The following is a 125694-nucleotide window of genomic DNA, read 5'->3' on the forward strand; positions in this document are numbered from 1 at the left end:
AAAAACCAAGATCTATGTTGCCTTAGAGTTATCAAAAGATATTTTGACTTTCGTCCAATGACGTTTAGTTGGAGCTAGTTCATTGCAAATACGATATCAGGTATGATACAATTTGCAAGATATATAAGCGCTCTAATGGCGCTGAGATAAGAAATATCAGGTCTCAGTATCTCTTCTCTTCCCTTCCATAATCTAAATGGATCTTTCTCCATATCAAGAGATCAAACAACCATGAGAGTCTTATATAGATATGATTTGTCCATATTCAATGTCTCCAATATTTTCTGGGTATGTATGGCTTAGTGTACTAGAATACTTGAAAAAAGATGCTCGAGTTGTATACCCAAGCAAAATTTGGTTTTACCCAAATTCTTCATTTCAAATTCCATCTTTAGATAATTGCGTGCTTCATCAATATCTGCTATATTTTAAATGATATTCAGATTATTGACATATACAGAGATGATGCAAAATCTCGTTGTTGACTTGTTTATGAAAACACATGGGCAATCATCATTGTTGGAGTACTTTTTTTAGAAGTAACTCTTTTCAGTCAGTTGTACCATATTTTTCTTGACTGCTTTAAACCATATAGTGATTTTTTAAGCTTTACACAATACATGTTGCGGTTTGCGTTTGGATTCGGAATTTGGATTTCATCGGGAACCTTCATGTATATGTTTGAATCAAGTGACCCAAATAGGTATACAATCACTACATCTATTAACTGCATAGATAGATGATTTTAAACTGCCAATAAAATTAGATATCAAGACGTGATTCTATTCATTACTAGAGAATATGTCTCATTAAAATCAATGCTGGGTCTCTGCGTGAACCTTTGTGTTACAAGCCTTGTTTTATATCTCACCACCTCGTTATTTTCATTCCGTTTACAGCAAAAATCCACTTGTATCCCACAGGGAAGATGTTACAGGAGTAGGTATTACTGATATGAATACATCTCTTTTGAAGAGCGAGTACAATTCTTTCTGGATTGCATCATTCCATTTTGTCCAGTATGAGCACTTGCGGTACGCTGTCATGGTCTTGGGATCTGGAACACTGTGAAGGTTGTTTGCAATCTTTGAGGAAAAGTTAGTGTTGACAATTATAGTCTTTCGGTCAAATGATTCTCTAGAATCAATAAAATAGATGAAAAATTCTCTACCCTTTTTGACCCATCGTGATTTCCCATTATGATAGAGTTTGAGTGTTCCGATGTCCCTGCATCAATATTTGGGTGCACGATTGAGCTAGGATGTGGATGTTTGAAAGTGCATCTAGTCCCTAAGTATGATTTTGCTAATTAATAACAATACATATAGATTAATAATTATGTTAAAATTTATTAGTAGGTTATTTTTATAAGTGATGTATGAAGGATTGAGCATGAATTTATCGAGAAATGCTATGAGATCAAAAAATATGCATCGAGATTATTGAGTTTTAAGTGATGCTCATATGAAAAAGAAGCTAGAAAGGAAGAGACTCGGAGTTTGAGGACGGTCTAAGAATATTGACAACAAACATGAAGACCAAAGTTACTTGTGGAGATTAAGTAAATAAAGGTATGAAATTATCAATTGAGTTTTATGGATTAACCCATGTACTATGTACTTAAGAGTAAATTAGGGTTAGGTTCCATATGAAGACAAATATTGAATTGAGATATTCAATATATTGAGTTGGAAGAGCAAGATCAAGACAAACTTAGTGAACAACTTGTATGCTTGATGTTTGCAGTTTATGCCTCGATGGTGAACCAGATGAAGATAATGTGAAAATAGAGAAGTCTTCCATGCTTGATCATAGGAAGCAATCAAGTGAACTTCATCAAACTTTCGGAAAGATCAAGAGAGGATCGAGATGGGAAGCAAGGATGAACATCAGTATCAAGCTCAAGTGAAGAGTTTATGACAAGCCTAGAAGAAGCATCACGACCCGAATGATGTGTTAGTCAAGTCCAATGAGATGGCTAGCTCAAGGCAAAGGTATAAAATATAAGACATTTTCTTTTGTCGGTCAATGGTGATTAGAGAAGAGAAAAGATCGGATTTATAGTATAAATGGGTTTAGACGATTGTTTGAGTTTTACCATGTGTTGATAAGCTCAATCTTGCATGTACATACTCTCTTTGTTAGGATGCTATTGTTTATCAATGGGTTTTCTAAATAGCTTAAGTCCATATTCCTACTTCGTGTGGCATGTCAGTAAGTTTGCAAATGTGTTTTCCAAGTTGTCATAGTGAATACTTTAACCCTTGGTCGTATGTAACCTTTAGGTTGCAAATATGTTTTGCAAAAGGTTAAGGTTCATACAATTTTCATTGTGGTGGATATTTGGACTATGTTTTAGGTTTGATCCAATATGTTTGAAATTAAGCAATCAGTTGGGATGTGTAGCTCTCGGAATAAGCTTTTCGTAGAGTCCAAAATCACCTAAATCGGACATCAGATTAGAAAGTTATCGTCGTTTCTCTGTGTGTCAGTTGTGCTGGTTAGAGAGTGGCGGTCTGACCACCAAGAACTCCGGTTTGACCGCCAGGGTAGCGATTTGGCCACCAAGATGGTCGGTCTGACCACTGGAGCTTGCAGAGATCTTTCATCTCTCTAGAACGGGTGGCGGTCTGATCGTCAAAGTGGCCGATCTGACCGCTAGGTGTTGTCGGTTTGATCACCAAATGTTGTCGGTTTTGGACATTTGTTTGAGGCTCATGATCTGACCGCCAAGAGGGCCAGTCTAACCGCCAGAGGACTGAAAAGGCTGTAACGTTTTAATTTTAGAGCCGTTAAATAAAAACTACGGTCTGATCGTCAGATGCGTAGAGAGGTCAGACTTTGGGCAACGGCTACATTTCAGGTTGCGACCTATATGTACATCATGTCCAGCGGCTTGGAGAATCTCTCCTGCACCTATTGAGCATCCTTGAGCTAAGTAAAGTCCTCATCACATATTTGTGCATGAGTTGCACGTAGAGAGGGTTGTGAGGCAAGAATTGAGTGTATTTGCATTAGTGATTGAGCTTTAGCATTTGGTGAGAGCTGAGTTCATCTTGGATTGTTATTCTTGTAGGTTGCTGCCTCCTAAATGGTTTAGAGATGGTTGCGCCATTGTGGCCTTCAAAGAGCTTGTGAAGGAGACACGATGGTGATTATGAGAGGCTTTGTGCATATTTTGCCAGAGAGGTAAAGTGTAACTCTAGTGGAATCGAGGTAGTGAGTGATTCATTGGATTAATTCGGCTCAAGATCAAGTTGATTGTGGTAAGCCTTTTCTTGTGGTGAGAATTACATACTTGATAGAGGAGCGGATAAACGCTCGAACCCACCTCAACGTCGATTAGGGGAGATCGGCAAGTCTCCGAGATCAGAGTAAAAAATCTGATGTCTCTTTTGTAGTTTGCCTACTTAAGGTTATTTACTTTGTGTAATTTACATTACTAGAATTATAATTACTTAGATGTCACCTTAGGTTGCAAATATTGACATATACATAGAATTGATCACTTTCATTTTAATTCCGCATCTTTATCGGTTATATCTTGTAGAATTTTTAGAACCGTCTATTCACCCCTCTCTAGTCGGTCTTCTAGATCCTACAATGTTGACTATCCATTGGATGTTTAGTATCCATAGGCTTTGGGTGTCTTTTAATTTGGTGTTGATTTGCATTTACTGTTGTGGAGAAGGAATTCCTCTGTTTTCGCGGTTGCTTGTAAGAAGTTTTATCCTTTGTGATCTTATTTTCTCCCCCTCTTGTTTTAATTTGGGAGTTGAGTGATTTTGTTTGATACCTCAATTCTTTCGGGCACATTTCTAGCAGTTACCCGAATACAGCACACCGTGCACCAAATACAGTCCATTTTCGATACATGGTGTACCGAATACGGATAACCGTGCTGTATTCGGCACACCGTGTGCCGAAAATAACTTTTTTATACATCGTGTACCGAATACACATACTAAATTAATAAATATAACTACATATTATCTATTTCGATAAATATACTCAGATTATATTATCTAATTTTGGATTTTTACCAGCTGATGTACCGTTGAACTAGCCAGAAGTTGGCAGGTGTCCGTCCATCTTGAAGCGTTGCATGACGTTCGAGTTCAAGCTCTATCATCCACAGTAAAGATTGCTGCAACGTCTTCGTGGAAAATGAAAATTCATCATGACTATGGGCCTTCGCGAGCTTCTTTTCCCTCTTGAACAACGCAACCATGGACTGATGGGCTTAACTAAGTTTGCTGTCGAGCCGTTCAGAAGGTGAGGATAACTTCAGATTGTTTCCAGGTAATCAAGAAGTTGAATGCTAAACCGTTGTTAGCTATTTATTCTTGTGTTTGCAGTCGATTTTCCGTCTGTCCGATGCCGTTTGACGATTCGTGCCGCAGACGCCCTCTGTGCGTGCTCGCTATGCGTTGTGGGCTGATTTTTTTTATTTATTTATTTCTATTCTATGTGTGGGCTTTCAATGTTTTGTTTACGGTCCGGTTGTGAGAGATGAGCCGAGTCGCTACTTCTGTTTGTGGATATGAGACTGCGATAACAGGGTTCCGAAAATTCGTCAAAAACCAGTTGAATATCGCAAAAATCAATCAATTCAATCCCCATCGAATTTTGAATTCGACCGATTTTCAAATGTAAATTCAAAAAATTGTCATGCTTGGGTGGTGATTTCACGCGCTATGAATGAGAGAGATGGGGCGGTGATTTCACGCTGTTTGTCAGGGCTTCTGTTTTTGATACTGTTTGTTTGTTAACCCTTCAAATTGACACTTCATTAATTTTGCAAGCAAAATGAAATCTTAATTCTGTTTCCACCTCAATCTCTGGTTAGTATTTTTGTTGTATTTGATTTTTTATATTTTAGATGTTTTTTTTCTGTTTTCAATTTCTTGTTTGTTTGTTGTAGTTCCTGTTCACCCAATGAATAAGAAATTCAAACCCGTTATGATCACTATTCATTAGGCACCAGTTAAGCATCCCATATTTTTTCAACAAGTTCGTTAAATCGGTGGTTCACAAATCGTCAACAAATAGATTTTGAAAAAACTTATTATAATATGTTGGGTTGGGTTGGGAATGATCCACAATTATTAAGACATAAGTTAACCTTCTTCTTTCTAGGTCAAAACATTGTTTAGTATAAGTAGTTTAGGATAAGGGCAGACCTCTTTTGAAGGGAATTGATGAGGTTACGGGCTTCATGCCCGGTGGTAAGACTCTTAGGGAGGAGTTGAAAATTTTGACTATTGGCTGAAATATTTGACTGCAATCCAAAAGAAAAATAGCTGACTATTGTATAGACAATCCCAATCAAGAATTTAGAAAGCAACAAATCTTGCAGTTCTGAAATTAGATCAAGACGAAACCAATTTAAATGATAGAGTTTTGTCACGAAGGAAGGGCGACAAATACAGAAGATCACAATCTGGCGAAAGTAGACATCACTTTAGGACGTCATGTTTGATACATGTATCCTCCTAATATATGTCTTATAACTTGGAACATATATGATTAAATAAAGCCCTAGCCTTCTTCTAAAAATTGCAAATCCAGGATCATGTCGCATGTTAAAATAAAAAAATATTGCATTCCAAATCTCAAAATTCAAAACCCAATCAAAATAGTAATGAAAAATTCTGAAAAAATTATGTGGTGTAGAGTATGCTATTATTTAGCTCGCTAAAAAATTCTAGATAAAAGTGTGACTTGTACAATGAGAAAAATAAATAAATTTCATGGTGCCTTTTGAACTGATGATATGAGTATAGATCTACAAATTTTTCAAAACGGACACATATATTTGCAAAACAAAATTATTTAAAAAAATAAAAAATTCCAGTATTCAGTTGGGCTCTCCATCGCAGCAAACTCGAAAACTAGAGCCCCAGCCTTTCCGGAACCGCAGCTCAAAGATCCCACGGCCCACGATAGGCTCTATGCAAAATTTCAGCACCTCCAATCTTACGCCGCGGGCCGGTCCAACCAATCGCAGCCGTCGGATCACCTCCGCAAACCCTAGCCACTAAACCCCACCTACTTAACCCGCCCTTCCCACTCCCCTCGCCGCCGCCGCCGCCGCCTCTCTCCATCGTCCACTCTCCCACGCAGCTCGTCGAGGTAAGCGACCAAGCACCACGCCGGACGCCATTGCCTCCCTCTCTGTTTGCCGCCCGTCCCGGCCTGAGGTTGAGGAGTTTGGTCGTGTGCAGATGTCGTCCGAAGCGGCGAGGGTGGCGGTGCCGGAGTCGGTGCTCCGGAAGCGGAAGCGCGAGGAGCAGTGGGCGGCCGAGAAGAAGGAGAAGGCCGTGGCCGCGAAGAAGAAGTCCATTGAGAGCCGCAAGCTCATCTTCACCCGCGCCAAGCAGTACGCCGAGGAGTACGAGGCCCAGGTCAGATCGCCGCTCCCGCTAGATCCAATGCCTCTCACTAGTCATTCGTGCTGAGTGGGGGAGGGGCGAGCTAGATTTTTTGCGTGCGGCATGTTATCCTGTTGCCCTATTGAATATGGGTTTGGTCTGGTTGGTCCGTGATCATAGATTGATCTAAGGTGAGAGGGACGCGGTAGCGACTAGGACGTAGGTATAATTGTTTGCTGTTCATGGCTTTGCGGTCAGAAATGTGTTGGCGGAGGTAGCTGTAGTAACAGTAGAACTAGTTGCCTGTATGTAGAATGCAAGCGTAGAACTAAGTTTGATATGGTTTTATTGTGGGATATGTCCAAACCCAAGAACATTTTGAGTATCATTATGTACTGGGTGTCAAGCTCTTTTTAATCAAATTCATGTCCGTTCTTGTCCAATTTGATGTCATCAGCAGATAGCTTTCTTCTAGCATGTATGATCGTTGCCATTAAGATGTTTTTCTGCTTGATGAAATCTTAACTACCCTCGAAACGGTGTTGTGTATTTACTTATGTGGCTGATGGGAGCAGGAGAAGGAGTTGGTGCAGCTTAAGCGTGAGGCCCGGATGAAGGGTGGCTTCTATGTCAGTCCTGAGGCAAAGCTGCTCTTTGTTATCCGTATCCGTGGGTAAGGCACCAACTTTCCATATGGTTATATCTGTATTTCTATATTAGTGATGAACTTGTCTGCCTATATTTGATACTAATTTTGTTGAAACTCTAGTATCAACGCCATGCACCCTAAGACCAGGAAGATCTTGCAGCTTTTGCGTTTAAGGCAGGTTGGTTGGCCAATAAGCTGCTTGTACAATTGCATCTGTTATTTGAAATGATGGGTTGCTGGTGTTCGTAAAGTTAGATGTTTGATTTTGCAGATCTTCAATGGTGTGTTCCTGAAGGTCAACAAGGCTACCATTAACATGCTCCGCAGAGTTGAGCCATATGTTGCATATGGGTATGTTTTCTGTATGAGCTAATCTAATGCATGTCTTGCTGCCTAATTGCATATATTCTTCCAGTGTAAGCACACACTAAAAAATAACATAGTCATAATCATGCTGATGTCCTTGTTGCTCGAGTGAATTTACCATGGCATATTGTCTGTGATACATTGAGCCTTGGACTCCAGACTTCCAAGGTTATTGTTATCACACGGGGTAGTGTATGTTCTGTTGTTTTATCAGAATTGTGACTCCAGGTAGACACTTAGGTCCATTGCATGGTAATGTATAGGAGTTGGTTTGATAAGAGTGGCTGGATAGTGATGCATATGTACTCAATTTGGTTCCCTTAGTAGTTTATTTCTCGTATAAATCTGTTAGCAAGCAATTTTTTTAGCAACCACGGTCTGGGGTAGTTCGAGCAGCTTGATGACCCTTCTGAGTTTTGGATGACTTGGCTAAGCAAGTAAATCATGAGTTCATTGACTTGTTTAGGTACCCGAACTTGAAGAGTGTCAGAGAGTTGATCTACAAGAGGGGCCACGGAAAGCTGAACAAGCAGAGGATTCCTCTGTCCAACAACCAAGTCATCGAGGAGGTTTGTATATTTAAACTTTTTGCATCTGGTTCTTGTGATCCAAAATTGTATTTTACAACTTAACGCAATGATTCTCATCTTCTATTGCTGTTCTATCAGGGCTTGGGCAAGCACAACATTGTCTGCATTGAGGATCTTGTTCATGAGATCATGACTGTTGGCCCACATTTCAAGGAGGCAAACAACTTCCTGTGGCCATTCAAGCTGAAGGCCCCGCTGGGAGGCCTGAAGAAGAAGAGGAACCACTATGTGGAGGGTGGTGACGCTGGTAACCGTGAGAACTACATCAATGAGCTCATCAAAAGGATGAACTAGGTTCACTAGCCTATTGGCAGCGCCTTGTGTCGGAAGGAGACTGTTATGTTTATTTTACATTAGGAAGTTGAATCATGGATTAATATGCATGCAATTTTGATATTTGGAACTAGATGTTTATGGAAGAAATCTGACCTTTTATCTGGCGGTTTGGAATTATATTAAATGACTTATCCTGAGATGTGAATATTGGTCACCTTTGTAAGACTTGTGGCTTGGGTGCCTGGCCAATATAATGGCAACGTATCACGGTATCATGTGAACTCCACACTTTGACTTTGGTGTTAGTGCAATTATGTGCAACTTGTTTTCTTTCTGTGTCGCACTTTTTGTCGATTCTTGTGTAGATTTGGATGAAATATATGTGTTGGTCTGTTGTTGGCAAGTGGATGGGTTTTGGGATTCATATGATTTGCCACGGTAGTAATAGGAGTCTTCTTTACTGTCGGTGTATCAGGAATCAGGGGTTTCTGAATCTCGAGATCAGGCTAGCAATCCGTCATATGGCGTCATTCCGCAGAGTCTCTCCTGCAAGGTGAAAAAGATCGAGTTCCGGGAGAGGGCGTTCGGGGCCACAGTCGGTGGCCCCCGAAGTACCCCAGTTCGAGCCCGTTGGATACAGCGACCGGTGTACTTCGTCAGTGAAGTCCTCCGGAAGGCCAAGACAAGGTACCCTCAGGCTCAGAAGCTGCTCTACGTCGTGCTCATCGCTTCCCGGAAGCTACGCCACTACTTCCAAGCGCACAAAGCCTCGGTGGTTACCACGTACCCACTGGGACTCATCCTCCGGAACCGAGAAGGCACCGGGCGTGTAGTCAAGTGGGTGGTGGAACTGGCGGAGTTTGACCTGCACTTTGTCAGCCGTCAGGCGTTTAAAAGCCAGGCGCTCTCTGACTTCATGGCAGAATGGACGCCCGTCCCTGAGGTCGTTCCAGAAGAAATCTCCACATATCCCGGGCACGATGCGCCCGGGTACTGGATTATGCATTTCGATGGTTCCCTCACGCTGAAAGGCGCGGGGGCCGGAGTGGTTCTCACCTCCCCAACGGGTGAAGAACTCCGGTACGTCGTGCATCTGCAGTTCCGCGCATCCAACAACATGACGGAATATGAGGGCCTCATCGCCGGCCTCCGAGCCGCGGTGGGCCTCATCACATGGCGCAAGAAGTCGATGCGCTCCAGGACCGGCGCCATCCACGCGTCCATCTGCGGTGGCACCTCCCAGGTCGCCTTCTAGGGTTCCGCCGCCATCTCCGGCAGAGTCAGACGGTCGTGGGGGCTGACGTCGATGTAGAACCAGACGCGCCGCTAGTCCTCCCACTTGCTCCGCAGCACCTAGGGAATGTATTGCTCCCCCAGGCCGTCCCGCAGCCGGAAGTTGCAGCAGCCGGCGACATCCGCGGTGGAGAGGCCCCTCTTCTTCCCGGCCGACCGCAGCACAAAGAAGTGCCGAAAGAGCGTCACCGACGGCGGCACCCCCACGAACATCTCGCAGAGGTGGGCGAAGACCGCCAGGATGACGACGGAGTTGGGGCTAAGATGCACCAACTGGAGCCCGAACGTCTCCAGGATCTGAAGAAAGAACGTTGAAAATGGCGGCACCAGCCCAGCCGCCACGAAGGAAGTGAAGAGGACAATGCGCCCCGGACGGTTTGTCGCCGGCGGGAAGCTCGTCGCCGTCACCACCGAGGCCCCCCGCTGGCCCTCGGGGACCATCAGCTTCCGAACCCTGTCCGCCGCCTCCTCGTTCACCAGGCGGGACTCCGGCAGCACGCTGTCGGGAGTCCTGTCGCGGCAGCTTCCTCTTGCTCTTGACATCTCGTCGGGGTGGGGGATGATCTGGACGGTGGGGGAAGGAAGGTGCTCTGATCGTCTAAGGAAAGTCTAGGGCTCAGGAGCGCAAAGAGGGCAAGAACTTGATCGCAAAAAGGCGTAAAGAGGGGGGCGGTTCGCTCCCCTCCTCCTTTTATACCCCAGGGGAATTCAAACGTCGCCTGCCACGGCGCGCTCGGCGGGACGGTTCCCTCGATCAACGCAACCGCCAGGCGAATCTCCCACAGGTCGTGCGGTGTCAGCGGTTGCCAGGCGTATTTTCCTCGATTTGCGCGGTTGCCACGCGTGCCGCCTGCCTCGTCATCACGCGCCGCCCGTCCCATTGTCACACACCTCGGGAGTCGTTTGGACGCGCGTCCATTCGGCTCCCCGTTGGGCCGTACCAGAGGCCCGGACCGGAGGGACCACCGTCTAAAAGCTCGCCACGTGGCGTCAGTATCGACTTCGGCCTCGTTGACGACGAAGGGCCCATCCGCAGTCTCTGAGCCATTGCCTGCCAATGGGCCCGAGGGCTGCTGTCGGTGTATCAGGAACCGGGGGTCCTCGAATCCCGAGGCCAGACCAGCAATCCGCCACATGGCGCCATCCCGCGGAGTCTCTCCCGCAAGGTGAAAAAGATCGAGTCCCGGGAGAGGGCGCTCGGGGCCACAGCCGGTGGCCCCTGAAGTACCCCAGTTCCCTGATGATCCACGAAATCTAAGTACCGGAAAGAAAGTGCTCGGGAAGGTGTACGGTGACCTCTGAGCACCCTAGTCCCCCGACGACCAGGAGAGCTAAGTACCGGGAGAAACATGCCCGAGGCCGCAAGCGGTGGCCCCTGGGCACCCAAGTATCCCGAGGACCCACCGAAGGAAGTTCCGGGAGAGAGTGCTCGGAGCTACGTGCAGCAGCCCCCGAGCACTCGGTTCCCCAAGGATCTGTACAAGTGTGCCCGGGAGAGAGTGCTTGGGGAGGTGAACAGTACCCCCGAGCACTCGGTTCCCCGAGGACAAGAAAGAGCATTCTCGGGAGAGAATGCTCGGGGAGGTGAACAGTACCCCCGAGCACTCGGTACCCCGACGACCTAGGGAGCCCCCTGGCAGTGGCCTCCGAGGGGCCCACCGATGAGGTGTCAGCCAGTCAAAAGCCCAAGGCCGTATTTAAAGAGCGAACGTGGCCTGTCACCTCCAACTGCTCCCGCCGCGCTCAGCGTCAGTTCCTGCCACGTTCTGGCAGAGAGGCGTGGGGTTATTAATTGCACGGGTCACATCTCGTGCCATCCGGCCTGTCTCGGGATAACGTCGTAAGGGCCGAGGCGTTCCGTCTGCCGCGCTGCTGTGGCAGGGGAACAAGACAGGGCGGGCACGCCGGGCCGCTCTACGGCTGCCCGGTGGGCCCTCTCCACGACGCCCGTTGTCAGTGCATTTATGGTGACGGATGACCGGGAGTGCGACGTATTTTCCACCCTCGGTCACTTCGCCCAGAGGAAATGATGCCGTCCTTTCCATTTATGGTGTCTCGGAACTCGTGTCCCCCTCCCATTCAAGGCACGTTGCTGCCGGCGGGTATTTAAAGCAACCGGCGGCACAGAAGAAAGAAAAACGCGAAAGAAAGCAAGTGTGGAAAAGAAGAGGCAAAAAGAGGACACACAAACACAGACAAGAACACAGTACAAGAGAAACAACGGCTGAGAAGCGAACAACACGAGACAGGCCGAAGAACAAAGAGCCCCAGACTCTAAGATAGGCCAACATTCTTGTAACCAGCAACATCCTTGAGGGACTTCCTCAGGGCATTTATAGTATCCATACAGGAGTAGGGTGTTACGCCCCCGTGCGGCCCGAATCTGTCTAAACTTCAGTGTATTTACTCCTTTCTGCATTAGATCACCCCGCACCGCCGGCCATCGCATTCATACCCATTTATTTTTTAGACGAACATATTCAGGATCATCCCCCCGACCGAATCTCTAAAAAGAGGTCCCCTAGAATCCCTGCGACAGAAGTTCACCCTCCAACATTCACCATCTCATTTATTTGCTGCCCGCGTCACGAGTCTTAGTCTGAACTAGTATCATATAACAAATCAATCGTTCCCCTTCAGTGTTGAGCCAATTTTGGATATTGGAGTGTGCTGTAAGACTGTAGGATAGTGCTTCATCAATTTCTGACTGAGTAGCCAGCAGCTACTGGAATAGCGTCATTTGCACTGTCATGAGAATTGAGCTAAGCTCAATTAATTAGGATTCTTATAGTGAAATCTGTCTATCTGGATTTAAGTTCTAGACTTGACAGGGTGTTTATATTTTCTAACGATTTAATCTCGAGATATTTTACAAAGCCAGCAACCTAACGTAAGGCCTTCCGTATCAGTGACGGGTGCCGCGTTGCGCTGGAGCCATCGTGCACTACGGGACACGAAAAGACTAGCCACGACCCATGCATGCATCGTGCGGAAGCCTTGGCCTACGCACGGACGATACGACATGCTGTAGAGAATATGTTTTTTTGGGTTTGTAAGTGATTTTAATGATTAATGATAATATAGTTAATAAGGCTAATATATTTATTAATTATATATTTTAGTATATCTTATAAATATAATATATGAAGAAGTTACCGAAGCTGAACATTTTTTTTTAATTGGACAAGTTTAAAGAAAATTACACTCACCACGGGCCCGCCGCAGCGCGGGCACACCCCTGGCGCCTTGTGCGTGCCCACCACCCGCTCCTCCTCCGCCCCGAACATCACCCGCACCACGCCCACCGCCGGCAACCTTGCTAGTAGAATCGGCTTAGGAAAGTTTGGCATGTTTTACGTTTGTTCAACGAAGCAGCGTACGGATTTCGTCACCCAACTAACTGGCCCAGCGTATGGTTCTGACTCAACCGGCGCTGACGATGCGAATAACTAGTTCTGTTGTAGTGTATGTATGAGGATATTCGTAAGTCCGGCCGGTTGCATATACTAAACTTCAAAACGAGTACAAACTAGTCCCGGAACGTGCGTGCCAAAAGTAATAATTTATATACATGCACACCGCGTGCATGAACTGCAGGTGCATGCTTTCGCTGTTTCCAGGTCTCGATGATGGTTAAACTGGAAGGCGGCGGCGGCGATCGAGGAAGGCGCACTTTCTCCGTCTCAATGGACTTGCACGTTTTCGGTGGCGATTGGAGTAGTTACTTTGAATCGCCGGTTGAGGCATATCTACTTCATTCCTATACTACTGCTAAAGTAAAAACCCATACTGATCAACCTCAAACTGAGCAACAGACAATAGATACACTCATGTTACTTATTTCCCCGTTCCAATTGGCGACAGGGAAAATATAGGCGCATCCACCTTGCACTAGCTAACGAGTGATCTCTTTTGTGCATTTCATTTTTCATCCATTCGATAACTTATCTGAATCAAATGGCGGGAGCATAAAACGAAGAAAGAAACATTTAAATCAGCACAGATTATATTCCAGCTGATTGATCCGAATCGAGCCGAGGACCAAATTAAAGTCACTCGATCTGCGACCTTGAGAAACTTGCAAAAAGTTGCTGTACAAGACGGCAACGTACTAATAAGCAATTCACATGCTTATCCCAGCAGAGAGAGTGCAGCAGCACCAGGTGATCTGTTGACTGCCGGCCGGTCGCCAAATTAACTACTCCATTTACAGGCAACCACAAGCCTAAGCATCGATCAGCTCGTCCTAGCAGCTAGAATTAAGAACAGATTAGCCATAAAGGGCTGATGATGGTTAGCCTTAATCAGCCAAGAGTCAAGAAAAGAACATCAAGCTAACTTGCTACATCCAGTTCCATATCGATCGATCTCGAGCTGCTAGAATTTCAGTGGCCGGCCGGCGGCGTCGAGATTAACCCTGCAGCTGCTACTGGTAGCCTAGCTGTAGAGGGTGACGAGTCGGCGGAAGCACCTGGTGCAGGAGTACTTGCGCTTGCTCTTGAGGCAAAGCGGCAGGCAGAGGATGCGGCGCTCGGTCTCGACGTCGGTGGCCGCCACGGGCCCGCCGCAGCGCGGGCACACCCCTGGCGCCTTGTGCGTGCCCACCACCCGCTCCTCCTCCGCCCCGCACATCATCCGCACCACGCCCATCGCCATATTTATCCAAGCAGCGCCTAGCTAACAACTAGCTCCTTCTCCGTTCGAAGAAACAGAACGAGATCGGGCAGAGCAAGAGGAAGAAGAGGACGGGGGTTGGCAGGCTTGAGTTGGAGGTGTCTTAGGATTCAGGCGGTGGCCGGTTGGATGTATATATAGGGGACAAGGGTGCTGAGTAAGGTAATAAATAGTGGACAGTAGGGTTGTTGTAGATTGAAATCAAGATAGTGAATATTCTGTCTGATTGTAAATTTAGGTTATTTTAGATTTATGCATAAGTATTAAGAAAATAAATCAAATGATCTTATTGTCTTTTATTTATTCTGTATTAAAAAAGATAATTTATTAATTTGTGAGAGTGGTAGCATTTATTGAACAAGAGCAAGAAGGAAACAAAAGAGAAAAAAGTATATAGAAGTTCGAGAATGACTTATATTTAGAGAATAATTGAGGAAGCTAAAATGATCTACATTTGCAATCAGAGGGAGTAGTTAATAGCTGATGATATAGCATGCGCTAAGTTTCAATAGCGGTATTTGAAAAAACGAAACAATTTTTTATGTAATGATGTATAAACTGTGACTTTCTCCTTGTAAAAATCATGCAAAATATATCAATCAATTAAAAACTTAGATTTTAGAAGCCCAACTTGTACCTACAAGGTAATAACACAACAAAAATTTTAACATTTAAAATAAAAAATTTAAAGAAATAATGTGTTAGGAATAAACTATAACCATAACTAAATAGTGGCTAGTTTGGTAAGCGTTATAATGGACGCTAAGTTTTGATCCGCTATTTTTTACCACTAGTTTCGATAGCTTTTATACCCACTGCCGTTAATGTATGACTGCTATCAAAGCTATTTAGGGCATGTTTGTTTGCGCTGCGGATTATGAGAATTTAGATTCTAGATTGTGGATTGTAGAAGTTATTCTGAGGTGGATTGTGAGTTGCCACAATACAGATTTGGATTGCTGTAATCTACTTTCAGAAGCCGACCATTTATTTACATAATCCGATTATGAAGTATAATTTAGAATTAAAATAAATAGGACCTTAGTACTTGGTGCAGAAAAGAGCAAAAGCATGCGTGACCACCTCATTCCTGTCTGCTGCTACAAGTGGTCGCATCTGATTGGGTTCTCACTTGATGCGTCTCGGAGCTGCATGGAGCTGTAGGCCCATGTGCCGTGTGCTGCCTCTGTAGTTTAAGGTGGTTGTCCATTGGAAAAGACTTTCTGTATCCGGCAATCTGCGGTTTGGATATAACCAGCTTTGATTAATCGAGGATGAGACGTGTGGACGAACTTGATTACTATATATATATATATGACAAACAGACTAGGAGTTTGATTTATTTGAATGGTTGGGGCAAGTTTGGCGTGCTTTACGTTTGTGCAATGACCAATGAAGTAGCTTCTTGAGGCTCATTTGAAAAATTCTTTTTCTTAATGGAGCTAGTAAGATGGCTCGTGCATTTGTGCCGCAAGCTTTATTACACCGTACCTTTTTTATATATATCTCGTATATTGCAAATTCAGATTTATATGATCAATCGATAGATTATCTATTGCCTAATTTTTGAATTTTACTAACGTTTTAATCAAACATAATGGTATTGGCAAGTCTCGATCATATAAAGATATCAATCATACTCTTCACCTGCTTGCCGCCGTGAGCGCAAGCTTCCTGGCTCAAGCTCAGCTCCTATTGGTTGTATCATGCCTTGTTAATCCTTAGTTTCGTAGATGTCCCTTATCGCTGTTATAAGCCATGGCTCCACCATCCGCGGCATGTGATTGTTCCTTTCCCGTTGTTTACCTCACAATCGCAAGTTACGCATCTCAAGCCTGGCTTCAGTGTCCTCGGCATCCCTTGTCACCATTGTAGGTCACTGCTTGACCACCTGCAACCTACGAGTTATGGCTTGCCTTGTCACCTACCTAGCACCATGATCTTGTGCTACACGACACCAAATCTATTTTATGATTTTAAATTTTCTAATGAATTCAGTCAAATACAACTCATCTCCCTCCTAATGCCGCAACCATGAAATGTGTGACCAACTTATGTGCCATGCCATGTCGTCCACAACTTTGTCGATGCCCCTTAGTCGTTGTTTGAGATCGTGGTTGCACCATCTACAGGTTGTGCCTTACCCCATCACATGTTTTACATTGTAACCTTGAGTTATGTGCTCCAAACCCAATATAACGACACCCATATCTTCTTGTACCGATCTTATCCTATATCACGTCCTCTTGATCCATAGATTTGTTAATGTCCCTTTGTCACTGCTAGAGGTCATGACTTCTATCATTTGCATTATACATGGTGTGCCTTGCTCCATTGCTTACTTGACACGATGACTTTTGAGTTGTGCAGTGCTTCTAAATTCTTATATAAATCATGTTACCAACTTTATTTATTTTTTAGCGATCCACGACTTTATCGATGTCCCTTAGTCATTGTTGAAGATCGTGGTTGCACTATCTGCAGTCTACGCCTTACCCCGTTACATGCCTGACATCATGACCTTGAGTTGCGTGGTTTGAGCCTAATATAACGACGCCCATACCTTCTCCTACCGATCTAATCCTATGTCCCATCCTATCCATATATGAATTTTTTTATGCCCATTTGTCACTGCTGGAGGTTATGTCTTGTATCATCTGCAGTTTACGTGTTGCACTTTGTCCCGCTGATTGCTTGACATGACGATCTTGATATGCACGGTGCTTCTGAATTCTTGTAAAAATCATGTTGTTAACTTTTTTTATTTTTTCCAATACTATATTTGATATGAACTCTTTTTTTTCTATTTTAATACCAATTTAAATTATTATTAATTGTATTTTATATTAACTCTTTACTTAGATATTTTGCTTCCCAATTTGTATGGATATTTCAAATTTTAGCTCTTGATTAATTGTATTTTACATGAACTATTTGTTTAGGTATTTTGCTTGCCAGTTTGTATTGAAACCAAAATAATAATTTTCTATATTTTTTTTAATTATGAATTTAACTATTTAGTAATTATATTTATATGAATTTTTTGAGTTTAATCTAGACCATTACATTATCATAACAATCAATGGTGTATATTTTTTCTTTTAATGTGGTAATTTCTTGATATTGAGAGCGAATGCGGTAGCTCCTTTTAACTCTATTTTATTAAGATAATAGATTAAGAGGTAAATACACTAGCGATCCCTAGATTTAGATTTGTCTTAACGTATTATTTAGATCTACAAACTCTGAAAATACATTTCTATACTATTAATATAGTCAAATCATATCAAACAGATACATACTGGCTCAAAAGGGGGTTTTCACACTAACGTGGCACGTAGTACCTACATGGCAAAGGCGATTGACGTGGCATATCATGTGGTGCATGCGTGGAAAAGGCAATACAGAAAAAATTAGAGAAAGTAAAGAAAAATCATGAAAATTAGGGGGGAAAATAGAAAATAAAATATTAAAATTCAAGAAAAAAAATCAGATTTTTTTAAAAAATCTGAAAATAGATAAAAATCAGAAAAATTAGGGAAATCAAGAACAAATTAGATTTTAAAAAAATAGAAAAAATCAGGACACATGAATATATCACTAGACCACATGCAACACGTCATATTCTATGCCATATTTTACTTTTAGCAAGGAATTAAAATAGGAAGGACCAACAAGTGAGTCTATTGCTAACATGCATTATAACATCATATGTCACTAGACTGCATACAACACATCATACATGCTAACAGGCAGTATATTGCTAGAATAGCGAGCGGTGTGACCGGGGACAAGCGGCCACGAGGAGCGGGAGTGGGAGCAAGAGGGCCGACGCACGATTGTGTTGGGCTATTTTCAATAAACAGGCAAATTACTGTTGTAGCACTGAATGACATGGTGGGTAATTTTAACAAAATTATCATAATTACCAAAATATCCAATTACGTGGATCAACGGATTAAATTTACACTATCCCTCACCTCTAGGTAGTATGAACCACCGTAAAAAAGTTTTATTTTCTTCACTCATCTTTTCTTTATGCATAACTAGTGGCCACAGTAACAAATTACTTTCTCATTCTTGTTCTGTTTAGAGTAAAATAGACTCACTCGTTACATATGGTTTAGTGAGATATTACGCTATACTGTTTGTTAGCAATAGATTCACTCGTTGATTCTTCCTATTCTAATTTTTTCCTAAAAGTAAAATATATTATAGAATATGACGTGTTGCATGTGGTCTAGTGATATATTCATGCTTCATGATTTTTTCTAATTTTTCTAAAAAAATTCTAATTATTCTAATTATTTTTTATTTTGTTCTATTATTATTTTTTAAACTATTTTTCCTTGAATTTCCTTTTTCTATTTTCCTATTTTTTTTAAAAAAATCTATTTTTCTTGATTTGTCCTATTTTTCTATTTTTTCCCTAATTTTCCTGATTTTTATTTATTTTTTTCTAATTTTTTCTATACCGCCTTTGCAACGCATGCACCACGTGGTATGTCACGTCAGCGTCAAAACCCCTCTGAGGTAGTATGGATTTGATTGACACGGTTTAACAATAGTAATAGTTTATAAATGCATTTTCAAAGTTTGTGGCCTAAACAACCTATCAGAATAAGTTTTAAGATTGCTAGTGCATTTCATCATAGATTAATAAAACTGGCCTTGCAATGTTGTCGGTTTATCTACAATGAATCAACGATTCCTATAGTTCAGCACTTCAGCTCTTCGTCATTGTCACATGGAAGAATTTAGAGCATACAATACCTAAAGTTAGATAAATTTTGCGTCTTTCATACTAGTGTTTTTTTTTTTTTGCAAGAACTTGCACAGATAATAGCTCAAATAAGGCACCCCAACGCACGGCCTCTTTATATGTAGTGCCATTTTTTTTTAAAGTCCGCTTTGCTCCCTTGAAATATTGTGAACGTTCACTTAACCATCTAAACTATCTTTTAGTCTACTTAATCCTAAGAGTTTGTAATACCAGCTCACATCATCCTTTATATAATGGTGTCGGGGTGCTCTTGTTGCTGCTCCCCACGCTGAGCTGCACCTCCTCCCGGCCTCTCACTCGTCTTCGTCTCACTGCTCATACATGCACAGGCTTATACCAAATCAATAAGCAAAAGCAGACCATTACACCGAGTGCATGCATGCAGTCAATTAGCATCTTATATGTAACACACGTGTGTCGTGATTTAGCATGCAAGAGCACGGCAACTGTTTAAGGAGCTGCTCGAAGAAGGGCTGCACGAAAGGGCCGCTGATCCTCGCTCTTTGACCTGTTGCTTGTCCTTCTCTTACACAATGAAAGCTATGGTGTTTCACAACGGTTGAAGAGTGAACGGCTAGCTTTCAATCTATGAACCAGCTGGAGCTGACCGAGGTAGAATGCGGCTTCTAGACTCTGAGGAGAGCTGCTGATGTCTGCGAGAAACCGTCGTCCGGCCGCCGGGCATCATCGATCAGGCAGCAGGTTGGACTCGGATTCGCCCGGTCGAGGGGGACCGGCAGGCAGCAGAGCACGGCCACCGAACAGATCTAACCGTACGGCGGCAGCGGGGAGAGCACGGCCATCGGTCACCAATCGACGGGTGTTACGCTTGGCCTCTTCCATCTGAGGCTACGGACGGTGTGGCAGGGAAGGACGCACGGGGTCCTTGTCGGTTACCGATCGCGTGGTTACAGGGCTCGCAGCGCCTGCTGCCGGTCCCCCGTCCGGCACGTGGGATCAGTATCTTTGACTTCACAACTTTGAAGTTAGGATGATTTCACTACAAATCAAAAAATATTATGTAGTTAATTAAAAAATATTATATAACTAATCGAAAAACGTTAAACTAGTTATGAAACTGGAAACGTTGCATAACTAACTAAAAACGTTAAACTCCAGTAAGATTGAGATTCAATCTTAGACGTCGTTAGTAGATTAGATGACTCTTAAAGTAAAGTTACACCGTGGTTTTACATAGGAGAAGTCAGATGTTCCTGATCTAGCACATGATCGGGTGGATTTAGGGTATAGCTACTTGTGAAAACATTGTTCAGGATTCACTGAGAGCTGAAAATTAAAGCGGGTAACTGAGTCCTGTGCAATCAGTCACCTTTCGCGTGCGTGGAAATTACGCCTTGGAAATATGTTGGACAAGTCGTGGAAGCGTGCAGTTCATAGACTTTTAATTGAAATAGTTTTTCCAATCTTCCAAAATTGGAGAGACAAGACACTCCTGCTTATTATATTAGGAGACGAAGCCGCAGAATCAGAGAAGCTAGCCGTGATGTTGGGGTTTGGCATTACAAGACGAGACCGAGCCAGCATCGTAATCGTGAGCGACTAATTATCCAAAGCACACGCCGTTTACGCCGGACTTCATTTTGTCCGTTGCTTGTTTCGCACGTTGTTAGCCGTCTGGAGAAAGTAACATATAGCGACTAGTCAACTGAAGCCTGGAACTTTTGCAGCCTAGCTAGATGTCAAATGTTGAGCAAACAAGCTGGCTTTTAGTCCCCAGCATGGTAGATTCAGTGGAATATACCATGGAGAAATGGCATGGAGCAGGCCTTCTTTCTCCCGTGATCTTGAACTCTTGGCCATCTCCTGTAGATGACAGGGAGCTGGCGACTAGTGGATACACCAACGCAGAGGATCTGTTAAATTTCATGTCGCTGGGCAGTGGGCACCTTCTGGTCTGAAAATTATACCAGCTTCTCACTCCAGTGCTGCTGGAGAAAAACTGGCAGTGAGGGAGGGGAAGGATTAGGAAGGGAGAGCGACAATTAAGGGATGAGAAGTTAGGCTTTTGGTGGGATGCCTGATAATATGAGATGTGGAGAGTGGATGGATGAAATTCTAAGGTCTAGATAAATTGAAAGCTATCAAGGGCAAATTTCGAGCATCGACAGTAAAGGAGCCTAGGAAAAAAAAAGTTACTAAAGGAATACACAAACCATTCTTATAAATAGTATTCGAAAAAGGTAACAACTAGTGTCAAAATTCATTTGGTGTGTTTGCAAAGATGCTCTCCAATAGCTGTATGCTCTAGATTCTCTTGAATCTTTTATTAAGTTGTTTTTGTGTTTGCAAAGATGCACTCCAATAGCTGTATGCTCTAGATTCTCTTGAATCTTTTATTAAATTGTTTTTTAATAGTAGAAGTTCTAGAGCGAATATGCTTCTTATTTTTTTAGGTGTTGTTTGTTAGACTTTTTGGTAACGCATAATAATTTCATTTTTCAAAATAAAATCTATCAGTCCCCACACGGACGATCATCTATAGGGCAATTTCATTCATAATGAGATAGAAGCTACTTGCTAAGGAAGAAATAACACAGAGAATCCAGATGAAGGTGGATGCACTCCAACAGTAGCACAGGTAGAGAGACTTCTAGCAGGAATTGGATAATTCTGACGGTCGGTAGTCTTACTGTTTTTTATGTTCTTCAGACACCTTGGCTTGTCTCAACTGATGTTTAGAGTTGTCAGGTAGAAGTTTACTATAGTTTATTCTTGATAGATGTTTCTCTGAACAAACTTTGTTATCAGGTATTATGTAGTTGGTTTTTCTAACGTGTACTTCTGTACTATGATGCTTTCTATAAAAACAGGACCGTGCCTTTGGTCTAAAAAGGTAACAACTCTGGGCAAATAATGAAAATCCAACTACAAAGCAGCCCCCGGCAGGGAACAACATATGGGCAGTGATTAGATGTATGTTACAACTTACAGATCAATAACGCGGGCCGCGTAACAAGTCCAAAGATAAAAATTTCTATAGGGCTATTGACCTCCGATTATGCTCCGGAGGTCAGTGCCGCGATTATTGCATCGTGCTCTACCTATAATTTTTTTGCTCTAAATCACCTAATCCCGTGGTTTCTAAACCTTACTGCTTCAGGCATAAACTCCCTTCGTGTCAGAACATCTTCCACAGGCAGGTCAAAATCAAACGGCGGATGCAAAAAATCCTGACCTATAATTCAAGCTTACTCCGGTTTTCCCTGCTTTCTCCCGAATGGTCGGACCGCCGGTGTTTCAAAGCCAGATGAGTGGCCTTTGCTATCATGTATCGGAACAATTCTCAACGGGTGAGCTTCAGTATTGAAGACCCACTCATCAAAGGATACCACTGACGGAGGGGAGAAAAGCAAGTAGAGGTATTTGAGCGTCTCTGCTAGGAAGAAGCTCTGCATCATGTTATCTTTTTCACCAGTGTTCACCTGGAGACCGAAACGTTTCAACAATAGTTGTCAGACAAGTATTCTTGAGAAGAAATTAAACGATATAAGTTATCAGGAAAACCTACATCTTTCAGTCCCACATATCCAGATTCTATGCGGGAGTTCTTCTCAAATGCCTGGAATATGTCCCACCCCCAATCTTGATATGTTTTGTTCCCGGTCAAGCGCCATAGGTACATAAGTGATTCAACAGTCTCCGGTCTCAGGATATTCCAGGATGTGCCCACACTCATATCCTACGGTCAGTGAGAAAATACCATTTAGAATTTATGGTATATGGTACAAGATTATTAGAAAGATGAAATTAAGGGCTGCCATACTACCTGTCCACCATGGAAAAAATAGTTTTCTCCAGCCAACTTCGTGGGAGTTGTTTGGTAGAAATTATAACAGGTCCTAGCAAGCTATAACATGAATTGAACGGAAAAAATGAAGTCAGATCAGCAAACAGGGGAAAAAACCATATTGTTCTTAAGGTAACATGCAAAGACCTTGAATACAAAAATGAGGAATGCCTAGATAATTTACCTCTTTTGCAAGATTCATAATTTGTTCAGATTTTTCAGGACCATAACCAGATGCTCCTAATGCCAGCATACCAGGAGCAAAGCAAGCAAGTTCATCCATCTGTGTAAGTCGCAAGCTGAACTAGTCAGAACCTTAGAGAGAGAATGTGCGACAAGCTTTAGCAAGCAGCCTGCTAACAACAGCCAACTGAATGGTGATACATTACCTTGTCAGACAATGAACCACCATTCTTCTCACAAATGTAGTGGTAATTAGAGGCTGTAGTTTTCCTGGTCAAGCTTATTAGACCTTCCATTGACGTTTCCCACATTTGTCTGAGTTAAGCAACATGAAAGGATATGTTTTCCATGTTAGAATGACAAAATTGCAAAGGGTATTTGACAAGTTGTGAAACTAGGCTGATAATAGGCTCAAACCTGTAATGTTTTACATGCTCAGTTTTATTCCCCTGGATCCAGACCTTGAGCAAGTATTCATAGAAGCTGAACCAAAAATGGCAGTTGGTTTTATTTTTTAAAAATATGGGAAAATTAGCAACTAAGTTCTGCAATAGAAAACTTAGCGATGATCCAATAAGATAGAGAAAAGACTTGCTTAAAGATTTGTAAGCATTTAAATGATGTAGTATCAGACTACCAGTGCTAAATGATAGACCACAACAGTTACAGGACGGAAATAATTTCGTTGAAATACAAAAGTATGAAAAACATTACCTATCTCCCATAGCACCAAATGTGATAGTTGAGTACGAAGCAGTCCCTGAATGAGGATTTATATAAATAGGAAGTAAACCATCACTGGGATATATCTTCTGAAGCTGTGTGATGACATTCTCCGCCTAAAATTATATTTTATCAACTCAAATGAGCCTAAACACTAAGAAAAATTGAGCAGAAGAAAGACACTCAGACAGGATCTAAATGGTAATGATGCTAATACAGGGCATTTTACTACCAAAAATAGCAGCCAATCAGTTGATAATTGACCCATTTAGAAGCCAATAAAGGTGATATTTTCCTTATTATCAGGTAGAGATAAGACAATATACCTACCCTAATCTAATTCTAACATTTCCATGCATCTGGATCAAGATACATTCACAAGTTTGCAGGAAAACACTCATAATGAGGAACGCTACATTCTTCAAGGCCTTCCATAACTATGTAGGTGTTAGCAATCACACAGAGTGAATTATTCCTTCAGTAATGATTAGATATACTTAAATAAATAACAGAAGCAGACATCACCAAAATTAGTTGGAGCGAGCAAAGCATCTAACACAAAAAAAATGCAAAGTATGTTCGGCACAGAAGTAGCCACACTAAATTTACCCATACACAAAACTAGGATGTCTGAAAATGAGTAAACAGTAACAGAACCTTCTGCTGATACTTGGGATCACCGGTCCTTAGTGACAAAGCTATAAATTCAAGTTGCTCTGTACCAGAATCTGCAAGGATACTATTACCCTGCAGAAACAATAAAGCATATACAATTTATTCTTTGTCATATGAAGGGACGAAAATAGTTTCAGATGAGATATGTTTCTAAAAATAGCTAATGTAGCAATTCTCAATGGTGAATGGTTGTCTAAAATTTAGTGGTCAGTAGCATGTGATGAGATGGAAATCAAAGCCTTGGTATAAATTCAAACCACAAAACAAACAATGAAAGTTTGCACAACAAAGCGGCATCGGATGATCTGAATAAAGTTAATACTTAATACAGCTAATTGTGAGCTACTCCATGTTTAAGAAGGATTTTGCAATGCAAAGTGTCTACTTAGAGGAAAATAGAACATCTGTGACTCACATTGGTCCAGCCAGGATTATGGGCTCGTCCATGAGCTAGGTTTATTCTATTATAAGGGATGCCAGATGGTGTATCCCAAGCAGGTAATAGTCGATCCGCAATATTTTTAGCCTTGCCGAGAAATATTTTGTCACCAGACAGATCGTATGCACTTAGGAGACCTCCAACAACCCTGAATATAAACAAAAACAAAATATTAGACAGCCTAACTGTAGTTACATTTACTATTAAAATCGTAATGGTGACACGCCTACATAACATTGGCCTTTGCAGTCAAATATCTGCAAAGAACAAACTAAGTTGAGGAGATAAAATACTATAATAAAGGTAAACCTTATAATGCAACCTTATGGTCGTTTCAAAAACACTTGCATCATAATCCTTGTCAAAGTCTAATGACTCTGCCACCCAGCTGTTATCATGAAATAGATATTTGTCAGATCAGGAGTATAAAAAAAAACAGAACAAGGTAGTCAAATGATTATAAGAAATAGTACCATGTGGAAATTGAAAGATAAAAGCAAATAAGAGTTTCATAACAGAAAGTGCAAAAGACTTAATAGACTCATAAAGGTTGTTTGTCACATGGAACAGATGAAAATGATGGAAACCCCAAGAAATATAAAGTAAATAATTGGTTATATATTCCTCTATAATAGGGGGACATGGTGACACACTCATGTCATGGATATTACACATAAGTGCACCCAATAAGCTGGCTTTCTAAATTCAGGGAATTTAAGATAAAAAGACAGACAGCATTGGTCTAATCTGCATAACTGAATATTCATATAAGCAAGTTAAAATCAAATGTTAATTCGCTTTTCTGGCAAAATGAAAGCAAGAGAGAAAGAATTCTGAAAAAACTCTAGATTATGAAAAGCAAGTGGAACTCACTCTCTGGCTTTCTGAAATTCATCTTTCAGGCCCATTATATACAGTGTATCAAGTGAATCGACAAGGGTTGCTCCAAGACCACCAAAGCTGTTGATACCATCCTTTGATTGTGGCTGAGAATTGGGGTGAGCAAAGCAACAGGAAAAAGGCATCTTAGACCTACAATAAGTTAAAAAAAAAATGCAAAACAAACTACGGGTCAGAATGATTAACACAAACCTGAAGCTCATCCATTCCCCAGGCATACTTCACATAGGAATTCCAAGCATGAAGCATCGCCTCTTTAACCTTTTCTCGCCTTTCATTATTAATAGGATCGATTTCTACAAGATTTTTTGTGGACATTTTGTCACTTATTGGATTTTCATCCAGATGAACTCCAGCCTTTCTTAACTACAGAAGAGACAGTAAGAAAATTGAATAATGAGATTTTCATGGGAAAAAACCTGGGCTAAATAGACCAGTAAACCCACATGACAATTCAAACAAAACTTGGAATTTTAATTACCTGGTCATGCAACCGATTTATTTCGTCATCCAGTTTGGAAATCTCAGACTGAAAATGAAGAAAGAAGAAGATTAATATTGGAAACAAGCATGAAAAATGCAAGTATACATAAAAAATATGAATTGTCTCGGTATGAAGGAAGTAAAGGTATATCAACATATTTTCCTGAATCAAAATTAGAGAGAGAAAAGGTGAGCTCAAAGATCATAAGAAATACAGGCTTCACAATAACAGTGGCTCCTAAAATCTCAAACATATATTTATCAAAACTTTCATAACTCTACAGTTTTCAGTCAGCGTGCTACAAATCGAAGCAACAAAGATGCGTTTCCCGGTAAAAGATTCCAACCAGAAGCCAGTTATCTGAATCTACACCTTTCAATAATACCAAAACATAGCAACCTCGAGCTTTCGGCTGAAATAAAGAGAAACTGTTCACACTCTCCACCTTCACCCTACAACCCGAGAGACATCGAAGCTCATCAAAATTTTCAATACAGCCGTACACTTCCTGCTAACCCCAGAATTGAGAAGACCCAAACTTCTTCGCCAAATTACAGTCGAAGTTGGGAGAGAAATCCAAGCTGAACCAAACTACGTTAAAAAATATAGATCCTAGTTCCACCGCTGCCGCTAATTAACATCTTACAAGATTGAAATAAAAATTCTTAAACAAGCAGCCAAATCCTGAACATAATATCCCAAATGAATCCAATACACCAAAGCCTACTCCCAACCATTCCGATTCCTTCAACTGCCGCGGTAAGTTCCAGCCACAATCACATGTTCTCATTTATCCAGATCCAGCGACAAATCGAAATCGAAATCCAGTTAAAGGCGCGAAAGGAGCTAATCAGATCCCGGCCACTACAATCTTCAACCCAGATCGAGGGGAACTCCCGAGGCGAGGGGGGCGCACCTCGTACTCGCGGACGAGCGACTGGCGGTCCCAGAAGGCGAAGGTGGCGGCGACGAAGACGAAGAAGAGGAGGGCGAGGCGCTTGGGCCGCTTGAGGTAATACGCGGGGTTCACGTACCGCCACGCCCCCAACGACGAGGACGACGACCGGCGAGCCATGGAGGCCGCCTCCGGCGGGTAGATCGCCGGGATCCAAGCTCGTCGCCGCCTCCGGCGAGGTCCACGGCGATTCGCGCGTGCGCTCGAGCGTCCCCGCGTCGAATGTGTTTTGTTCGTCTCTGTTTCGGCCGGGCCGGGGTCATCGGCAGAGGGGCCTACCAGTAAATATACACTTGAACCTTAGTACTTTATTACTCTCGTTTTTTAACAAAGTACATGAATTAATGATCTTTCCTTTTTCTGAGAAATTTAGTGTTTTTTCTTAGAAAATGATTTTCGGGAGAAAATTTAAAACTGAAGGACATGGTGTATCAACAGTGAGTTTGGCTTGGGAAAGAAATGTTGTTCAACATGCTATATTGCTTCGGCACACTGTTTGTTTGGTTCTAGGAATGCAACGGATGAATCCATCTTTACAACCCCTATCTTTTCTCCTTATAAACGCCTGTTTAATAAAAAAACGAGTTTAGTAAAAAAAAAAAGAGGAATGAGATAACTTTGCCAGAATAACGTCATGCTGTACTACCCATGAGTTTGCGGAAATATCAGCCATTCACCTCGTCATTTGTCTTCGTCCTCTATTTTATGCAGCGCTGCAGACCATGTGGAGATATTTTTTATTTATATATACTTTTTTGGAGTTAGTAAAAATGTACGTCTACTTTGAAAATTTAGAGGTCTATATGTTAGTTGATGGTTTGACTGACACGAGTTGAGACTAATTAAATAGTTTTTCAAAAATAGACTGACAGTAACATATTCTATCACTCATTTAATATGTCACTCATTCAACGAATAATACAAGTAGATCTATAAATTTTAAGATATATATATATTTTAAATATATATATAAATAAAAAATTTTGTGGTAAGAAGGGTCAAGTGCAACGAGCTTGTCGGATGGATCATGTTTGCCGTGGCGGTCGGGATTCGATTCCGGTGCCTGGTCAACGCCCAAAACTCAGGCCAAAGCAATAAAGCGTACCGCTCCCCGAGTTGCTAATTCGCGGGCGCAACACGCCAACACGCGTGTTGCGATCGCACCCAAACCGCAGTGCCGCGGTGGTGCGTGGCGACCTAATTCCTGCGCTAACTCCGTCGCCGTACCGAGCTGGTGGCGCGGCACTTCACGTCACGGCCGGCCGCGGTGCGCGAGGCACTGTCGAGCGGTTCGCGAAGCTCTCCCCGAGACCGAGAGCAAGCGCGCAGTTCGCGAAGCGCGGCCACACGCCCACACCCACACGACAGGCGCGCGGCTGACCGGGGACGGTCGATATCGAGGCAGGCGGCATGCAGGCCGCGGCGTTCGTCCACTTGCCTGGGACCGCACGCGGCCTTGGCCTGAAATCTGAAGACGCCCGCGTGCGCCGGCGGCCAGGCGTGAGACGATTCCTGCAGTGCACCCGCGACCGCGAGCAAGGAAGCATCCATGTGAAGAGACCACGTGCGTGCACGCTGCCGTCAGTGCGATGGCCGCCTACCCCACAACAAGAGCGAGCTGCTCTCTGTACACCGAGTCACCGAGGTGATGGCGCGCAGACCGTCGTGCCGTGCTTACTGAGAACCCAAATTATGTCACCTATAATTTGTTGGCATAACTAAAATTTATGAGTTTTAATTAAAAAACAGTTTTTTTAAAGTTATTTATAACTTATGATAAAAGTTATAGATTTTTACAATAATTTTTTAAATTATTAGCGCATCAATTTTTTTTAAAAAGCTATTATCGAGAATTAGTCACTGACAATGATTTAAGATGTATCAGTTGACAATGATTTAAGGTGTATCAGTTGACAAACGCATGATCAACGTCTTGAATGGTTGTGTATCGACTAGAATTTAACACCAAGGGTTATCCAAGTTCAGACCTACTAAAGAATAACAGCTTACGTTATGTATATTTTGTTATGTATATTCTCTGAACTGATTACATATGAGATATTCTCCTCTAATCCTAGACCCATTCTCTTTTGTATATACAAGAAAATAAAAACGTATAAGTGGATCATTTTTTAAGACCCATAACTAACTAGATATTGTCTTCTCAGGTCATCACCATGTGAAACACGTGCTACAACTTGCGTCGGTGATACTGCGGGACCCATCCTATCCCCATAGAAGCCTCTACTTTTATTTTACCTCGATAGCTCCGCATATTCCCTTGCCATGAGTCGAACCTTAGCTGTCAAGCCCTTCAGTCCCAGCCCTTGGTGAGCCCACTTGCGAACTCGTCCACTTGGTTGGTTGTTTTGTATACCCTGTTCCATCCATCGTACGGCGCTAAATCAGTCCGCAAAACCTCACTTCGTATCATTTAATGCTACGGGAAAAAGCACTGACCATCTGCGCCAGCCACGACCTTATTTGCTAAAGGAAGGTGCATCATGAAGAAAAAACACTTGAGTAAAAATCAATAAATACGATTAGACATGTTATGTATTACAAAGAGACTAGTCGCGCAAGTCTCACGCAGGTTGAGCAAGCTTTGATCTGGTCGCATAATAGGTTAGGGTTCAGAAAATATCTCCCATTTGTCGCTATACCTCTTATAGGTCCGTTAGCTAAGACGTACTCTTATTCAATACTTTGACAACTACTTTTAGTCAGCTTATCAATTTTTAGTTTATTTTATTAAAAATTAATTTTTTTTAACTTTTAAAAAACCAATAATAAACTAGTTTGTCCATTTTAACTTATAGTTCTTAATAAGTAGAATAATAAGTTGTAACAAATAAAACCATGTCTTCGGGTTATTGACCCGTGAGGCTGTGACCCTTGGAGTCAAGATGTCGTGCGTATGTGTGTGAAGTGAAGTACGCAGTACGATGGGATGCCACTTCAAAGTCAGTCAGTACGTGCAGTTGCAGCAGCTCCGCTGTCATGACCAATGGACCACCTAATAACGTGCCGACTACGCTGAATTCGGCACCCAAGAACTCTCCCCTGTAGTGGTTCAATGGCTGCACGCGCGTGCGCATGCCATCTGGTCCGCGCATTGCTTGAAAAAAACAGCGGTGCGGTGGCAGATCTTCCTTGCTTTTGATGATTGGTCCTTCAGTCTTGCTATCCTCTTTAACACGTCATGTTCGTCCACCCGATCCACCAGCCCAGCTCCTCGCCGAACAGCACTGCAGCGAGCGCGACACGTCCACCTGCCGTACGTTACAATTCCAAGGAACCCGCAAGGCGGGCGCCAGGACGCCATCGGCGGGTCATGGATCGCTAGCGAGTAGCGACGCCACGGGCCCGCGGCAGCCAAACCGAGCCAGGCGGCCTTCGGTGGTTCAGAGGCTTCATCATCAAACTTGAAAGAGTAGACATCTCTGTCCGGTTTGACTCATGACTGCTGCCAGGACCGTGCACCGGCAACGCCGTCTGCAAGCAACCTGGCAACTCTAGTATAGTGGTCTGGACTGCGTCGCAACATTGGCTGCAACGCCCATGTAGTGCTGCGTCACGCAGTCGATCAACCAAAACACGGCTGCAGAGCAGAACCCTTGGGGTGCATCATGACACGTTTATCCAACACATCGCCGTTGTTGTTAGGCATAAGAGCAGAACTCGTCTTTGCTCTCGATTGGCAAAACAAGAGAACTAGGACGACGCTACGAATGACTACGGCGATGCTAGGAGCAGGTATATTTAGAATTTTTTAATAATTATATTGGAAAATTATAAAATAATATTTAAAATGATAAAATTACTATAATAAAAACCTATCAGCACACGGAGTACCGACTAAAGACCTATCAGCACCTCACGTGTCGATTTCCTATGTGGCAATGGTCTCGAGACCTGTCGACACTCTACATACCGACATGCGGTGGACTTGTTGAATGGGGGTGCCAAGTTAGCTTTCGAAGTACCCCGACGTCGATACGCGAAGTGCCGACAGGTCCCACATCCCTGCTCTATTTATTCCAATACGTCGCCTATTTGTCTTCCCCACGCCACGCACACATAGACCTTGAGCGCGAGCAGCGAGCAACGATGGCGCAGCGAACGAAGGTGGGCACGGGCGCGGCAATGAGCAACGGGACGGCGAGCGGAGACGGGGCGGCCACCACCGGGGCAGGGTGGGCCGGTAGCGCCGCGAGCGGAGGCGTCGGCTGGTGAAGGTATAATTTATTTTGTTTTTCTTTAGAAAAAATAGGTAATAGTAGAAAATTTAGGAAAATATTAGAAAATCAGAAGCAAATTAGTTAGAAAATATTAAAAATATATAGCACAGTTAGGAAACTAGTTAGAGTATAGTAGAAAATTTAGGAAAATTAGGAAATTAATTAGAAAAACAGTAGAAAATGTAGTATATTTAGAAAATAGTTAGAGTATATTAAAAAGTTAGTTAGGGTACAGTAGAAAATATAGTATAGTTAGGCAATGAGTTATAGTATAGTAGAAATTTTAGCAAAATAAGATATGAAATTTAGAATAGAGTAAGAGGTTGCTAGTTGACCCCGATTGATCTCTTTCGACGCGGATAAGAAAAAAGGAGAATCGGAAAGAGGTCTACGAAGACTTTTGAGAAAACGTCAACGTTTGCTGGCTTATTTGGCAAAGAAAAATAGACTGACGAATTAGATGCTCCAGCAGTAGTTCCAGTTCCCCAAGGGAAACAAAAAGGGAAAGTCTTATGGTTCAGAAATTAGCAATAGGTACATAGTATAGTATAGTTAGTTAGGAAATTTAGAAGAGTCAGAAATGTTCGGATATTTCGATAATAAGTTCTTTAATGTTTTCAAATTTATAGATTTAGAATAGTTTGATGTTGTATTGTTATGAATATGTCGATAGTACAATCAACAAAGATATGAATAGATGAACATATTTCTCATTGATCTAGGAATTGTACAATAGAAATGTTATGGATTTTTGCAACATCGTATTTAGAATGGTAGGAAAAAATTAGATTGGTTTGAAATTTGGAGTATGAAAATTTAGAATAGAGCATAATAGAAAATTTAGCTCTAAAGTATATATAATTCAGATTTTTTTCAATAGTTCAAAAAAGAGTATAGTTAGGTACACAGTTTAGAGTAGAATAGTTTGAGGTAGATTTTGAATGTACATTGTTTAGGCAATTGATGCAGTTCAAAAATATTTACAATTGTTACACAATTTAGCTAGATTTTTTTAATAGTAAAATAATTTAGAGTTATAATTTTGCTTTAAATAGATAGATAATTTATGTAGTTAATTTTTTCCAATTTAGGAAATTGAAATAGTTTGAAGTTGAATTGGTGGTATATATATGTAGTAGAAATATTCTGTAGATGTAGTATATTTAGAATTGAAATGGAGTAGTTTTTTGGCAGCATTAGATTTACAATGGTAAGAGTGTGAATATAAAGTGTATAGTAGTGGTGATATTTGATGGTTATGTAGAATACAAATATTGATGTTAAATAATTTTTGTTGTTGTAGATGTTATATGATCATTACAATTTTTTAAACTGACGGAGTATAGTATGATTGTTGAATTAGGGATGTCAATTTTAGTGGGGTTTAGGGTTTTTTATGGCTCTAGATATATCATACATTGTGACAGTTTGGTACATTTAAGTAACTTTCAGTATGCAGACACATGATTGAATAGTTTGGGAGAGATGAGATGGACCGAAGTATTAGGTTGATTATATAAATCTGATGCAAGTTAGTCCGACACAGGTCTTGGGCATCAGGATGAAACTCATGGAATATGCTCTTTCACTGATCCCCAGTTTCAAATCTATGATGAAGTATGCCAAGCATCAAAAGCAACCAAAAATACTGCAGAAATGCAGCAGAAAATATACAAAAGTGCACAAAGCAGCAATTGGCAAGCTATCTCATCAGAAGCCACTTCATTTCAAGGGCATTGGTTTTCTTGATCAGACTAGAAAGTATTGAGGCCTTCTCAGACCTATCAAGAATGAGAAAGAACTTCTGATATTTCTGGCATACACAAATGCAAATAGCTGCATTAGCTACCTGTTCTCGGTTGCAGCTAGACGATCAAGTGCATCATTGATCTCCTTCATCGTCAATCCACCAGAAGTCATACCTTGCTCCGTTGCAGAACCTAAGTAGCAACCGAAACATAACTTAGGCAGAAGTCTGAAAAATAGCAGGCAGGATAGCTGCCCATGAACCACAGCAACCAAGATGGCACGTCGATCAAGCAATCTAGCAATACTCTTTTTGAACCGAACCAGCATTTTTATCACAAACTGCACCCATCCAATCGGAAGGAACCAAACAGAGACCAAGACAGCTTCCACTTACTGACGCAGAGGAACATTATTGACACATGGTGTGCACCAAACCACAATGATCGATGGTAGCTCACCCCAAAAGAGAAATACCGAGCATGCACATATGGACATGTTAAGACAAGATGCCAAGCACACAACTCAAAGGAGCAAACCTGACTCTAATCCTCGGATGCTAGAGCCTATGCTGTTTGCCAGATTCATACGCACAGCTAAGTCGAAACCTAAACACAAATTAAGTTGCAAAGTAGCAACTGAACCAAGTTCACATTGTCATCCCACAAGGGTGAGGTAGCATGGATTAGAGAGAGAGAGAGAGAGAGAGAGAGAGAGAGAGAGAGAGAGAGAGAGAGAGAGAGAGAGAGAGAGAGGACGGAAAGTGCGGTTGCGGTGCCACCGTACCTCAGCGGCGACGAGCGCGAAGTTACCGGCGTTGCGGCCACCCCCGCTACGGCGCCAGTTGGTGAGCCGGACGGCGTCGGGGGACTCCTTGGCGATGCTGAGGGCTTCGACGAGCGCGGCGGTGAGGGCTGCCTCCTTGAGCCCGTAGGAGCCGCGCTCGCGGTCGAGCCCCGGGAGGACGAAACGGAGCGCGCTGAATTAATCGTCCCCGCCGCTGGACCGGTAGGCTCGGTCGAGGAACACGCGGAGGCGGCCGCGCTTCTTCTCCACCACCACCCCCCCCCCCCCCTTTGTCACGCGACATGGCCTGGAACATCGCCATCAGGAGGCCGAACCGCACCGTCGCCGCCATCGCCGGCGGTCGGAAGTCGAAGGTCAAACCGAACGTGCGATTTCCTTAAAAAAAAGGTAAATTTTACAGAACTACATATATTAGAATAAAATTATCATGTGACTGCAAGGACGGGTACATTCGTTAAATTAATAGTTCTGCGATAGAATTTATAGTTTTACTTAAAAAATCGATGATAAATTTGTAGTTTTATGCTATTATTGTTTAAATATGTAATTTTACGATTTACGATAATTTTACTAAAATATCTACAGTTTTATGAGCTCTCAGACGACCGTTTTATAAGCTAGCTGCTGCTATGAGACTGCAAGCGAGGCTTAGTCATCATGGTAACGGGACTAATAACAGTTGATATATAATCTATAGTTTTGTGATAAAATCGGCACTCCGTAGTTTTATAAAAATTATTATTTAAATCTATAATTTTATGATAATTTTGTTAAATATATATAGTTTTATGATAATTTTATTAAAGTATATGTAGTTTTATAAAATTACTTAAAAAAAAAGGAAAAAGTGAACTTGTAAAAACAAAGTAATGTCCGGATCGAGGAATTTAGTATTACAACAATTACAAATTTACAATTGATAAATTGGATTCAGGGGTTAAGGTCCCTTACTTCTTTGGGCCCACTTATTTTAGATATAGTTTTTAATCTGAAATTTATAATTATTTTTTATATCTAAACGGATTTAAATGGAAAAGTTTTTAATTATAAAGTTATAGATATTATCGATAGGTATAATTTCATATAAAGATCGAGTAAACATAACTGAACATTTGTGGTAATATACTTGAGCGAACCGATTTTCGAAATGTTCTATCACAATTAAACTCAATATATCAAATTTCAGCTTGTGGAACAAGCTAATTTAAGGGATGACTATCTGATGATTAAGTTGTGCAACATTCTGGCAATATTGTTATGTAACAGGAATGTAATTTGTGTACGTGTGGTGGTCAGATTGGGAAGTGTGGCCGAAAGGGTATGCAATGTGGGTTTTACATCTGGGTTGGGGTGGAAACGAGGGCAGCAAGCAGTACATTTTGATCTTTTCTCTAGAGAATTTGCAGGCCACCAGTTTTTCGCAGGTTGTCTTGTGAGAGTTTGAAAACACTCGAGCTGTTAGGCAGGATCAAGTAGTGCTTTTAGGTTGGTTAGTTACTACTTATGGCACCAGCCCAAACATCTTACCACAATGATTCAAACTCACAGAATGATTCAAAATGAATTCTCGATTTTCCTTGCTTGATCATGCCTCGGATTTTCATTGCTGGAAGATCAATGTTAATAGGATGATGGTCTTCGTAGTGATTCTGCTGTTAGTAGTGTGCGGGTTCTACTTCTTAGGTTACAATAGAAAACCGCTACTAACTTGACGTGAAGTAAACAATGAAGTAGAACTTGCACAGAATTCAGAAACAGTGCGAGTAATCGGGCTACAAGAACATCTGAACTCGGTTCTTACCTTCAAACATAACCATGGTAATAATCATGTTACGCAAGTATTCAGAGCTCATAGCTGGAAATAGAAAAAAAAGGGGAAAAAGAGAAAAGGGATAAAACACCTTGAAAAAAGACTATACAACCCAATCCCAGCTTAACCACCCTCAACCTGCCATAATCACACCCACCATTTGCAGATTTCTCTCAATTCTAAAATTCCACGAAACAAATCTGAAGTCGAAAGATTTAATAAGCACTTTTTTTCCAGCACCCAGCTTTGCTAAACTGGTATGACATCGACATTTGAGGTATCTTCACATCTCAGGACTAGTCCGTCAAGGTTTGTTGGGAGGACGCACTTGGCCCACTGGCAACCAGTCGAGATAGGCTCCGATGGAGGAACTATCATCAGCACGTTGTCATTCCTTTGGACAACCCCCATCACACTCACAGTGCTGCCTTCCTTAATGTATCTACAGGTAAAAGATAAATTACATGTAATAGTTCGCTAATATCGTTTGGTCTATCTTTGAGGTAAAAGGAAATAGTTTCTAGCTTGTGCATTCCAGGTGCAAACCAACAGGGAGAAAAGGAGTACCCTTCTTTTAGGCGCATTATCCGATCATCGCTTGAAAGGTTTCTTTCCCTTAGCCATCTCAAAAATTCAGGGGACATATCCTTGTTGTCAGGATTGATGTCAATTACAACAGATTCATCAACATACGGGGTCATCCGTGCACCATATCCTGTTTTCACCAATGCTCGAAGCCCAGATTGAAAATCTGAGATGTAGAAATCTACCGCATGTCGCTGCCATAGTTGCAGGGAAATGTCAGAGGTCAAGGTCTGTTAAATATCAACATAACTGCAGTTTTGTTTTCCAATGAAGCTTTTAAACTATGACATTTACTATTTCCTTTTCATGAAAACACTCACCTCCATTGAACGTAAACCCCAGGTAAAACGGCGATGCTTGGTGTTGGCCGCTTTGGAATCCCAGCCCCTGTACTCATACAAGCTAGTAGAAGTGTACACGCATCTTGGGACTCTTTGGAATGAGGACTCAAGGGGTAAATTACCACAAGTAACAACCTGTGAATATTCACATACTCGTTATTACTGAATGCTAAATGATAGGAGAAATAACACTATTTGGAAGTGAAGTATCCTTTCAGGTATTTGGAAATGAATGCTAAATAACATGCAGCATGCAGTGAACATACAGGTGAATTTCTTCTCCTAAAATAGAACGAATTGTTCTCTCTGTGGAACTGAAGTTATTACAAGCTTTTAATTTGCCAGGCCCATTTGACTCGGAATAATAAATAAAAATGCCACAGTCTGCTGATATATTGCTAAATTATGTGCTGGTATAGAGGACAAAGATTACTTATTTGACAGAATAAAAAACATGCAAGGATTGTAAGAGGATTAATGCAGAATGTGTTACATGTGTCCAGCCAAACATGAACAATTTAATCATGTTTCAGGATAGTGTTATTTGCCAAGAGTGCAATAAAACTAACATATAGGATGAATATAAGACACCGCACATGAATCGATTGAAGAAAGCAAATGAGAACAAATCAAACAATATAGTCAGAAATTTACATACCCCTGTAACCTTTACATACTGTCCATCTTTGGCAGTCCTGAGATCAGCATCAGGATAGCGATTAACAAACCCAATTGAGCCTCTCCTTCCCCAGCAAGCATTCCAGATCAAAAGTGCAGCAACAAAACCAAATATCACCACAACAACTATCAGCAAAATTGCATTGTGAACAGCACCAAGAATGAAGCCACCTGCTATGAAACCCATCACAAAGAGCAGAATCACAGCCCAGAGTATTGGCTTCGGAAAGCTTCCCTGAATTGAGTAACCATCTTCAGTGTTGAGATTAGTAACAGCTGGATTGTGAGCAAAGGAAGAGGCTCGCATTTTCATGGATGCAGCAGAATCAAGTGGCCCAGATACTTTTCTCTGAGCACCAGACGAATTTAGTGGCCCTGAGATAGGCCCAGATGTGATGAGCCCAGTTGTTGGAAGCACAGGAGGGAGGGGGCCGGAATTCTGGCGAGCCATTGAGGTCACTCCCCCAGACTGGGGACCAGATGACCTCTTTGTTGGTTCTCCGTGCTTATTAAGCGGTCCAGAGTTTGATTTTGTTCTGGCTGATCCACCAGCGCCAGGAACTGAAGATGAAAGAGAACCAGAGTAGTTGGACCGACCACCGGCATTGGAGACAGGCCCAGAGTTTGAAGCAGCACCTCCAAATGAAGTATTCCTTGAAGGTGTGTTGCCTAGAGGACCAGATTTTCTGGACTTTTCAACATGGAGATCAAACATCTTCCCCAGCTCTCCAGATTTCTTGATGTCACCACCAGTATATGGCATAGCAGTGGAGCAAATGGTTGGGGCCTTTTCCTTAGGTTGCTCAGGTCGGCCAGAAACATACAGGCCATTGCTCAGCTGATGTGATGGAAACCTTGAACCCATACTCTGAACCAGTAGAATCAACTATATCTCAGAGTTGTCCAATCGCAAGTGCAGTGTAATCAAGTGAGGCTATATTTGGGTCTTGACATGCATAGCTGCCCTTCTCGCAGTAAAACGCACACCTCGCATCAGGTCCTGAAAAAAAATCGAACCAATGCATGTCAGATAAACTTACGGCACTATGTGATCAGGAAATAATCATCTTAGAAAAATAGCATGCAGATAAGAGAAAATCAATGATGGTAGGAATCCCGCAAAAAATGAAAACAGATTATTAAATGCCAAGAAGATTTTAGTTGAAAGGTATCTAACACACCATACTGCATCAACTACTATACAGTGGGATCTTTATTATGAATTGACGCAACTTTCTTGCATAGCAAAAGTATGAGCTAATTAAAAATTTACAGTTTGATGCTTCAGACAAAGCAAGAAAAGAATTAGAATCCATACCGATTCTTCAAATCAAAGATGGTGCAGCAAAACAAATTCACGGAACAGATGCAAACATTTCTTACATCTATTGCTACAGATATTCACTAACTTTTTAACAATTCCATTTGTGGCAACAGAATGAAAAGTTTCTGGAAAAAAAAAACTTGTCCCTTAACAAATACGAACTAATCACTTGATTATTCAATTTCCCCCCTCTAAATCAACAGTACCACATTCCGGCACACAAATTATTTTACAATTAAGGGTCATTGAATGTGATATAGAAAAGGAAATGAATAATCTAAGCAGGGCAAAATCATATGTTTGACCAAACCTAACTCTCGCAGTGGTAACTAAAGAAAACATGCACTGAGGGAAATATGTCACATTATTGGCCCTATTACAAGTTTAGGCTGTCAAACTTTGTAGCGCTGAATGCTTTGCCAGAATAAAGTAATGCTCCATATTACTCAGATAAAGCTACAGACAAACCCCGAAATCATGCAGACCTTATGGAGACGTTGTAACACCCCCAAATTTCACATATTAAATAATATAGAACATGTTAAACAATTGTTGCTTCTTGAGCGTAATAGGCCGTTAGCAGGTTAATTACCTATACCCTAATCCTCTTGGTGACATTATTAAGCCACACCTGCCAAGCCAGGTAGCAGCCGCCGGTTCCCTTTCCTCTTATTCTCGGCGAGCGTGTGCAGCCAGGCAATATCACATCGCACCACGCCACGCATCTACCCATGTCCATCCAACCTTCGTGCTGCATGGCGCTGCTGCTCTCATGGCTGGCCAGAGCTGCCGCATGATGGCCTAGGTGTTGCGCTGCATGATGCTGTTTCTCACCCCTACACGAGTGCTGCTCCTGCATACTGCTGTGTTATTCCGGAAGTGCAAGAGAAGAAAGGACACAGCAGATCAGAGAACTGCAAGGCAAAGAAGAGAAGAACAAAGGAGGGAATGACATCGATTTTTAATCCTTGAATTACTCCTCCAATTGAGGTATAACCTAGTTCGGCAGATCCCCATATTAATTCCCGTTTTAGCTAGGGGCATGTTTACCAATCACTTCCTGATTTTCATACCCGGGTGTTGTAAGATTGTTGGCAATCCCTGGTGGTCTGTTCGGGAAGCAGAGTGGGTTGTACATCAATTGGAATTTGAGGCCATTGGAGGCTTTATCTAAGTGCGATATGTACACAAAAGTAATAAATAATTAGCTAATCTTCCTATAAAGCCAAAGAACGTGAATTTTTCATTTGGTAGATTAGGAGCTACAACATCTTTGATTCTGCTGTTGTGCTAACGGCAGCAGGAGGGTGCTGCCGTGGTTTTGGCCGATCAAACCATCAAAACAGACAGATTAGGTTTACCTCTAATTACCAAAGTTGTGGATTGTAGATTAGTTCTGCAGAATATCCTTGCTGTAGTTATTTGCAATATTTATATCCTTTCCATGACAGCTCTGATATCTAAAAAGTAGGGTGTCTGGTTTTGGACATCACTGTTTCTGGAGGTGTCTCCTGTGTCAACTCTTCGTAAGGTCTAAAGTATGGTCAAACATAAGTCGAGACCCTGCACTTTTTCTAAAATTATGGTAATTGTTTTATTTGGAGTTATAGGTTGAGAGTTTTTCTTTCAGGAAGATCGTAATACGATTTGTGGCAGAGGAGGGGGGGGGGGGGGAGTGTGTTAAAGCATAGGGTTGCATATTGTACTATTTATATGCACTTGATATCTATTGAGTTATTGTACCATGGATATATCAGGTTCTAGTACTTCCCATTGTGTATTGGCTTTGTTGTCTAGTGGCTCGTCACGGTGAAAAGCAAGTAACTTAGCGGTGGATGCTTTTTGTTATGGATCTCTCATACCTTGCATGTTTTTATAATTAAAATGTGAGACATTTCAACCATAAACCTCATTCGGAATGTGTGTATTCATGAATTAAGGAATTTTGTGTTTCATGAAGTGCCATTGTGGTCATGACACGAATTGATATCTTGTCTTGCCTCAATGAGTTTTTGGTGTGGTTCCGGTTGCACTTGGAGTGGCTCTCGATATGCTTGTTATTATTCAGTGTGTATGTGGAGTGTGGTTTGGCTTAATGGTGCGGTTTAGCATATTGGTGTGGCTTATGGCATATTGGTGTGTCCAGTGGCAGATGCAGAGGAACCATGTGGGTGGGGGGGGGGGGGCTTAATCCACCTCTCTGCCCTTCTTCTTCCTCTTCCTCCTCTTCTTCTCACTCTCTCATTTCTTCTTCCTCTTCCTCATCCATTACAAAAAAATTGTTGGGAGGCTCACAGGGGGCTTCCATTGGTTGCGAAGGAGTAGGGGGCTAGAGCCCCGCCCCTGGGTGTGTCTATGGCTTAACGGTGCGTTGTCGCTTATTAGTGCATCATGTTGCATCCATGCTATTGCATATGCATACATATGGAGAAAAAGGCCAGGTTGTCGCAATTAGCTGCAACCTCGTACCAGTACTATGGCGTGAAAGGCACCGAAGAAGGCACAATAAGAGAAGGCGTCAACGGCGCCTAGGGAAGAGAGGAAAAAAGGGACGGGTGTGGCAGGAAAAGTGAGAAAGGACAAAGGCTCGACCAAGGATGTTGAAGAGGTGGAAGGAGAGATACGAGAATAGAAGGGACGGGATTCATCAAAGTTAACATCCCAAGATATGCGCATTCGGCGAGCAACATGATCCCAACACCTATAACCCTTATGTTTAGCATTGTAACCAAGAAAGACCCTCAACAAATTGAGTGGTCAGTTTGGTACGTTCACAGAGGGCAAGAAGAACGTAACAAACAGCCAAAAAGACGAAGAGAAGAGTAGTCTGGAAGTCATCCACATAGACGCTAAAAAAGAATCCCACCCTTCAGAGCAGAGAAGGGTTGCATATTGACCAAGTATGTAGCGGTGGAGACCGTCTCAGCCTAAAAATAAGGTGGAACAGAAGATGCAAGCATAAGGGCACGAGCAATCTCAAGGAGATGACGAGACTTGTGCTCAGCAACACCAGGAGACCAGGCAATGCCACAATCTCCTGCTGAGTGTCAGTTGAAAAGGTAGTTGAGGACATAGCCGAGGTAGAAGCACTAGAGGAACATCGAAGATGCTTCTTCCGGTAGCAGTTCGCCTCAACATGGCTCTCCTTGCTGCAATAGGTGCAGCGATGTAGGTGCAGCGAGGGCAACCACCACTTGAAGAGGTCGCAGATGGCGAAGGAGTCGCACAAGGAGCAGAAGACAGTGTAGACGAAGATGTTGGCACAACAGGTGTACGAGCAACCAACACTGAAGGAAGTGGCAGCGGTCCAAAACCACACAGATGAGTCTCCTCCGAGCGCAGCTCCGTAAGAGCCTCCACAAGCGTGACATGAGGATGTCGTGCAAGCAACTAAACCCGACGCTGCTCAAACTCCGGACAAAAGTGAGTCAGGAACTCATAGAGGCATAAAAATCACGCTCAGCACGTAGATCCAAGCAGCACTGACAAAAGTGGCAACCAACAACACAAAGAGACTCCAGCTAACACCGCACATCCGACATCTGAGCATAGGACAAATCAATTGTGGCATCACCTTGCTAAAGAGACCGCTCCTAGCGAATAACTAATAGATATAGAGCGTCTCCATATGGCTCATAGGTTTGACGAAGATGAGTCCACATCTGAAAGGCACTAGAACTCAACAATCTCAGAAGAAAACCTATTTTGCTCCACAAACACTAGCAATCAGAATAGATGTTGCACGAGCATCATCAGCAATCCATGAGCGCAATCAGACAACCGATCACGATACTGCTCCAAAGCTTCCTGATAGGCGGAGACTGCCTTCTCATAAGCAGTTGTGGAGGTGTAAATAGTTGCTTTATCTCCTTTGTCAACGGATGGGTGAACAGACTTCGTCGAAAGCTCAGGGGAAGGCAGACAAGGAACATCGCCACATAGAACGCCCCCAAAGATGAAGCTCACACATATGGACGCGCATATGTTGTGCAAAGTCTCGGTAGTTGGCACCACCAAAGATCACCGAGCACAGAGGAACAGAAACGGTGCTCGATGACATCCTGAAGCGAGAGCGCAAAAGAGAGCGACAGTCGACGGCGAGAGCGCAAAAGAAGCGGCATGCAACAACAAGAGTACGACAAGTGATGGCGAGTGCAAAGGGGAGCGGCGATCGACGACAAGAGCGCAAAGAAAGCAGCGAGATGCTGCAATTTTTTTTTGCTGCTGCTCACACACATGTTTCTTCACAGACCAAGTGACACATGAGGACTAGAAGCACTAGTAAGGCAAGCGACCAGAGGCGGAGGACGGTGCACATTAGGGCAGAGGGCCAACAAGCCGGGCGACATGATGGTGAGCGGCGTCAGGTGGCCGAGCGAGCGGGCCAGGTGGCATGGTGACGAGCGACGTCGAGCAGGAGCGGTTGGCCGACCGGAGCAAGCGGGCGGTGGAGCTTCGGGCAAGCGCCCGAGCGAGGCAGGCGACCGGCGAGCGTCCGAGAGAGGCGGCTAACGAGGGCGCAGGAGGCCAGCGCAACAGAACCCGGGGTGGGTGAGGAAGCGCGGAAAGCCAGCGTCCAATTGAAGCAGGGAAATCTAGATGCGGTGGATCGATTGGAGCCGATCCAAGGCAAGCACGTCCCTTGGCGACGCGGATCAGGCAGACAAGCGGATTGGGAACGACGTCGGAGCGCACCGGAACGGCAAGGGAGCGTCGGGCAGACGAGCGGATCGAGGGCAGAACGGGAAGAATCCGACGAATTTACTATAGATGTGTGAAGTTGCAACACGCAAGGAGAAGAGGAACCCTAACCCTAATTTTGGCTCCGTATACTATGTTACAAATAGCAACTTGTATTCCCTGAAGGCCCTGGGCCATAGTATATATACACATGTATATGTGACAATATGCAAGAAACCCCTTATAGTCTGGGGATATTACACTGAGCAATATATGTATCTAACACATATGAGCTTGGACGATGTGGAGCATTATAACCTGTCCAAAGAGCTCTTGGTGTTCATAGCATACATGCATTTTGCATCATTGCAATGCCATTGGATTGGTGTTAAAAGGTGTGGTATGTTTTGGGGTTGGCTTACTTGATTTATTTAAAAATCTAACAACCAACTCAATGTTGGGGTATGATTGTTTCATAATCATTGCTTGCTAAGATTTTATATCTCACCTCTCTACTTCCATTACAGGTTTAGATGTCCGAGACATGCATATGGGAGGGGGTACATGGAGCACATACACATATTCACATATTCACTAGTTTATTATCATGTAATTGCACCAGCCAAATTAAGAGATTAACAAAGTGTTTATCAATTTAATACTTGCTAGAATTTTAGTTATATTTGAGATATAGTGTTGCGTAGTGGGTATTAGTAGCATCCCGGGGCCGTGGAGGGCTGGGGTGTTACAGACGTCTCCCTTGAAACACTGACCAGTGACCACACCCAAGCAAATATATAAAAATCTCCAAAGTTTTGAGACAGGTGATAGCATCATTAGGAAGAAGTGCATGTCCCACGCAAAGTGAAATATGTTTTCCAATGATTTACCCAACAGCGTACCCTCAAAATGTACTGCAATTTGGCACCGACACTGTCAGATCTTAGGTGAAGCTTAAAGTTTCAGCAAAGAACTCGCACTCATACTTGCCTGACATAATAATTTACTGCCCCGACTATTGATTAGAATGCCATTTAGCATCCAACTCAAATATGAACAAAGTAAAATAGTCAGATGGGTAAGTAAACTGAAAAGAAAAAGGATCTGTCAGCAGGGGTTGAGTTGAAGCTCCCAAAAAAATTGGAAAATTAAGCCGCTACCAGCACTCCACCACGCAGCAAACAAATCCGCAACAAACTGCATTCCATCCCAGAAAGAAAGATTTGAATTTTATGTTCACAGCTATAATATCCTTACCAACAAACGAAGAAATCAAAACAAGTCCGGCTGAAATTGGACTCCACCCCAGTCCAGGGAGCGGACGAGAACAACGAGTAAGCCTACGGGAAAAGGAAGGGGCGCAGCTGCGGCAGCAGGACGCCCGGATCTGTACCGATGCGCGGTCGGCGGTTGAAGGAATGGCAGCCTCTGGACTCGGTTGGTGGGTGGCGAACCGAACACACGATGTGGCTCCAGCGCAGATCCAAGCCCTGGCAACGACGAATCTCTCAAAATCTCACGCGTTCTAGCTCCACCGACACAATGAAACCCCGAGAGCCGCATTGCCACTCCCGCGGATTGGTCTCTATCGCCCCCCTAGATCCCAAGAACCGCTAAAGCAGCCACCTTTCGATGCAAGAACACTCCCAGGGAAACAAGAGCGAACGGGCTGAGGCGAGGGAAAACATCTCTGCGTACCTCGAGAAAATGGCAAGCACGTTGTTGTCCCGCCTAGTTTGCCTTCTTCACTTTTTCTCCTGGTGAGCCCTGTTCGTGCGGTGTCAGAATGAGGAGGTGGAGAAGGGACGAGGGGAGAGCAAGCGCATAGCAGAGGAGAGAGAATAAAGGCGGAGGTGGAGACGGGGGAGAGAGAATAATGCAGAGGAAGGATGAGAGAGAAGGGTGGAGTGGGCACACCTTTCAGCTTCTCTGCTACAACAGTCAGTCTCTTCTTCCACTCCATGATCTTCTCTCTCCTCTCACAACGCTGCCATCATTACTGTAATGGAAGGAAATTCTATAGCACTTTTTATTGAAGCCCTTTGAGACTCTAATATTCCGGGCGCGAAATGACCGTAATGCCCTTGGGACTGTGCTTCGCTCTAAAGAAACCTTTCCCTGCAGGAGCATACGATCTTGTAAAGGCAAAAGACAAAAAAAAAAAAAATGAAATGTCGTGCGTGCGTGGGTGTATACAATTTTCTAGATATCTTCTCGTGATTTCTATCGAGTCAAAAGGCAGGTGTAGTTGATCCTAGACTTGTAGTGGCTGCCTTCTACTCCATATATATTTGATAATGTTAATTTATTAGGTCACACTAACATATATATTCACACTCTATAAATTTTACAAGTTTTAACATATTCAATCAATCTTCACCGTCCACCTAAATTAATCAAATGATCACCATATAAAAATAAATCCGTTCCTTATTTCAAAAATACATTTATTATTTTATTATTTGAATTCCATATATAGATATCTAATATTTATCTTTCATGTATTCCAAAAATACATTCAATTTTCTATTATTTATCTTCCATTCCTAAACATCTAATATATTCCTTCTATACCCAGACGTCTAGATTCTACACATGTGAAACATGTGTGTAGTTGCTAGTTTAGAAAATGATTGTGATGATAAATGTTGTAGTTGTTATTCACACTGTGTGATCTGTTTTGTGCCTATTATTCTAGTTAATGGAGTAGTTATCATCTTTTCTATCTTCTTCTCTCTTCCATTACCTAGTTTTTCTTCTGGAAACAGAATATAGCTTTTTTCAAAACTCTCGATTTTCATCTATGCGAGGTATATATATGAGTTGTTATTTCTTTCTTTTTTTTTGCGATGAGTTGGTTTATTTTTCTTTTTTAATGTTACACATATTTTGTGTTTGCTCTTTGAGTTGAAAGCTATACCTTTTGTATCAATTTCTCTTCCCTCTAAAACAAAAGTAATATCAGCTCCTCTTTCAGGAAGAACTAAAAAATTCAAGATCTTTTTGAGTTGATACTTGGGTTTTGAAGGGAACTTCAAAACTCTGAGGTGGAGTCCGGCGGATGATACTGTAAAACACGTGCTTGGAATAGTCCCGCCAAAACTCGAAGTTATTTTTTTCTAGAACTCCGAAGGGCTTGTTCTTGTCGATTGTCGGATGCAAAAGTCAACCATTTAACTACATTAAACTACCTAGAAAATAGATATTCATTATTAGGCCTTTTTATCTTTCCCGAAAAGAAAATTTGTACGACAAGTCAAGCATATCCAACGCGCAATTGCACTTGATCTTGCCAGCATAAAGCTTCTCGCGAAAAACTATTTCGATCGATCGACCTCAAGAAAAAGAAAATCTGAAAAGTAGCTTAATTGGCCTTATTTGGTACAAAAGGATTATTAAAGAAATTCTTATGCTCGAAGCAGGTGCGAGCTTAATCTGACAAATTCAGAGACAGATCGAGCTACTATGCCTGAAAGTCGAAATAAGTCACGTACTATGCCTCGAAAGCAACCGAATTCAAGTGTCACTAGCTAGAATGGTAATTAATCGATAATCGCTTGCAAGGAACCATCACACTAGCTAGCTCAAACCGTATGAGGTACAAACTTGCTCGATTACACTCGATCTGCTGGCCGGTCTTTGAGTAGATTGCAATGGAAGTATGCGAAGAAACATCACATCACCGTTAAGTGATGCTAGATCAGGTGAAAAATTTGGCACGGTATATCTAATATATATATATATATATAGTTTACGGGATCTACAGTGGATCTTGATAGAAATTTTTTTATCATATTTATCGATATTTTATTTAAATTATATTTAAATTTTATCAAATATATTTAATAAATCATATTTATTGGCGATTTCCACTAATTAACATATGCTAGGTTACCATACATTAGACCGATCAAATTAAGGTGTTATCTCTTTCTCTTTTTCCCAAACCCGCGGGAGGTTTAGAGTTGCAAAGTGTATGGATGATGGATGGTACCGACGAAGACGAACGAAGGACCGATGGAGCTGGGAAGTTGCTCTGCAAGCAAGAAACTAACTGAACCCTATTTCTCCCTCTCTCTTCTTTTACAAGCAGGAAAATTAATCCATATTCGAAGCAAAAAATCAAACTGACACGGTTTTTCTGGAATTGTTACTTTGGTAAATCAACCGAGAGAATGTGAAGAGGCTAGAGGTAGTAGTACCGGTAGCTCCAAACTGCCATTGGACTCTTTGGATGTTAAGTCCATATGAAAGGGGGTGAGGCAGGTTCACAAATTCGATAGAACCTAAAAAATTATTTGGAATCAGTAAACACGGTAACCGTATAGTAATTCGGTGGAATTTAGTAGAAATCGGTTGATTTATCAAATTTTTATTTTTTGAATTTTAAATTTGAGTTTGAGTTTCTAAATACAGTACGGACAAAATTAGCAGGTAACCGTAATAACCGAGCGGTTACCGCATAGTATTTTTGAACTCTGATGTGGGGTCTCAGCAGCAACCTCTCACATGCATGGCCTGGTTGGTGCCACCTAATTTAGCATCATCTCTCATCAACTAACCCAGCCCCACATCGAACACACACAATGTGTGCATGAAGGTGAAGTAGGTGCGTGTGCCTGCTGTATGCAAAAAGAACATATATCTCTTGATATGGATATAGTAATGCAAGGAAAAAAGATTTGTGAAACTCTGGCATATTGCTGAAGACCAGTGGTCAGTTGTGTTCGAAGGACTCGAAGATTTCAGACACCACAAAACATGCACTAACACTTACTAAAAATACCTTTTATTGATAGTCTCTGATTATTACTGTCGGTTCGATGATAGTTATAAATCACACGATTTTTTAAGTGCATGTGATTCGTAGCACTCAAACTCAAAACCTATCAACTCACACGATATATCCATACCATCTCACCACAGAATTACTAGTTATATTATTAGCATATGCAATCCTTTTGACATCTTCTGTCTGAAACTTTAAATAATTATTTGGATATCTAAATAATATCAAATGAAAAGAAATTCAACTACAAAGTTGTAGATCTCGTCGAGGGCTACAGTTTTGATATAAAGTTTATCTTCATATAACTTTGTATAAAAAAATTATGAATTTTTTAAAATAAATTATCATCCACTGTCACTGTCGGCTCGTGACTGGAACCGACAGTGATAGTGAATTTTCACTACCAGTTCTTTTCGAATGACCTTTTAATGTCAGTATATGATACATCGACAGTGATATTCTATAACTACCGATTCGTAAAAAACCATCAGTAATAAATTGACATATAAATCTATTTATGTAGCAACGTAATCCGAATTCTCCAGCATGCATGCTGGACTGAATCATGAAGGCCCTCTTTGTTTAGAGTTTAGCTACTTGCAAGGATTGGTGCGTTTGTTGTCCAAGCTCTCATAATAGCCGTCGCCGTCCTTCGTTGCTATGTACATGGATCAGTCATAAATAAAACCTGAGCTATGTACGTGTAGTTTGTTTACAAGCAAATAAAGCATGAATTACTCGAAACCAGTACGTACGTGATCCTTATGGATCATGATATGTACTAGTACTATAACCAAATAGGAAATCCGAAAAGGAAAATAAAGATCAGTTTCATAATTAGCAGTGGTAGGTTCGTCCTTGATTATTTTTTTTGAAGAAAAAAACAAGAAATATGCACAGCTGGTATGGTAGGACTCAGTAGCCAGTACTCAGTGTGGAGGCACGTCGAGTATACTACTCATGATTCCAACCAATAAAAATATACAAACAGATAAGCAAAGTCTCTTTCTCTCTTTTGAGAACCACACCTAATCTTGTTTAGCTAGCTTTACTACTGTTAGGAAACAATCTACAATGACAGAAGTCATGAGTTGCATACAGTTAAACCTCTCTTTTCATAGGCTAATTATTGGGATAAACAAATTGTTTGGCACACTGTAGTGTTCAAACTAGTACATGTTCAATTATGCAATGAACGGGACATCTTTAATTAGGGTTGCATGTAAATGCTAATTTTTTTTATTACATGTACAAACAAATGATAACTTAACCTATATCCGTTCCAGCAAAAGATCTATAGAAGCTTAGCCTCCCATTCAAGATCAAGATTTTTTTTACTTATGTAGATGTGTTATTTTGATAAGGATAATTTGGTAAAAAATTGGAATGATAACTTAAAATGTTGCTTCTGCAACCACAATAAAAACATACAATATTTATTTTTTGAGTGCTATTTTGCTAGCAGGTCTATTTAGCACATAATTACTATTGCATTGGAAATTCAAAAACCTTGCAGTATGAGCCATATAATGAGAAATTGGCTAAGGACAAGAGAATATATTTACTAAATCAGAGGGAGTATTTATCTAAGCACACTTCTCAAAACTTGTACGGATCTCGCTATTTTCAATTTCCCATATCTCACAATGCTTAGAGCTATCTTTTGATTTCTCTCTGTTAAAAACTAGCTCTCTAATATTTCTCTCCACACCAGTAAAATAAAAATTAACAGCTAGCTCTTATCTCTGTTTTCTCTCTTCACATCTATAATAATAAAACCTAAAGCTATCTATTAACTATTGGAGTTGCGCTCATTGCTGCCGTAGGATTAGCTAGCACAGGTGACAGGTCTCATTGAAGGCACACAGGAGTCAGGACATGCAGGTACGTACGTGCGTGTTGTACGTATTGCTCGGTTCCTGTCTGGCTACCTACTAAAAAGCGCTCTAATTAATTACAGCATGTAAACAAAAAATAATTATCCAACCGTTGGTAAAAAATAATAATACGAACATATATTTCCATTAAATTGCTGCCAGCGCTTGTGTGTGTATATATATATATTATATGTATTTATCTATATATATACACGTCCATGTAATCATCATTTGAACGCATGAGTTCCACATAAATCGTGGTAGAGAACGCCACAATATATTCCTTGATTTGTAGTTTCTACCAGGAAATCTTTTCTTTTCTCCCGTCGAAAGATCATATCACATGTGTGCTGCTGCTGCACGCTATGGAAGAAGAAGAAGACGACAATGGACAGGCAGGCCACCTCCTATACAGTATACGCACGTAAGGTGGTCGTGGTTGGTCCAAGACATTGCACGTGGTCAGTACTGTGCTGTGGCACCATGCATGGATGGATGGGCCTTTGTACCGTGGACGTGTACGTACTTTTGCATGTACACCCAACAGTGTACGTACGTATAGTAGCTGTACCTTGCATGCGTGCATGTCCAATACTGCTACTATACACGCACGTACTGTTCACACGCAACGGCCGGTCTGAACCCGAGGGCGTATTTCACATGAAACGTACGGTCCATGCTCTGGTGGTCATTTTTAATTTTTTTTTGGTCGAGTTAAACACATGCTAATTTGATGTGATTTACTTAAGTTTTGGGTTCCCTGCTTTTAAGATTATGAACTACACGAAGGAGGGATTGGGTCACAAGTTCCATCCAGAAAAAAAGTGTGAATATATAAGAGGCATCGTGCACTTTACTATTTTTTTTGTTGGTTGTACTATCGACAGGTGAGATCAATGGCTTCGTGTATGACTCATGAGAGCATGTACAATGGAATATCCGGAGGAGTGTTTATGAAAAAAATGGATTTTTTCTTAATCGTATTGGCACATGTACTTAAACAGAAAATAATATGCTTACTTAAGTACTACTACTTATATTAGTACTAGTAAGATAGTTAACTATGTTTAAACACATGTAATCTTTGTTTGCATTGTAAATTACAAGTTTTATGTTGGTGCTTAACACTTTTTCCTTAAGCATCTAATCATAATCATCTAGCATTGTTCATACCATAAAACTATCTCTCTGATTTAATTTTAAGCATGAGAATGTTGATTTGAGCTTTTGACGGCAGTTAATTACTTTTTTTTCAAAAGAAGGAATGCTAATAAGTATTGTTTCCGTGTCACCAACGAGAATTTTGAACTTTTTTTGAATATAAGGGAATTTTGAACTTGTTATAGGATATAAATTAAAAAAGTCAATATTGTTCATCAAGAGCATCAGTTGTATTTTAATTTTTGGGGTAGTTGTATATAATAATGGTCTCTTCCCCACAGAACAGAGGTCACAATAAACCAATGGAACACGAGAAGCTGAAGTCAAATCGGAGGGGGGGGGGGGGGGGGGGGGGGTGGGGGAGAACAAACGAGCACCAATGAAACAACTTAGCACTGGTTACAACTTAGCACTGGTTATTCATATTTAAATATTAATGATAGTGTTTGTGGATCCCAAGCTCTGCAGAGGAATCACAGCACGTTTTTCATAATATATCAATATTCAATCAAGCACCGACAAGTAATTACAACATCTACTGAGCCTACGACCAATATACCACTTAAATATTTAATGATAGGTTTTCTAACCCAAAAGCTAAGCAACCAGTATATGCCGCATGGCAGAGTAAGTAGTCTTCTTTTTAGTTTCTTTCAAAATTCAAAAAGAATACTACAACGGTTACTGGCTACTCATCAGTTCGTTTTGTACATGATGTCGGTAATACATCTGTAACAAAAACAAACAAAAAAAGAGCATGTGAGACTGACAAATCAAAAGGTCTCCCCTCAGCTGAAATCGACCAGCAAACGGTTAGGCTATAGAAAGACAGGTCACCATTCACTGATGATAGCCAGGAGATCGTGCCGATTGCGTTGCCATAAACACACAAGCAGAAAAGGTCAAGAAGGTAAAGACCTGCAGATGCAACTAATTTTGTTATGCCATGCCCAAGATCAGACAAGGAGAAACTTGGAGACAGATGTCGTCACTGTAAAGAGCTGCATGCAGGTGCTGCCTCAGATAAGTTCAGTTCACTCTTGCAGTTATATATTTTTATCGAGGCTACAAACTGGCCGCAAGAACGGGGAGGGTCACATGCAGCGATGCCCCAGCGTCAAATATTTTGATGGCTACCTCCGGAAAAGGACAGATGAGGGAACAGCCAACTAACCGTGGCTGGTGATGCTCAAACGGTGCAAGCCTTCAGAAGGCAGCAGGAACATGTTCATACTTCAGTTAAAACTTGAAAATAAGTTTTTTTTTCTTCCTTTTATTGTAGTTCTCTTCTATAGGCTGCTAGCTCTACAAAAGTTAGGATGCTAGTAGAGAATGGTTCTTTTCTTAGAGACATTTGGAAGAAAAAAATAATTTGTATATAAGCTCTTCTGCAAGTTTTGTTGCAGAGAATTTGCAAGATTGACGAAGTTCAGGATGTGAGTAGAGATTTGAGTCATTTCATTTTCTAGAGATATTTGGGAAAATGAAAGGAAAAGTGAACTAAATTAACTAGACTGTCGGAAGGTAGGTAGGGAGAAAAGGAAAGCTCCGCGGGAACAGCTGCCAGGTGCAATGTTCTTATGTTCAATTGGATGGATGGCTCGGCTATCCTACAAAACGATAGACCAGGGACTCCGGCACATGCATGTGATGCGACCCATAGAAAAGGATTGCAGGGACGGAGACAGATAAGACACAAGCTAGTCGCCTCGATCGCCTGGGTTGCATACATTATCAATGCAGCCATGCAGGCATTGGAAAAGGGTCTTCTCACCAAGTATATGTACTGCCAGTACAGGACTACAGGTGCATGTATCTAAACCTTCAAATTTCCTAATGAGTTCTAGCCCATTGGTAGCTTCGCAAGTCACTGGGCTCAAATAAGCTGAGGAAAAAATGTAGCTGTAGTAGAGCTGTGCAAAATGTGAACCTATTGGGGAACGTGAAGTTCTGAACACTGAGGACACAGTACTGACAGTACTATATTAATAGGGGTATTGTGGACTAATGTAGACAATTAGGCATTGGTCCACTAGAGGGGAAAAATAAGCACAAGGGCAAAGATGTGCTACTATCATATTATAGAGTTATAGAGGTAGATGTAAAGAACAGAGGTCTCTTGTTACGTAGGCTCGTATCAGTAAAGGTTTGTTAGCAGTAGATGCTATCAAAAATTGATTTTGGAATGCACGTCTGGCAAGACTTACGTGATCAGTCCTCTTATTGCAGAAGGAAATCTTAATCAGTCTAATCTCATTTCATGCTATCCACTTAAGTTTTTTCTTTTCTCAGATACCTCCTTTCGACAAGCAAAATCGTGTCCGACGTAGTGTTGCAGTGGTTCGTCCCGTAGCAATTAATGCTACAGGACGTCCTTGCAGACAGGTGCGGCGGTCTTGCAAATGGGCGTGATGACGTATGGCTGATGTGACAGGATGCGCAAGACGGCCAGGAAGACCGAGCATACCCACTCTCTGTAATAATGGTCTCGTAGTAGGGATTTTTGGTGGGAATGAGACTGTCATAGTTCTGGCATATACTGTTTCTATATACGTCTCTCCTCCTACTATATAAAGGAGGGAGGACCAGTTTCCTGACCTCAGGGATACCCTGCAGCAACGTGGTCCATGAAACCCTCACCTAGGAGAAAACTTGGAGGTTAAAATTTTGAGAAAATGCTAAACGTACCAGTCTGATCTGAGCCCTCTCCGACGAAGGGAGGTCAAATAGCGAATTAGCATCACGCGGAGGGCCACCCTTCCTCGGGGTAGCAGCCATTAGGAATTTAACCTATAAATCGATGGCCTCGTTAGGGAGATCTGGGTAACAGGAGATACTTCAGATCTCGCACGGCTAAAACAAAAAAAATGCTTAGGATGTCGCTACAATATTACCTGTAGAGCTCTCCCGAGTGGCGTCATCACTCCCGGTGTACTTGTATGCCTGATGTGCTCTCCTTCGCAAAGGGCCCAACCGACGTTTGATGTAGTCACGGACAACATCCGACCCTGACAACCCGGTATTCGCAAGTCGCTTAACCCGTGCTGCGAGAACCATCAACTCTGAAGTTGTTGTGGGAGCACTCCATCAATGCTCAATCTGCTCCGGTTGGCTCAGAATGCGAATGTTATCCAAGGAATCTTCGGTCGTAAGATAGAACAATTCCTCTCTCCAGCTCGACCACGATGACTTAAGGCCCATCTTGAGGTAGGAGCCCACGACTCCGTTGCGGTGGTGAAATTCGTAGCTCCCGGTGGCCAGCCCAGTCTGTAACCTAGCTATGTAAAAGAACCTGAAGAGGTCGAGTTACGACTCAACCCTAATGAAATTCTAGCACATATGAACAAAGCCACTAAACATGATGATGGAATTGGGGTTGAGATGGGGGTGGCAGATATTGTAGAAGGAAATTATGGTGGTAAGAACTCGGAAAAGGAATGAACGTGGCTGACCAAGAAGAAGAAGACGGACATCACAATTTCCCCCTCGCAGGGAGCAGGGACATCCTTCCCAGGGCGGTACCCTGAAGACAGACGACGAGGGAGCTGATGGTTGTTACACATCTACTTCATCCTCACCGCATTACACTTGGACTTGGGAAAGTCTAGCTCTTTGCCCGTGTGCGGCACCATTAGAATACGGCGGAGGGGGCAACAGAAGCACAAACGGCTATGAAAGCATGGGGATCTAGGTGCGAAGGTGTGGAGGCTCGAAGAGATTGTAAAAGGATCGTGAGGGAACCTTTGGCTTTCTAATTTGTAGGACCGGCGCGATATTCCAACTGTCACGGAGTCCACTCATTTCGAAATTTGAAGGGTCACGCATGGGGAACCAAAATTCTTTCGGGTCCGATGGTAGTTGACGTTTCTCTCTCTCTCTCTCTCACGATTATCTTCCATTTACATCTCTCTCTCTCTCTCTCTCTCTCTCTCTCTCTGTGGACGTTTAGCCTCCCCTTATGAAGCGGTTTCTTGAGCCAACCACGTGAGGGGGCGGCGTCGACGATGACTCCTGGGCTGAAACTTATGTTCACCAGGAGCCCAAGTGGTATGACCAAACCATGACCGTAACCACGTAGCAAAACCGCTCAGTCCCCTGCATCCCAAGGGGGGCTTAGGGGATACTATTGATGTAAAGAATAGGAGGTCCCCTATTCTGTGGGCTCACACCAGCAATAGCCTGCTGGCAGTAGATATTATCAAAAGCTAACTCCGGAACGCACGTTTGGCAAGACTTGCACGACCAGTCCCCTGACCGCGGAAGGAAACCTCACGACCAGCCCTTGCTGGTCATGGGGCAGATATTCATCTAACTAGTCTAATCTCATTTAATGCTATCTACTCAAGTATTTTCCTTCCCCACACACCTCCTTTCAGTGAATGAAATCATGGCCAGTGTAGTGGTGCAATGGCCCGTCTTGTAGCAATTAATGTTACATGACGACACTGTAGGCGGGTGCGGAGGTCTCGCAAGTGAGCGTGACGACGTGAGGCTGATGGGGACAGGACGCGCAAGACAATCAGGCAGATCGAACATGCCCACTCTCCATAATAATGACCTCGTAATAGGGGTTTTCGACAAGAATGTGACTGCCATAGTTAAAGATGGCCAACTGAGCCGGCCCGAGGCACGGCACTGTAGGCACGGCCTAGGAACGAGGGCAGATGGGCCAATTCATGCGTGGGCCAACGCCTTGGTATGATGGGCCGGTATGGCACGACCTGGTTTAGACGGCTGGTACGGGCACGACCTGCCTAGCCTCACCCTGCCCAGCCGTCGTGATGCCCGGCACCCAGCCTCCTCGCCCTGCCATCCGGCCTCCCCGCTCCGCCCCATCGTCGTGCCGCCCTGCCCCAGTCCTCCCTGCCCCACTGCTCGGTCACCCCGCTCTCGCCCTTCTCGCCCCGTCGCCCGACCACCTCGCCACTGGCCTCCCCGCCCCACCGCCTGCCACGCCGCCGTGGCGCCCCGCCCTCGGTCTCGCCACCCCACTGTTGTGCCACGCTGCCCCGCCTCGCCGTGCCCGTCGCGCCGACCATGCCACAACAGTGCTCGGCCCGACCCGAACTGGCACGATGGCTGACGGGTTGTGCCGTCAGTCGGAACGTTACTGCCCATTAACTTTACCGGGCTTGTCGGGCCGTGCCTAGATAGACCCATGCCGGGCCAGCCCGACAAGACCCATTTGGCCATCTTTGGTCATAGTTTTGACATGTATTGTTTGGATATACATCTCTCCTCCTACTATATAAAGGAGGGAGGACCAGACTTGTAAAGGATAAAACATTTTCTGTAACTAAGTTGATATCTATCATAAGAAAATACACATGACGTAAGACTATTGTCCTATGAGAGATCTAAACCTAGATAACTCCTTGTGTTCTTGAGTTTATCACATATACTCATAGGAGGCGTTGATCACGTTCCCGTCGATCGGTATACCTAGCATATTATCAAAGATTAATCCTCGATATAGAGTTTTTTTAAGAACTTTATAAGTGACTAATTAGATATTATAATGATAGTAGCATACGACATAGGGTGATGGTCGTCTCAGTTTTTCTTGAGACTTTAGACTCCCTCCACTCTTGGCAAAATGATTGACATAAACCAAACATTGGACCAAACCAAACCACAATGAGCGAAATGAGGGCAACTAAGGAACTAAACTATGGCGATTTCGTACTCAATCACTCCTACTCGGGCCCATCGAACTATTTCGCTTTCAATCACCATGAGCTTCTTTTTTAAAATCTTTTTGCCATTTCACATTCGAAACGATTCAAACGATGGTTCGCTCCATGATTGGATCATCAACTAAAGAGGAAAGCGAGGACGGCGACGCTGTAAGGGAACATGGCACCAGCTCCTACCTAGCTCAGGTCACAGCTAGCAAACCCATGACGTACTGTTTACAAGGTCAAATGCTGCGATTGACGCATTACTAACTGCCTCCAAGTCATGGAATAACAATATATCATCTTTACTTTCTTTTTCTTCTTCCTATTTTTTTGCGTCCAACATCATCATCATAATGTGAGTGGAAAATGCAAATTGACATGGACTGATGAATATACCATCGTAATGGGACGTGCTCATCGTCCTGTTTCGCAAAAAAGGAATAAAAAGCCTTTCATCGTCCTGATCGAGCTCTACATGCACAATCATTTTAAGCTGAAGTCGGCAGCGCAGCTACGAGCAATGGCACTCGGTTTTCAACGCCGACCGGCATTGCACCAACCGCGACGTTTGCATCTGGTGTCACAGCACGAGTCAAGTCACCCTGTTGATAGAAAAAAATGGTACGATTTAGATTTTTTTAACGCTGGATAGCTCAATGTAGAAAAATTGTAGTCATTGGACTATTAGGTGAATTAAGTCAATTATTATCGAAAAAATATGCTCTCTGTGAAATAGTCCGATGACGCACGAAGTGGACGTCAGATTATTTGGTCAACGTAACTTAAGTTTGTGCTGAAAAATTGCTCTCTGCAAGAATTGGTCCAGCGCTAGAAAATTGCTCTCTGCAAGAATTGGTTCGGCGAAGGTTCCGGCGTCAACGCCGGATCATCCGGTGCATTATATTTTAATCTTGCAGAGAGAATTGCTTTATGTAAAAATTAGTTCGGTGCATGTTCCGATGTATACACCGGTATATTCAGTGCGTTCAAATGTGGTTTGTGCAGAAAGTTTTGCTTTCTGTAAGAAATCGTCCAGTGAAAGCATCCGTGAGGGGATTATCTGATGAATGTAAAGACGATTTTGTGTAGAGAGTTTACTCTCTGAAAGAATTAATCTTGTATATTATTTAGGATAGCGTCGGACTATTCGGTGTGTATAAGAAAAATATTCAGAGTTAAGCTGAGTTGAACTTACCGGATGTTCTGGTGCTTTGAAAATTGCCCTCGCCGGACCATCTGGTGTTTAGTCCGAGTCTGACTCGAGTTGAATTCGTAGATTATTCGAATTTTTTTTATGTTTTTGACCGAACAGAACGTGTTTAATTAGGGTTAGAATAGAGTCCTACTTTGATTCCTTAGGACTAATACTACGCCCCCCTTATAAATAGTTGAGGGTGGCAGTCGATTGCAACAACAACTCAGTCAATCGCAACTATTGCATCAACTTTTCGTTTTACTTTATTTTTCCACACTTTAGGGTAGTTTTAGAGTAGTTCTTCGATGCTACTTCGAATCCACGCAATTTGGGTAGTACTTCTTCGTCTATTTGCTCATAAATTGTCTAAGCGGTGATCCCAAAGGTTACTGGTTGAAATCCTTTGCTTGTTTGCTTGTAAACAAGTCACGTGTCGCTGCGAAAAGCAATAGTTATCAAGGACGGATCCGTGTGTTGCGTGGGATTGCCAAATTCCCCACCAAAACAAATTGGTGACTCCATTGGGGAACGGCGATTCTCCATCAACATCTTCACCTAGGGTTTCGGCGACTTCACCCTTTGCAATCTACTGCTGCGCTATGTCTCAAGACGGAACTGAAATCAACCCCGACAACATCATCACACTGACACTTGAGGAGCTTCCCGAGGAGGATCGCCAAGCCATTAAAGCTCAAAAGCGAGAGGTGGAGAAGTTGATGCTTGCGTGCTATCAGAAAACACGTCAAGACGTCATTAAGAAGGGCGATCCGATGTCAATCGTCCATGCCAAGCTTGAGGTAAAGACCAATTTAAGTGATTCCACTCATAAATTACAAGAGCACATTGCACATATAGCTGATCAATCTGTTAGTGCTGCTATGTTTAATAATTTTGAAACATTGGTTAAAATCTAGATCATGTACTATCTAGTCGTGTTAGGGCATTGTTTATTGATTGCAAGATAAAAAAGTTAAAAAATAGCCCCAATTGCATAATGCTAACACCTCAAATTTCAATGACAATAACAAAATTCAACAATCACTATTAGATTCATCAGCATAATTTATGTCACATTTACCCACACAACAAAATATGCCAATACAACAAACCCATAACTGAGCCAATTTGAGTTCTGTCAACTTGGTGACACCTCCATTTAATATACTGAGTACTTAAAAATTGGAGATCTCTTCATTTGTTTTTCCTATTCCAAGCACTTCATCTAGCATAACTAGTTCGGTTCCACATGCAGCTAATAGCCGAGCTAATAAAATTTCAGCAAGCATGCCATTAGTTTCCTAAAAAATCGTGGTATATAGCACACCTCCTATACCCCCACAAGGTACCGCATACCTTATGGTCTATTGCCAGATACTTATTTTAATGTGCCTTCACAAAATACTCCATATATGTAGCCCATAGTTTTGCACCCTCATGATACGCCGCAACCACAACCTTTTATGTTGCAACCATATGCTAATGTGTCATCCAATCGGCCCATGGCTGAAACACTTTTGGGGTCTGAAAGCATCAAAGAGCAAATGACTATATTTTAAGAGAATATTTGGGGTAGCATTTAAAGGTAAATCACATGTTTATCAAAAATTATACCTTGATTATTATGATATAATTTCATATCCTCATGGATTTAAAGTTTCTGATTTTGTTAAATTCAATAGGGATGATAGTAAACCACAATGGAGAACATAGGATAATTTCTTGTGCAATGTAGTGAAGCCGGTGGTAATGATGCTTTAAGATTACGCTTATTTCCTTTATAACTTTATGGCAATGCATTTATTTGGTTTACTTCGCTTGCGCCTAACTCTATTTATATATGTGCGCAATTTGAGATAAAAATTTAAGAATATTTATATACCAGATACATAGAGTTGAGGTTAATTTCCTTGACATCGGTTACATAAAAATATAATGAGTCTATTTCTGAATATATTAGGAGGTTTAGAGATACTAAGAACCGATGCTTTAATGTAACTCTCTCCGATGCCTTAATCTAGTTTTTGCCGGTTTGTATGCACATATCAAAGAGAGGTTAGAAGGGCAAGAATTTTTAGATGTGAACTAAGTTTTGCAGTGGGCTCTAGCTCAAGAAAGTCACGCCAAAGAGCATAGAAAAGTTCAAAATTTTAGTGAAAAAGACAAAGTGGATCGTCCGGGTGTCAATGTAGTTGAATGCGAGGACGATTCATCGAACATGATAGTGTAGACATGTGTGTAGCTGAGTGGGCATGGAAGTCTAAGCCATTTGTATGCTCTGTTTTAAAGCTAACTCCACAAAAGAATCGGCAAAAAGAGATGAAATTTACATTTGATGTCACTAAGTGTGATAGAATATTTGACCTCTTGTTATAAGAAAATCAAATTAGTTTATCTCCTAATCATGTCATTCCACCACTTGAGGAGATTAAGAAGTGTCTATATTGTAAATGGCATAATTCATATTCTCACGTTATTAATTATTACAATATCATTCATAAACAGGTTCAATTGGTCATTAATGAAGGACGATTGAAATTTACAGAAAATTCTAAGATGGAGCTTGATAGTGATCTATTCCCTCTCAACATGATGAACTTTGAGGGAAAGAAAGTCTTGATTCTACCATCTCAAGCCAAATCGACTAAAAGCAAAAATGTGTTCACTAGTGAGGATGATGTGAGACCAAAGATGATCAAATCGAAAAGTCTGAAGGTTGGTCGTTGGAAGGTAAATGAAAGCAAGAGCAAATCTATGAAGAAGATTGAAAAACCAAAATCTACATTTAGTGTACTTTTGGCTATGTATAAAAGTGGTAACACCGGTCAAAAGGGAGGCAATCGGTCAAATACACTTGAACGCTCAAAATCACCTCCAAAACGTGAGTTTGAAGGAAGTAAGAGACAATGGGAGAATAATATTGCAGCCACCAATGCCTATGATGTGGGGGTCTCCTCCAATGGTTTGTCCTCTGTGTCTGCCATAAGGTTGGTGTGGACCTTGGACGCCACCTCCTATGTCGTTTGCATAATTCCATCCGGGGTGGACAGCACTAAAGCAATCGGCATTTGACAGGCTATTTCATCCTAAACAAGGCCGATTTGGTTAAAAAAATCAGTCAAATGATCAGGGGATAAAAAGGAAGTTAGAAAAGTATATCATGTGAAGAATACAAGTGTTCTTAATGAAAATCAGATCTGGAACAGAAGGAAAAATAGCCAGTTGTTGATGAAAACAAAGTGCAAAAATAATCAGCTAATGGCGGTTTGGTAGGCGGCAACAAAGAGGAAGTTGTAGAGGTGATTGGTATTAATCTTGGGACCAAATTGGCATCTCTTACAGCAACACCACAGCTCGTGGCGCCAAGAGTTGAAGAAGCCATTTTGAATGCTAAGTCGATAGATAGTTCGAGCAATCGAAAGATTGAAAGAAAGATGACCTTGCTGCTCGGAACTAAACCATAGCCTTGATGGTATCCTAGAGGTCTCTCACACTTCCAAAAGAGAAGGCTACAAAGATTATGCAAGCAAGAGATGTGAGAAGTGCAAGTCGAAAGGGTGAGAGATCAAGTATTTAATGAAATCAAGTCGATATTGCCTATTAGGTAAGAATGAATAGAAAAGAAGATTATAGTGCCTAGTGTTATGCCTAGTAATGATGAGGATGATCTGGTAGATGACTCTCTAGTAATTATAGATGATACTCCGCTGCATGATAGCATGGACGTTAATATGGTTTTCGTTTTTCTTTTGAAGTTTTGAGCCATTGATGAAAAGGTTGCTCAACTAAATCTTGGTCCAGAGGAAGCTATATTTGAGAGCCTAAAGAATTGAGCCAATATTTGAGACCATTGTATGTTAAGGGACATATTGACGAAAGGCCGATTTCTAGGATGCTAGTAGATGGTGGAGCCACCGTGAATTTAATGCCATATTCGGTTTTCAAGATCAATTTGTCGAGCTACCGTGAATTTCTAGGATGCTTCGATAGATTGGCAACGCGGGAATGTTCGATGTTTATCCAGTCAAGATCTCTTGGGTTATGATTTTCTTTGTGTTAATAGAGATGGTTTTGTACTCGTGTCTGTACAACTAATTTTTCATCTCGGCTTAGTAATGTAATATTATAAATGGATAAACAAAATAATTTAGATTGGTTACAACAGCGTGTGGGACAATATCGGTCCAAAATGAACGATATTTGTGAAACTATTGATGATTTTGATGAAGTAGAAAAGCTAGGATAAGTTTTTTCGTCGGCCGACCCATTAGAAGAGATAGATATAGGAGATGGTATTGTTCCTAGGCCAACATTTGTGAATAAAAACATGCATGATGTCTAAAAATGCGAAATGGTTGCATTGCTTAAGGAATATAACGATTGTTTCGCTTGGGAATATCATGAGATGCCGTGACTTAGCCATGAGCTTGTGGAGCATCGACTTTCTATAAAATCGAGTTTTAGACCTCACAAATAACTGGTTAGAAAGTTTATCCTAACATATATGAGTGGATCAAAGAAGAAATAAGATAGTTGCTCGCTGCAGGGTTTATTCGTCCGTGTAGGTATGCTGAATGGATATCCAATATTGTCCCAGTTGAAAAGAAAAATATTGGTAAGTTAAGAGTATGCATTGATTTTAGAGACTTAAATAATAAAGATGAATATCCTATGTCTATCGCTGATATGTTGATTAATGATGCTTCAAGTCATAAAATCATTATTTTTTTGGATGATAATGCAGATTATAATTAAATTTTCATGGCCGAAGAAGATATGTCTAAAACGGCTTTTCTTTGCCCAGGTTTTGTTGGTTTATTTGAATGGGTTGTCATGACATTTGGTTTAAAGAATGCCAGTGCTACATATCAAAGAGCTATGAATTTGATCTTTCATAATTTACTTGGTGTTATCTTAAAAATATATATTGATGATATTGTTATCAAATCGGATGACATGGATAGTTATTTAGCCGATTTGTATTTAGCTTTTGAAAGGATGTGTCGGTATGGTTTAAAGATGAACTCACTCAAGTGTGCTTTTGGTATATCGATGGATAAGTTCTTAGCTTCCATAATACATGAGAGAGATATAGAGATAAATCCCGATAAGATAGCAGCTATAAGCAAGTTAGGGGCGCCGGAATCGAAGAGGGATATCCAAAAATTGCTAGAAAAAGTCAATTACTTGAGGTGGTTCATATCTAATTTGTCTAGCAAGGTTAGTGCCTTTACTTCTATATTTTGGTTAAAGAAAGAAGCCGATTTTACTTGTGGGCAGAATAGCAAAAAGCCTTTAATGAGATAAAAAAATTTGTCATCACCACCTGTGTTGAGGGCGCCCAAAGCCGAGATTTCATTTTGGCTCTATGTTGCTGCACAAGAGATGATGATAGGTATTGTTCTTACACAAGAAAGTGAAAATAAAGAATATGTGATCACTTATTTAAGCCGGTGTCTCTTAGATGTGGAAATGAGATACGTATTTATTGAAAAATTATGTTTATCCTTTTAATATGCATGTACCAAGTTGAGACATTATTTGCTTTTTAATACTTGTGTAGTTGCTTGCCAAACTGATATTATTAAATGCATGTTGCAAAAACTGATTTTGAGTGGTAGAATCGGAAAGTGGGTGTAAGTTTTAATCAAATACGATTTGGCTTATGAACCGTTAAGATATATGAAAAGCCAAATTGTTGCTGATTTCATTGTTGATTATCGTATTGATAGTGATACATCGGTTGGTGTTATTAGTATGTGTCATGAAAACTATATTTTGATGGCTCAGCTTGTAGAGAAGGTCAAGGTGTTGGTATTATTTTACTTTTACCTAGAGGTGATATTTTTGAAACATCAGTTCATTTAGAATACTTTTGTACCAACAATCAAACCGAATATGAAGTTTTTTTTGTTAGGTTTGCAAATTTTATAATCCATGGATATTAAATATATAGAAGCATTTGGTGATTCATTATTAGTGGTGCAGCAGGTTTTTAAAGCTTTTCAATACTTTGATAGGTCACTAAATAGTTATTTAGATAGATGTTTAGATATCATAGTAAATTTGTATGATTTTACCATAACTCACAAATCTAGAAAAGAAAATATGAGGGCAAATGATTTAGCGCAACAAGCATCTAGTTATGGAGTAAGTAGAGAGATGTTCTTTGTGTTAGAAAAATCGTTGTTGGCTTGTGCTAGTGTTCATTTGGCCTAACAGCAAGAAGGGAGTTCGGTTTTACCCTGAAAATCAAATTTGCCTACACTAAGTAATTGGAGAAAGCCGATGTTGAGTATTTAGTAAATTCTACATCATCGGTAGATAGAAAGATTAGGTGACAAGTCTTAAAATATGTGATGTTGGATGGTGAATTATATCACTGAACCGTAGATAGGTTGCTTTTAAAGTGTTTGGGTTCGGAGCAAAGTAAAATTGCTATGTGTTAAGTATATGAAGGTATTTATGGTACGCATCAGCCGGTTCACAAAATAATGTGGTTGTTAAGGAGAGCTTATTTTTATTAGCCAACGATGGTTGGTGATTGCTCTAGATATTACAAAGGATGTGAACCATGTCAAAAGTTTCATGAATGGGCTTTATATTTCGTCGGCTAAATTTATCCTTTATCTTCCAAAGGTCGTCATTTTGTTTTGATTGCTACAGATTATTTTACAAAGTGGACCGAGACCATTCCATTGAAAAAATATGACACATAATGAGGTAATCAAGTTTATTTTGGAGCATATTATTTATAGATTTGGTATCTCGCAAACTTTAACTACCGATCAAGGTTTCTCTTTTATTTCTCATCAAGTGCGTGAATTTACCAAATAATTTAGAATTAAGTTTCTCAATTCCTCAGCATATTATGCTCAGACCAATACACAGATCGAGTCAAGCAATAAAACTTTGATTAAGATCATAAAAAAGAAGATAGAAAAATATCTAAAAAGATGACATGAGATTTTGAGTGAAACATTATAGGCTCATCACATATCTAAGCATAGTGCTACCAAAGTTACTCCTTATGAGTTAGTGTGTGGACAAGAGGTCGTTTTGCCCGTTGAAATAAATCTTGACGTGTTGAGAGTGGCATGATAAAATGACTTATCGGTCGTGGATTATTATAATGCTATGGTAGATAGAGTAGATGATCTCAATGATGAAAGACTTAGAGCTTTGAGAGAAATTAAAAAGGATAAATTGAGTGGTTAAAGCCTACAGTAAGAAAGTGAAAACAAAATCATTTTAAGTAGGAGGTTTGGTTTGGAAGACAATTTTACCTATCGGGTCTAGAGATAATAAATTTGAAAAGTAGTATCCCAGTTAGGAAGGTCATTTTAAAGTTACAAGAATCATACCTGTAAATTAATATATGTTACAATACTTATAAGGAAACAAGTTACCTAGAGCTCTCAATAGTAAATACTTAAAAAAAATATTATTCGAATGTTTGACAAAATACTTAGTAGATAAGTATACATGACTTATTATCATCCTAAGAAATATAGTTATGCATGAACGATATAGTCATCATCGTCATAAGAACATGTGTACATGACCAATATATTATTTATATAACCCTAAAGTAGATAATAAGATATTCATAATTATACTATATAAGAGTGTTTTTCAGTATATACATTTTACTAAAAAAACAGGGAGACATATTGATAGTAAAAAATAGCACGACCTATGTTTTTTTTTAACGATAGATAGTCTGATGTGGAGAATTTATAATCACCAAACTATCCAATAAATTAAGTCAATTATTACGAAAAAAACATGCTATTCAAAAAAAAAGTTCGGTGAGACATGAAGTGAACATGCTCTCTTACAAAGCTGAAGGGTCCAATGCAGGTAACATGTGACATACCAGAAGCACCACTCAGAAAAAATAAAAGCGAAAACATCATCGGTTCATTGCACACACGCAACAGAAACACTCCAAGATCAGTGACATGGTTGGAAGACTACACAGTGCCGTCGTCTTAGTTCAAACTCAGAAGGAATCCACAGCCCACGATGGTGTTAAACATTGATGGAGAGCATCCAGAGGCTGAGAGCAGTCATGTGCCTCAAGCGTTCAGCACAGCACATGTTTATTCAAAAGGCAAAGCATGGCCAAAATACTATTACACCATGCACCGCACCTTCTGAGAACCTTACCCCCCCCCCCCCCAATGTTCCAGGTGCTAGGTTCTGCAGAATACAGAGGATCATATTCATGGCATTTGGTGGCAGCTGTGCGCATGCATCATATTCCAACACAGAGATGGAAGGGGGGATTCCTTGTTGCTGGGGTCCCTAGCCGTCTATATGTACCACCATCAGTGGACTTTCACAGCTCCGAGCTTCCTCTTCTGTAGGAGCCTACACAACAACGACATACGAACCCAGATTATTGTAGGTACATTTCAACTACCATTTCAGAATTTGAACAGGGAGCCACTTCAGAATGTTAGCTCAAAAGTCTTCATCTCTTCTACTAAAGGCTTGTACAGTTATACTGGGTTGTGAGGGCAAAGTGTTTTGGGACAGATTAAGAATGGGAAAACAGTGGCCTGAAAATGCAGCCATGGTATACAAAGCAGACATCAAGTATTTCCTTGAGCAAAGTGAGTTGACTTACCCCAGGTAAAGTAGCATAGATAAACTAGCTTTCCTCATCATCAGTCTGAGTAGCATCTTCCCTTGCTCTCTTCACCGGATGTGGAAATTTTCCTTTGAACCGTATCAATTATTTAGACTAGAAAATAATGCTCAGTAGAGAATAAATAGTGAAGTACCAACCAATCAAACAAAATCTAGACTCTAATAACATATATCATGATGATCTCAGTGCAGAACCACGATCCTTCAACCTGATGGTGTAAAAGATAAGGAAAGGCTTTGTTCAAGCAGCTTAAGTAATCAGGATGAGCTTAGAGATCTACACAATAAAAATATGCTCTTTTCAAATCAAAACAATATCTAAGAAGTAACAAGAATTGATACTGTTTAAATACAGCCAAACAACCATCAACTTCTGACAAACAGAAGAAATGTCTGCAAACTAGCAATCTTTACTGGTAATACATTGCAACATGAACCAAGCCCAGGCCCTACATGCACATGAACTCTCCCTACCCAACCCAACCACTGCATGTAACACGAACTCCCAACCAAGACCAATCCAAAACAAACAAACCACTATCATCTTAGTAGATTACCAATAAATTGGATTTAACTCATCCCACATAGTACTGAAAGCATGACCTGCCCTACCAAATCATTTCTGGACACAGTTTGGGCCCAAAAGACCAAAAACTCCGGACCTCTTGTACACCCAACAAAACAATATATTGTCAAAGGTTGGACCCGACACAAAACAATCCAACTCAACCTAATTTATCAAGTACCCATCATTAGATTTCAAGCAATCCAACTTGAGCCAACCAATTTTTCTTTGATTGTATTTAAACTCAGCAACCAGCAAACATTAAAATTCTTGAAACCAAGTGAGCTTTAAAGCTCCACACCTTGCCTTGTTACCAGTAACTTGAAAGACCAAATATAATATGATTATTTATGCTTGTGCAGGAAGTTCACTAAATCAACATGTGATGGAAGGAAAACTATGTGCCTTTTCTGAATGAAATACAGAATACATAAAAAATCTTCCCCCGTGAACATCAAGAATGACATGTTCTTAGGCATGTGTGTATACATGTGAAGTTCCAATGTTCATGTGTGTGTGGGGGGGGGGGGGGAGATTTTTTATGGGGTAAGATTTTTTTGTATTCAGTATTTCATTCAGAAAAAAGTGCATAGTTTTCCTTTAGAGATAACTACCATCATGAACAATCCCTCGGAACTTCACATGTATACACACAAGCATAAGAATATGTGTATGTGTCATCTCCCATGGTTGGGAGTACTCATTTACGAAAGAATCTAGTAAAATTCTAAGAACCTATTACAAGGCATGTAACCCTTTATAGTTACAAGAGCTCGATCGCCCGAACTAGAGAACAAAGCCAGATAGCTTTCCAATGCAGACATTGTTTGACCTTGCCTTAATTCATCAACAAACATAAGTATTAACATTGAAGATTATTAAGCCAGAGAATTATTTACCCCTAGTTGCATCAATAAACATGAGGAATTGTAGATCACTTTAGTGATTCAACTCCATTTCGTGCAAATAGTGTACCGAATTCTACCTTCATTCTTACATCCCAAATCCAAATGCCGGAAACTCATAATATGGAACAAACACTTCGATTCTCCAACAGCAATTTGAAATCCTAATTCCTAAACAGACCAATCATACGCAAATGTGAACCTGCACACGGTAGTCTATATTGTACCAAGCATATAAACACTTCATTAAGCTCGCTGTACAGATAAGAATCCAAAATTCCCAGTACAACTCCAAACCTTCCATCCGTAACAATTCCGAATTTACGATGCTTCACTGACGAATCAAGACCATGCAACCCTAACACATAAGCATTTCGCAACCCCAATAAAATGCTAGCTTAATCCACCTCACCTTCCACAAAGTACGCCGCGGACGGCCACCCGCGTGGCGTGGTGAAGCACATCACCTCCTCCTCCGTCATAACCGCTGCGCCCCTCGCGGTGTAGACGGCCGCGCCGAGGAGGTTCGTCACCCCGAGTGGCCGCGGCATCGGCGGCAGCCAGTAGGAGCCACCCGGCACGAAGGGGAGCCAGTCGGGAGCCGCCCGCCGCACGAGCACCCCGAGGATAGCGTCCTCCAGGCGCCGCATCCCCATCGGTGGCGCGGAGTCGCCCACGCCTCCTTCCGCAGAGGAGGCGGAGGAAGGGGACTCCTCGGAGAGGTCGATCTCGACGAACTCCACCTTGGCCGAGAGCGCGCGGGAGGTGCGGAAGCGGAACGCGGAGGGCGGAGCCGCGGGGCGAGCTAGGGTTAGGGTCCGCGCGAGGAGGCGAGCCATGGGATGTGCGAGAGGGGAGTGGGACAATGATTCCGACGGCGCGGAGTTGGCAACCGCGTAAATTACACCGTACCGTAAGGCATCTTCAGCAACTGCTTTAAATTTTCATCCTTAAAAATACTATTACAATATCCTCTATCACTATTACAGTATTTTTTTTTTAATCTCCGACAGCTACCCTATTTCCTACCTTCTACTCCTTTTCTCTCTCCGAACCCGCTATCAGGCTCTGTGAGCAGTGTGGCGGGTGCTACAGTAAATCCGCAGATTTGCTATGCATTTTCTCTCTCCGTAGTACTGTAGCACCACTGCAGCACACTGTAGCACCGGATACCGATTCCGCTGGAGTTACTACAGTACCCGTAAATCACTGTAGTAGTTGGCTTTGAGCATGTTTAGATTTTTCACTTGTCGTTAGTTTATATTTCAGATCTACTTTAAAATCTAATTCGGTGTATTTTGATAGAAACGATTGAATTTTATTAATTTATGAATTTTTTAATTTTAAAGTTGAGTTTGATTGATAATTGTTTGGTTTTTAAATACAGTGTAGATTGACTTGACCGGCAAACGTGATAATCGAGCAGTTACTGTCGTATTTTCGAACACTAGATAGGAGATGTAAAACGGAGATGAAGACGATGGAGATAGAAATACACATGCTTGATTTGATTCGATAAACTTGGATGCAAGCAATAATTGTTCCTATAAGATGGTCTACTCACCCATGCTTGATTTGATTCGATGAACTTGAATGCAAGCAACAATTGTTCCTGTAAGATGATTACACTCAGAGTATCGTCCCATACTGTCATATTTTTGTTGTGCTTGATGAAGCAATCTCTTCCTCTCCTCTAAGAACTAGCATCTCTAGAGCATGCTCCTCTTCTCTATGTTCGGCGTCAGAAGCGTTGCCCACCTTTATCTCCTTATTTAGGGAGAAACTCATTTATTTATTTTTGACCCATAGCAATGTAGCAACACTAGTAGCCCAACCATGACACTAACTTCACCTTTGCATTGCTAGTGACAACAACCATGGTGAAGGGGGACCATCATTGATGTCGTGTATCCACGGAGTGGATCAAACCACATGAGTATAGTTAGCTTAGTGTAAGTCTCGAACTTGCAATCAATGGGTGGCACCTAGGAGCACGAGCCTCATGAGCGCCATGACCTTGTGGAGCATGGTGAGCGAGATGGAAGTGATGGCAGTGCTAGCCTCCTCAGAGTGAACAATGTTGAGGAAGGGCGACCGCACGGTGACAGGAAAAAGGATGAAGAGGCTATGGTCACAGAGGCATTGGGGGAGGCTAAGAAAAGGTGGCATAGCAACCTAAGGAAGGCAATGAGAGGGTGTTCGATCGTGACATCATCGGCTGCAGTGTGCGGGTCATAGAGGCCACGATGAATGACGAGAAGCCTTTGGCAGAGACGGGGACTTCGAGCGATAGACGAACGAGTGAGAGGAAGAAGAAAAAAGCTAAGAGTTGGGTAAAGAGAGGACCAGACAGGGGCAATAGGTTCATTTCACATGTCGCTCCACGTCAGCAGACAAGATGACGCAACACAAAGAGGTCAAAATGGCATAGGAGTAAAAATGTTTTTCTCTTAGGTGCAAAAAGCTAAAAAGACGTCGAAGAGAATGATATTTAAAGTGGGGTAAAAAGTTAATTCACACCACATTTACACAATAACGTATAATCTTATTTGCAGAAATTAGCCTCGTGAGCCCATATGTCAATGAGACACCTTATGTATTCAGTTCATTGAGTCAAGGATAACATATTTTTCCCAAACCTTTGCAAGCTCTCCACCTCTGTTCTCACCGGACACATCTTCGTCTAGATCTAGATATCTTTTTATCATAGCTTCGCTTCTGTATAGATTACGGTTGGATGTAGATCCATCCATACTGATATTAATTTCTTCTCTTGTAGGTGAGGAAGTTTTGACTTGTATGGATGAATTATTTATTTTGTTCTGTGAAGTTTTTTTTGGCTCTGTTAGCCATCAAATAAAAAAAAAACAAAAATCCTTTTCTCTAAAAACAATCCAACATTTTCTTTCTGGATTGGAGTCCAATTTGTTGTGGGTTTGTTTGCTGCACATGATCGAGTATCGATACAGATTTATTTCTTCAAAAAAGTTGGGGTTCAACTGAACACCAGGCCCCACGTTAAGTCCGTCACTCAAATCTTTCTACTATTTTTTATTGTTTTTTGAAAATAGATGTTTTAAATATGACATGGTCTCCTATATTTATCTTTGATCACTATTTTTTTAAATATGTGTAAAGAAAAATAAAATTATAAAATTATGATAATATTTTTACGACAACTGTACACATATGAATATTTTAAAAGTTAACTGTTCTCTTTTACTTGTCATTAGGGCATCGACACTGTCTCTAACAAACACATTTAACCATTACTTTTGACAAATACCTCCTGATAAAAGTTAATAAAAATTAGATAAGGTTAAAGTATTTTTTATGGCAAACTCATTACTATTGTTTCAATATATCAAATCGTAATAGTTTTGTATATATTAGTGGTTAATTTTTTTTAAATTTAACTATATATTTTAGGATAATATTTATTTAAGAAGAGAGGTAGGAGATCGAATATTGTCCAAAACTTAAGTATTAGAGGAATGCATATTTAGGATAAGATCTGTCCTGTCGATCACCACATGTCGCCATCCACCGGCCGGCGCTCTCGGTCTCGGCTTCCGCCTTCCGCACGCGTCGCCTATCCACCGTGAGGGATCGCCGGGCGAGGCGAGCCTTCGTCTACCGCAGCTCCTCCATCGACGGCAACAGAGTACGTCAGCTTCGCTCTTTTTTTTGGGGGGGGGGGGGGGGGGGGTTGTTGCGCCGCCGGCCACCTCTGGCGGCCGCCAGCGCTCGGGGTGATAGATCCGCCAGAACGCCGGGGGCGAGGGGGCGGGGGCGGTGTTGCGCCGCCGGGAACCTCTGGCAGCCGCCAGAGCTCGCCGGGGTAGTAGATCCGCCCCTGTTTGGAAATCTATTGAATTCGTGCTGCCGTTTGATGGCATTGCTATTGTTGCCGATGATGATAATCCAGATGGCCGCTCCAAATGGTCCTGCTGCTTCTCCGACGGTCATGTACCCCATCTGCGTTACTGGAGCGTTCCCGCAGCAAGCTGGGGATGATCAGGCTCAGGGCCCTGGGATATATGCCATACAGCAGAATCAATTAGCGGCGGCGATGGGAATGGGATGCTATGCTCCAACTACACTGGTGCCACTCACTTACAAGATCCCAACGTAAGCTGCTACCTTCTGGTACTGAACAATCTGTCACATATGCCAATTTCTGTTTATTTGGTGACCTTGCGGATGCTCCGCATTCCATCGTGGCAATCAACGTAACTCAATCAATGTGAGCCATATGTGATCATGAAGGCCGTGCTGTTGAAAGCCTTGGTCTTTGACACTTTATGGTGGCAGTGTGGAACTAGATAGAGGGTTTGCAAGATCTATGTTGACCGTTGAGATCCTGGTGCTTATTTTATTGTCTTCGGTAGAGGTTTTCTGAACAAAAGCATGCGCAGAAATAGCAGTACACAATACAATGTTATGATTAAGGATGACAATAACTTCCGATCTTTGTTAAATTACGCGTCCCTTTTAGGGTCTGTTATTGTGCTAGTGGCAAGCCAGATATCCATGAAAGAGTGAACTGACTTTGGCTAGTGCTTCTTTATTGATGAATTTCTTACTCATGCTGCTGTTTTTATTCATGAACCAACTTTGCCTAGTGATCAACTCACTGAACTCAGGAACTTGGTTTGTAGGAAAAAATCTTTCTGTTGCGGTAAGAGATCATACACAAGCTGAAGAACTTTGATCCTATCTTATTTATCTAGACTCTAGAGACATTGTAACTTGGATAACCTAAGTGCTACTTTTGATGATGGATGGAACTACAAAGAATATTTAGACTCGATTAGAGATGTGAGCAGTTCCTGAATGCCAGTGTCTATGCAGTTTGCTACTATGTTTGCTTGCCTTTTCATGTTGATTTGTCCATCGGCAATATCTGGGACCAGTGCAAAGCATTATGAATTCATGACCTTCCCAATTCTTTGCTTATTTCTGTCCTGTGCTTAAAGGGAAAGTGTCGGTGTGCCGGCTGGTGAAGAGCATGGACAGGATGCTAGGCAGCAAAATGGTCCTCAAAGACAAGTTGTCGTGAGGAGGTTTCACTTCGCTTTTCAGCTTGACCTGGCCCTGATCATCAAGTTAGCAGCAGTGGTCTTTCTGTTTAGCCAGGAAGGATCAAAACAAAGGCTGTTCCTTCTCATATTGTTTGCCTCGTTGATTTACTTGTGAGTACTTTGCTTACTTCTTCTCCAACATACTTTTCAACTGTCCTTTTTCCACAATTTGCTCCTCATTCCGTGCCTAACCTATATTTTACTGTTATATAACCCCTGTGGCTCCATATCCTGCAGATATCAAACTGGAGCAATTACACCTTTCCTAAGATGGCTGCAGCGTGCTGGAGGTGCAGCTGCTCGTCCACCACAGGCTCCTGCTCAGGGGGAGAATCGTGCTCTTCTGGCTGCCCAGAATGATGGCGATGATCAACCCCATGGTAGTTTATCATTTACTAAACTCCATATTATGTGTGCACTATGCTTGATTGTCCATTGTATTGCAACACCAGGTTCATTTTTTCAGTCTATAATTGTTAACATTAATTTTGTGATTTTCCAATTCACTACTTTCTGCTCCTCAATGGGAGGTTCATACTGTAAAAAATGAAGGAAAAAAAATTAGCACTGATGAAGGGAACAGATGTTAAAGCTGCATATCATGTTTATTTTTTGGTTCATGAAAGGGTGTTTCATGCCTTAATAGTCAGATTGTTCCTGCTTGTCATTTGCCAAGCAGTATTAATAATTAATGTTCCTCATTTTCTAAGGAAGGATCAATGCTATAAATATTCTTACATCTAACCGCTTTCTGCTTGCTGGGGGATATCTTGCAGACCTTGCAAACCTTGACCAAGCTGCTGAGAACCAGGAACCGGGAGCTGGAGCTGGTAACGAGAACCAGCAAGGGGCGGAGGGAGAAGGAAACAGGCGCAATTGGCTTGGAGGCATCTTGAAAGAGATCCAGCTGGTTGTTGTAGGATTTGTTGCGTCGCTTCTTCCTGGTTTTCAGCACAATGACTAGGCCTCGTCTCTTCACTGCGGAATAAGTTATTGGCAGTGTAACTAACTATTGGTATATATGGAGAAAAGAAACAATCATATAAAGGGGCTCAGAGACAACAACTGAATGCGTTGTAGCTGTTGATATTGTTTTATTTTACGTGCTCTTGTTCTCGTTGAATGTTTCATTTCATGTGTTACACAAACCGGTTGAATCAATCCTGCAGTTACTGGCAGCTCGTATGTTAAAACTAGCCAAACGCCTCATCAGAAGAAACGAACTGTAATTTGCGTTGCAGAATGGGGGTTGGGGGGGGGGGGGGGATTGCTTCACCCGAGCACAGAATCTGTTTTCTGTTGTAAAAATATCAGAAGCCTGAAAAGGATGCAGGAGATTCTTCTGGACTGAAATCATGATCCATAGTGTGTGCGTCACATCCCGGATGACAAGGATGCAACCTTATACTAATAGAACACTAGCAGAAGATCCATGTCAGAGTGAAATACAGCAATTATTCATCAACACATCTTTCTAGGATGCTTTTGTCGATATATCAACTCTTAGTTTAAGTGTGCAAACAAAATATTAGCACCAAGAGAATAGAGATTTTCTCTTTGTTTGTTCCTTTGGTTTGAAGGCTAATGACATGCTTTCAAATATAACACCTCGAACAGCAGGGGGATAAATTGATAAAAAAAATCCCTATTCTCTATGCTCGTTTATTTTTTTCCTTCCCGAGTTACTTGGAGAACGGATCTCAATGTTGCACGCTCAGTTGTCCCATTCTCTTTGCACAGCTTCACTTGCAGATAGTATATGTTCCTTGGTAAGGCTGTGCTAGGTCTTTCTTGCATGCTTGACAACTCAAGGAAGCATGTACCTACCAATGAACCACCGACCAAAAATTCATCTTGTGTGTACAGTGTCCATGGTAGCCTATAACTTGATGTTCATCAATAAAAAACATGTTAATTAAATCATTTTTGGGCAATGTGGTGTTCTGTGTGAATGAAAATACAATTATGAGATCTTGAGCACTAGACCTGCAAATTTATGCATTTACAGTTCATTTTCCAAGCCTTAATCTGTTCAAACAGCAGTGGATGATACCGATACAACATAAGCCTAATGGTAATACTTCCGTCCTTATAGTATAGTCCATGCCCACTATACCTGCAAATTTATGCATTTACAGTCTTCATTTTCCAAGCCTTAATCTGTTCAAACAGCAGTGGATGATACCGATACAACATAAGCTTAATGGTGATACTTCTGTCCTTTTATTATAGTCCACGCCCTGCAAAATAATGTAATATCTAATGAGTGATTGATCACAATTAAGAGCAAGTACAAGTATTAACTGATATATATCCTGCGCTGCATGATTTTTAAGTGTAGTGTTACATGATTGTGCCTGTCTTACAGCATACAGGAGTTGCTCCACAGAAACTATGTTGAAATGCTGAAATGGCACCAGAGGCTAATTGCTCACCTGTAGAGCTGCTCCATTAGAACTATTAAAGCAACTTGGTGGTTCAAAACTAGTGAAGACAGCTTAATTGTTGCATCTGCACGATCTCGCACTCGTACCCCAAGACCATATGGGCCACCAATACAAAATGTGAGCCTTGATGATCCCTATAAGGTTTGAGGAACATTATTGAGAGAAATGTTATTCCAAGTATCTCTAGCTGTCCGTTAAAAAAAATATGTCTCCAGCAGCTTTATACTTGAGATGCCAAACTGGGAGTCATGGAAGTTTTAATCACAATAATGATGAGTAAAGGATATTTAGATGATGAACAAAGTTGCAGAGCATACTGTGTTGCCAGCATCTCCAATCAAATCAGCTATCTGCTCAGATATGACATCCTTCCCGTTTTCATCTAACACAACAACCTAGCCATACATGGTAACATCAGACACCAAAAAAGCCATATGAAGGTAGGATAGAAGGCACTGAAAACATACAAAATCTTCAGGTTTGAGTTGCTGCATCACAGCTGTGTCTTCTGCTTCAACTTGAACCTTAACATCACTGAAGAAAGCATTAAAGGTCAGTATCAAGATCACAAGTGGGCAAAGTAGTATTTTTGTTGTAGACACCATAAGAAGTTCCCCTTTTTAGTTATGTTAAGTTTGATATTACTAGTTGAAAGCCAGTCTACCAATCTCAGGAACAATGTCACCATACAAGAACACAGTATATTGATACCTAGATATGCACGCAACAGTTCAAGATAGGCTCTATTGATGTATTGACAATCATGTTCAAAGAATCATGTAACGATATCACACCTCGTAAGTTTTGGGTTGGACCTGATGAGTGTGTCCTCAAAATCGCAGTAGTAACCGAGCTTCTCCTTGTATTCTTCAACAAGAAGCTGAGTTCCTTGAGACCTCTTCTTGCCGACCGTTAACAAGCGCATAGGCATTACTCTCTGTAAACATGGACATGCAGACATAAAAATCACAAACTTGTCAAACACATTTGGCCATCATTTTGGCTACACGAATTAAAACTTGAGCACAAGCTCTTCACTTCACAAGACACCTTTCTGGGAGCATTCTCCTTCTGCTCTTGCCTTGTTCAGTTAAATGCTACTAGCAAAGTTAAATCACCAAGTCTAGTGCGAACAAGCAGACTACTTTTTCTTGAGGAGAAATGAACTGAATGAATCGATAGTAGTTAGAGCAGGTCAATGTGTGCATTCCTTACCACAGGTTGTCCCGAGTATTTGGATCTCCCGCCTGCATCCAAAGGAAAAGTAGGAACTATCAAGGTCAGAAACCAGAATCCTTGGCGAGTCAGAAGGATAATTAAGGATAGTAGAAACGGATAATTAAGGACAGTAAGTACATAATTTAGAGAGAGAAAATACCAAGAGATAAGAACTCGAGTAGCAGCAAAAGGAAATGGAGACACTGAGACGGAGAGTGATTCGAAGTCTTACCAGGAGGAGGAGGCGCGGGCGCGCCTCGGTTCTTGCTGAGGGAGTGCTGAGGCCCGCATATGCACCTCCACGGCGAGACTGCCATCGCAGAGACGAGGAGGGAAACTGGGGGAGCCTCGCGAGGTCGTGGGGGGCGCACCCGCCGGCGTACCGTCTCGGTGAGAAGGCGTACCGCCGGCGTCTTTAGCCCCAGCGACTCAACAGAATACGCCACTGCCAGTCGAAAGCGTAATCTTGCAACAAGTGTGTGTAGCCCAACCTTCTGTATGGTGCAAAGGAAAAATCTCCAAAGTCTCCAACCGACTAAGCCTTTGCTTCAACAGGAGTACGCTTCAAGCCCCATCTGAAGAACTGGAAGATCCCACAGGAATTCTACTGTTTCCAACAAAATCATCCTAGGAAATTCCTATGTTCCAAACATGCCCTCAATTGATACAACGTATTGGTTCATCGTACTGGTATATCAGAATCCGTGTCCATACAGATTCATCATCATAAGGATGTTTCAACCAACCAGTTTTTCAACCATTCGATTACAGAAAAAAGTTGTTCAATCAAACGATTCGAAGTATCAAAGTAGCCATAAGTCAGAAAACCATCATCATGGTACAAAACCAACGAATGCTCCACGCATTGTCGTTCACAAATGGCCAGGCGATGTTCTTCAGGTTGCATTATGCAGAAAACTGCTGCCCAAATTGACTTCTGAATTTTACATGTGATGGAAATTCTGAATACACTATTGTAGAGACGACCATATCAGTGCCATCCCTTGTGGTCTTCAAGCACATGCAATGGTGCATACGGGCCTTTCCCTTCTACCCTCGTCTAAGGAATACAAAAAGCGAGCCTCTAGATCCTTTTCCTAGCCTGATCTTCTCATCGACATAAGTGATCTCGAGCTTGACCTCACTCTCGCCACCGTACTGGAATCCCAAGGAGCCTACCTTCAATTCTGGAGCCTCAAAGATGACCTGAATCCACTTACTATCCAATGCATTCAGCTTACCTGCATTACCAACACAGAAAGAACACCGACAAAATCAACTACAGGATTACAAGCAACTGGCCCATTGTGCATAATCTTAACAAAATGATTTGACCAACAACGTCAATCTACCTTTCAGAGATACTGCACCCTCAATACCAAAGACAGAGAATGACACCTTGTTCCTGACGGTGTCAGGGGATTCCACCACCTGAATCATTTCATCCGTCTTGAATATCAGGCGGCCTAGAGGCGTCCGGTAAAGTCCTCCTGGGGAGGTCGGTACCGAGCAATACACAACTTCCCATTCTGGTCAATAGGGGAATCATGAAAAGCAATTGAGTCAGGATGGCACAAAGCATGGATAAAGATCCAACACTGTGCTATCAACAACAGATATGAAATGCTGCACATGTACAGGCGTACAGCTCATTAGCTTATGCTCCAATTGCTGCAACCTGAAAGCTTCGCGTATTGTTGGTTGCAAGATTTGCTCTTTACAGTTTGACAAGTGTCTGACAGTGGCACAGCACCAGATGGAAATAGGATTTGGCATACCAAGCATGGACTGATTTTACCTCCAAATATAAGTGGGGACTTGACGGGCTCGTCTATGCAGTACTTCCCCAGCTGCAGCGCGACACCAGCCACCTCCTGATGCCCATCTTTAGGCAGCAACACTCCTCGGTCAGTTCCTTTCACCTGTTGTTATCACGCTGAGAAATCGCATTTAGCATTCCAACGGAGTTCTAAACTTGTAACTGCACGAGTCTGAGACACAACAACAGGAGCACAAGGGCAAAAATGATAGCTTGTCCCCAAGAAATCGAGGTTACTATCAAGAAGCTAAATAATTAAGGCTACCGCATGGTATGAAACACGAGCATTTGATAGTTTCTCTGGCTACACGTACGAATGCTAAGCAAGATTGCATAAGCAAGCAGCAACTAGGAATCAGGGAATAGACCAAGAAGCAGGAAATTAACTGGTGTCAGTGTTACCTTGGAGAGGATGGAGTCCACGAGCACCGGCGGAGCCCGGACACCGGGGGTGGCGGGTAGGGAGCACCGTACGGACGGGAGCGGCCGGCGGAGCGGCCGGTGGAGAGGAGCTAGAGGGGGAGTGGTGGAGAAGAGGCGGAGGCTAGGGGAGGCAGCCGCAGCGGAAGCGGACATTTTCTTATGGCCTTTCGTGGGGAGATAGCTGGAGCTCGTCCCTCTCATATTTCTATTTCTTTTTTAAAACAAAACTAGCAAAGTGTTTCACGTTAAGAGCTAATTAGTCTCCCTGTAATATATTGTTACGATAATATTTAATTAAAAATAAGTATTTTTAACTTTTTTAATGAGGTTTCTGTTAGTTAATTACAAAACGTATAACATTAGAAGAAGAGATAAAATTATATTAGTGGAAGAGAAAAAATTTTATATTCCAAACTTGTACCAAATTGTATACATGCATTGGCTCGATTCATTTAAGATTTGATCAATTATCAAAATTATACATCAGGTGTAGACAGTCTAATCAAAATCAGAATAAATTTACCTTGTTTGTGTATTATACCTTGTCTACTGCCTGTTTGATGTGATGATCTTGAGGTATACGATGCTTCTTAATCTATTATCTTAGTAATAATTTTGAATTATTTTCATTATTTTTATTATTAAATTTAGCTATTGATGAACTGTACTTTTTATGGACTCTTTATTTAAATACTGGATCTTTATAATACTTTTTTTTCTAAGACTAGTTGATATGGATCCTTCTTTTCAATTCTAACCCTATTTACAATTATTATTAATTATTTTATTTGGACTCTTTATAGATATTTTGCTTCACAAATCGTATAGAAATCATTATTTTTATTCTGAATTTTAGCTATTGATTAATTATATTTTACATAGACTCTTTATTTAGGTATTTAATTTTTATAATACTTTTTTCCCTAAGACTATATTTGATATGGACCTTTCTTTTTTCTATTCTAACCTCAATTTCAATTAGTATTTATTTTATTTTATTTGAACTCTTTATTTAGATATGTGCTTCACAAACCGTATAGAAATCGAACTGCTAATTTTTTATATTTTTAATTCCGAATTTATCTAATTATTAATCGTATTTGATATAGACACTTTGGTTAAATCTAAACCGTTACATGTTTATAACAATGTGTGATTTAGACTATTTTTTTTAGATTAATATGATAATTTTGTGATCTTAAAAGCGAAGGTAGTAGCCCTTTTTTCTCTTTAAATATTAAGATAATAAATTCCTGTGAGGTTTATGACCCCCCTTTTTTTGTGCTGGAGCTACAGCGCGTAAAATATACATTTTTTATTTTGCAAAACACGACAAATTTTCCCCAGTGGACAATAACACATGATTTGAAAATTTTGATGAGCTAATTATCCTCACTAAAATTTCACTTGGAATTTTGCCGCTCAGTCCCAGACGAGTGACAAATTATTTCCATCCGAGTTGGGTTGAACACCGCCGAACGTGGTTGCGCTGCCACCACCGGCCGCCCCACGGTGCCGCACCGGTTCAGACAACAGCGACTTCCCTGGCGTGCGCGCGGGGCACCAGCGGCGGCTAAGGCAGTAGGCCGTGAAGCGCAACCGAGCGAGCAGCCGAGCGGCACCAATGACTGAATCCCACTAGAATAGCTCACTGAACAGCGCTTTGGCCGTTGGAACAGATAAAATCAGGAGAGCTTTGCGACAGCTAATGGATGAATCAAGAACAGCTCACCAGGATCCCATCTAATGGATCTTCCTTGTTACAATAAGCTCGATATACATGGCAAAAATCTGCAGCTAAAAATCAGGAGAGAATTACACGAGCCTAAAGGAGTGGCGACGGCCCGTCGTGGTTATCTAAATTCCGAACCCCCCCCCCCCTGTTGCTGCAGCGAAACCCTTCCCCTCCCCTATCTCTATGCCCAGCTACTGTTAATCAATTTGCTGTTCTCCAATGTACAAAGACTTCTATAACGAAAAACTTCCTGTATATTCCTGTGGTGTCTCCGATATCGGGAACTCAAAAAAGTGTGTAATTAGAGAATAAGTTCATGAGATTGTTTATGGATTCAGGGTAGAACTTCCTCGCAAACAAGTAGCACGGCCTCTTCACTCCATTCCATAAGCAAGGGTTCTGGGTAACCACTTTCTGCAGAAACAAGCGTATTAGTGCCTTTTATCCATCGCTAAGAGAAAAAAGAGGGAGGAAGGGAGGGAGAGAGGAACCTTGTTATCACTTGTGACATGGTAGCTCATGTCAATTGACTGCAGCAAACATCAAAGGATTCAAAGTTAGAAGCATGCTATGGACAAAGGACTACCTGAAAATAAACATAAGATAAACATACAAACACATACTGTTATGTTCTTCAGAAGCTCGTAAGTGACATCCTTTGCCCGATAGGCTTTTGGATGCCATTTTCCTTCAGACCAGTCAACATGAGTCACAGACCAGCTAGCAATTCCATCTGGGTCCATCATCTGATTGATACAAATGCAAAATTGCACTATCAGCAGTGCAGCAGTGGTTATTACAGATAATGATAAATTTCAGTATCTAAAAGGTCATTGTGTACTGACATGGAATAGCGTTGGCAGATAATGCTCATCAGCGTAGCAGTTGCGACCGTCTTCCATCCCAGGCTACAAAGAGAACAGCAAGGCAACATCGAATATGTTATATGGATACAAATACATGCTACATAGCATACAGTACAGGGTTGCCAAGTCCGTTGTGGTAGACCAAAGAAAAAAGCTGCAGTAAATCCATCAACGGTAACTTGTAAATTAGTTTAAAAAAACAAGAACGCAATGGAAAAAAACTAGAGGATCAATACAAGGCCACAGCTGTTTTTTAGATCAAAATTTTGTCCTGTGCGGATGGATGAGACATACATGATATTTCCTTGGTACAAAAGACAAACTAAGTGCAAACTAAAGGAAATAGATAGTTAAATAACACATTATATCATCCAATGACAAACATTAGGCTATCAAGAAATGCGTATGGTGGATGTAGTGGTATGGCATCCTGAATTTGAGCAAAACTACATGATAATTAAGGAATCAAAACAGAAATGTGGCCTAGGTATATAGTGCATCTAATGGGCCTATTTGGTTGAGCTAAGGCTTTTCCAAAAGATGCTTATATAAAAGCTGCTTTTGAATTAGCTTTTGATACGGATAAAATGTATAATATATGTAATACTCCTCAGAATATTATCCCTCAGAAGCTACAAAAGCTCTTCCATACCAGCTTCTGGCTTTTAGTAATAATGCCAGCTTTTGCTTCTCAGAAGCCATTTCTAGAAGCTGATTGTTTGGTTCAGCTTTCTACTTCTGAGTAGCAAAAGCCAGCAGAAGCTGAACCAAATAGGGCCTAACAAATCTCATGAGGTGATTTTGTGCCGCAACAGGACAAAAATATATTTGACTCCTATACTGCATAAAGAAAAGAGTAATAAAAGACAGCATCTTACCCTGCAATGAAGTTTGAACTTATTGTAGTACAGATTGTCTGCAATAATCATCAACGCATGTTGACGCTTGACTGAGAACCACTGCAATAGTTACAAGTCAAAATACACTCTTTCATCAGAATGACTGTTGATTGAAAAAAATATAAGCAAACTGCTGTGCAGTATAAAACCATGTGAAGCAATCCATTTAGGGTTTAAAGTTCAGACACAAATTGATGTTTTTAAGAATTTCCTGCATAGAAAATTCCAAAAGTTTCACATCAACTTTGTATGTGAATGTATAAGAGAGGATTGTAAAAGCTTACTTGTGAACCCTTCCTGAAGTCACTCTCTCTAACCTCCGGTAACATATTATGTGAATATCTAAAATTTCCATGTGGTCCAGGATCATAAAAGCTGACCAAGAAAACAAATGATGACGTAAATTGAAGGAATACTGACCAACTCTAATAATATTACCGAGACACTGATATGTATGAAAATACAAGTGTAAGAAATTCTACTGAAATATCAAACAATATCATTCAATGTTAAAGACAGTTTAAGAGCTAGAGAGTAAAAAAACAAATGATTGTTAGAGATGATTTTGAGAGAAAGAAATTGTTTACCAGTCAATAAAACTGAGATTTGTTCCCAGCAGGTAGTCATACACATAGTCAAAATTATGTAAAGGTACACAGCTGCAACCACACACAAGAGTTGAGATCTGGAAGAATAAATCATGAAAGAAAATGGGATGAAAGCAAACCAGGATATGGACCTGTCAGATAGTAACACAAAATGCTGATTGTCAATGTCTCCTAGAGCATTTGCCAACAACCTCCTCTCTGCATCAACCATAGAAATTTTACCCCAGGTTACCTGCAGTAAGAATAAGAACATTGCAATTATCTTTTAAGGTTTCCTTTAGCTTCCGAACACTGTGGCCATATGAGTTCTATATAACAATATTAACAATCAACGGAGCATAGGAGAGAAATTTGTCAAAAACATAATGCTGAAATTAATCTGCATTTTTTCATATAGCTAGCTCTTCAAGTGAAATTAAAGTTGTACACTTACAATATCATTACCTTTTCACTGTGTATGTCTCGCCCAATAAACAAGGTACTGACATGTTCTGGCTTCTCCCTTGAGGCGTGAACATATATGGTATATCCTCCCTCATGGCCCTGCAGAAACAACAGCGCGATAGGGAGAAACAAACTTTGAGCAACAGATGATGACACAGGGGATTATGATATCCCTTCGAAGATGGATAGGCCTTGGCAATACCCTTATTGTGCCTTTAAAGAAAATGCTCAGGAAGTACCATTATAGCTCTTACAATATGAAGTTATGAGAAATGATCCTAAATACTAATGCAACAGTCAAAAAATTGCACAATCAAAAGTATTCACATAGCATTATAAGAACAATCACTTCAGGCTAATATTAACTATGTAGAGCACTTCGAAGAAGAACAGACTCGAATCAAGACCAAACAATCCAGTTCTACATCTTACTTATAAGCTTCAATAATTGAGCCCTTCAAATGTTTAAATTCTTATTGTAGAAGTACCAGTTTTGTTTTATGTTTCAATCTCAGAGGTAGTTTAACTGAAACCCTATTTTTTACTTGGACACAATATAACATATGCAAAGGTCAATAACAAAGGTTACAGTATGGCAAAGAAAATTGACAAAATGCATGAATCTACCAAGAGAACAAACAAGGGATATGTACCTCAAAGAATTTATCCCATAATCTTTCAAATGGTAATGTCCCCGGGGTCAAGAACATGAAAGCTATTTTCGACCTCCTGGATCGAACAGGAGGTGCTGTTAGGATCTGTCTGAAAACAACACGCGAGGCCCTCTCTTCTTCAGTCAATTCCCTGGCATGTTCCGCAGGAAGCCAATCCCTCATTGGAGATGTGTAATGTGGGGGAGGGTAGAGATATGCCCAGACTACTGCAATGGAGATAAAAGCTGCAACAACAAGTAGCCACACGCGTCTTTTTGCAGAAGTTCTCTGGCGAGGAAGTGGAATAACCTTCATATCCTTGATGCCTAACTGCCAAAATTTGATGCACCTTCATCTATTTAACCTTCACAATGAAGGCCCAACCTTCATTACTCTCAGCCTTCACCAGACTTAGTGAAATGGCTTCTGGCAGATAATCAAGTCCGTCTGCAAAAGTATAACAGTTTGGTTGATCAAAATGCCATTGTCTGCTTAAGATCCGTTGATATAACAAATGTGGGAGCTGATTGTCCAATGCGCAGGAACTCACTAAAAATACATATGGCAAGAAGCCAAGAACAAAATTTTCGAGATCATATACCTCCCCAAATCCACAAGGACGAACGCAGTTTTAGGTGCTACTTATGCCAGCATAAGTTTTCTGAATTCTCGATCCATGACAGTATAAAGAAAGTGCCCAGAATAAAATGGAATTCGTGGTGTTTCTTTCCATCAGGGACAAAAGGCTGATTTCGTTTTAACAGAAAAAGAAATTGATCTAAACAAGTTGGCACCGCCGCGTGAAGAGAAAACCCCTCGAATCAAACAAAAAACTTACTCAGGGATTTTCCGCCGATGAACAAACGAAACAATCAAACAAAGGCACCACGCGATAACCCAAAGCTGACGGTCTAGAACGTTGGCACGTTCTCACCCCTAAATGCACAGAACCCACTGCTCCCAAACAAACGAAACCAATCGCATCCAAGAACCCACCCCGCCACACGCCGATGACAGCACGTTCCATCCACAGGAAGAATGAGCTCTAATCAAACGACAGGAAAGGCGAGAAGCTCGCACCTGGATGGAGCCCGCCCGCCCGCCCCGCGCAAGATCCGAACCAACAAAAGCGCCAAGGGCTTTGCCGGAAAGGCGCGGGTGTATATGTACAAAATACTCGCGCGAAAGGGGCCAAATCGGGGAGGCACAGCGCGCGCCGCGGGAGAGTGGCAGGGAATCAGGAATCAAATCTGCGAGCGACGAATCCGTCGGTTGGTTTATATACGCTGGGAAGGGGACGCGGCCGGCGGCTGCGACCCGCGACGAGTAAACGGAAAGGGAGCTAGACGAAACGAGGAAAGAGACGAAGCAGTCTTATTTATTTTTATTTGTTTTCTTTTGTTTGATAATAACCGGCTGTTGGCTCTTGCGCAGGAAGCAAGTTAAAGTTTAGTCACGTTTAAAAAAATTAGCTTTCGTTTGATTAAGATTAAAAATCTAACCGTGCTTTGTCCGTCAATTTTTTCTATTTAATCATATTTATCATGCTAGATAGTTTTATGATAGTCTTGTTAATGAGCATGTGCGAGTCTTACGTACGTAGTTTTATTTACGGTGTGATGTTGTTATATCATGTTTTTAGTTTATCAGTTTCTATTTATAAATCTATTTAAAAATTAAATTAAATCTGAAAATACGTATTTATCCAACACGATCTGCGACTTGCGTAGACGATAAGCATCCGCTTGGTTTTGACAGGAACTGGTCGGTTCGGCAACCGATCGATGCCCGTCGTAATCGACTGGAGCACCCGGCGATTCGCAGCCCAACAGCTTCCTCCACCGCGCGCGCGACGGCAGCGGAGCGAGACCGCTCGCCGAGTCGGATCTCAGGCGTAGAACGAATTCAAAGAACCACCTCGCGGAGGAAAACACGGCTGTCCCATCGTTGTTACGTCATCACACCAGCGAGGCCTGCGCGGCGGCCCGCTTCAGAGGTGGAAGAGGCCAGTTCAGAACTCCACAAAACCAGATGATATACACCGTACGTGTCAAACAAGGAAGAGAACATGCGATCGCCGTGTGCCTATCGGCTCTCGGTCTACACGCAGAGCTGCCGGTATCTGAAACTGAATGGCATGGAAGAGCTTGCGTCCGATGGGTTGGAATTAACTGCCCAGGAAGGAAGAAGCTTGAAACCTTCCATTGTTCGGCTTCGACATCCGGGAGAAACAGCTGCAGCAAAAAAAAAAGAGAAGCTTTCCGATTATTCAGAGATCAAAATCGCGCCCAGCACAGCGCAGAATTAGCTGTTTCAGGTTTCCAGGCTCACAGGTTCTGAAGACAACGCGTCAACATGTTCTGTTATGGGTTTGGTCAACAGTGCCAGGAGGATGATGTATGACAGGCCCCAGAAAGTTGACAAGTTTGTAAAATTCTACGCACCAGTTCATTCATTACCTTGTGATGGCTAAGTGGTTGAGAGACTCACAACTACATGTCGGCTCTGCGCTTGTGCTTGCGGTTCGAAGGTCCGCTCCTACCGCTGCCCTGCGTTGCCTGAATTTTCTTGCTGAAGAGTAGCAGTACGCCAGAACCACAAGGGCAACGAGTAGGTCAAGGGAATGCCATTTCATGCCAAAACTGCAGTATCAATGGTCAAATACTAGGAAGCTCCAGGTGCAAGCTGACTGACCAGAAAGCGGCTGACAAAATCTTGTAGATGGAGAACATCGGCAGCACAAACAAAGCGGATGCCTGCAATGCAACCGGGCGACGCACCGGTGAGTTTCGGAGCAACGGCAAATTTGAGCGGCGCAGGTCGAGCTACCAGGGAGCTTACCGTGGCCCATGCCAGCCTATCAGTTGAAAGCGGTTTCAGCAGCTCGTTGTCGTCCATGTAGTGCTTGACTCCTCTCTGAACCTGCACAGCACTGGTAATGAATTCTGGGATCCATGAAGGGAAAACCAGTAGAAGCCTACAAGGCTGTACCTGACGATGGTATACGCTTGTCGACGCAACAAGCCTTCTCCAAATGGATGTTACGGGCATCAAGTAAGGTTCAAGAACCACACTTGCTCTAGACAGATGAGGTTCGGATGCTGCAACAATCTGGGTGATGTACGGTTGGGTGAACTTCTTGGATTCCTAGAGGAGTAACATGATTCAGTTTCAGAATAAGACATCAGTAGGTCAACCACGCAATGCGATGAGAAGGATGCTATGCTATGCATCAGCACCTGCCAATGATGATACGAAGATTCTTTTGCCTTGATCATACATGGTTGCATAGCGTCTCTGCAGACTCTGTATGCTGCGGTACTCTTGGTAGCCACTGCCGATACATATGACGCGGTAGTATTCCAAAGTGAGTTGATATGTACTTTGGCGATAGGAACCAATTTCTTCAAGGTAAAAGAAAACATTATGAGTCAGAGAATCCATGAAAATGTGAAGGGAAGTGTTTCAGTTCAACAGAAGAAATGCCTTTTTTCCTTATTGTCGTGAAACATGACTATGCATGTCATTGCATGGCCTGAACCTAATCCATGACAATGCAGATTGCGAACTAGTAGATGGTGTCAAATACAAAAGTGGAAATAATCAATTTTTAAGATTTTTAACATGGAATTTACATGAGAATATATGCCTCCCTTTTTGAGGAAAAAAAGAAAGAGAAATACTATGTCTGCAAGAACCTACATTTTGTATGGTCTGCAAGTGTGGCTCCATTAATTGACGAGCATATGACAATTTCTCAGCAACCTATCCAATTGACAAAACAAGTGAACAGTGCATTTAGAAACATTTTCCCTAGGAATTGCCTCAACAGAAAAAAAAAAAACACTCCAGGAATCATCGTTATTAATTTAATAGGAAAAAACCAACCTTTTGAATCGGAGGATCAAATACAGGTTTCCCATGGACATGCCATTTGGCAGATGCTAAATCCTGAAAATGCATAAAATAAAACCAAATTGAAGTTGACAGCTACTGGAACACATCTAATTCAATGAGGACGCCTAAACTGACAACGTACAACATGCACTGCGAGCCAATGTGGAAGCCACATTCCATGAACCTGAAAACAAACCGTAATGCGTTCAGGAATATAGTAATGGAAACATCATGCTATCATTTCACAATAGCATAACATTGTAAGGAACCAAAGAGTGTGTATCAGACTTCCTAAATAAAACTAAACAGTTCTGATACCTTTTCCAATTCTTCAGCCTTCGATTTTTCTTCTTTTTCCAATTCAGCAAGTTCATCCTGAGCAAATCACATTAAGCATGGAACTAAAATATAATTCTTGGAGAGTTCTTTTAATCATTCTTCTTGTGTACCAACCTGTGCATGCTGAAGTTTGCCTTCGAGCTCCCGAAGTTTCTTCCTCTGCTCAATATTGGTCTTCTCAACCTGGAAATGATGTAATTTGTGTTATAAAATTTGTGACAATCAAACACTACATCATATTAGAACATGTACTTACACTCTCCAACTTGCACCTAAGTTCATGCGAGGTTTCCTCAGCTTCCGTAGCCCGGACTTCTAATGACTCCCCTTTCCGAACTTGATCTTCCAAATCACTACCCAGCCTCTCAATCTGTTCGTATCCTACATTACTCAATTTGCATTTTGGGTGCAACATCAATTATCAAAAAATGTGCTTCTCTTACCTGCTTCTGAAGCGCTGCGTTATGTTTGCTTGCCTTCATCACTGATTCATCGTCAGCCACATTCACCTTCTAATTCAACAGCAAACAGAAGAAAATTAAGGTCACGAGATATCTCACAAACAAAAGAGAATACATGGGAGTAACTATGAATATTTGAATTTAAGGAGAGCCGGGTTTAAACCCATGACAGCAAGTACGGATGGTGAGCGCACCCCCCCCCCCCCCTCTCCCCACCACCGGATCTCACCCCGAGTCCGGCGTCCACCCCATCCCTGCCGCCGCTGCCTCCGCCTACTCTGCTTGCTCCCTCATTTTGGCCTGGTGCTTTGAGCTCGGGTCGGACGAAGGAGCGGCAGTGGCTCATGACACTCCTGTCTCTGCGTCCTCTTCGTCCGCTCGGTCTCCCTCCGTTCTGCCATGCCTTGCCGTCCCAGCACCATCCGCTGTTCGTCTTTCAACGGATCATAAGGGGAAGGCCGTCCTGCGCATGACAAGTGTTGGATCCATCTCCAACCACGTTCCTTCCGCCGGTTTCATGGCAACCGCTAGGAGAGCTCGGCTAGCCCTGCCTTTGCCCGGTGCACGCCCAACCTCCAGACCGCAGTTGGACTCGCTGTGCAGTGCCGAGGATGACGGATGGACCCTAGTCTCTAGCCATCGTCAGGGTCGGAGGACGAAGATGGGAGGTGGTCGACAGCCCTCTCCGCCGCCCAAGCGAAGCTTACCTTAGACGGGCGTTGTCTCAATTGCCTTTCCACGTCGCACTGCCGGGTGGATTGCCGGCTGCCCCCCAGGTGCTTTCCGGACGTCGCCGTCAAGTTCCTAGCTTTTCGTCCAACGGTTCCACGCCGGTGGGCTCGGACGCGATGGGCGCTACGTCGGGGCACTCTCCCGGATCTATGCCTTCTAGGTCACTGGCTTTCGGGCCTACCCCGCCCGGCTCCCCTACGGCATCTACGGCTATCCCATCTCCGCCTGGCCTGCAGCAGCGTGGAATTTAGACCTCCGGCCATCTGTCTTCTGCCGTTGAGGTCGTTGTCCCAACATCCTCTCACGCTGCGCCTCGACGCATCGTTCATTCGTTCCATGATCCGAGGCCTTCTCTGCGGAGGAAGGTGAGCTTCGTTGGGCACTCTTGGCTTACGCCGACCGTGCACGCCAGGGACTCCCGGCTACGCAGCTCTCCAATTGTCTCTCGGGCGCCCTGACTATATAGGTGGAGGGGTTCAGCATCAAGACCTTCAGCCCAACTTCATCACCGTGTGCAGATCTCAGTCGGTTCGCGACGCCATTGTCAGCGGACATCATTTGGTTCTTCCGGCCTTGGACACGGTTGGCGAGCGCGTGCGTTGGGATCCTGGCTTACAGGGTGGTGATCGCCCTAGGTGGGGTTCCTCTGCACACCTGGTCGGTTTCCACCGCTCAGCACATCCTCGGCGACTTATGCTGGGTCGAGCGACTGGAGGTTCCGGCCAACTTGGCGGATAGGGCGGATCTCGCCGTTCTACGGCCGTTGCTTGGTGCGATCAGCCGCAAAGCTTTCTCGCCAGCGTTGTTATGGAGGTGATCGCACTGAACGGTGTTGTTTGTTACGATGACCCTAGCTTCCAGCAGCTGTTCGGTAATCTTCCGTCATACATCATGGAGAAACGCACTCTGCGCTACAACATCTTCATCTGCCTACTCTCTCTGGCCGAGTTCCGAGCGCCTTCATCCTCGAGCAGCGACGACTCCGTTCCTTCCGACGACGGGAATGGTGAATTCGACGGTAGGCTCGCCCGTGGCATGGGCCGTTCTGGACTACCTACGGGAAGGCGGCTCTCTATCCTGCCTTTATTGGATCCGGCATGGGGTGCCGCCTTGCAGGAACGGGCCTTTTCTTGTGGCGTTCGTTGGGCGGCCGGTGTCCTTCCTCCTTCGACTTCGATGGTGGTTCCCTTCGGATCCGTCCAGGTCTCGTCTCCCGAGGCACCATGTTTGGTGCCCCCGCTAGGCTCAGAGGAGCCCATGCCGCGCTTGCTCACCTTGCGGCGCTCCTCTGACAAAGCTGCTCGACCCCGCGGCGGATTCCTTCCCTGCCCATGGCATTTCCTCGCTTAGGGACTTTGACCCTATGATTGAGGAGGGCCTCCCCAAGAACGTTTGGCAGGACGCGCCCAGGACCTGCCAATGCGCGCCCGACACATAAAGTTGGTGTACTCAAGGCGTCGTCGGTTTCCCGGGGACAGAGCGTGTTTTGAGCAGGTTGAGGATGCGGGCGCTGTAGTGGTCACCAGCACTCTTGCCACCTGCCTGTTGGAGGACCATCCATCTCCAAGGCTCGGGCTATGGCCCTCCTCTCTTTCTGCTTCGCGCAGCCTAGCATCGCGTCAAAGTGCGCTGCTAAGAAGCCACACCTGTTGTCGGACGGCAAGCAGGAGCCCGCGTGATGGCCGTCGCCATGGCGTTGCCGTCCGTGCCAACACCGTGTCCAACATCACGTCTCCAGGGGACCAGTCTCCTGGGACTCCTCTGTGCTCTCCTTCCTTTAAGGTCTCACCAGGGAGATTTCGGCTCCCTTCGCGATGACTCCTGGCAAGTTCCCTCCAGTGGCTGCTTCGGTCAGGGTCCCCAGGAGGAGCGTCCGCCTGGCATCTTAGTCTAGGCTCTCTACCGTCTGTCCGTCCAAGCGTGGAGAGGTCCTACTTATAAGCCGGCTTGGTCTCATCAAGGACGAAGAGACCATTTCACCACAACTTCACCAAGCCTACGTCCGGATCTTCAAGCGACCCTTATCTGAATAGCACATCCAAGCCATTTGGGAGCTCTTCCCTGGCCAGGGCCTCATTTCCGGGGCATCCCCACCCACCTCTGAGGCATGAGCGACACCGTCTGCTCTGGTTGTTTATTTGGATGAATAACTTCAATAGATAACTTCAACATTCTTAGTTGGAATGTCCGCGGTCTCAATTGTGAGGCTCGCCAGCTTGTTGGCAGGTCTGTGGTCATGGATCATAATGCGTTGGTGGTTTGTTTGTTGGAGACGAAGCTGGACAACATCATCCCTTACCTAGTTAACGAGATTTGTGGCCCTACCATTTCTGGGTATTCCTTTTTGCTTGCGGCCAGCACCCGGGGCGGCGTGCTTGTTGCGTGTCGTCGGCTGCTATCCTTAACTTATGTCCAAGTCGATCATTTCTCCATCTCCGTCTCCATCTCCTCTCAAGAGGACGGCAGTTTCTTCCTGACGGCTATCTATGGGCCTAATGATGTAAGTAGCCGCAACATTTTTCTTGCTGAGTTCTCCGCAGTCCGTTCGCTGCTTCCGGGACCGTGGTTGGTAATCAGAGATTTCAACATGATCGCCTCCACAGAAGATAAGAACAATGCGAACATTAACAGGTGTTCAATTGCTTGGTTTCACCGTTTTATTAGCAACCACGAACTACATGATTTACACCTTTTTGGGCAACGTTACACCTGGTCTAACAAACGGTCTTCTTCGACCCTTGTGCGACTTGACCGGGCCCTGGAATCCTCGGATTGGGACGCCGCTTTCCCTGAATGTTTCTTTCTAGCTTTGCCTTCAGAGTGTTCGAACCATTGACCCATACTACTTTCGACTGTGGTGCATACCCGTTGGAGGCGTCGGTTCCATTTTGAGGTTTTTTGGGTCCGGATGCCGGGCTTCCTAGAGGATGTTCAAAAAGGTTGGGTGATGTTGCCTGATGAATTATCCAAGCCCCCCTTCTTGCGGTTGCATTTATTGCTCAAGCGCGTGGCCAAGGAACTCCAACGCTGGAGCAGCTCAACTATTGGCAACATGAGAGAGCAGTTGCTTATCGCTCGAGATGTCGTCATTCGCTTGGAGACCACCCAGGAAAGACGTGTTCTCACGTTAGCAGGGTCAGAGCTTCGCAAAAGGCTCAAGATGCTCTGCCTAGGACTGGCCTCCCTCGAGCGTACGATTGTGAGGAATCGGTCGATAGCTGCTTGGCTGCGTGATGGAGGCGTTGATACCAGACTCTTCCACTTTTTTGCCAAGCATCGTGTGCACAACAACTCAATCACCTCGCTCTCAGTGTTGTTCGCCCATTTCAACTCCATCATGAGGACTGCTCGTTCCAAGGACTTCACCATAAACCTACAGGATCTTAGCATTCTCCCCCTCGACCTGAGCTCGTTGGACACACCTTTCAGCCAGGAGGAGATCCTTGTGGCATTTAAGAGCATGCACATAAATAAGGCCCCCGACCCGGATGGTTTCATGATTGAGTTTTATCGTGCTGCCTAGCCGATCATTAAGAATGATGTCACCTTGGCCATCGACGCCTTTGCCTTAGGAGATCGTAGAGGCCGCAACTGGCTAAATGATGCACCGATCATTCTGTTGCCGAAGAAAGTGGACGCCACCACCGCAGCTGATTACCGTCCCATCAGTTTGATTCACAGTGTGGGCAAGCTCATCACTAAGGCAATGGCCCTCTGTCTTGCACCTCGACTTAACTCATGTATCTCTTCTAGTCAAAGTACTTTCATTGCCGGTTGGTGCATCCATGAGAACTACAAGTTGGTGCATTCCACTGCTAGGCTTCTCAAGAAGGTCAAACAACCAAAGGTTTTGCTCAAGCTTGACATCTCTAAGGCTTTTGACTCCATTAATTGGGCCTTCTTTCTTGAGGTTTTAGCGGCGTGGGGATTCGGCCCTCGATGGTGCAGTTGGGTGGAGGCCATCATGTGTTCTTCGTCAAATTAGATCCTCCTCAATTCCATCCATAGGCCTTCACTTGTCCATGCCAATGGCCTTCGACAACGCGACTCCCTCTCACCGTTTTTGTTCGTGATTGTCGTGGATATCCTTGCTCGTCTCCTGAATTTGGCCGGTGAGGCAACCATCCTACAACCTACAGGGCACACTTCTATTGTTCATAGTTTCTCCTTCTACGCGAACGACGTGGTTGTGTTCTTATCTCCCACTCAACGGGACATTCGAGCACACCTTGCCATCCTCAATTTCTTTGGAGCAATCTCAGGCCTCAAAACCAACCTTGCAAAATGTGTTGCCGTTCCCATCTGTTGTGGTGAGGATGACATTCACAGTGTTGTTGGTGAGCTCCCTTGAGGACTCTCATCTTTCCCAATTCAATATCTTGGAGTGCCTCTTACGGTCGGTTGTCTCCGCAAAAGCCATTTACACCCGCTGGTTGACTTGATTGCAGCTAAGTTACCTCATTGATAGGCCAAATTGATCTCTAAACCGGGTCATGCCACTTTGGTCTGGACTGTCATCTCATCAACCCCGTTGCACACAATCATCTCCATAGCGGTACCCCCCGGCTTATCAAGGGAATTGACAAGATAAGGAAGGCCTTTTTATGGGCAGGGACAAAAGAACATCTGGTGGGCGTTGTTCCCTCTCCTGGCCAAGGGTCTGCTGACCTCTCAAATACGATGGCCTCAGCATTCAAGATCTCTAGGTCGCTAGTCTCGCTCTTCGTCTAAGGTGGATCTAGTGGCAATGGTGTGAGCCTTACAAACCATGGGCCAAGCTTCCTCTGCATCACGAGAAAGAGGTGGTCGCTTTGTTCCATGTGTCAACCAGGTGGGAGGTTGGCAATGGAAATTATGTTCTCCTTTTGGTCAGACAACTGGATCAATGGGGGTTCAATCAAAGCTTCAGCGCCTGATCTATTTCTCTGTGTTGCTCCTTCTACATCGAGGAAGAGGACTATGAGTGAAGCCTTGCAAGACCGAAAATGGGTCAAAGACATTTCGGGCCCATTGTCTATCTCGGTGATTATACAGTATCTGGAGCTCTAGAGCCAACTCAAACCTGTCAACCTGACCAACGATGAGGATCGAGCGATTTGGAAATGGTCCAGTTTTGGACATTTCTCGTCCACATCGGCTTATCAGGCCATGTTTCTGGGTTCCATCCAGTTCGAAAGTGCTACTGTGTTATGGAAAACTTGGGCTCCCTCCAAGGTAAAATTCTTCGGTTGGTTGGCCCTTCATGGCCGACTTTGGATAGCGGCAAGGCAACGATAGCGTGGCCTCCAAACTGATGATTCTTGCGCTCATTGCTCGCAACTTCTAGAAACTACTGACCATCTTCTGCTCCATTGTATTTTGCCTAGGAGATATGGCAGCGGATCTTAGGAATCCATGCACCGGCATCAACGACTACGCTGTGTAATTGGTGGATTGATGTGTGAAGCCGCGTTGACAGCAAGCTTCAGCGAGGTTTAGACTCCCTGATCCTTCTCGTTTGTTGGGGGATTTGGTTATCTTGCAATGACATCACATTCAACAATTGTTGCATTTCTTCGGATTTCTTGGTGGCCCTCATTAGAGACGACATCTGCCGGTGGTGCGAAGCCAGGGCAAAGAAGTTAGGGATAACCATGCAGCGGTTACACCGCGTTGGCCCGATCACCTGACCTTAGGCATCCCTAGTTTACCTAGTTGATCTTACGCGTGTACACTTTCAGTTTGGCATGATCAGCCTGTGGCCTTTTCTTTGACCCGTCGGGTCGTCGTGTAATCTCATACTTTATTTTCTACTTAATACAAAAATAGACAGCTCCCTTGCGTATTCGGAAAAAAATCCCATAACGGCAGGAACTCAACAATCAAAACCTTGCACTCTGACACTAGAATTAGGGAAACCTATTGCTTCATAAATCTTGTGTTCTACCACTAGGTCATGTGGTTGTCCCCACAGAAACAAGATTAGGCGGCACTAATTCTTAAGTTACATGCGCTCAATTGCTAATATTACCACCCACCTTGTGTCACAATCAGTCAGTCATCTGAACCCGTTATACATGCTTCCTTGTGAAACAGTACAATGCAAACAAATTGACATGGAATCTACAGGCAAGGCTTGATGATAGTTTGTCACGTATGCACCATGCCCCTTAAAAAAATGCACTATGTCCTGGCACTGTCAAATTTGCACACCTCCAGTTCCATTGGTGTTTGAATAGAAAGATTAAAATAAGAAAAATGAGAAGACGTTTTCATCTCACCTGCGGAACTTCTAGTTTGCCTACCAATGCTGCCATCTGTGCCGTCCTCTCCCTGACAACACTCTCCAGCTGCAAGGTCTCCTCCTTCCTCCTGCTGATCTCATCCTCTAAAGCCGAAGAACTTAATTCTTTCACACAGTAAAATAACGAGGAATCAGGTAGCTCTTCCCTTGCACAGCCAAGAGAATTTAACAAGAAACAACATCTAAAAGGCCTGCTCTCACGAAGACAACAAAATTTTAGCAAATATCGCAGTATATCACATACGACCGTGAATTCAGAGTCTGGAAATCATAGCAAAATAACCACGACCAATATCATATAGAAACTAGAGATGGTACCTCTTTTCGTAACAAGAAGAAATAAAAAAAGAAGGCTAGATGATGCGGTCATGTGCTACAATAATGCCAACTAATCCACGGACGAGCAAAACGAGAACTATATACATATGAAGATGATTTACGTGAAGGCTCACCTAAAGACGCGACCTTGGATCTGAGCATCTGAACTTCCTGTTCTTGCTCGTGCGACGGAGAGACAGAGATCGCATCGCACCGGATTCGAACAAAGCATGAGCAGAGAATTACGGCAGCGATTAGAACATCGCGACTGTTTGCCATTGCTCAATTCCTCTCTCCTGATTCCTCCTTGAGTTACCACTGCTTCTATTCTTCGGATGATACCCTGCCTGCTATCCTGTTCCTCCTCCTCACGAATCTTCAGGGTCGCCCATGGGTGCCCGCTGATAGAGTTTTGCGGGAGCTGCAGGCGGAAGTAACCGGTTTTGCTTCCAAGTGTTTTCTCTGTTTGCTAATTTGGAAACCGCACTGCGTGGCCGTACACGTGGTAAGGTTGCTGCGTACACGTGGACTTTCGCTGCTTGGGGGCTGATGACACGTTGTGCGCAAGGATACGACCGATTAGACCGTGATTATGAGAATTAATTTTTGTAAGACTTCTTGTCAATTCTCGTAGGATTTTGATCTAAGCTTTTCTTTTTTTTATTCAATGGCTGCACATGTAAAGGAGAGAAGTAGAGAATACGTATCGCGTTAGGTCTACGAATCTTTAAAAAAACAGATTTTATAAAATTTACTTTCGTAATTATGACCTGGGAGAACTTCTCTCTACCACTAGAACCAAGCCTACCAAATTACGAAAAATACCAAGACCACAGTGGAGATGGTTGTATCCTCGATATATTAAGGATTAAAATTTAAATTTACTTATTATGTGTTTCATCGAGACGAAATTTATTTTAGTCGTAGACTATGTGTCGTCGATAGCAAGTCATTCTTAATAACTTTATCAATCTTTAATCTCCACAACTTTCATCTTCAATATGTTTATGTGAATAAGTATGTATACTAATATAAGTGTGCGGGTCTATATATTGCACTGGTATTTCTAAACAAGCTTCTCTCTACCACGGAAACTTGTGCAGGAATTAAATCTTTATTCAACAGGTTGAGTGTTAAATTGATACAGCAAAAAATATTTATTCAAGAGGTTGAGTGTTAAATTGATAGAGCAAAAGTGGCCCAGCGGAAAGCGGAAAGCCTAGTGTAATCTAATCTGGCCGGCGCCATCTTCCTGTCTCCCTTTATTTACGTCTCGAGCCGGAGGCCGGAGCGCCGGCCTCTGTACCTTCCGCGCCAACGCCACCAAAACCCCCTCTCGAACCTCCGCGAAAACCCGCACCTCTCCGCCGCGCGAGTCGGAGGCCTCCACGGGCTACCCGATCCGGGCGCGTCCATTTGGTCGTGTGGTTTTGTTGCAGCGGTGACGCGGGACTAGTGCTGTTATGCAGTGATGGGTGTAGTTTCAGCCTGTCTAAGATGATAGCTTATGTTAATTGTGACAGCATAATTTACATCATCACATAAGATCAATCCATGCTTCTGGCCGACGAAGTCAGCTCATGTGGCTCTTGACCTATGGTTTGTTCAGGATGAAGAGTTCTCTGCCTTCAAGGCAGTTTATGTTTATCATGAGCATCTGCTATTGCGATGTTGTTCATCTCATTTTTTACTTTCTATCTGTTCTCTTGATACTTTGGTGGCTCTGATCCTTATTTTTTTAATAAGGGAATATTTTATTATTCCAGCCTCTGCATACGGTATGCACATAACTATCTATTATTACAACGTTTCAGTTGTGGACTGCAAATAAAGTGCCAACAAATGGCAAAAACTAAGGTAAAACCAAACATAAATATGATAGGAAGTCAACTTCAAAGTCCGAGCCTCCCAGTAAACATCCACCTATATTTGACAAAAATCTCCATTATCGTGATCCCCAGGATACGATAGGCCCAATTCATTTGATGTCTTTCCTCCTTTTGTAGCTAGGACTACTGTCGAATCCAATGCGTTCCCCTGAAGATGACTTGCATGTAAGTATTTGGTTTTAATTTGTCAAAAATAATTTCATTCCTAGTTAGCCAAGTGACCCAATATAAAGCACTTGTCCTAACCAAAATCTGGGGTTTCAACTTTCGGTCCATATTGCATAACCAATCACTAATAAGATGCGTAACACTTTTTAGAGGTAAAATGCCAAAAGCAATCTATACTGCTCTCCAAATGAACTTGGCAAACTGGCAATAAAAAAAAACAAATGTTGGATCGTGGATCATGAATAAAAAAACAAATGGCTCTGGTCCTTATTTAGACTAGCCTTACTGCTTTCCTTTTACGTGTGCAGTAAAACGTGGTCCTTCAGATTTCCAGGATCATGAATCAGTGAGAACCTTGAAATGTTGAAAAGCTAAAGCACATCTGCAAAGCGCAAGTGGAGCATCCACTATGTTGGGTGAAGCTAAAACTGTGCATTACATTTCAGTCGAATTGATAACTAGTTATTGCTAGGTTTTCTCTGTCATTGTATTTCGCATGTGTGCTGGTGTAGTACTATACTGGAAGCTTCGGTGCCTATCATGAACACAGCAAGCTGGACAAATGGAGGTAATTATTTCATCTTTGAGGCATGAAAGTTCATCTAAATTTTAGCGTGAAGTTGCTTCAATTATTGCAGATTTTATGGCGTTTTTATGAGGAAATAGATATTACGGTGTTCTGGGTGTTAGCTCACAATTGTTAAGTCTACTAAGTAATTTTCTTCATCTGCACTGCATCTCTCTCTTCTTCCTGATTGTGAAATACTCGAAAGTTAAAATCATTATATTTCTTCTGAGATCTGGCGATGTGGCACTGGTAACCTCGCTGTTTTGCAGGCAGTATTTTGAAATTGTTCTCTAAAAGAATATAACGAGAGTGCAGTGTCATGTATAATGGAATTTCAGTAGAACATGACAGTGCAAAGGTGGAATTCATAAGTCTAGTAACGTCAGAGTGGGAGAACCTTGACCTAACATCTACAGAGAATCCTTGTTTCTTTATTTCTTTGTTTTGTTGTTCCATTCCAAGATCTTAATTTATGTTGCACTGCTATCAGTTATTATCTATATCAGAAATGTTTTGGTGCCCATGGGAGCGTGCGACCCAATTGAAACACTTGTAATATTATATGCACCCACATCAGCATCAGTACGGCACTCGTTATTTATTTTGTTATATATGTGACCTGCAGGAATACTCGATTCTTGCTCCTAAACTCAAGGAGTATATTTCTGATTTATTTGTTAAACAAGATATCTTCATCAATATGAATATAGCCTCCAATAAAGGCTCAGGTAAAGGAGCCCGGTTCTTAAAAAAATATGAATACAGTATGACTTTGTTTAATTTAATTAATCTACAGCTTAATTAGTTTCATCTGTAACACTAGTACTGAATTTATTAGCACTGCATGGGGGCATGGTATAGATAAAGATCGACGGATTTGTGTTGAATTTCTAAAAATGTGCAAGCAAGCTGACTTACCAGATCTGTTCTCTCAACTGTTTATGCACAGCCTTATTCCTGGGCATTCTTGGGCTTGTTTGTGTAGGCAGGGATCGAACCCAATCCATCCATTTGGACTGAAATTTAGTTTTTTTTTTTATGTGTATCCGATGGGATTGAGCTTAATTCCGGTCTATTCAAACAAGACCTCAGTGGTAAATTATTTTATGCTTACTAATGTTGTGTGCTTCCTTAAATAAAAATAGTCTGCAATGAAGATCTGCTGTTCATGTTGTTGTTTTGACCAGGTAAATTTTGTTGTCTACTTGTGGCCTTTCATTCTGAAGTTTTCGAATTGTTGATCTGATCCTAGGCAGTGTTTTTTATAAGGTAATAGTACTGTTCTAAAAATAGGTCTACCAGGCCTTATTATAGGAAGAATGGGTGCCACTACTTGTTATTAGTATAAAATAGCAAGTTAAGCCCCATAATTGGACTGGTTATTAGGCCGTATAATCACCACTACATGGGTAATCGAAAGATCACTGGTCTCCGATTTGTAGAACCTTGTAAGGGAAAGAAGTCAAGAACCAAAGTTGAATTCTTCATACTTATACCTCTTTACTTATCCTGATACAATAGTAGTATAAGTTGTAGATTTCTGGCATTGATGGAACAATATAATGTGTTTTGTTATAAGTTCATAATAATGCTTGCATATGCATACCATACCTTATTGTGCTTCATTAGCAAATAATTTGTAAGAACACTGTTGATTTTTAGGGGGAAACATGCACTATTGAATTTGGCATTGATATTGGACAACTGCAATAATTATTGTTGTATGGTATATTGAAAAAGTTCATGGCTCGTGCCACTTTTTTCCCCAATGTTTCCTGACTTCTTGGCTAATGTCTTGAAAACAAAATGCAGCTAAAATTTTTACCTTGTGTTCATAGTATACTTTATCTTTTTGATTCATCAGACAAGCGCAAAATATGCATGGATGGTTGTGGCCATAAATTAGTGCTCTCAATATCAATCTTAACATGGAGCTTATTTGTCGAGTCCGACAAAATGTGTGTCAGCATCTACCAACTAGTCAACTTTGAGGTAATGAGGGTGCGTAAGTTGAAACTTAATTTACATTGACACGTCTGATACAAATCTCAGGTATACATTGCAGGTACGTTTAACCCAGTACCATCATAATTTGACACTTTAACGAAGGTAAGATAAAGCATTGCTCCCTGTTTTTTTTTTATCGAGCAGTGTTTTTTTAGAATTAGGGTTACATCATGGTACTAGTGAGATAAAGATATTAAGTTTTGCTATTGTGATGATGTCTTAGATCCTGCTTTTAGGCTTTAATCATCTAGTCTGTTGATAAGATAGGAATATAAACACTGCTTCTTTAAATGAAGGATCACTAACACTGATTACTTGAGGAAAATGGTAAAAAATTATTTATTATCTTTTAATTTTTCTACATAAGGAATAATGTAGAAGTTTCTCAACATGTTACATCGTTGATGTACCTTTTTGCTTCTCCTGTCGTGCATGCTACATGTTTTCTTCTGTATACAACAATTAATGTTGATGCTATGTCATTTTTTAGGACACTTGCTGGGGGCCTTTAGGAATCTTGTCGTGCAGTGCCTGTTGTACTTCTCTTGGCCTTTCGTTTGAATCATGAGGCAACACAAGTCGTTCTTTTCCTTCAAACAGCAAGGATTAGCATACGATAATGGTACAAAACACTGAGAATATTGTCTGACATGCACACATAGAAGCTTGTATGCAAGCCCTTCGTACTTATTGCATAATCATGCATTTCAATTATTGCAGAAGTGACAGTAAGATATTTTTCTAACATCTAATAATACATGAAGGTGTAGCTAGAACTGTAGAGATACGATGTTATGTAGAGGTTGAGTTTGAGATGCGGACTTTTTAGGGCTTACATTAGTGAACCTGACATATACGTGTTCTTACATTTCCTTAGTGAACCTGACATGAATGCAGATGTTAGAGCTCTTGACGATGCTTGAGGGCCATACACGAGAAGAAGAGAGCTAGGTGTAGCCAAGGACATACTTGCCGCCTAACTCTTTAGGCCTCAACGAAGCTGAGACAGCCCAACGCCGGGAGACGGCAAGTCATCCTTGGCTGCATCCCGCTCTCTGCCTCTTAGCGCATGGCAACCAAGCAGAAGCCTGCCCAGTATAGGTTCTAACACTACAGGTACCTCCCTCCCTCCTCTTGTCACTTGCTTCCCCTTCCATGGCTGCTTTGCTTTCGTGTGGTGTGGTCTGCAAGTGTGCATTGCTATAGGGGCGTGATACGGTTTGCATTTATAGGCACGAGCAAGTTGGATTTGGAATAATAAGGTCACTGGTGAGTTAATGTAGTTGCTTTCGGTCAGGTATTAGAGTTCTAAGCAAAGTAGACTTTGATTTCCTAGCTAAATTAGGAGTCAATTTTGTATCCTAGTCTGATCATGTTAAGTCCACTACCACAGAAACAGTGAAAGCAAATAGAGTAATATAAACAATTTTCTAGGACCCGTCACTAACAAAATAGTCAGAAACGTTTGCTAAGACAAACGTGCATGTAACACGACCAGCCGTTTGAGTGTGCTATATCACACAAGCGGGTTTCCTTAAAAGTTATCTATAACTATGACATAGATGTTTTTTTTATGAAAACTGTCTGTGCCTAGCTGATGAACACATACGATGTTTTATAAATATACATTTGTATTTAAAGACCCATACTATTTTAAATTTGACCGCTTTCCTTTTCCTACTACCTCTCCTTTTTACAAACCGCTCATCTCCCTCACTAAAGCGACAAAGTTCATCCATCTTTTTCTCCCTCGTTGCCATCCGATCTCCTTCCGCAACGATGAATTCAAGGTTTTATTAGGGCAATGTACTCTATTTGGTACTTGATCTACTCAGTTTGTTTGATGCTCCACTTTTTGTTAGGGTTTGATTTTGCGAGGGAGGATTGAGGTTTAGGCAACGAATCAAGATTTAGGGCTGCACTAAAGTGAGTTCGAAATGCATCGTGGTTTTTTATATGTTATGTACTAAATTGTGTTTGTGTGTCCCAAATCTGTAAAAGAATGGCTTTGTTTACAGCTATTAAGCACTTTGAGGATGGGGTTCCTATGTCTGCTTCCACTGTGAGGATGCTTAGCGTCAATTTCAGTCATGTGGAACTTGTATTCTTCGCTGCTATGAAGGGCACTATTATAGACTTAATTTATGTTGTGAATTGTGTTCTTATATCTTCTATTTTTGATAAAAAATTTCTCTATTGATGTTCGTCATAATGGAGATATTTTTGTGAAAGTCAAGTCTTATTTGAACCGTCATCTGTTACTTAACAAGGCAAGAGGTTTGGAAGCAATATTGTTTGGTTCTGTCACATGAATGAGTTAATCAGTATGATTCTTGATCCTGATGGCACTGATAAGATGTATGAAAATAATTCGTTTGTTGAGATTGTGGTGAAACTGAGGTGTGCTGCTGAAATTGGATCCTCGAAGGCGTCAAAGATCTAGGTATTCATGTTATCCCTAGGTTTATGTTGTGAACCATGTTTTGATGTTATGTGTAAGTTTATATTGTGAATCATGTTCTTATGTTAATTTCCATGTGTTGCTTGTGGTGTATGCATGTGTGATCTATGCCATATCATGAGAGTAACCAGGAAGCAAAATGAGTTCTCAGGGAGAAAGGGTCATAGACGGTTTTTCAGCAAAATCCGTCATGCGACACTTCATACAGACATATTTCCAGCAAAATCCATTTATGACACTTCATACATAGACGATTTTTCAGTAAAATTCGCCTATAAGACTTACAAAACTGACATGTGTATAGCTATATTACAAACACACGTCTTATTCAGACCCACCTATGTATAATTATGCTATAGATGTAGTTTTATCCACCTTTTGCAGAATATATATAAGCAACATGAATGTAGTCCAACATGAATGTATATAAGCAAGGCAAAGGGAAATAAAGAAAGAGGAGGTGCAATATGTACCTCTGGCTAAAGTGTGATTTAATCGAATTCTAGCATACATGAGTTTTGCATAAGTTGCAAAATATATTATGCAAAATATATGTAAGATCATCGAGAGTTTGTCAACTTACCATATCTTGTCATTTTTGCCGAAATTCAGCTCGAGTCCGTTCCCCACGTCAATAACCAGGGCGAAGAACCAACGATCACTGCCCCTGAATTCTTCATTACAAAGGTTCGAAAGTAAAGTTTGCCATTTCTGGATGGGATCGATACGATGGCGGCTCACCAATTGGCTGGCCTAGGTATGGTTTCTATTTTTTAAATTGATTTTGTGGGCCCCATGGACTCGGCTTCTTCTGGATGTGCTGTTTCTGGGGAGTCTCGTTCATTGGTTGGGACGTGCGATTGAGATGTGCTACTGCCTGCAGTGCTGCATGTGGACTTGTTTTGCGGCTGTTGATGTAGAGAATTTTTTAACTACCGCAGAGGCAGAAGCCTTCTTGGTAAGCCCATTTTTATACTTCTTTGGACTGCAGAAAGATACTGTCTCAGTTTTAAAATAGATATTATTTTAAAATATGTGTAGTTAAATTTTAGAATTTTTGACTATCGATATATACAAAATTATTTGAATTTGGCACATGAATTTGTCATGAAAAATACTTTAACATCATCTAATTTTTATCAACTTTTTTAAAAGATAATTGTCAAAAATAATAATCAAAAGTGTTTATTGGAGACCGTATCAATATGCTAAATGATAAGTAAAAGAGAACTAATATAGTAGGTGGCTTGGATACATGACTTTGACTGTTGGAGATCCATGAAGCAATCCTAGATACTCCATTAGTGGGGACTACCGGTTAAGTTTTATGTGCTAATTTATCATGTTGAACCTGTTGCTAGGCACTCCATTAGACTATCAGTCGATTTTGAGACATCGCGAAGATAACAATTCTGCAATTAGTATTTGCGATTAGTGAGTTTGTCAGCTAGGTCAAGCCGTCAAGGTTATCGAGTCTCCATTCTTACAAGCTACAACTGCCCTAAAGAAAAGAAAACTACTACGAGAAATGAATTAACGGGGCCCCACAAAAATCAATAGAGGTATGGAGGCGATACTGCTGTCGGTGGCCATTGTTATCCGGGCATTATTCTTACCATATACGGCTGGCGACACTTCTGGCGGTTCACTCGGAGCATCACGCGATTGCATATTTTGGCAGTATCTTCTTTTTTTGCTTGGTCCCGGCCGGACCCCTTCCCTGACTTGATGCCCTGCTATCTCCATTGGATTGTGTGGTGTCTCGCTCACTGTCTCGGACCTGAAGTGATTAATGGGCACCGGCAACCTCTTAGGGTAATCACGCACAGGTAATAACTAGGTAAGCGGTGACTCACTCCCGTTGGCAGTGGCAAGCGTGCAGATGATGTATGCTAATGCTTCACTTGCACGGTGCTTTGTCCATGTGATGGATTCAGCTCTTTTTTGCACTGCTACCTGGCACAATGCTGCAGTGGTGTGGCTGTGGTTATTGCAACAGCAGTGGCGGAGGTATGGAGCCATGGAGGAGGCTATAGGGAAGTGGCAATCGGTGAGAGAAGGGGGGCTTGAGACTCTCGGCTCCCATGAAGATCTGCCGCTGGCAACGAGGAGGGGGCGTGATATGAAACGACGTGCAGTTAACATTTACGTCAAGTATTTTGGAAATAGCTAGCATGCTAATATGCGCACGGAACTTGTAGCCCACATCACAAATTCACGACTGTAAGATACGAAGTGCTGCCATGGAGGTGAGTTCTCTGGTTGTTCTTGAGGGTAGTATTGGAGTTGATCAAGCATCAAGGTAAGCTTCTTCCTCAAAATAAAAATAACATGAATTTTAAGCTGGAATACAAACATTTAAATCAACAGAGAAATACAACGGTTATGTACTTGGTACACAACTACTTTAATTTGGAGGCAACATAAGATGATAGCAGGAAGAGATAATATTCTATAACGCGGACTGAGGCTGGTCATGACACATACACAGGTCTCTGGATATGCTACAAAAATGCTAACCTCTAGATAATATTCTACGACATAGTATTATTTTAAGCCCAAGTGTTTGTAATCCCGATTGCATCAAAATAATTGTTCGATTCAATTGGAATTGTGCCAGTGAGATTAAAATATCTTTTTTCCCCTTGCAAGTTTAGGTCCAAAGCTCTAGCTAGGCCTGTTGTGGCTGTCTGCCCTTTCTTTGCCTCCTCTCTTCGCTGGCGCCGGGGACGGGGGATGTCGGCACAGATGCCTGTTTTTGCACCAGTGGGTCGGCAATTTCTGTTCCTTTTTTTGGTTCCTCGGGACTTGGGAATTGGATTCTCTCTAGTGTTCGTGCCATCCCGTCCATCCAAAGCTCTATGGGACGCCCCTGACTTCCACCAAGGCATCCACACCGTGGAAAGCGGTCCACTCATGGAAATATGGAACGGCTTTCCGCTGGTGACTTCCCTGCTTCCACGTCGAGGTGCAGAACTTTTTTTTGAGGATGTCGAGGTGCAGATTGGTGTCGAGGGATGACTGAAATGATAGTACTACCACTGCTAATACTAAGTTCGTGTACCTGCATGCCTGCACTAGAGCTGTAAAGCGTAGAGAAGGGAATAATATGCAGTTGAAAGGTACTTGCATATGATCTGCATGCAGCTGGGACTGGGATGTGCACTATATCAGCAGAGGAAGAAAATTCTACAAGATTCTCCATCGAAAGATCTTTTTTAGATTCTGATTCATAGAATAATATTTTTTTCTGATCTAACGGTTAACATGTGCAACTGAGATGAATAAAATAGACACGTGACATATAAAAAAAATATTTCTGTAAAATCTGATCTTATAAAATTTATTTCTATCTGAATCGTACCACAATGAAACACCTGCGCTCCTATATATTCCGACGCTAGCTTCGACACGTCGAGGGACGACTGAAATGATCGATAGTACTACTACCACTCCATATATTCCGACGCTAGCTCTTCCTGTGTGCGTGAGTCCTTATCTTGCAAGGTCGACGTGGTCTTGTCGGGTTACTCTTTTAGTTTAATCTATGGCATCTGTACCTGTAATCTTTGACGGTATTCGTTTCACATTTTGATTTTTGGATAGCATTTCTTATCTTTTCGAGTTTGGACGTCTTTCCGATTGACTAAGATATCTTTGCAGGATGAAGATGGGCTGAATACTACCCGTGCAACGAAAGGGTTGATACCTCTATGGTACAAGCTGTTTCGGGGGAACAAACGGTACAAATTCGGCCGTCATCGCAGCTGGCCCGAGCAAGCAGCGATTATCCGTCGGACCATCGCCTGATCGTGTGTAATGGTTGCGTGTGACTGGTTCGGCGCGCCTGACAAGTGGCAATTCTGCTTCAGCTCATGCCAGGTTATGCACTGAGACACCATCCTTGTTCCAAAAAATGTACCGAGTCTGCACCAGGGAACAATTTACCGGACCACTTTCATCTTCAGAAGTGCTTGCTATTAGTAAATTAAGTCTCGACACTAGCGCGCTGTCATTCGTGTTGAGAGTGCACATGCCAGATATGGTTATTAGCGATGGTTCTGATTATTTTGCATGTTAAGGACATGTTTGGTTGCTCCCCTGGCCGGAGCTGCTGCCTAGCCGCATGTTAAGAACATGTTTGGTTGCTCCTCTAGGCGTTCGATTTCGGACGTCTGTGGCTGGATGCATTATCTAGCATCGGAGCTGGTTGCCAAGGCTCCAACCAAACACGTTCTAAATATAGGAAAATTGGTATGTTGAAAATAACAAAATTGGCATAGGTACTCATCACCCACCACCTAAGTCGCCCACAGAGAGTGCTAGGCGCCCGCCCAACAGGAAAATTCTGCAAAGGGAGCTCCTGACTAGTCGTTTGTTGCCTGATTTTGACCGACTAGGCGTTAAATCATCCAGACACACTGACTACCAACAAATCAAGGCGATAGGGGCACTGCCTAGCGACTAGGCACGGCCTAGGACCGAATTTTGAAACATGAGTTATTAAGAGTTAGGGATATCTTTAATGGCAGTGGATTGGTTAGAGTTTAGGGGTAGGGGATGTATGGGATGGAGTGTTTTCTAATTTCTCAATTATAGAGAGACACTGCCACATAACGTCACAAAACCTAAGTTGTCTATCTCTGTAGTGAGTTTGTCCGTATTAGTGGCAGGTTGCTCCGGCAATGGGCAATGTCAAGGTGAGGGCATCATGGCCGAAGTGGTTATGGGTGGGTAGGTTGGTCTAAGGTGGAGTGGACAATGGACACTACGCTTCTAGTGCACAGGAGGGCACCCTCAAGGCCTCAATATGACCCCTCAGTTTCAATAGGGACCGTGTCAACCCACAACAGGTCGTGTTACGGCAAAGCGCATGACCCCTATGGCTTCCCCGTTTTGGAATTCGATGAGCGCTCAGTGATCCCGGGCTCCTTGTCATTGATAAGCATTGGGATGGACTCAAAGTTTTGGATGGACTCAAATCCCCATTTTGGATTTGGTTAATGCTATGGACTCAAAGTTTGATAAGCATTGGGATGGCGATTACAACATGGCCCTTGTTATTGCCACTATACTTGATCCCTCAAAGAAAATGGATTTCTTAGACTTCTTTTATGAGAAGTTGTGTGAGCACTATGTTGACATAGACACAAATATGACCTTAGCTAAAGAATGGTCGACCAAATACTTTGAGGAATATGAAAGCTTATTAGGAGAAGTAATGCAAACTCGCATTGCTTTGTTCTATCGGGGGTACTTTGGGTTCACCGGTCGTTGGGGAAAAAAGAGTAGAAGAAGAATTTGCTCAATGGTCCCAGAGGAGAGGAAGGCGTGTTCCAAAGTTAGAGCTTGAAGCATATTTAGAAGAAGAGTTTGTGAGAACCGATGAGAGGTTTGAAATTTTGAGCTGGTGGAAAACAAATACCTTGTGCTATTAGCTATGACACGTGATTTCCTAGCAATATCTTTGAGCACTGTTTCTTTAGAGTCTACATTTAGTTATGGCGGTTGGATTCTTGGTGACAATGACACCATAAACACTTGAAGCTCTTGTTTGAGCCAAATATTGGCTATATGAATATCCAGGAAATGAAGGTATATATTTTGTAGGCCATTGCATGCCAGCTTTACTTTTATTTTCCTCTATCCCTCTCATGGTCTCATTATCTGATTTATGACTTCAATGTATGCTACATGGTCGCTGGCCAGTAGTCATCTGTATATGTTTTCCTGATACCTTTGTTTGCTTTAAGTTTTTCTTACTAAGGCCTAGCATCACTTCTAGAAAAGTCAAATTACTTGGTTTGTCTGTTAATTTTTGGTTTATAATTTCAAGCTACAATATTATTGTTTAATATACGTCTCAAGTTCCTTCTATTTAACATGCGAGGGCTTCATTGTGACTCTGTTACTATTTCCACTATTGAGTGTTTCATTCATACTCACACTTGGTGCCGACTTGTTGCCCATAAACTTTACTTAGTCCACTTCATTGTGACTCTGTTACTATTTTCACTATTGAGTGTTTCATTCATACTCATACTTGGTGCTGACCTGTTGTCTATAAACTTTACTCAGTCCACTAACCGAATCTGTAATCAAAACCATACCTAAATTAAATACTACTGATTTTATTTGATACTTTGTGTTCTTGTCAGATCACCTAGAGCTCATCGCTCCAGGAGCCCAGCTAGGAGAAGATACTGATGTTTCCCCAGCACCTAGGATGATGGAGTGTGAGAAGTGTGGTAATTCTGGTTGTTTGCTTGGTGTAGTACCAGAGCTTGACGATTGTTGTTAGCTTGGCTGCTGTTTTCATTTCGTGACCATGGCAGTAGTATGGCGCTTTAACTCCTTGCTTTTGGTTGATGGAATTGCGGCATTTATGCTATGTTTGGCATGCCAGTTTGAGACAATTGTAACCGCTAATCTTTTAGATCTTCGACAAATGTTTCGGGACCATTAAGTTGCTCATCGTGTTACTCCTAGTGTTGGTTAATCACTTCTCTGCATACATAATTTGTAACTTCTCTGCATATATGACACAAATATTGGAATGAATGGAGTGTTTCATTCATATGACAGAACAGGAATGGGCTCCCTCTCTATTGTCTTGCGGCTAGCAGCGCGTTTGACCTTCTGAATGTTCGTCACAAGTCATGGGCCATGAGTTGGAGAATGGATTGGGGAATGGGTTGAACACGTTTCAAAGATTTGGGTTGGGTTGGGTTGGGTGTGGTAGGAAAAACTTGATGAGTTGGGTTGGGTTGGTATGTGATAGCTGTTTTTTTGGGCGGGTGGGATTGGATTTTTTGGGCTGTGTTGTGTGGGTGGGGTTGGGTTAGTGCCCATTAGCAGGCCTACACATCGACGAGTTACTTTGTCGATTGGCGAGGCGACGACTCCGCCTAGGCAGGCTCCAAGCGGACGCAGGCGGCAGGTTTCGCGCGCGAATGCCTCGGCGCGAGAGGCGTTTGAATTGCCTTTGGCAACGGACGCGACGAAGGCATGCGTCTCTGCAACGGCGGCCTTCCTGGGGTCGGTCTCGACCATTTTCAACTATATTCTTTTTATTTTATTTATTTTCTGATTTTTTTTCTTATTTTTATTCTCTTTATTTTTTCTCATTCAATAATTTCTTTTTAGGAGGAATCATGAAGTAAAAAGAGATAATCTTGTTTTAAAAGGAATGATTTTAGGAATATCTTCTTAACAGGAATCGTGAAGTAAAACTGTTAGAGCGTAAAAAAAAAAACAAAAATCTCTCCACGACAGGAATTTAAACCGTGAAGGAAAACACTTGACCGCAGTCTTAGCGGTTGGCAGGTCGTTACTGTCGTCGTCGGGCCTGGACGTCTCCCAGCGGGCAGGCTCCACAGTTGGATCCAAGCCTTGCATCCCAGAGTGGCCCGGGGTGTTCGGCTCGTGGCCTCCATCCCGCACCGGAGCAGTAGCGACGCGTGGGGGACGGCGCCGCTTCAATCGCCTTCTCTCTCTCGTCCGGGCAGCGATGCCATTGCCGCGAACAAGAAACGCCACTCCCCCTACTGCCCGCGCCTTGCGGACTCGATCGTCACCGGCGCTCGGTAGTCGGCACTGGCCACCTCCTGCCTCGTCATGTCCGGCGGCTCCAACCACGAAAGGAATCGGCAATACCATCGATCGGCAGCCCGCAGCCCCTACCCGCGTCAAACGTAGCACCTAAACCCTGTTCTGCCTTCGCCTGAATGGCGAACTGGCGATCGATGTCTGTGCCAACCAATATTATTACTAGCAGCGGCTTACAAGAACAGAGGGAAATACCTGTAGCTGCACGGGCTGCAGAGATGGGTGTCCAGGAGGGGTGGCAGACCGCCCGCAAGCAGGTTCACAAACTGCACAAGAAATGCTTGTGATGCCTGCAGCACTCGGTTCGTTCTCGACAAGATAAATAAAGCAAGAAGCCTTCATGTGGAGCACTGCCGGAGCATGGCAACTGAGTCGTCTCATCCGCGAGTGATCAGATCTTGAGAAGTGCTTACGGTTGTGTCATTCTCTGTATAAATATGTTCTAAATTAGTAGGATGAGATGTGTGGTGACCTCGCGTTGTACTTGAACTAATAGTTTCTCTTCTAAATAGAATGATGCGTAGTCCTTCGGGAAAAAACAAGCAAATGACGAAACAACTGTACTATATATTTCCACTTTTTTTCCCTTGTGAGCTTATTGCTTCGATACAAACGAAACAACGAATAGGTCAACTCTACGCACATGGGTGATCGGTGATTCATGTGAATGTCTAGAATTTTATAAAAAAACATATTTGATTGTCTGTACATATTTTTTAGTTTAATTTGATAAATATAAATACATACTCGTAGCCAGTATACTGACGTGTGAGGAAAGCTCTGTAGCCTAGCCCGTCAGATATAGACTGTTACATTCACTTATACAGCCGAACTCACTTGTAAATATCATAAAATCACATTCGTACGAACTATTAATTAAAATCTCAGCTCTTACATTCATTCATTTGATCTAGATTCAGTCAACTAAATAGAAACTCAACTCAGTCTATCGAGATAAATATAATCAACCAAACATTTTTTTCCAACAAACATAACTTTACTCAGATTGCTTCCACTAAACCTACATATACATGCGGTCTATACAAGCAACAGCATATGCGAGTAGATCAATTGGTTATACACGTACACAAATGCGATGCACGTTCAAATACGTCGTCAGTAGCCGACTCTCCGATAACTGGAACCAGACGAGAGATCCAGATGACAGGGAGGAGGCGCTCTCTTGACACCGTCGCCTCCGGCTGCTCTCCATCGCCAAACCAACAGAACGCCAGCCAAACGCCAATCAGGAGTGGAGATTTTTTTTTAAAAAAAAGAGCTTTATTAACTTTTCATCGTTACATCAGCAACGATGGTGGTGGTCGGGTAATATGACGCGCGCGGAGTCTCCAGGCTCGCAGACCAGCACGCGGCGATCCGCGGGGATCTTGCAGATCAGCTCGGGCAGGGCCTTCTCGCACTCGGCTCGGACGTACGCCGCCGCCTCCTCAGCGCGGTCGCTCTCGACGATCCCCAGGCAACAGCCCCTGAAGCCGGCGCCGCTGAACCGGGCGCCGAGGACGCCGGGGGCCTTCAGGAGGATCTCGTAGAGCTGTATCATCTCCTTGCTCCCTGCGATTTCAGAGAAACTATTGCGTCATAGAAAGTTACCTGACAACCTGCGGTGTTTTGGCACTTGGCGAGAAGATGAAATTGTGAACTGAAACTGGAGCATATGATCTGAAGTGTTTTGATCGACATACCACATTCGTAGTTCAATATGGAGCTACGACCAGATGCATAGATCAGCTGCCCAAATTCTTGTAGGTTTCCACGGGACCATGCCTCCCTTCCTGAAGGGAGATCAACCAGAAACTGTTAGGTGATTGCGCATCCAGTTGACACTTGCGCAGAGACGCAAGTTAGTAAAGATTGAAGTCAAATTGTATGGTGAATGGCTGAATGCAAAATAAGTAAGTAATCAGTAGCCAGGAAGGTGAAACGATCTGCCAGGTTGTTAAGGTCTCACAGAACACACTGGGATAATACAAATAACAGATGCAATGTATAATGCTGAGTATTTCTTTTGGATGTGCATAGACTGAGACAGTTGCAAGTCCAGTTCTTTCATGTGTAATACAAGGTACAGACAGTTCCTTTATGCAGACAATGAAGGCCCAACTGTATGTGGTTCTTGTTATGATATGCGGTGGTAGTAGAAGTGTAGAACTATGGTGACCTGTGAATTTGATATTTCTGTACACGGAAATGTGTCATGAGGAAGTAATTTACATTGGTCAGTCGAATGCACAGAAAAAGCATACACCAAAGATATGATTAGCTCACCCTTAAGAACCCGGTTCATTTCAGAAAAGTAATGCTCAGCTCTCCTGGAAAGATTTTCTTCCAATATATACTGCAGGAACAGGTTACAATGGAATGTGCTCGAATTCAAGATCCCATACTAACATTAAAATATTTAAGAAACTGGATCTGCAAATGGTGAGTACCTTCTGGGCCTCATATACAGCTGGGTCAACTGTAACAACAAAAAAGAAAATGTCAGGCTAATTAGACCTCTACAATGGGTCACTACAAAACTAATATTGCTTAGATCGTGTACCATTACGAAGTATATTTGGCACATCTTCACAGCCTGAAGCACTGAGAATTCAAACAACAACATTATCAATAAATCTATCTGAATTCTGAACACGACATCTACTAACAGAACTGTAGAGAAATCACAAATTTCAACCCTTTCAAATTGAACAGCATTAGAGGATATATGTTTGCATGATGAACTTTAGCTATACTGACTGAAGAGCTCACCACAAAAGAGCACGGGCAGCCTCTTTGCACTCAAAAACCCGTGTATTATATCCTCGCTTCTTTGGTAGGTTATATTGCAGCCCTGAAAATGCCAACAAAATCTTGAATGGTAATTGTCCTTGAGTCGGCTGGCTTTTACTCGGCTCCGAGAAGTAGACGTAGGAAGGTGACGTTGTCTACTCAAGTAAGAGAGTCTCAGTCACTACCAATGCTAACAGAAAACATTGCAATGAACATTTTGAAACAAACTCTGGGCATGGAGATCATAAAAAGAGGCACTAAAGTGGCTCCAAAGTTTTGTTTCACGGACAATTTGAACTTATGCAAAAAAAAGAAGATAATAGTGCAAAATTTTGTCATGTAAACATATATCCTCATTTGTCTTTTCCTAAAAACATAATATGAACCTTAAAAGATTTAAAGAACCTCTTCATATCAGATTCTGAAATAAAATAAACTTCGCATAGAAGGAAGAGTATTACCTTGCAGTCCATAAAGGTGAGATAGCCATACCGTGAAAGCAAAATTGCTGATGGATCTAGAATACCATTTTCAAGGCCCAGGTATTTATTTTCAATGGATCTGACAAATAGGAATACTGAGTTAAGGGCAACTAACCGAAATCTCAATGACCATGAATATTTTCTTAAGTATGTGACTAAGTCTGAAGTGATAAGAAACAGCATCTTGTTGCATTAGGACATCGCTAAGGCATTAGCATATGGTTGCAGTAAGTTCAACAAAGTTATTTGAAATTACAACTGGTATCAATGTTGTGGATGCATCCACCAACTTTATCCTTACAGGATATTAATGGAAGGAAACAAACTTACTTGTCCAACTGAATGTTATCCACTGGTGATACGACCAGATCATTTACATTTTCTAAAGCCAGCAAATAGGCAATGCCAACCTGTTGAGGAGCATTGACAGACAATTATCTTATGATCGTACCACTGATCAAGATACCAATTTTCTTACAATGTTTTTTGAGGAACTAGGGTAATGTACAAGTGCAAAAAAAGTGTTCTTGCACAAGTTTTGCTACAGTTTCCAGTTAACATAGTGTGAAGTGGGCTTCACAAGAACATATGCTGTTACAGACAATCTATATGCTTGTGAAGTTATATATCAGGATTTAACTCAAATTACACATATTTAACAATTCTCCACCAGGTCAGCACCTAATCCAATTATAAGTTCCAACATACAACAAATAGGTCTAGCAGTGACTTTAACTAAAATACATATACATTATATAACATATCAGATTGCTTACCGCTGCAGAAGAACTAAGCCCTGAACTGTCAAGTCCCTTCGCACCAGAAATATAACCAATAATACCCTACAAGAGGTCATTGGTCAATATTTTTGAAGAGCAAGATAATTGGATTGTTAAAGAGACAAATGCAATGGAGTTACCTTCCTGATATCATATCCACTATTTTGCAGTGCATAAACAGCACCTCTTGCATAGCTTTCCCAGTTTATGCTCTCTGGGTTATCAATAGGCTTTTGCAACTCATCAACACTGTTAAGAAAAACAGACGGAGCATGTGCGATGCAACTTAGCTTGGTGATATTGAAAAGTTGAACTAAGCCAGGATTCAAGTATGAGAACTGCAGCTATAGCAAAAGAGTGTATATTTTCTACACAATGCTGTCCCTCAGATGGGGTTAGGTGGCAATGCTATCTGATGTCTTTTGTTAGTTAGGAACACCAAAACACAGTGAAACTTTGTTCAAGGAAATATAGCTTTGTATAGTGTTACCTGAATCGTATAACACCTTTAAATTGACCAGATTGGAGTAAAACCTAAAAAAAAAAGTTTGCTGAGTTTATATACAAAAAAACAGAGCATTATTCTGATATGATGGATAATAGTCCACAAGAACTTCTACTTTGCGCAGAGACCATATGTTCTGCTTGTGATGGTACATTTAGCAAACATATAAACAAGAATAGGGTCCCCAGGGCAATGCGATCTATTATTTCAGCACAAAGAAGTTAACTTAAAATTTCAGTAAGCCTTCAGACAAAGTGTATTATATTTACCAACCTCAGAATCATTCGAGGGCACAAAACCAAGAAGTACTCCATAATTAATGGTCATAGCTGTGACTATTCCACCCTGCCAGATTGCAGACGAGAACTTAGCTAACAAGCATAGAGTGACGACTGTCAAGAGAATACTTAGGTAGATCAATTAATAGCATAACAGTAAAACGGACGTTGGAATAAATTTATGGGTTGATGCACTCTAATGATTTATATGGCTTATGTCACAAGTTTTTTAAAACTTATACCAAAATGGTTAATATAAGGAGGCTTGCACTAGTTCTAGTCAGTTTGAGATGATAATTATCCAGCACGAAACAAAACTTTGCACACAAAGCCAGTGGCAATACTGGCTTGGTATGTTACCTGCTGAAAACTGATAATCCCCACCATAACTGATTCACAGTTTATATACCTTCCTACCCTTTCTACAAAAATATTATGAAATGTTCTGTTTCTTATGAGCAAAAAAACATGAATGATTACCAATATCTATGGATCTCATTCATGACTCAAAAATAGTCAGGCTTGAAGCCCTAAATCAAATATCTGAACTGGTCACATCTTCCCAATAAAGACCCAAATTGGGTTTTGTTTACAGGCAACAATAAGTTACCACCGCTAAGTCAAGCTCTGAATGATAGTCCCATGCTGCCGCTGTACCTGGCTTGATGCAACTTCCAAACATTTGCATAGGGGGCATCTAATAAGCAGATTATTAGCAGTAAGTAGCCTAATCAGAGAAACATGTCTGATGTCGCTATACCTGGTCAACATTGGAGGTAGTACTAGGTCAATATATCTACAGAAAATACTACAATCATTCCAATAATCTGGCATATGGCTTGTGAAACATGATATGCAATCTGTAACGTCTGGATATACAATTGAAATAATATCAAATAACATACTAGGATAACTTATACTAAGCTGTAACTTAAATCCTCAGTCTTAACCATGACTTAATCTTCTTAAAATATCAACAGAATGATACTGCAAAGTTACCTGATGATCAATGTGAGCTGTAACTTAAATCTTCAGTCTTAACCATGACTTAATCTTCTTAAAATATCAACAGCATGATACTGCAAAGTTACCTGATGATCAATGTGAGCCCCCAAAGGGCAAATCCTGTAGGGGCAAGCAACCACCCTAACCTCTCGTTCATCCCTTCCACTAATCTCCACCACCTTCTTCCGCACAGTGTCAAGCTGCAATACCAGCAACAAGATGTAAAACGAAAAGGAAAACATTGCCACATACTAACAATACGAGCTTAAGGTCAGCACCCTGCACTAGCATGTGATTTCACTTATGTGACCACAAAAATAAAAAGATATTCGAGATCATGCAACTTTGACTAGACCAATTTCAATCTTATTTATTTGATTAGTTACACCAAAACGTGAGCTCACAGGAAAATGACATAATCATATGCGCACATCCTCCCTGGCCACAGAAATGGCGACACGCTGCTTACTTGAACCAGGAAGATTCAGGTTTTGTTGAGACCAGATGAGTTACTCCAAAATCTCCAAGTGTTCGAAAACTACAGCTTATTATACCCCAACCCGAGCCATGAACGTCAATGCAAAATACCAAAGATTAATGCACATCCTTTTGTTTCACAAGGGGGAAAATCACATCTTCCTTTCTCTCTTCGACACATCATCGAAAGACACAAGCAAGGCGCGATCTTATCCCAAAATATATCCCACATCAATTCCGAGCTAACATAATTGTCCCATACGCAAATTCGGATGCAATATGCTTATCTAAAACAGAGGTTTCCATGCACCAAACTACCAAAACAACACACTAGCAAAAGGAGTATTCCAAATATACAATTCAGATGCCAATTGACCATTGAATAGTGGCAAAGCGGATAGCCAGAGCAGCACTGACGCAGCCATCGACAGCCGCCGCGGGGGGACACCGCCGGCGACGTCGTCAGCGCCCCACCGCGGACCCACATCGCAGCTAGCCGTGCCCGCGCACACGGCATCCCACAATTGCTACCCCCCCCCCCCCCCGGGGGCCTTAATCCTAAACCCCCGAGCTGGCCGACCGCGAGATCGAAACCACCCACCCACCCACGCCCGCAACCCCATGCCAATCGGCCACTGTCAATCGCCCCTCATCGGCGCAATGCCGCCACCCCTCACCTCCTCCTCCGCCGGCCACCGCGACGGGCCTTCTCCTCCCCCGGGCGCCACCATTGCTAGTCCGCCCGATGCGGTCCCGCGCGCGCACGGGTGGGGATGCGGGTGTCGGTGCGCACGGCGCGAGGAGTGGTGGCGCCTGCGAGTGCGGGTGGCGAGATCGTAATCGTACGTGGTGGTGTCGGGGGCTCGCGTCGCCATTATTTATCCCCCGCGTTCGTTCACTAGCGTCTTTGGATTGGGTCGGGTGACCTTGGGTTGGGTTGGGTTGGTCTGCCTCCATTGCCATTGGGTGATCCGGCGAAAATGACAATGGCTCAGTGGGATCGCCACAAGATCAGTACTGGATGGTCAGTGTCCACCTTAGTCGGTGAGAAGGGCAGTAGCGGATTCAGAGAAGCTAAGTAGGGGCTCATCCACTTCTATCTTTTTTTTCTCTCATTTTTCTTTCTCTTTCTTTTCTTTTTCTCTCTCATCGTAGTAAAAATAAGGAGAATCTCAGGATATCCATCGGTTTCAAGCGGTAAGCGGCTGTAACCCCTGATCCGTCTCTGGCCCAATACAAAACTTTGCTTGGCGAAATAACTCCGGTCTATATTTGACATCTCATCTACTTAATTTAATGGCATTCCATCCTAAGGTCTGAAATTTTTATCTACTTTTTTAGATTACTTTTTTTGCAAAATCTAAATTAAGGGCTCCTCACGAGAATGGTATGGAATCGGTAGGCTTGACTGCGTGTGCTTTCGAGCTTTGCGTGAACGCGCAAGGACGAGGTGCGCCGCTGTGTTTGTGTCTGTGTTCGCGCAACGGGCCAGCCAAAAAGCTGTACGTGTCACCGGCCGTGTGAGTACACGACAGTTGATGACAAGTGAATGAAGCGTACAAAGGACAAACAATTCTTGTCCTGCACCGCACAGGTTTGCTTTAACTCGTCTATGGCCCAATTAGATCAAGAGACCGCTGGGCCGTCAGAAGTCTAGGCCTAACTGGCGTCCACAGCCCCTCTACAAAAACTGGCGCGCACAGCCGGAGCGACCCGTCTCGCTTAATTTCGTTCGGCCCGCTTGTTCAGCTCGCCCAGCAACGCGGCCGTGCAAACTCCAAGTTTTTTTATATTTTCTAACATTAATATTTAAATAAATATACATAATAGAAAAAATCGTAAAAATAGACTCCTACCGTCGAGGGTGGTCCACCGCCCCGTGTGAACGGTTTCGTCAAAATCAGTGTTCACAGTAATATTTTTTCCTCCCATCTTCTTTATATAAAATTGAAATCTTCTGTTGCTTACAAAATATTAAAAAAAAATTATACGTGTTTCATAATTTATGTATAACCTATTTTTATTGGATTCAATAAAAAATGTGTAGAATTTAAATTAAATTTTAAAAAAAGACTACTTTTATAACTTTTAACAATTGTTAAGGGCTCAAATAATTTTTCAAAAATCTAGAAAAATTCACTAATATTTATCTTATGTGATGGACTAATTTCTAAAATTATAATTTTTTTAATACTCTATTTATATATATTTTCATCTTATGTGATAAAAATACGTATAAATATAGCATGACAAACGTCCATCGGAATAGCCGGATCAACCAATCACTGTGCTCCAAGAAGCCTAGCCCTAGCCCTGGCCCAGCTTGACCCAAAACCAGAGTCCTTTTCCCAGTCAACATAAACCTACAGGCCAGCAGGTGGAAGCATCGAGACGAACAGCAGATGCTCGCACACGAACAAACTACGGCGGCCTACCGCGACGACGGCGACGAGACTCGGCTCGCGGATCCCCCGGTTTGAACGGCGAGTGCCGGTAAGAACACGCCGCTGCCTGAGTGGCTGGTGCCGATGGACGTTTCAAATTTCATGGTCAGAGATGAACATCTTGCTGCAAGAAAGCCAGGATCCATGTTCGTACCGAGTTAACAGTCTTCCCGAGTGGTCATAACTTCATCAATGCATGCATCCAAATCCAAATGTAGGCTCCATTTAATTGGATCGCACGATTATTCTTTTATAATTCCCGTTCTATGAGGACTAAGAGCCCTCTGGGAGAGAGATTCTCTATAACTATACGGGTGACGTTAACACGTGAGACTCACTAACAGTTAGCTCAATATCAGCTCAATATCAGTGATAACGTTACTCGTGCAATTATATTAAAGAAGTCGCGTTCAGTCTTCTTTGGTAAATTTCCTACCTCAAATTTGTAGTCATATGGTAGCAAAGTATGTGGAGCTGAGACTTAGTCAGGTCTATTCCGAACAACCCACTGCATGGAACCGGTTCCTCTACAGTAACTGCAAAGGGCAGTAGGGTTACTGCCACATAGATCCAGACGTGCGGTAATAACCCTATTGTAACCCTACTGCCCTCTACAGTTACTGTAGGCGAGTTCTATCGTCACTGTATAATGTTTTGGTACGGCTTAAGCATGACACAACATAAAGAACTATTGGGCCATGCTAGTCTAGCACAAAACCCTAGGTAGCTGAGCCTGAATGTGTGGCCCATCGGGTGCCATGGCACAGCACGACACGAAGAATATATCATATCTAGGCTAACTCGGCACATAAATGGCTCGATAAGTGGATAGCCCATCGAGTTCGAGCAATATCAACAACACAAGGACATTAATTTTGGAAATATATGTGTAACAAGCAAAGCCCGCAAAGACATCAGTACATCAAACATGATCTGTCTGTCCTCGAGATCGACTATTAGACAGAGGCTATGCTCATCTTATGGCCATTGCGGAGGCCATTAGTTGCTAGCACATCTATGTAGCTTATGCCATTAGTTATTCCTCCACCACCACCGTGTCGAGATCCACCTCGCACCTGCGATGACTCAATCCTGGGAGGAAGGGGATCGCACGAATCTATCAGGATAATCAAATAGAATAGTGAACCAGGATGAGATTCAAAAGAAGAAGATGAGAAGGAAAACAACAAATAGAAAAGCAAACAGTCGTCCCACATTGATGTCGCCTGTACTCGACGTCCCTACTCTGCTCCGTCATAGCCGCACCGCTCCGAATTGCATACACCGCGTCAGTTGCACTTCCTCGCGCTGCGCCCCGCCTCCGATTTGCATAACCAACTTGCAGATCGTTGCTGCTCCATCCTCCGGCTAGCTGCGCACAGCTAGAACAATGACAAACCATGCGTAAGCCAACATAGCACATGGCATCACCACGTGCTATGGGTCGTGCTTGGGCCTCACAAGAGATGAGGTGTGCCGACGCGGCACAATGTACTGACCGTGTCTGCAAAGCACGATACAGCTTAAGTCCCACCTGTAGGTAGGGGTGGGAAAAATACCCTTGACCGAAAACCGAGCCCAAACTACCCGAGATCAAATCCGAATTACCCGAAGACCGAAATTTCGGTAGTATTTCGGGTATGGGCCCCAAATGACTGATTTTTTTGTTTTTTCGGGTATGTTCCTCGGGTACCGAAATATCATTATGTTCTTTTCGTTTAGCGTTTCTGGAGAGGAAAAATGTTATTTTTTATTTGATGTTATACATATACATTCCTATAGTGCCTATTCTCTCATTTAGTGTGTGAACTGTAATACATTATACAAGATTATGAGACTCAATTACATTATCCATCGGTCAATATGGGTAGTTTAGGACAAAACAAATTTGATAAGGTAGTAAGTGACAATTTTACTAAGAACATGTGGTAAGCTTTTGCTTTTTTTTTTCTTTTTCTTAATAACTATGTATAAATCTAAAACATCAAATAAAAAATAACAGAAGGAGTAGTATATAAAAAATTTGGATATTTTGGGTATTTCGGGTGCCAAATACTACTCGTTTACTGCAGTGTAAATTTGAAGGTGACACCTTTAGTTACTGCGGTGAAAACATGGACGCCGGAAGGTTACATGCAGTCTTGCAGAAATATGACCGCGGCTTTTGCCTTCCACTAGCCGGTGCTTGAACTTCCGCATGCATGCATGCGGTCGCGAATATTGATGCAGCATGCGCCTGCGCCTGCGATCGTCTGATCGACACGCGAGCTCGCGCTTCGACAGCTTTTGACCCCAAAAGGCCCAAATCAAAAGCACAAGTAGCTAGAGCTCGATCGCATACACCAAAAGCATTTGAGAGACGCGATGATGGCAATAGAAAGTGCTAATTAATGATAAATCTTAACTCCTTGTTTGAAACATCGCAGCTCATCCGTCTTAGGATCGGAATTGGGGTAGGTGCTGTTGTGAAATTTATGACCCTCGTGGGTTTTAACTTAAAAGTGTCTGGTCGTTTACCATTATAACTATATTTGAAATATTGTGCCTTAAAATTTTTGACATTATAATTGGACCTGTGAGAAAATGTGAAATCGAGTCGTAACTCATAGTTATTGTGATCGCAATTACGAAACTCTAATTATATTTTTAAAACTTCATCAAAACATATTCATGATAAATCTTGTTTGGTCACCACATTTTTTTTAGCAAGATGCTTTAAACGGATCATCAATAGGAGTTATAATTGAGAAAAAAATGTTTTAAAGATTTGCTTAAACGCTAGATTCTCTCTTGGTTGGGTGGGTGGTTTGCTTGGGGTGGCCTGTGCGCAATGCCCATGTGGAGTGCGTACATTCTTTCCTACTAGTTTGTACTATTTTTATTTTCGCTTACTTGTTACTATTTTTACTGTAGCAACTTTGATCTTACATTTTTTCCTATGAAGAATTTATGAATACTTAAAAGTATTTAATACCAATAAAAGTCTATTTCATGATGAATCTAATGATACGAAAGTTTTAGTTATTTATAAATTTTTTAAAAAAAACGTAAGGTTAAAATTACTATAATAAAAATTGGTGACAAATAAAAAACGGAGATAGTATAAAAAAGATCAGGTCATACGATCGATGCCCACTTTTCAAAGTCGATCGGGTCGTTCGATTGACCGTTAGTTGGCGACAAAACGAGCCTCCTACGTAAGGCTAGGTACCTAGGGCTTGACCGTTGCAAATAATTTTACTGCCAGTAGATTGCTGTGTTCTCTGCGCAGTCTCCAATTCCGATGCTCTGGGTTTCCTGCAGTACTGTTTTTTTACTGGTATATAGTCTTGCTGCATGCGGCGTGCACCGGCCTAGCAGGTTAGTCAAACTTAGACCACCAGACAAGAATCTCGGCTGTAGAAGCACTGGAGGTACTGATGTATCAGTACGGTTGAAATGTTAACTAACAGGTTCATAAAAATAACTTAGTGTGGTGGTTATTGCAGGGTACTACTACTATAGTACTATACATGATAATTAGGGTAGTTAACCTCAAGAAATCTATTGTTAACATTAAAATATTTGCTGCATTTATCACCAGAGAAAGCTTTTGAGGTACTTTAGTTAGCTGAAAGTTGATATTAGGATAGCACTCGGAGATATTTGTGTACCGCTCTACTTTCACTTCCATTTCTAATGAGGTTTAGATTTAGAGTTAGAGCTCGGATCTATGGGACTAGAGTTCTGGTTCACCCACGAAGACCTGACTACCTGAGTGTGGAGACTTCGGGTCTAAGATAATATTTGATGACATTTTTTTAACCGGTTTAAATGGTGATCACCATGATTTGAACCCTGATGGTGAACTCGTCCTCCCACGGCTTCACCACGCACTGAGAGATGGTTTTGAATATTTGAAGACATTGGATTAGAAGAAGTCCTAATGAATTAAGAGCATGACATTTTATCACGGCTGAAGCGGGAACAAAGTAGAGTACATCCTCGCGCATCACGAGCTGTTGTTAATTGTTACTTCTGGATCTCAAGATATAATACTAAGTGCTGGGTAGCGGCATAGTAGTTTCATGCTCTTTCGAAATTGAAGTACTGTCACAATTCATAAATGTTTTGCACAAGGCCGGCTACCAAACAAATTCGTACGGTACTGCACCACCCGCCAGCATAGATCATCGTGATGCTAAGGCGGAGTTCACATGACTGGCAAGTTGTTTAGCAAAAGAAACTAGATCTCTTCAAATTCTCACCGGTGATTAACTGTTTTTTACTATATAGAATAGGCAAATAGAGAAAGTACTTACATGCTATTACATCCCTGTTGATCTTACTCTCTACGGTGATCGATGGCTAGTGACCTAGGCCACCTATGTGGCGTCCGTGTCTGATGGCCGGTTAACGGTCACGTTTCCAGTCTCACTAACTATATATGAGTTTTAATGTAGTGGTGTTCCAAGATTTAAACGCATGATCTACACCATTCAGAGTTAAGTGTGACTATGATAACCAACTATGTGCTTAAAAAGAAAAACGCTAACCTTAGCTTCCTTCGTTGATCATGGTATACCAGTGGAAAGTCTTTACAAATTGCATATTTCTAGAAATACTACGACAGAATAGCACTCGTTTACCGTACTCGTCACTCTTATTGTGTCACTAATAATAAAACATTAGTAATGAGTTAAGATCTATCACTAATGACTATCATCAGTGACGGATTATAATTAAGACTCATCACTAAATTGTGTTTCTTATTGTATGAGAAGGTCTATTGCTCCTCACTATGATTGTCATTAGAGACGGGTGTATTTACCACCTGTCACTAGTGATCGAGTCCCAGTGACAGATAGTTTCCCAACTTGTCTTAAAAACTCAATCATTAGTAACGAGTGGTAACTACAACCCGTCGCTGTTGACCGAATTATCAGTGATGGGTTTATTTACCACCCGTCACTAATGATCCAGATAATAGTGATAGGTTTATTTACTATCTATCACTAATAACCGAGTCCTAATGAGGGATTAGAAAGCTATCCGTCACTGTGACTCAATCATTAGTGACAGATGAATTTACCACCCGTCACTGGTGGCCTCTGTAGTGATGTGTGAAGTTTTCACCCGTTACTAATAGTCTCGTCCTTCGAAGGGATTTACCTATTTTCTGGCTAAATCATGAAGAATTGTTAGGATTTAGCAACCATCATCTACTATAAACAAGACACATCCAGATACCCGCATCTAAATCACTCGAAACATTCATGCCATAATCACATTCATATCACACCATGCATTTCACGATACCCACATTGTAGTAACTAAGTCACGAGATATGCACATATACATAATCAAAACATACAACGGCACAAGTCCACATTAAGATAACTTCAAATTACATAAGTCAGGACACCGTGTCCCTACAATAAAACTCGCCTTTGAAGAGATGACTTCGGTCATTATGAACGTAGCGATCCGTTCTCGAATGTTAGCAAGTACAAACTCCTCAATGTTGCCGTCTGGTAAGTTGAATTATTGCTGAATAAAAATAGTTATAAAAAAAGTATGCAATTAGCGTGAACAAAATCATTTTATCATCGTATATTAGTAATGAATAAAAGTAGTTATAAAAAGACTATACAATTATAATCCGTTAGTCTAACCTCATTTGAATTCTATTGCATGTTCTGGTTTGTAATAATCTGATTCATCAATAGTTGAGTGTAGCTGGTGTTACCTTGTTGCATATATTTTCATAATTTTTATGATATTAGTAATACCAGTTAACTCAATAAGTTAGA

General features: G+C 42.2%; 10 protein-coding genes and 2 long non-coding RNA genes across 21 annotated transcripts; 3 read left to right on the top strand and 9 right to left on the bottom strand.

The window, feature by feature from the left end:
* Positions 1 to 5985: 5985 nt before the first annotated feature.
* LOC133924922 (large ribosomal subunit protein uL30x-like) lies at positions 5986 to 8541 on the top strand. Its single transcript, XM_062370662.1, has 7 exons — positions 5986 to 6135; positions 6228 to 6407; positions 6950 to 7047; positions 7144 to 7201; positions 7295 to 7374; positions 7856 to 7958; positions 8058 to 8541. Exons 2-7 carry the CDS (start codon positions 6228 to 6230, stop codon positions 8271 to 8273), a joined length of 735 nt encoding a protein of 244 aa, XP_062226646.1. The 5' UTR covers positions 5986 to 6135; the 3' UTR covers positions 8274 to 8541.
* A 13304-nt stretch (positions 8542 to 21845) lies between these two features.
* LOC133924924 (mannosyl-oligosaccharide 1,2-alpha-mannosidase MNS1-like) lies at positions 21846 to 27439 on the bottom strand. The gene is made up of 14 exons (XM_062370663.1): positions 27134 to 27439; positions 26215 to 26262; positions 25926 to 26099; positions 25707 to 25819; positions 25156 to 25221; positions 24810 to 24981; positions 24377 to 24466; positions 23711 to 23835; positions 23414 to 23479; positions 23203 to 23311; positions 22998 to 23096; positions 22793 to 22873; positions 22535 to 22705; positions 21846 to 22448 (listed from the first exon to the last, which is right to left on the bottom strand). Exons 1-14 carry the CDS (start codon positions 27290 to 27292, stop codon positions 22215 to 22217), a joined length of 1707 nt encoding a protein of 568 aa, XP_062226647.1. The 5' UTR covers positions 27293 to 27439; the 3' UTR covers positions 21846 to 22214.
* A 5536-nt stretch (positions 27440 to 32975) lies between these two features.
* Positions 32976 to 34394, bottom strand: LOC133924926 (uncharacterized). The gene is made up of 3 exons (XR_009910860.1): positions 33946 to 34394; positions 33263 to 33353; positions 32976 to 33194 (listed from the first exon to the last, which is right to left on the bottom strand). It is a non-coding gene; the product is annotated as an uncharacterized LOC133924926 (long non-coding RNA).
* Positions 34395 to 35739: 1345 nt separating this feature from the next.
* Positions 35740 to 45382, bottom strand: LOC133924925 (uncharacterized membrane protein At1g16860-like). 4 transcript variants are annotated; one of them, XM_062370668.1, is made up of 7 exons: positions 45302 to 45382; positions 45083 to 45151; positions 39297 to 39557; positions 37361 to 38380; positions 36682 to 36837; positions 36344 to 36555; positions 35740 to 36218 (listed from the first exon to the last, which is right to left on the bottom strand). In XM_062370668.1, exons 4-7 carry the CDS (start codon positions 38243 to 38245, stop codon positions 36026 to 36028), a joined length of 1446 nt encoding a protein of 481 aa, XP_062226652.1. In that variant the 5' UTR covers positions 38246 to 38380; positions 39297 to 39557; positions 45083 to 45151; positions 45302 to 45382; the 3' UTR covers positions 35740 to 36025. The 4 variants fall into 4 exon arrangements, with proteins under 4 accessions (XP_062226652.1, XP_062226649.1, XP_062226650.1 ...); XM_062370665.1 differs by lacking the exon at positions 39297 to 39557; XM_062370666.1 differs by lacking the exon at positions 45302 to 45382 and having other exon boundaries at positions 45083 to 45291.
* On the top strand, positions 39553 to 44207 carry LOC133924927 (uncharacterized). Its single transcript, XR_009910861.1, has 2 exons — positions 39553 to 39694; positions 43912 to 44207. It is a non-coding gene; the product is annotated as an uncharacterized LOC133924927 (long non-coding RNA).
* Positions 45383 to 65898: 20516 nt separating the features above from the next.
* LOC133924928 (uncharacterized) lies at positions 65899 to 69105 on the bottom strand. Its single transcript, XM_062370669.1, has 3 exons — positions 68625 to 69105; positions 66720 to 66811; positions 65899 to 66460 (listed from the first exon to the last, which is right to left on the bottom strand). Exons 1-2 carry the CDS (start codon positions 69049 to 69051, stop codon positions 66744 to 66746), a joined length of 495 nt encoding a protein of 164 aa, XP_062226653.1. The 5' UTR covers positions 69052 to 69105; the 3' UTR covers positions 65899 to 66460; positions 66720 to 66743.
* Positions 69106 to 71716: 2611 nt separating this feature from the next.
* Positions 71717 to 74426, top strand: LOC133924929 (uncharacterized). 2 transcript variants are annotated; one of them, XM_062370670.1, is made up of 5 exons: positions 71717 to 71876; positions 72141 to 72343; positions 73192 to 73407; positions 73534 to 73676; positions 74073 to 74426. In XM_062370670.1, exons 2-5 carry the CDS (start codon positions 72141 to 72143, stop codon positions 74258 to 74260), a joined length of 750 nt encoding a protein of 249 aa, XP_062226654.1. In that variant the 5' UTR covers positions 71717 to 71876; the 3' UTR covers positions 74261 to 74426. The 2 variants fall into 2 exon arrangements, with proteins under 2 accessions (XP_062226654.1, XP_062226655.1); XM_062370671.1 differs by having other exon boundaries at positions 73534 to 73658.
* An 811-nt stretch (positions 74427 to 75237) lies between these two features.
* On the bottom strand, positions 75238 to 77615 carry LOC133924931 (putative RNA methyltransferase At5g10620). 2 transcript variants are annotated; one of them, XM_062370674.1, is made up of 7 exons: positions 77194 to 77615; positions 76959 to 76990; positions 76559 to 76680; positions 76211 to 76277; positions 76061 to 76138; positions 75732 to 75877; positions 75238 to 75536 (listed from the first exon to the last, which is right to left on the bottom strand). In XM_062370674.1, exons 1-7 carry the CDS (start codon positions 77276 to 77278, stop codon positions 75497 to 75499), a joined length of 570 nt encoding a protein of 189 aa, XP_062226658.1. In that variant the 5' UTR covers positions 77279 to 77615; the 3' UTR covers positions 75238 to 75496. The 2 variants fall into 2 exon arrangements, with proteins under 2 accessions (XP_062226658.1, XP_062226657.1); XM_062370673.1 differs by having other exon boundaries at positions 76538 to 76680.
* Positions 77616 to 77755: 140 nt separating this feature from the next.
* Positions 77756 to 79397, bottom strand: LOC133924930 (probable plastid-lipid-associated protein 8, chloroplastic). Its single transcript, XM_062370672.1, has 4 exons — positions 79183 to 79397; positions 78760 to 78883; positions 78314 to 78490; positions 77756 to 78202 (listed from the first exon to the last, which is right to left on the bottom strand). The coding sequence occupies exons 1-4, from the start codon at positions 79354 to 79356 to the stop codon at positions 78012 to 78014; spliced, it is 666 nt and encodes a 221-aa protein (XP_062226656.1). The 5' UTR covers positions 79357 to 79397; the 3' UTR covers positions 77756 to 78011.
* A 1519-nt stretch (positions 79398 to 80916) lies between these two features.
* On the bottom strand, positions 80917 to 85784 carry LOC133924934 (glycosyltransferase BC10-like). Its single transcript, XM_062370680.1, has 12 exons — positions 85489 to 85784; positions 84718 to 84855; positions 84409 to 84635; positions 83756 to 83854; positions 83443 to 83543; positions 83291 to 83362; positions 82988 to 83078; positions 82683 to 82763; positions 81784 to 81846; positions 81562 to 81684; positions 81430 to 81468; positions 80917 to 81352 (listed from the first exon to the last, which is right to left on the bottom strand). The coding sequence occupies exons 2-12, from the start codon at positions 84761 to 84763 to the stop codon at positions 81224 to 81226; spliced, it is 1071 nt and encodes a 356-aa protein (XP_062226664.1). The 5' UTR covers positions 84764 to 84855; positions 85489 to 85784; the 3' UTR covers positions 80917 to 81223.
* Positions 85785 to 86422: 638 nt separating this feature from the next.
* LOC133924933 (uncharacterized) lies at positions 86423 to 96893 on the bottom strand. Of its 4 annotated transcripts, none has more exons than XM_062370677.1 (15): positions 96573 to 96893; positions 96098 to 96225; positions 89088 to 89153; positions 88901 to 89014; positions 88759 to 88827; positions 88624 to 88680; positions 88448 to 88489; positions 88297 to 88359; positions 88111 to 88173; positions 87648 to 87812; positions 87400 to 87555; positions 87250 to 87330; positions 87103 to 87164; positions 86899 to 86979; positions 86423 to 86642 (listed from the first exon to the last, which is right to left on the bottom strand). In XM_062370677.1, the coding sequence occupies exons 1-14, from the start codon at positions 96715 to 96717 to the stop codon at positions 86901 to 86903; spliced, it is 1290 nt and encodes a 429-aa protein (XP_062226661.1). In that variant the 5' UTR covers positions 96718 to 96893; the 3' UTR covers positions 86423 to 86642; positions 86899 to 86900. The 4 variants fall into 4 exon arrangements, with proteins under 4 accessions (XP_062226661.1, XP_062226662.1, XP_062226659.1 ...); XM_062370678.1 differs by having other exon boundaries at positions 88759 to 88818; positions 89088 to 89156; XM_062370675.1 differs by having other exon boundaries at positions 89088 to 89156.
* A 15210-nt stretch (positions 96894 to 112103) lies between these two features.
* On the bottom strand, positions 112104 to 118353 carry LOC133924935 (galacturonokinase-like). Of its 2 annotated transcripts, XM_062370681.1 has the most exons (14): positions 118136 to 118353; positions 117068 to 117181; positions 115972 to 116043; positions 115684 to 115727; positions 115334 to 115442; positions 115191 to 115256; positions 114745 to 114824; positions 114394 to 114493; positions 113912 to 114087; positions 113703 to 113743; positions 113590 to 113618; positions 113426 to 113495; positions 112843 to 112932; positions 112104 to 112711 (listed from the first exon to the last, which is right to left on the bottom strand). In XM_062370681.1, exons 1-14 carry the CDS (start codon positions 118331 to 118333, stop codon positions 112443 to 112445), a joined length of 1458 nt encoding a protein of 485 aa, XP_062226665.1. In that variant the 5' UTR covers positions 118334 to 118353; the 3' UTR covers positions 112104 to 112442. The 2 variants fall into 2 exon arrangements, with proteins under 2 accessions (XP_062226665.1, XP_062226666.1); XM_062370682.1 differs by lacking the exons at positions 117068 to 117181; positions 118136 to 118353 and adding an exon at positions 116976 to 117004.
* Between the last annotated feature and the right edge of the window lie 7341 nt (positions 118354 to 125694).

Source organism: Phragmites australis, chromosome 7 (genome assembly GCF_958298935.1).
Source record: "Phragmites australis chromosome 7, lpPhrAust1.1, whole genome shotgun sequence".
NCBI lineage: Eukaryota > Viridiplantae > Streptophyta > Magnoliopsida > Poales > Poaceae > Phragmites > Phragmites australis.

What these genes read in the sequence shown, in the direction of transcription:
- LOC133924922 (XM_062370662.1), top strand. Translation starts at nt 6,228, where the DNA reads ATGTCGTCCGAAGCGGCGAGGGTGGCGGTGCCGGAGTCGGTGCTCCGG. An exon ending in TTTGTTATCCGTATCCGTGG is followed by an intron (nt 7,048 to 7,143) that starts GTAAGGCACCAA and finishes TTGAAACTCTAG; the next exon opens with TATCAACGCCATGCACCCTA. An exon ending in AGCTTTTGCGTTTAAGGCAG is followed by an intron (nt 7,202 to 7,294) that starts GTTGGTTGGCCA and finishes TTGATTTTGCAG; the next exon opens with ATCTTCAATGGTGTGTTCCT.
- LOC133924924 (XM_062370663.1), bottom strand. Translation starts at nt 27,292, where the DNA reads ATGGCTCGCCGGTCGTCGTCCTCGTCGTTGGGGGCGTGGCGGTACGTG. An exon ending in TAAATCGGTTGCATGACCAG is followed by an intron (nt 26,100 to 26,214) that starts GTAATTAAAATT and finishes TCTCTTCTGTAG; the next exon opens with TTAAGAAAGGCTGGAGTTCA. An exon ending in TTTGGTGCTATGGGAGATAG is followed by an intron (nt 23,480 to 23,710) that starts GTAATGTTTTTC and finishes TTTTTGGTTCAG; the next exon opens with CTTCTATGAATACTTGCTCA.
- LOC133924925 (XM_062370665.1), bottom strand. Translation starts at nt 38,245, where the DNA reads ATGGGTTCAAGGTTTCCATCACATCAGCTGAGCAATGGCCTGTATGTT. An exon ending in GGGGTTTACGTTCAATGGAG is followed by an intron (nt 36,556 to 36,681) that starts GTGAGTGTTTTC and finishes CAACTATGGCAG; the next exon opens with CGACATGCGGTAGATTTCTA. An exon ending in ATAATGCGCCTAAAAGAAGG is followed by an intron (nt 36,219 to 36,343) that starts GTACTCCTTTTC and finishes TTTTACCTGTAG; the next exon opens with ATACATTAAGGAAGGCAGCA.
- LOC133924928 (XM_062370669.1), bottom strand. Translation starts at nt 69,051, where the DNA reads ATGGCTCGCCTCCTCGCGCGGACCCTAACCCTAGCTCGCCCCGCGGCT. An exon ending in CGCGGCGTACTTTGTGGAAG is followed by an intron (nt 66,812 to 68,624) that starts GTGAGGTGGATT and finishes TACGGTTCAAAG; the next exon opens with GAAAATTTCCACATCCGGTG.
- LOC133924929 (XM_062370670.1), top strand. Translation starts at nt 72,141, where the DNA reads ATGGCCGCTCCAAATGGTCCTGCTGCTTCTCCGACGGTCATGTACCCC. An exon ending in TTTGCCTCGTTGATTTACTT is followed by an intron (nt 73,408 to 73,533) that starts GTGAGTACTTTG and finishes CATATCCTGCAG; the next exon opens with ATATCAAACTGGAGCAATTA. An exon ending in TGGCGATGATCAACCCCATG is followed by an intron (nt 73,677 to 74,072) that starts GTAGTTTATCAT and finishes GATATCTTGCAG; the next exon opens with ACCTTGCAAACCTTGACCAA.
- LOC133924931 (XM_062370673.1), bottom strand. Translation starts at nt 77,278, where the DNA reads ATGGCAGTCTCGCCGTGGAGGTGCATATGCGGGCCTCAGCACTCCCTC. An exon ending in AACTCAAACCTGAAGATTTT is followed by an intron (nt 76,139 to 76,210) that starts GTATGTTTTCAG and finishes ATGTATGGCTAG; the next exon opens with GTTGTTGTGTTAGATGAAAA. An exon ending in CTAATGGAGCAGCTCTACAG is followed by an intron (nt 75,537 to 75,731) that starts GTGAGCAATTAG and finishes ATTATTTTGCAG; the next exon opens with GGCGTGGACTATAATAAAAG.
- LOC133924930 (XM_062370672.1), bottom strand. Translation starts at nt 79,356, where the DNA reads ATGTCCGCTTCCGCTGCGGCTGCCTCCCCTAGCCTCCGCCTCTTCTCC. An exon ending in TGGACTCCATCCTCTCCAAG is followed by an intron (nt 78,884 to 79,182) that starts GTAACACTGACA and finishes TGATAACAACAG; the next exon opens with GTGAAAGGAACTGACCGAGG. An exon ending in GGGTGCAGTATCTCTGAAAG is followed by an intron (nt 78,203 to 78,313) that starts GTAGATTGACGT and finishes TTGGTAATGCAG; the next exon opens with GTAAGCTGAATGCATTGGAT.
- LOC133924934 (XM_062370680.1), bottom strand. Translation starts at nt 84,763, where the DNA reads ATGAAGGTGCATCAAATTTTGGCAGTTAGGCATCAAGGATATGAAG. An exon ending in TTTGTGTTACTATCTGACAG is followed by an intron (nt 83,363 to 83,442) that starts GTCCATATCCTG and finishes GTGTGGTTGCAG; the next exon opens with CTGTGTACCTTTACATAATT. An exon ending in AATCTCAGTTTTATTGACTG is followed by an intron (nt 83,079 to 83,290) that starts GTAAACAATTTC and finishes TTTCTTGGTCAG; the next exon opens with CTTTTATGATCCTGGACCAC.
- LOC133924933 (XM_062370675.1), bottom strand. Translation starts at nt 96,717, where the DNA reads ATGGCAAACAGTCGCGATGTTCTAATCGCTGCCGTAATTCTCTGCTCA. An exon ending in ATCCAAGGTCGCGTCTTTAG is followed by an intron (nt 96,226 to 96,572) that starts GTGAGCCTTCAC and finishes ACTGTGTGAAAG; the next exon opens with AATTAAGTTCTTCGGCTTTA. An exon ending in ACTTGCAGACCATACAAAAT is followed by an intron (nt 87,813 to 88,110) that starts GTAGGTTCTTGC and finishes TTTACCTTGAAG; the next exon opens with AAATTGGTTCCTATCGCCAA.
- LOC133924935 (XM_062370681.1), bottom strand. Translation starts at nt 118,333, where the DNA reads ATGGCGACGCGAGCCCCCGACACCACCACGTACGATTACGATCTCGCC. An exon ending in GTGGATATGATATCAGGAAG is followed by an intron (nt 115,257 to 115,333) that starts GTAACTCCATTG and finishes GACCTCTTGTAG; the next exon opens with GGTATTATTGGTTATATTTC. An exon ending in AATGAACCGGGTTCTTAAGG is followed by an intron (nt 112,933 to 113,425) that starts GTGAGCTAATCA and finishes ATCTCCCTTCAG; the next exon opens with GAAGGGAGGCATGGTCCCGT.